Source organism: Salvelinus fontinalis, unplaced genomic scaffold, assembly GCF_029448725.1.
Source record: "Salvelinus fontinalis isolate EN_2023a unplaced genomic scaffold, ASM2944872v1 scaffold_0341, whole genome shotgun sequence".
In the NCBI taxonomy this organism is placed as follows: Eukaryota; Metazoa; Chordata; class Actinopteri; order Salmoniformes; family Salmonidae; genus Salvelinus; species Salvelinus fontinalis.
This window is the reverse complement of record NW_026600550.1, coordinates 601-144,779: the sequence shown is the minus strand read 5'-3', so window position 1 is coordinate 144,779 and position 144,179 is coordinate 601. Positions and strand designations below refer to the sequence as shown.

Sequence of the window (144,179 nt, the reverse complement as noted above, 5' to 3'; positions counted from 1 at the left end):
TTTTGTTGTCAGCACATTCAACTATGTAAAGAAAAAAGTATTTAATAAGAATATTTCATTCATTCAGATCTAGGATGTGTTATTTTAGTGTTCCCTTTATTTTTTTGAGCAGTGTACTTTTTTGCCCCACTGTATGTATGTATGTATATACAGTTGAACTGTTTGACCCAAGTTAAACAATTTAACAGCAATGCTACCAAATGCTAATTGAGTGTATGTAAACTTCTGACCCACTGGGAATGTAATGAAAGAAATAAAAGCTGAAATAAAAATCACTCTACTATTATTCTGACATTTCACATTCTTAAAATAAAGTGGTGATCATAACTGACCTAAGACAGGGACTTTTTACTAGGATTAAATGTCAGGAAATGTGTGAAACTGAGTTTAAATGCATTTGGCTGAGGTGTATGTAAACTTCCAACTTCAACTGTGTGTGTGTGGTAATGTTCTAAACGCTGGGTAATGTTCTAAACGTGTTCTAAACGCTGGGTAATGTTCTAAACGTGTTCTAAACGTTGGGTAATGTTCTAAACGTGTTCTAAACGTTGGTTAATGTTCTAAACGCTGGGTAATGTTCTAAACGTGTTCTAAACGCTGGGTAATGTTCTAAACGTGTTCTAAACGCTGGGTAATGTTCTAAACGCTGGGTAATGTTCTAAACGCTGGGGAATGTTCTAAACGTGTTCTAAGCGCTGGGTAATGTTCTAAACGCTGGGTAATGTTCTAAACGCTGGGTAATGTTCTAAACGCTGGGTAATGTTCTAAACGTGTTCTAAACATTGGTTAATGTTCTAAACGCTGGGTAATGTTCTAAACGTGTTCTAAACGCTGGGTAATGTTCTAAACGCTGGGTAATGTTCTAAACGCTGGGTAATGTTCTAAACGTGTTCTAAACATTGGTTAATGTTCTAAACGCTGGGTAATGTTCTAAACGTTGGGTAATGTTCTAAACGCTGGGTAATGTTCTAAACATGTTCTAAACTTTGGGTAATGTTCTAAATGTTAGTTTATGTTCTAAACGCTGGGTAATGTTCTAAACGTGTTCTAAACGTTGGGTAATGTTCTAAACGCTGGGTAATGTTTCTAAGCGCTGGGTAATGTTCTAAACGCCGGGTAATGTTCTAAGCGCTGGGTAATGTTCTAAACGCTGGGTAATGTTTCTAAGCGCTGGGTAATGTTCTAAACGCTGGGTAATGTTCTAAACGCTGGGTAATGTTCTAAACGCTGGGTAATGTTCTAAACGCTGGGTAATGTTTCTAAACGCTGGGTAATGTTCTAAACGCTGGGTAATGTTCTAAACGCTGGGTAATGTTCTAAACGCTGGGTAATGTTCTAAACGTGTTCTAAACGTTGGGTAATGTTCTAAACGTGTTCTAAACGTTGGGTAATGTTCTAAACGTGTTCTAAACGTTGGGTAATGTTCTAAACGTTGTAAACACATACAGAAACCATCTTATTCTGATGAAGGAAAACGTGTTTTTTTCCTCAAAATAAAGGCATATGCCTGTATATATATATGCCTTTATTTTGGGGGGAAAAAACAAATTTTCCTTTAGCAGAATAATTATTCTCCTCTTTGACTGTGCATTTTTGGCAGTTCTTACTTTCGACACCAGATGGCAATCAGCCAACTTCTAGGGGTCTGTACACCCGATGTTCTTGACTGTTTTTGTGCTTGCCAGTAAGCGAGCAGTTCTCAGCTGTTAGCAGCTAATGGCTAGCAGTTTCTTACTGGTGATTAAAAACAAATGATTGCCATCCTTTTTTATCTGATGTAACAAATCAAACATTAAAACCTAGTAAACAATTAATGGTAATTCATGGTAACCTCATTAACAATTCCTTTAGAGGGTTTATTTGAAACAAGTGTTTATTTGCTGAAACGTGTGCCGTTGCCCGGCTATTAAAAGGGACAGACAGCTACTTGAGACTCTGCATTTACATGTTGATTGTATATCTCTTTTCACATTAGGATTCTTTCATGATTTTTCAGTTGCTGAAACCAAGTACATTTTTCTCCCCAGAGTGAGCAGTGGAAGGGCCCAAAGAGCATGTATGTCTTTGCTCATGCACTTTCAGGTTCCTTAAATTCTTAAAACTCTTTTCACAATGCGAACAGTGGAAAGGCTTCTCTACAGAGTGTGTTAGCTCATGTTTTTTCAGGTATGTTGACATTTCAGGAGACACCTGAAACCCCACCTCTTTAAGGAATACCTAGGATAGGATAAAGTAATCCTTCTGACCCCCCCCCCCCCCCTTAAAAGATTTAGATGCACTGTTGTAAAGTGGCTGTTCCACTGGATGTCATAAGGTGAATGCACCAATTTGTAAGTCGCTCTGGATAAGAGCGTCTGCTAAATGACTTAAATGTAAAATGTTAAATGTAAATGTAAATGTAAAACTCTTTACACACTGGGAGCAATGATAAGATTTTTCTTCTGCGTGTGTCCTCTCATGATGTTTCAGGTGCCACGATTGGGTAAAACTTTTTTTACACTGATAACAGTGGTAGGGTTTCACTCCTGAGTGTATTATTTTATGTTCTTTCAGGGAATTCGATGAAGTAAAACTCTTTCCACACTTCGAGCAATGATAGGGTTTCTCCACTGAGTGTGTTCTCTCATGTTGTTTCAGGGGCCCTAATGAGAAAAATGTCTTTGCACACTGTGAGCAGTGGAAAGGCTTCTCTACAGAGTGTGTTAGCTCATGTTTTGTCAGGGAATCTGATGAGAAAAACGTTTTTCCACACTGGGAGCAGAGGTAAGGCTTATATAGAGAGTGTATTAGCTGATGATTTTTCAGGTTTCTCAGCAGGGTAAATCTCTTCCCACACTGGGAGCAGAGGTAGGGCTTCTCTGCAGTGTGTGTTCTCTTATGTTTTTTCAGTTGCTCCAACTGGGAAAATCTCTTTCTACACTGAGAGCAGTGGTAAGGCTTCTCCCCGGTGTGAGTTTTCTCGTGTACTTTCAGACTCCCTAACCAGCTAAAACTCTTTCCACACTGAGCGCAGTGGTAAGGCTTCTCTGTGTGTGCCCTCTCGTGCACTGTCAGGTTCCATAGCTGGGTAAAACTATTTCCACACTGGGAGCATTGGTGAGGCTTCGCTCCTGTGTGTATTATTTCATGTCGTTTCAGCATATTTAACTGGGTAAAACTCTTTTCACACTGGGAACAGTGGTAAGGCTTTTCTCCTGTATGTATTCTCTCATGCTCTTTCAGATGCGATAACTGGATACATTTCTTTCCACACTGGGAGCAGTGATGTCGTCTCGCTGGTTTGGGCGTCTCTGGATCTGGTTCCCCTGAAGGATTCTTCCCGCTGTCAGAGTGACAGTCTGATCTTTCTCCTGCCAAAGACAGACCAACTATTTGATTAAACAGAGACCGAATGAAACCGGCAAAGGATAAAAAGGATTTTCTATGACTAGATCCCTCAATCTCAACCCAGAGATGCTTGGAGGGGCGTGAAAACAGCCTTTACAACTGTCCCCTGCTCCAAAGCTAAAGACTATTGACAGAGAATCTAAACAGTTTGTATTGTATGACTTTGCAATTGAAAAGGGAGGAGCTGTGATCTCTGAGCTGTGATCTCTAATATGTAGGGCCCTGAATCACCTAATCCAGACATTAAAACGGAATTCAACAATATTCAGAATCAACTGAATGTATTGAAGTTAGTAGAACATGAATGAATTGGCCCAAGATAATCAACTGAATGTATTGAAGTTAGTAGAACATGAATGAATTGGCCCAAGTTAATCAACTGAATGTATTGAAGTTAGTAGAACATGAATGAATTGGCCCAAGTTAATCAACTGAATGTATTGAAGTTAGTAGAACATGAATGAATTGGCCCAAGTTAATCAACTAAATGTATTGAAGTTAGTAGAACATGAATGAATTGGCCCAAGATAATCAACTGAATGTATTGAAGTTAGTAGAACATGAATGAATTGGCCCAAGTTAATCAACTAAATGTATTGAAGTTAGTAGAACATGAATGAATTGGCCCAAGACAATCAACTGAATGTATTGAAGTTAGTAGAACATGAATGAATTGGGCCAAGACAATCAACTGAATGTATTGAAGTTAGGAGTTAATCATAAGACAGGAACAAAATGCATCAGTGAATAGACCGTCTGAACAAGGCAGTTAATCCACGGTTCCTCTGTAGGTCGTCATCGTAAATAAGAATTTGTTCTTAACTGACTTGCCTAGTTAAATAAAAGGTTAAGTAAGAAAAAAATAGAACGGACCTGCCACTTTCTGAACCGACAGTGGAATGCCTCTGTCTCTGTGTGTAGCCGTCAGCGATGATGTTAATATAACCTAAGATAACCTTCTGCTAGAGATGGGAAGGCTTTCCCAAAAAACATTCTCAATTAAAAAGTTAACTACAAAGTAGTTGGCAGAATGATATGGTGATTATGTGCATCAATCCAGTGGCCATTTTGTTTTTGCAAATTCTGCAATCACATGATCGCTACAGACACGTCGCTAGTCAAACAACAACAGGGCGGGAAACGCTAATTTAAAAACGCCACCGACCCATCACCCTTCACAGGCCTGTTGCTGATATCGTTCATTACCATAAGTAGCCTACACTAGGAGAAATGTGAAGTTTGGAAACTAAATAAGTGAGGGTGATTTGTTAATGGGATAATAGATGGTTACAACCATCAAACTAGTAGTAGTAGTTCAAAGGATAATAAACCACATTGGTTCGTGTTCTAAACGTGTTCTAAACGTGTTCTAAACGTTGGTTCATGTTCTAAACGTGTTCTAAACGTGTTCTAAGCGTTGGTTCATGTTCTAAACGTGTTCTAAACGTTGGTTCATGTTCTAAACGTGTTGTAAACGTTGGTTCATGTTCTAAACGTGTTCTAAACGTTGGTTCATGTTCTAAACGTGTTGTAAACGTTGGTTCATGTTCTAAACGTGTTCTAAACGTTGGTTCATGTTCTAAACTTTGGTTCATGTTCTAAGCGTTGGTTCATGTTCTAAACGTGTTCTAAACATTGGTTCATGTTCTAAACGTTGGTTCATGTTCTAAACGTGTTCTAAACATTGGTTCATGTTCTAAACGTGTTCTAAACGTTGGTTCATGTTCTAAACGTTGGTTCATGTTCTAAACGTGTTCTAAATGTTGGTTCATGTTCTAAATGTGTTCTAAACGTTGATTCATGTTCTAAACGTGTTCTAAACGTTGATTCATGTTCTAAACGTGTTCTAAACGTTGATTCATGTTCTAAACGTGTTGTAAACGTTGGTTCATGTTCTAAACGTGTTGTAAACGTTGGTTCATGTTCTAAACGTGTTCTAAACGTTGGTTCATGTTCTAAACGTGTTCTAAACGTTGGTTCATGTTCTAAACGTGTTCTAAACGTTGGTTCATGTTCTAAACGTGTTCTAAACGTTGGTTCATGTTCTAAACGTTGGTTCATGTTCTAAACGTGTTCTAAACGTTGGTTCATGTTTTAAACGTGTTCTAAACGTTGGTTCATGTTCTAAACGTGTTCTAAACGTTGGTTCATGTTCTAAACGTTGGTTCATGTTCTAAACGTGTTCTAAACGTTGGTTCATGTTCTAAACGTTGGTTCATGTTCTAAGCGTTGGTTCATGTTCTAAACGTGTTCTAAACATTGGTTCATGTTCTAAACGTTGGTTCATGTTCTAAACGTGTTCTAAACATTGGTTCATGTTCTAAACGTGTTCTAAACGTTGGTTCATGTTCTAAGCGTTGGTTCATGCTCTAAACGTGTTCTAAACATTGGTTCATGTTCTAAACGTTGGTTCATGTTCTAAACGTGTTCTAAACATTGGTTCATGTTCTAAACGTGTTCTAAATGTTGGTTCATGTTCTAAACGTGTTGTAAACGTTGGTTCATGTTCTAAACGTGTTGTAAACGTTGGTTCATGTTCTAAACGTGTTCTAAACGTTGGTTCATGTTCTAAACGTGTTCTAAACATTGGTTCATGTTCTAAACGTTGGTTCATGTTCTAAGCGTTGGTTCATGTTCTAAACGTGTTCTAAACATTGGTTCATGTTCTAAACGTTGGTTCATGTTCTAAACGTGTTCTAAACATTGGTTCATGTTCTAAACGTGTTCTAAACGTTGGTTCATGTTCTAAACGTTGGTTCATGTTCTAAACGTGTTGTAAACGTTGGTTCATGTTCTAAACGTGTTGTAAACGTTGGTTCATGTTCTAAACGTGTTCTAAACGTTGGTTCATGTTCTAAACGTGTTCTAAACGTTGGTTCATGTTCTAAACGTGTTCTAAACGTTGGTTCATGTTCTAAACGTGTTCTAAACGTTGGTTCATGTTCTAAACGTGTTCTAAACGTTGGTTCATGTTCTAAACGTTGGTTCATGTTCTAAACGTGTTGTAAACGTTGGTTCATGTTCTAAACGTGTTCTAAACGTTGGTTCATGTTCTAAACGTGTTCTAAACATTGGTTCATGTTCTAAACGTTGGTTCATGTTCTAAACGTGTTCTAAACGTTGGTTCATGTTTTAAACGTGTTCTAAACGTTGGTTCATGTTCTAAACGTGTTCTAAACGTTGGTTCATGTTCTAAACGTTGGTTCATGTTCTAAACGTGTTCTAAACGTTGGTTCATGTTCTAAACGTTGGTTCATGTTCTAAACGTGTTCTAAACATTGGTTCATGTTCTAAACGTTGGTTCATGTTCTAAATGTTGGTTCATGTTCTAAACGTGTTCTAAACATTGGTTCATGTTCTAAACCTTGGTTCATGTTCTAAACGTGTTCTAAACATTGGTTCATGTTCTAAATGTTGGTTCATGTTCTAAACGTTGGTTCATGTTCTAAACGTGTTCTAAACGTTGGTTCATGTTCTAAACGTTGGTTCATGTTCTAAACGTTGGTTCATGTTCTAAACGTGTTCTAAACATTGGTTCATGTTCTAAACGTTGGTTCATGTTCTAAACGTTGGTTCATGTTCTAAACGTGTTCTAAACATTGGTTCATGTTCTAAACGTTGGTTCATGTTCTAAACGTGTTCTAAACGTTGGTTTATGTTCTAAACGTTGGTTCATGTTCTAAACGTGTTCTAAACGTTGGTTCATGTTCTAAACGTGTTCTAAACGTTGGTTCATGTTCTAAACGTTGGTTCATGTTCTAAACGTTGGTTCATGTTCTAAACGTGTTCTAAACATTGGTTCATGTTCTAAACGTTGGTTCATGTTCTAAACGTGTTCTAAACATTGGTTCATGTTCTAAACGTTGGTTCATGTTCTAAACGTGTTCTAAACATTGGTTCATGTTCTAAACGTTGGTTCATGTTCTAAATGTGTTCTAAACATTGGTTCATGTTCTAAACATTGGTTCATGTTCTAAACGTTGGTTCATGTTCTAAACGTGTTCTAAACGTTGGTTCATGTTCTAAACGTGTTCTAAACGTTGGTTCATGTTCTAAACGTTGGTTCATGTTCTAAACGTGTTCTAAACGTTGGTTCATGTTCTAAATGTGTTCTAAACGTTGATTCATGTTCTAAACGTGTTCTAAACGTTGATTCATGTTCTAAACATTGGTTCATGTTCTAAACGTTGGTTCATGTTCTAAACGTGTTCTAAACATTGGTTCATGTTCTAAACGTTGGTTCATGTTCTAAACGTGTTCTAAACGTTGGTTCATGTTCTAAACGTTGGTTCATGTTCTAAGCGTGTTCTAAACGTTGGTTTATGTTCTAAACGTTGGTTCATGTTCTAAACGTGTTCTAAACGTTGGTTCATGTTCTAAACGTGTTCTAAACATTGGTTCATGTTCTAAACGTTGGTTTATGTTCTAAACGTTGGTTCATGTTCTAAACGTGTTCTAAACGTTGGTTTATGTTCTAAACGTATCCTTCTATCAGTTCATTACGGCATCAGTTCAGGTCCTTTATGGTGATATGGATGTTTGTCCTCATCACCCAGGTCTCTTCCTGGTGGGCACTTGCATTTAAAGGGTAACTACACCCAAAAATCTAAATTTCTTACATTTTCCCAGACCTCAAAAGTGGTCTCCTGATGCATTTTAAGCATTGTTGTGGACTTAGAACATCCAATGTTGTTGGTTATCTATTTATTTTTTTAAAGTGTGATTTTGCAAATGAAAACCTGAAAAAAATTGGTTAAAACAGAAAACTGGAAAACAAAATGGAGAAAACAGAATTTGGAGGGGAAAAAACGAAACCGAATCAGGCAAAAAATAAAACAGATTTAATAGGACCCTAAACATGTCACACGTTAACAAATGTTGAGCAGCAACCAAAAGATGTGGAAGCTGGGTCAGACAACATTAGTGATCTCCTACTAAATGGTTACCATAACAACCTGGGCCAGACAACATTAGTGGTCTCCTACTAAATGGTTACCATAACAACCTGGGCCAGACAACATTAGAGGTCTCCTACTAAATGGTTACCATAACAACCTGGGCCAGACAACATTAGTGGTCTCCTACTAAAAGGTTCCCATAACAACCTGGGCCAGACAACATTAGAGGTCTCCTACTAAATGGTTACCATAACAACCTGGGTCAGACAACTTTAGTGGTCTCCTACTAAATGGTTACCATAACAACCTGGGCCAGACAACATTAGTGGTCTCCTACTAAATGGTTACCATAACAACCTGGGCCAGACAACATTAGTGGTCTCCTACTAAATGGTTACCATAACAACCTGGGCCAGACAACATTTAAGGTCTCCTACAGTATAACCCCCTACCCTCCAGGTATAGACCAGTATAATCCCCTACCCTCCAGGTATAGACCAGTATAATCCCCTACCCTCCAGGTATAGACCAGTATAATCCCATACCCCCCATGTATAGACCAGTATAATCCCCTACCCTCCATGTATAGACCAGTATAACCCCCTACCCTCCAGGTATAGACCAGTATAATCCACTACCCTCCAGGTATAGACCAGTATAAACCCCTACCCTCCAGGTGTGACCAGTATAATCCCCTACCCTCCAGGTATAGACCAGTATAATCCACTACCCTCCAGGTATAGACCAGTATAAACCCCTACCCTCCAGGTATAGACCAGTATAATCCCCTACCCTCCAGGTATAGACCAGTATAACCCCCTACCCTCCAGGTATAGACCAGTATAATCCAATACCCTCCAGGTATAGACCAGTATAATCCCCTACCCTCCAGGTATAGACCAGTATAATCCCCTACCCTCCAGGTATAGACCAGTATAATCCCCCACCCTCCAGGTATAGACCAGTATAATCCCCCACCCTCCAGGTATAGACCAGTATAATCCCCTACCCTCCAGGTATAGACCAGTATAATCCCCTACCCTCCAGGTATAGACCAGTATAATCCCCTACCCTCCAGGTATAGACCAGTATAAACCCCTACCCTCCAGGTGTGACCAGTATAATCCCCTACCCTCCAGGTATAGACCAGTATAACCCCCTACCCTCCAGGTATAGACCAGTATAATCCCCTACCCTCCAGGTATAGACCAGTATAATCCCATACCCTCCAGGTATAGACCAGTATAATCCCCTACCCTCCAGGTATAGACCAGTATATCCCCTACCCTCCAGGTATAGACCAGTATAATCCCCTACCCTCCAGGTATAGACCAGTATAATCCCCTACCCTCCAGGTATAGACCAGTATAATCCCCTACCCTCCAGGTATAGACCAGTATAATCCCCTACCCTCCAGGTATTGACCAGTATAATCCCCTACCCTCCAGGTATAGACCAGTATAATCCCCTACCCTCCAGGTATTGACCAGTATAATCCCCTACCCTCCAGGTATAGACCAGTATAATCCCCTACCCTCCAGGTATAGACCAGTATAATCCCCTACCCTCCAGGTATAGACCAGTATAATCCCCTACCCTCCAGGTATAGACCATTAGAATCCCCTACCCTCCAGGTATAGACCAGTATAATCCCCTACCCTCCAGGTATAGACCAGTATAATCCCCTACCCTCCAGGTATAGACCAGTATAAACCCCTACCCTCCAGGTATAGACCAGTATAATCCCCTACCCTCCAGGTATAGACCAGTATAATCCCCTACCCTCCAGGTATAGACCAGTATAATCCCCTACCCTCCAGGTATAGACCAGTATAATCCCCTACCCTCCAGGTATAGACCAGTATAATCCCCTACCCTCCAGGTATAAACTATTTATTAGACCTAATGGATAAATAGACTAGTCAGTATAGGATACATGTATTAGACCTAATGGATAAATATACTAGTCAGTATAGGATACATATATTAGACCTAATGGGTAAATAGACTAGTCAGTATAGGATACATGTATTAGACCTAATGGATAAATAGACTAGTCAGTATAGGATGCATGTATTAGACCTAATATTAGATGCAGCCGGTGCATGATATGGGGAGGGAAACTTACCCCAATGCAGGGTTGGGATATGCCAAGATTGACATAATGCTAGTTTGAAAAACGTCCCTTTTCGTCCTCCTACTAGCCAGCGAGAGCCACAGCTGCCATCTCATCCCTGCGTTGTGGTAAGTTTTTTTTTTACCCATATCTCACGCCGGCTCCATGGTGCCTTAACGTAGTCATGATTGCGTTCCCAACCCTGGTGCAGCTCAGTGTAAAGAAGCTTAACGGTAGGGTCGGAATCTTCCGGCAAGGTCGGGCCTTGTATCCACGTCTCTGTCTATGAATTTGACAGGTCGGGCCTTGTATCTACGTCTCTGTCTATGAATTTGACAGGTCGGACCTTGTATCTACGTCTCTGTCTATGAATTTGACAGGTCGGACCTTGTCTCTGTCTATGAATTTGACAGGTCAGGCCTTGTATCTCTGTCTCTGTCTATAAATCTATCTCTCTGGTTACATTTCTCCATCCCCATCCCTTAGCTTTATACCAGTTTTGACAATCTTTTTAGTCTAAAAAAGTCTTTACAATTTGGTGTTTACATTTTTTTTGCAGTAAAACTTATATTTTGGGTAAAACAGTTATATTCTCCAAGAAATGAAAATGACCAGCCCTCTTTATCATTAATTTAAAATCCCCAAAATGCATGTACCAATGGCAGACTGCACCTTTAACAATTTATACAGTTCTGGGGTGCGTTCAGTTTGTGTCAACGTTTGCTACATGGTGTTATGGTTTTGTGGTGAGGTGTGGCCTGATTCGATGAATATGAGTGTGACCATTTGAAATGGCAAAATTTATATATTTATGTAACCTTTAATAAACTAGGCAAGTCAGTTAAGAATAAATTCTGATTTACAATGACGGCCTACATTTGCCATTCAGTACTGTGCCATTTCCGTTGAATTAAACGTTGAACACTGTTCTCTCGTACTGAACCCCCCGAAAACATATTTAAGTGTAGAACTTTAGTAGAAGGTCTGTTTTTAAAACAGTACTCACTGGTGTTCAGCTCTTCAGTCTCTTCCTCCTCCTCCTCTCCTTCCTCCTCCTTCACTCCCAAAACGTCTTCCTCCTCCTCTTTTATTGAGACAGCCTCCTCTTCCTCTCTAAAATGGTCTTCCTCTTTTTTCACTGTAACATCCTCCTCTTCTTCTTTCACCACAATGTTAAGCCCCAGAGCTTCTTCCTCCGTGCAGCAGATCTCCTCTTCTTTAGCAGGGACCAGGGGGGAGTAGCTTTGCGAGCTCATCGTCAGGGATGTTAGCTAACTAGCTAGTTAGCATTAGTGACAAGCCTGTTATGCCCACTATCAAAATGTAGCAAGAAAACTACGTTTAAATCAACAAGTAGATCAGTTAAACAGAATTTTGTTTAAAACACTGAGTTTCATGTAGCTACACACACAAAAAAAATCTTAAGACCTTCAATATTTCTGTTTTATGTTGGCTAGCAAGCTACTGAGACGGTTGAATAAGTAGCCATGTCGTTGTTGAAGAAGCGTCCTGTCCACTAGATTATACGTCAAGCAAGAATCATCACCTGGAATACTCACATTCGCTACCTACTGACTGGAGTGGGTAACGCAGTTTTAAACAATTTCGTAACAAATAATTCCAAATGATCAAACCTGTTTTCTCTTTTCTTACAGCTAATACTTTCCTCAACACAAACTACACCTGAACATGAATGTAGAGGTAAGCGCCAAAATATAGGAAACACTTCCGTTCTTGATGGTTATGTTATGGTGTGGGGTGCATTTATTAAAACTTAGGTCCAATCAACTCCTTAGAAGGTAAACACCAATAAATACACTCAACCCCATAGAGGTCAAGGTAAACACCAATAAATACACTCAACCCCATAGAGGTCAAGGTAAACACCAATAAATACACTCAACCCCATAGAGGTCAAGGTAAACACCAATAAATACACTCAACCCCATAGAGGTCAAGGTAAACGACAATTAATACACTCAACCCCTCAGAGGTCAAGGTAAACACCAATAAATACACTCAACCAGTTATGTATAACATACTGTATGTAATATATTACCTTTATAAACGTTTGGTCCAGTGTATCTATAACATACTGTATGTAATATATTACCTTTATAAACGTTTGGTCCAGTGTATCTATAACATACTGTATGTAATATATTACCTTTATAAACGTTTGGTCCAGTATATCTATAACATACTGTATGTAATATAATATTACCTTTATAAACATTTGGTCCAGTGTATCTATAACATACTGTATGTAATATAATATTACCTAGGCTCTACCTTTATACACGTTTGGTCCAGTATATCTTTAACATACAGTATGTAATATAATATTACCTTTATAAACGTTTGGTCCAGTGTATCTATAACATACTGTATGTAATATAATATTACCTTTATAAACGTTTGGTCCAGTATATCTATAACATACTGTATGTAATATAATATTACCTTTATAAACGTTTGGTCCAGTATATCTATAACATACTGTATGTAATATAATATTACCTTTATAAACGTTTGGTCCAGTGTATCTATAACATACTGTATGTAATATAATATTACCTTTATAAACATTTGGTCCAGTATATCTATAACATACTGTATGTAATATAATATTACCTTTATAAACGTTTGGTCCAGTATATCTATAACATACTGTATGTAATATAATATTACCTTTATAAACGTTTGGTCCAGTATATCTATAACATACTGTATGTAATATAATATTACCTTTATAAACGTTTGGTCCAGTATATCTATAACATACTGTATGTAATATAATATTACCTTTATAAACGTTTGGTCCAGTATATCTATAACATACTGTATGTAATATAATATTACCTTTATAAACGTTTGGTCCAGTGTATCTATAACATACTGTATGTAATATAATATTACCTTTATAAACATTTGGTCCAGTATATCTATAACATACTGTATGTAATATAATATTACCTTTATAAACGTTTGGTCCAGTATATCTATAACATACTGTATGTAATATAATATTACCTTTATAAACGTTTGGTCCAGTATATCTATAACATACTGTATGTAATATAATATTACCTTTATAAACGTTTGGTCCAGTATATCTATAACATACTGTATGTAATATAATATTACCTTTATAAACATTTGGTCCAGTGTTTCTATAACATACTGTATGTAATATAATATTACCTAGGCCCTACCTTTATAAAGAAATAATTAAAGGCACACTCCAGCTATATTTGAACACTTAAGGGTAAAAATATATATTTTGATCAAAATAGGTGTTTTTTTTAGACAAAACTTAAGATAAACTGACACTTCATTTAAACGAACACAAATCAAACTAAATTACCCACACCATGTTCAATTCATGTTTTAAAATGAACAAAAGCATACAGATTGTGTTTTTGAGTACACTTTGTACAATTTGATTTACTAAACACAAACCAATTCTCAGTCAAAGATATCAGCCAATGGGAGCATTGTGTTTTCTCAGTCAAAGATATCAGCCAATGGGAGCATTGTGTGTGTTCTCAGTCAAAGATATCAGCCAATGGGAGCATTGTGTTTTCTCAGTCAAAGATATCAGCCAATGGGAGCATTGTGTGTGTTCTCAGTCAAAGATATCAGCCAATGGGAGCATTGTGTGTGTTTCCTGATAAACGTTCATGTGATGTGGCTTCAAACAATGTCCCAACATTCTAAAAATAACCCCTTCTTTTAAAGAACGTCCAGGTAATGGTTTCCAGTATGCATAGACGGGTTCCAGTTGATATGGATGGTAAAAAGGTACAAGCATTTCTTAACTCGGCATCTATCTAGCAGGCTACATACAGTGCATTCAGAAAGTATTCAGACCCCTTGACTTTTTCCACATTTTGTTACGTTACAACCTTATTCTAAAATGGATTAAACTGTTTTTCCTCATCAACCTACTCACACAATATCCCATTATGACATCACAATACCCCATTATGACATCACAATATCCCACTCCCCGAAGGGATGGTGCCAGGTTTCCTCCAGGCATGACGCTTGGCATTCATCATCAGACAAGAGAATCTTGTTTCTCATGATCTCAGAGTCTTTTAGCAAATGCACTGTACACCTGTTCAAATCAAAGATCCCTCACACCATCTTAGATTTAACCCTATAAAAAAGAACAACTGCACTTCCAAAATAGTCAGAATGAATCAATTCATTAGTTAAATCAAGAAATCTGTAAATAATTTAGACGTTTTTTGCAGAGAAGATTTTAGTTGCGCAATTTTACATCTAATGTCTTTAATGCAGTATTTCAACAACATCAAGGTGCATGAAAAACGAGTCTATCTAGTCAGGCCAGTCTCTGTGCATGCAGTCTATCTAGTCAGGACAGTCTCTGTACATGCAGTCTATCTAGTCAGGACAGTATCTGTGCATGCAGTCTATCTAGTCAGTGGACATGTGTACCCCAGTGGCCATGTGTACCCTAGTAGCCATGTGTACCCCAGTGGACATGTGTACCCTAGTAGCCATGTGTACCCTAGTGGCCATGTGTACCCTAGTGGCCATGTGTACCCTAGTGGCCATGTGTACCCTAGTGGCCATGTGTACCCTAGTAGCCATGTGTACCCTAGTAGCCATGTGTACCCTAGTGGCCATGTGTACCCTAGTAGCCATGTGTACCCCAGTGGACATGTGTACCCTAATAGCCATGTGTACCCTAGTGGCCATGTGTACCCTAGTAGCCATGTGTACCCTAGTGGCCATGTGTACCCTAGTAGCCATGTGTACCCTAGTAGCCATGTGTACCCTAGTGGCAATGTGTACCCCAGTGGACATGTGTACCTAGTGACCCTAGTGGCCATGTGTACCCTAGTGGCCATGTGTACCCTAGTGGCCATGTGTACCCCAGTGGCCATGTGTACCCTAGTGACCCTAGTAGCCATGTGTACCCTAGTGGCCATGTGTACCTGAGTGGACATGTACCCTAGTGACCCTGGTAGCCATGTGTACCCTAGTGGCCATGTGTACCCTAGTGGCCATGTGTACCCTAGTGGCCATGTGTACCCTAGTAGCCATGTGTACCCTAGTAGCCATGTGTACCCTAGTGGCCATGTGTACCCTAGTAGCCATGTGTACCCCAGTGGACATGTGTACCCTAATAGCCATGTGTACCCTAGTGGCCATGTGTACCCTAGTAGCCATGTGTACCCTAGTAGCCCTAGTAGCCATGTGTACCCTAGTGGACATGTGTACCCTAGTGGACATGTGTACCCTAGTGGCCATGTGTACCCTAGTGGACATGTGTACCCTAGTGACCCTAGTAGCCATGTGTACCCTAGTGGACATGTGTACCCTAGTGGACATGTGTACCCTAGTAGTCATGTGTACCCTAGTGGACATGTGTACCCTAGTGGACATGTGTAGTGGCCCAACATTGTGCTCAACAAAATCCTATTTATTGTAGGCTTCATTTCACAAAAAGAAAGTTCAGGTTTGTCACACAGTTTGAAAAGGTACATTATTTTCTTTAGCAATGTAGTCAAATAAAAGTTTTCAAAAATAGTAAAGATACCCCAAAAAACTTCTTAAATAGTACTTTAAAGTACTTTTCCTTAAGAACTTTACACCACTGGTGATGAGGGGTGACAGAAATGTTATTTTCCAGTATGTATAGACAGGCTCCAATTAATATGGATAGTAAAAAGTAAAACAAATTATAAAAGGTAAAAACTATTAAATATAATGGTATAAATAATGGTAAAAGAATGGTTGAAAACGATCTTAATTCGGCATCTACCTAGCCGACTACATACACCTGTTCAAATAAATGTTCCCTCACGTCATCTTAGATGTAACCCTTTAAATACAATTCTAGGAACAAAGTAATAAGGGATATTCCACCTAAATAATACTTTTCATAACATTTTTTATACACAATAAATAAACCAAACTATCTTCAATAGATTTTCTTTTACAAAAGGCTCTAACACCATGTGTTGTACTATATCCCTTCCCACTCTGATAACTTCTCTAACCCCATGTGTTGTACTATATCCCTCCCCACTCTGGTACCACTGATAACTTCTCTAACACCATGTGTTGTACTATATCCCTTCCCACTCTGGGACCTCTGATAACTTCTCTAACCCCATGTGTTGTACTATATCCCTTCCCACTCTGATAACTTCTCTAACCCCATGTGTTGTACTATATCCTTTCCCACTCTGATAACTTCTCTAACCCCATGTGTTGTACTATATCCCTTCCCACTCTGGGACCTATGATAACTTCTCTAACCCCATGTGTTGTACTATATCCCTTCCCACTCTGATAACTTCTCTAACCCCATGTGTTGTACTATATCCCTTCCCACTCTGATAACTTCTCTAACCCCATGTGTTGTACTATATCCCTTCCCACTCTGGGACCACTGATAACTTCTCTCAGCTGTTGATTCTTTCATGCTCTTTCAATTGTTGAAACCATGTACATTTCATCCCACAGTGGGAGCAGTGGAAGGCTTCTCCTTTGTGTGTGTTTTTTGATGCACTTTCATGTTCCATAAACTCTTAAAACTCTTTTCACAATGAGAACAGTGGAAAGGCTTCTCCACCGAGTGTGTTAGCTCATGTCTTTTCAGGTGCCCTGATAAGAAAAATCTCTTACCACACTGGGAACAGTGGAAAGGTTTCTCTTCAGCGTGTGTTAACTCATGTTGTTTTAGGGCATTTGATGAAAAAAACGTTTTTTCACACTGGGAGCAGTGATAAGGCTTATATACAGAGTGTGTTAGCTCATGATTTTGCAGGTTTCCTGACCGGGTGAATCTCTTTCCACACTGTGAGCAGTGGTAAGGCTTCTCTCCAGTGTGCGTTCTCTTATGTCCTTTTAGGTCCCCTAACTGGGAAAATCTCTTTCCACACTGGGAGCAGTGGAAAGGCTTCTCCCCTGTATGTGTTTTCTCGTGTATTTTCAGGCTTGTTAACCAGCTGAAACTCTTTCCACACTGAGAGCAGTGGTGAGGCTTTTCTCCTGAGTGTATTCTCTCATGTCGTTTCAGGCTCCCTAACAGCGTAAAACTCTTTCCACACTGGGAGCAGTGATGAGGCTTATCTCCTGTGTGTGTTCTTTCATGTATTTTCAGGGCCCTTAAGTGTGTAAAACTGTTTCCACACAGGGAGCAGTGGAAAGGCTTCTCTCCTGTGTGTATTCTATTATGCAATTTCAGGCTCCATGAGTGGCTAAAACTTTTTTCACACTGGGAGCATTGGTAAGGCTTCTCCCCTATGTGCATTCTCTTATGGTCTCTAAAGTGCCCTAACCACCAAAAACTTTTTCCACAGTGGCAGTAGTGGTGTTGTCTTGCTGGTTTGGATGTCTCTGGGTCTGGTTCCTCTGAAGGGCTCTTCCCACTGTCAGAGTGAGAGTCTGGTCTCTCTCCTGTCAAAGACAAACAAAAAGAGTATTGGTTAAACAGAGAGATCTGAATGAAAAAAATATTTATTTTACCAGGTAAGTTGACTGAGAACATATTCTAATTTACAGCAACGACCTTGGGAATAGGTAAAGGGGGAGGAGAGGGGATGAATGGACATTTTGCCAGGACACCAGCATTAACATACCAACTCTTGCGATAAGTGCCATGGGACTGCCTTCCTAGGAGGTTTAATCCAGACTAGATCCCTCAATAAAAAGACAGTATCTAGTTAAACAGAGCTGAATTAAAACTCCACATGATAAAAACTGTTTTCCTACAAGGTTTAATCTAGACTAGTTCCCTCAATAAAATAGCGTGTCATCAAAGTACCTGTAGTGCTTTGTAGACTAATAAAAACACTATTGGACTTGTCAGTTCTACATTTAATAAACCTAATAGTGAACACCGTAAAACTTAGATCAACAGCCCAGGCTTTTATTTGCTTAAATCACTGAACACAACAGGCTCTTATTAGAGCCAGGCTTCTATTGGAGGCAGGCTTCTATTGGAGCCAGGCTTCTATTGGAGCCAGGCTTCTATTGGAGCCAGGCTTCTATTGGAGCCAGGCTTCTATTGGAGACAGGCTTCTATTGGAAACAGGCTTCTATTAGAGACAGGCTTCTATTTGATATACACTGCATGTGTATATCAAACTGTATTCCTATCAGTACAATGCCTTCAGAAAGTATTCATACCCCTCGACTTAATCCACATTACAGCCTGAAATCAAAACGGATTAAATAAATCGTTTTATTCAGACCCATTTCCCATTGACATAAATATACACATCAATACTTGTCAGAATCCCCAGGCAGCGATTTCAGCGGTGAGTCTTTCTGCACACCTCTAAGAGTTCAGCACACCTGGACTGTATCTGAAAAATATATCTATTTAATTCTTCAAGCTCTGTCAAGTTGGTTGTTCATTGCTAGACAGCCACTTTTCAAGCCATAGATTTGAGACGATTTAAAATCAAACTGTAACTAGGCCACTCAGGAAATTCAATGTCGCCTTGGTTAGCAACTCCAGCGTAGATTTGGCTTTGTGCTTTAGCTTATTGTCCTGCTGAAAGGTGAATTAATCTCCCAGTGTCTGGTGGAAAGCAGACCAAACCAGGTTTTCCTCTAGGATTTTGCCTGTGCTTAGCTCCATTCTATTTATTTTTTTATCCTGAAAAACTCCCCAGTCCTTAATGACTGCAAGCATACCCATAACATGATGCGGCCACCACTATGCTTGAAAATATGGAGAGTGGTGCTAAGTAATGTATGGATTTGCCCCAAACATAACACTTTGTAGTCAGGACAAAAAGTGAATTGCTTTGCCACATTTTTTTGCAGTAATTCTTTAGTGCCTTGTTGCAAACAGGATGCATTTTTTAGGAATATATATATTCTGTACAGACTTCCTTCTTTTCACTCTGTCAATTAGGTTAGTATTGTGGAGTAACTACAATGTTGTTGATCCATCCTCAGTTTTCTATCACAGCCATTAAATTCTATTTTAAAGTCACCATTGGCCTCATTGTGACATCACTGGGCGGTTTCCTTCCTCTCCGGCTACTGAGTTAGGAAGGACGCCTGTATCTTTGTAGTGACTGGGTGTATTGATACACCGTCCAAAGTGTAATTAATAACGTCACCATGCTCAAAGGGATCTTCAATGTGTTTACTTTTACCCATATACCAATAGGTTCCCTTATTTGTGAGGCACTGGAAAACCTCCCCTGGTCTCTGTGCTTGAAATTCACTGCTCGACTGAGGGACCTTACAGATAATTGTATGTGTAGGGTCCAGAGATGAGGTAGTCATTCAAAACTCATGTTAAACACTCTTACTGCACACCGAGTGAGTCTGTGCAACTTATGTGACTGGTTAAGCACATGTTTACTCCTGAACGTATTTAGGCGTTGCCATGACAAAGGGGTTGAATACTTATCGACTGAAGACAGTAAAGCTTTTCATTCATTTGTTAACATGTTGAAAAACATAATTCCACTTTGACATTATGGGGTATTGTTGGTAGGCCAGTGACAAAATAATGATACATTTCATCCATTTTCAATTCAGGCTGTGACACATCAAAATGTGGGAAAAAGTCATGGGATGTGAATACTCTCCGAAGGCACTGTAATACTGTGTATAAAAGTACCATGTATGAATAATGTATGTCACAAAATCTGTAACAAAACAAAATACTTCCTGTCCTCTGAAGAGGGGGGTGGAGCCAATCAAATATATGTAAATAAAGACTATGCAAGTGGAGTTAAGGTGGTGAGTTCCCCCTTACACTGTAAAGAGGTCTGGGGTCTAGAAAAGTGCCATGTAAGTACAATCAATTATTATTAAATATTTTGTCATCTTCCATAGCTTGAAGACCATGCCTTTGTACAGAGACAGAAACTGGTACAAAATAACCCCCCCCAAAAAAATTGGACTGCAAGGCCATGTTAAGTTAAATTAGTATGTAACAGGGCTGAGGTTCATCTTAAATCAGGCCAAAAAAATCTGACAATTTCAACAACAACAATTCAGTGAACATTGCTGTTTAGCTGTTTTATAATAAAATAATACAAATCAAGTTGTGTCAATTTGTTGGTCTACGGGCCATTTTCAAAACAACGCAGTAACTATGAGTAAAGGGCCAACGTCACGATCAGCTTGTAAACTGAGTTTGAATAAGACATCCGATTAACACGTAGCGTTTAAAAAAACGGCTGGTTATACTACATTTAATAAACAACCAAATCATTAATGACTCAATAGACTAAATATAGGCATGTTTCCCATCTGCCCCGTGCAAACAGGTCGTCATACGTGTCATCACACTCCCTCATCTGATTGGTTGCTTCCCACGAACCGAATCGTAAAGCGGCATACGTGTCATCACACTCCCTCATCTGATTGGTGGAGTAGGCGGGCTTTCTGACTGTGGTAACTAGGGGCTGACTACCATCATGTTTCCAGAGTTATTCATGCATTATTTCAATGTAACAAATCAGACATTTAAACCTCGTAAACAAATCATGGTAATTGATGGTGACCTCATTAACAATTCATTTAGACCCTGCGTTTATTTGAAACGGGCGTTAAATTTGCTGAAATCTGTGCAGCTGCCCAGCTATTAATAAAAAGGGACAGATGGCTATTTGAGACTGTGTTTAATTGAAGTTTTATGGGTTGCCAAGTCAGTATAGAATACATATATTAGACCTAATGGATAAATATACTAGTCAGTATAGGATACATATATTAGACCTAATGGATAAATATACTAGTCAGTATAGGATACATGTATTAGACCTAATGGATAAATATACTAGTCAGTATAGGATACATGTATTAGACCTAATGGATAAATAGACTAGTCAGTATAGGATACATGTAATATACTAGTCAGTATAGGATACATGTATTAGACCTAATGGATAAATATACTAGTCAGTATAGGATACATGTATTAGACCTAATGGGTAAATAGACTAGTCAGTATAGAATACATTTTAAGTATACATTTTTGTTATTTGTTAGGCTACTAGATTAAACAATTAATTGTTTCATATGAATTCAATCCCTTCCTGACTGCACCCTATTGGATTTCAACGAAACCTTCCACACGTGTTTGTCCATGGTAGAAGTGTTCAGAATGGGACTTTTTGGACCTGAATGCCAGGAGATAGAAGTTGACCCATTTTGCATACCCGACCCCACCTTATTGTGAGACATCCATGTCTTCATCACAGATACAAGGTTGAGTTTGACATGTGCAAACATGTAGGGTTTCGTTCAAATCAAAAGGGGGTGCAGTAAGAAAGTGATTGAAATCATATGGAACGACCCGATTCCTACAGTACAGAACAAGTGTAGAACTTCAGTAGAATGCCCCCCTTATAAACCACACTGTGGTTCAACAACTGCTGAGAATTTGTGCCGTTTTTATTATTAAGATACTCACTGGTGTTAATCAGATCTTCAGTCACCACCTCCTCTTTCACTCCTAAAACGTCTTCCTCTTCTGAGATATTCTGCTCTTCCTCTCCAAAATGTTCTTCCTCTTCTTTCACTATAACATCCTCCTCTTCTTCTTTTAATGTGATAGCCTCCTCTTCCTCCTTTTCCATTCGGAAAGCTTCTTCCTCCTCTTCTTTCACTGTGGCAGCCTCCTTCTCCTCTCCAAATACGGCATCCTCTTCTTCATCCTCCTCCTTCACTGTAATAACTTCCTCGACACTGTTCACCAACATACCCTCTTTCTCCGTCCAGCAGACCTCCTCTTCTTTAACAAGGGGGTAGTAACTTAGTGAGCTCATTGTTGGGAATGTTAGTTAATAAACTAGCTAGGTCAATATACCAACGAAGATAACTATAGTAGCTAGCTGGTTTGACGAAAGAGCACAGCACTATGGAGACACTAACGGTTCTTTACTCACCGAAGTAAAATGAATCCTTTAACTTAATATATAAATTGTTACAAGCCGTTTGTTCATTTCTGGAAAGCGTGTTGGTGAAAAGTTAACTAGCTAGCTTCAGCCACTGGTGCTATCGAAACGGACGTAGCCATCTAACGTTATCTATAACGTCAGCAGCAGACAATCAACGTCGTACCTAACTGGATGTGAAATAAAACCGAATAGCGGTACTAAGGTGTAAATATACGTGTATTTAAAACATATTGCCTAACATCCACAGGACGTGTCTGGATACTTTAAACTTTTTTTTTTTAGCAAGCTGCTACTGATGAGTCGCTTCTTCTTCTTTATGATTTGGTTGGCGGATTACATTCAACTTTTGGCTGCATACACCGCCACCTACTGTACTGGAGTGTGAGGCCAGTCACAGCCGATCTACATTTACTTCCGGTAATACGGGAACAAGGAAAATTACCATGGCAACTTTTAACCCTCTTTAAAACGCCACCACCCCATTCCACTATTTAACCCTGTCTAATCCTACTCCAGAACACTAGTACCCCATTCCACTATTTAACCCTGTCTAATCCTACTCCAGACCAGACCACTACCACCCCATTCCACTATTTAACCCTGTCTAATCCTACTCCAGAACACTACCACCCCATTCCACTATTTAACCCTGTCTAATCCTACTCCAGAACAGAACACTACCCCCTCATTCCACTATTTAACCCTGTCTAATCCTACTCCAGACCAGCGGTCTGAGAGGACCGAACACTACCACTCACACCCACTGCAACTGTTATGCAGTAAATCCTCGCAATCCAAAGTACTTCTCAGCCGCTTCCACCACAACTTCTATGTTCTGTGACTTCCAATCCATTTCTGCAGTACAATTGACAACCGTGGCTATAAGTGCTAAACCCCCCTACCTTACTGAAGCACATATTCTTCCCATCATTCTGTGCTCTACTCACAGGAAATCCACTCAGGATCCCTCACCCTGCTGTACCCACCTTCCTCTTCCTCTTTCTTCGCTGCTTTGGCATACGACACTCTGCAATACTCTAGCTCTGGCAACCTCACCTTGCCTTTCTCTCACCAGACTCCTCCGATCTCCAGCCCCATGGGCACCCCCCAAAGTAACACATACAACTTTTATCCACTGATAGTAAACATTCCTTTCGTCTCATGCCCTCCTGCAGCACACTTCTCACATCTAGGAATCTCCCTCCTCCATTTTGGAGGACATATATTTCCATTGTTAGATCGGTCACTCGAATATCTTGTCAATGTAATAGACACTCTTTGGTATTGTCCAATGGTTTTTATACTGTATGACACACAGCAGCATCCCCGACCGAAAATACACACACACACACAAATAATAAATTGGTTTAACCTATTTAAAAATAAGCAAATATGCAGTCCAAACACGTCAAAAAATGTATTCAATTTTAACTAATAATTCCATTCATTTTAAAGAGTGATGGCGAAGGCAGACATGGTGTTTACCCAATAATTCCATTCATTTTAAAGAGTGATGGCGAAGGCAGACATGGTGTTTACCCAATAAATCCATTCATTTTAAAGAGTGAGGCAGACATGCAGTGATACATTACTAAACATTTGGTCCAGTGTATCTGCAACATGTCAAGGCTCCCGAGCGGCACAGCGGTCTGAGGCACTGCATCTCAGTGCAAGAGGCGTCACAACAGTCCCTGGTTTGAATCCAGGCTGTATCACATCTGGCCGTGATAGGGAGTCCCATAGGGCGGCGCACAATTGGCCCAGCATCGTCTGGGTTTGGCCGGGGTAGGCAGTCATTGTAAATAAGAATTTGTTCTTAAAATATTACCTACCTTTAGAAATAAATAATAATGATATACAATTGAACTCTATGTGTGAAAGTGGGACAAAACACATATAAATGACATAGCAATTTATTTCCCCCCAAAAAAATTTATTGAAAAACAGTTTTTACAGCACAATTCCCTTTAGATAAAAAAACGCTTAAATGGTTCTTCTCTCCTGATCGTGGAGAGCTAGAGGGTTGTGTTAGCTCCCCAAGTTAATGCCTAGGCTTTAGCTCAGTGGGCTAACAGCACAGCCCTGTGGCAGGCTTGCATGTATACAGGGTTCGAATCCACGGCTCTCAGGCACATGTGTAAGGCATCAAGTGATGGAGCAGACTCTCTGGTTTAGGACACCCAAACAGCCTGTCAGTGATGGAGCAGACTCTCTGGTTTAGGACACCCAAACAGCCTGTCAGTGATGGAGCAGACTCTCTGGTTTAGGACACCCAACAGCCTGTCAGTGATGGAGCAGACTCTCTGGTTTAGGACACCCAAACAGCTTGTCAGTGATGGAGCAGACTCTCTGGTTTAGGACACCCAAACAGCCTGTCAGTGATGGAGCAGACTCTCTGGTTTAGGATACCCAAACAGCCTGTCAGTGATGGAGCAGACTCTCTGGTTTAGGATACCCAACAGCCTGTCAGTGATGGAGCAGACTCTCTGGTTTAGGATACCCAAACAGCCTGTCAGTGATGGAGCAGACTCTCTGGTTTAGGACACCCAAACAGCCTGTCAGTGATGGAGCAGACTCTCTGGTTTAGGACACCCAACAGCCTGTCAGTGATGGAGCAGACTCTCTGGTTTAGGACACCCAACAGCCTGTCAGTGATGGAGCAGACTCTCTGGTTTAGGATACCCAAACAGCTCAAAGTCTGGCTCATACAAACTGTACAGCTTCCTCCTCAAATCGGCCGGAACCTCAGCGAACCAATCCCGTTCCCAGCTGGTTGCCGTGCGGTTCCGGTTGCTCGGCGGGAACTTTATCTGGTCTTCCAGGCCCAGGATCCGGAGCAGCTGATCCGAGTCGTCCTCCAGGTTTTCCAGCGTGCCGATGAAATCATAGTGGATCTGACAGGGGTGACAGAGCCGGTACACCTGGGGAGGAGGAGGAGAAGTTAACTTGAGTACAGTTGGGTTGAGAGCACACACACACACACACACACACACACACACACACACACACACACACACACACACACACACACACACACACACACACACACACACACACGTACACACACACGTACACACACACACACTCACGTACACACACACACACACACGTACACACACACGTACGTACACACACACACACACACACACACACACACACACACACACACACACACACCTGACGCCAGTGTTCGTTGAATGGCTGCTCCTGCTCCGTCTGGGGGTCGAGGAGATACCGGACGAACTCCGAGAACGACGGCTGGATCCCCGCTTTGAACGCCTCCGCCGCTGACTCCGGAACCCTGGAGGTCCCGTTTCCATAACGACGTAGCATGACGGAGCCAAACTGGCGGTAGAAGTCTTCGTTAGGCTGTTGGAACTTGTTCCGGAAGGCGGAGATGAGACGGACGAAGGGGTCGCGGACAAACAGGAACTTGGTGTAACTCTGGAGTTTCACCCTCATCAGGTGACGGGAGAGACGGCCATACCTATGCCAGAACTATAGGAGGAGGAGGAGAAGGAGGGAGAAGGAGAGGAGGGAAGATGAGAGGATAGGGAGGAGAGGGGGAGGGAGGAGGAGAAGAGGAGGGGGAGGGAAGATGAAAGGATAGGGAGGGAGGGAGGTGATGAGGATGGATAGAGTGAAGAGAAGGGAGGGAGGTGATGAGGATGGATAGAGTGAAGAGGAGGGAGGGAGGTGATGAGGATGGATAGAGTGAAGAGAAGGGAGGGAGGAGATGAGGATGGATAGAGTGAAGAGAAGGGAGGGAGGTGATGAGGATGGATAGAGTGAAGAGAAGGGAGGGAGGTGATGAGGATGGATAGAGTGAAGAGGAGGGAGTGAGGTGATGAGGATGGATAGAGTGAAGAGGAGGGAGGGAGGTGATGAGGATGGATAGAGTGAAGAGAAGAGAGGGAGGTGATGAGGATGGATAGAGTGAAGAGAAGGGAGGGAGGTGATGAGGATGGATAGAGTGAAGAGGAGGGATAAAGAAGTTGGATGACGCGTCACTCTTCTTCACACACAGTATACAGAAAGTATACACACAGTATACAGAAAGTATACACACAGTATACAGAAAGTATACACACAGTATACAGACAGTATACAGACAGTATACACACAGTTTATAGACAGTATACAGAAAGTATACACACAGTTTATAGACAGTATACAGAAAGTATACAGACAGTTTATAGACAGTATACAGAAAGTATACACACAGTATACAGACAGTATACACACAGTATACACACAGTTTATACACAGTATACACACAGTATACAGACAGTTTACAGACAGTATACAGAAAGTATACACACAGTTTATAGACAGTATACAGAAAGTATACAGACAGTTTACAGACAGTATACACACAGTTTATAGACAGTATACAGAAAGTATACAGACAGTTTACAGACAGTATACAGACAGTATACACACAGTATACAGAAAGTATACACACAGTTTACAGACAGTTTATAGACAGTATACAGAAAGTATACAGACAGTATACAGACAGTATACAGACAGTATACAGACAGTATACAGACAGTATACACACAGTATACACACAGTTTATACACAGTATACACACAGTATACAGACAGTATACAGACAGTTTATACACAGTATACAGACAGTATACACACAGTATGGCCCTGTGTGGCCCCGTGTGGCTCAGTTGGTAGAGCATGGCGCTTGCAACGCCAGGGTTGTGGGTTCGATTCCCACGGGGGGCAAGTACAAAAAAAAGTATGAATGTATGTACTTGTAAGTCGCTCTGGATAAGAGCGTCTGCTAAATGACTTAAATGTAAATGTATACACACAGTGCACACACAGTATACACACAATATACAGAGTATACAGACAGTATACAGAAAGTATACACACAGTATACAGACAGTATACAGAGAGTATACACACAGTATACACAGTTTACAGACAGTATACACACAGTATACACACAATACACACAATATACACAGTATACAGAGAGTATACAGACAGTATACACACAGTATACAGACAGTATACACACAGTATGCAGACAGTATACACACGGTATACACACAGTATACACACAGTATACAGACCTTGGAGAAGGTGAGGTGCAGGGAGGAGTTGTGTATGAGGTCAGGGGGCAGGGCCTGGGGGTCGCGGTAAGGTTGTCCATCCGGAGCCAGCAGACCCTCAGAGAGAACCACCATTACACGCTTCCAGTTGGTACATGCTACCTAGAGAAAGGAGGAGAGGTGGAGGAGAGGAGGGGGAAGAGAGGAGGTGGGGGAGAGGAGGAGAGGAGGGAGGAGGTAGAGGAGGTGGGGGGGAGGAGGTGGAGAAGGTGGAGGAGAGGAGGGGGAAGAAAGGAGAGGAGGGAGGAGGTGGAGGAGAGGAGGTAGAGGAGAGGAGGTGGAGGAGAGGAGGTGGGGAGAGGGAAGAAAGGAGAGGAGGGAGGAGAGGAGGTGGAGGAGGTGTTTGGAAGAGATTAGGGAGAAGAAAGGAGAAGAGGGAGGAGAGGAGGTGGAGGAGAGGAGGAGGTGGAGGAGGTGGAGGAGAGGAGGAGGTGGAGGAGAGGAGGTGGAGGAGAGGAGGGGGAAGAAAGGAGAGGAGGGAGGAGAGGAGGTGGAGGATCAAATATTTTTTTATATCAACAGTTGTCACAAAGTGCTTTACAGATAGCCAGCCTAACACAATGCAGATGCAGAAGCACAATGTCTAGGAAAAAACCCCTAGAAGGCAGGAACCTAGAGACCTAGAGAGGAACCAGGCTCTGAGGGGAGGACAGTCCTCTTCCCCTCCCTACCTTGGGAACGTAGCAGTAGATGATCTCATGTCTGTCATCTACTATCAGGTGGTTTAACTCCCGGTTGGGAATCTGGTCAAATGTCCGGAATTTTCCTGGGAATTCTAATGTTCCGTTCCCGGAACACATATCACCGATCCTCCTTCTCCTCTCCTCTTGTCTCCTCCCCTCCTCCTCTCTTTTCGCCTCCGCCTGCCTCACTCTCTCCTCTTCTCGCTTCCCTTCCTCTCCTCTCCACCTCTCCTCCAGCTCTGAGGAGTCTGTTACTTGGGGGAGGGGGTGTTCCTCCCCTGGGGGTGGAACACCCTCTCCAGGCCGGTCAGGCTCTGTGGTTCTGGGGGGTTTGTGGGTCGCTTGCTCCTCTGTGTCCCTGGGTGGGGGTTTGGTGGGCGTGGAGGAGCTGGGTGAGGTGGGGTGAGGGTCATGGGGGTAAAGGTCATGAGGGTCGTGGGGGTAGAGATTGAGCGCTCCTACGTCGTCCCAATAGAGGATGATGAGCAGGACCATTAACACAGACCCCAGCAGGAACGCCAGACGGAAGCATCGGGACGTTCCCATGGTTACCACAGCAGAGGGGGCGGAGTTATCTCAGCTCCATGGCCCGACGGTCACTAAGGGAAACACTTCCTGGTTGCCGACGACAACACCTGAGAGACAACAGGCGAAAAGAATCCAGGAGTCACACCAACACACACAAACTGTGTCTAAACACATGGTAGAGTTAGTGGTTAGTGATCTGATCAAACACATGGTAGAGTTAGTGGTGAGTGATCTGATCAAACACATGGTAGAGTTAGTGGTTAGTGATCTGTTCAAACACGTGGTAGAGTTAGTGGTGAGTGATCTGATCAAACACGTGGTAGAGTTAGTGGTGAGTGATCTGATCAAACACGTGGTAGAGTTAGTGGTTAGTGACCTGATCAAACACATGGTAGAGTTAGTGGTTAGTGATCTGATCAAACACATGGTAGAGTTAGTGGTTAGTGATCTGATCAAACACGTGGTAGAGTTAGTGGTTAGTGACCTGATCAGGAAAAACTCCTAGCCCATTTATAAATATATACCTGTACATATTAATTCGTAATCCAATTCAAAACTTGCCTTGAGGCTACAGGTATGTGATCCCGCCGTCAGACGCGCTGCCAAAGCAACCACAAAACAAGGAATCCAAAACGTATTTGCCAGGCTCCACGTTTTCAAACACAGGTAATTTCATGGGCTACAGAGTCCATCCATGATCAAAGCAAAATTGCTGGGATTTAAATGATACAATATAGCAGCCGAGCAGATTTCTTAGTTCAAAAATGGTATGGTATCACCATAACTGAGGCCTACCTGAAGTCTACCTGAGGCCTACCTGAAGTCTACCTGAGGCCTACCTGAAATCTACCTGAGGCCTACCTGAAGACTACCTGAGGCCTACCTGAAGACTACCTGAGGTCTACCTGAAGTCTACCTGAGGCCTACCTGAAGTCTACCTGAGGCCTACCTGAGGCCTACCTGAGGCCTACCTGAAATCTACCTGAGGCCTACCTGAGGCCTACCTGAAGCTTACCTGAAGCTTACCTCAGGCCTACCTGAGGCCTACCTGAGGCCTACCTGAAGTCTACCTGAGGCCTACCTGAAAATTTACCTGAGGCCTACCTGAAATCTACCTGAAATCTACCTGAGGCCTACCTAAAGCCTACCTGAGCCCTACCTGAGGCCTACCTGAAATCTACCTTAAATCTACCTGAGGCCTACCTGAAATCTACCTGAGGCCTACCTGAGGCCTACCTGAAATCTACCTGAGGCCTACCTGAAGCCTACCTGAGGCCTACCTGAAATCTACCCGAGGCCTACCTGAGGCCTACCTGAAATCTACCTGAGGCATACCTGAGGCCTACCTGAGGCCTACCTGAAATCTACCTGAGGCCTACCTGAAGCCTACCTGAGGCCAAACTGGGGCCAACCTGAGAACAACCTGAGGCCATACCTGAAGTCTCAAACCTACAGGAGGGTAGCTCTCCAGGAGGAGGGTTGGGCAGCCCTGCTCAAACCTACAGGAGGGCAGCTCTCCAGGACACACAGGAAGAGAGAAGGCCAGAGAGGCAGCCCTACTAGGGGTGATTAATGTGGATATCAGAAATGGTCCGTGGGAACAGCAGTGGATAGGATCAGGGTGTTAAACTCACAGGCTGCTGTGAAGACACCTGAACTCAACCAACCCTCTCTGACCTCTTTCTCTCTCTGTCTCTCTCTGTCTCTCTCTCTGTCTCTCTCTCTGTCTCTCTCTCTGTCTGTCTGCCGCTCTGTCTGTCTGTCTGTCTGTCTGTCTGTCTGTCTGTCTGTCTCTCTCTCTCTCTCTGTCCGTCTCTCTCTCTCTCTGTGTCTCTCTCTGTCTCTTTCTGTCTCTTTCTGTCTCTCTCTCTCTCTCTCTCTCTCTCTCTCTCTCTCTCGTCATGGGAGAGTTCTATTTTAAACACACACAGGGTCTAATTGTTTTATATTGTAACAGGGAAGACATATTGAGGTCTAGGTCTCTTTTTCAAACGTGTCCTGTATACAGGTCAAAATAGCCATACAATGGACAATATGGCATAGAGGACATGGTCTGTCAGACAGTGTCCCTCATTTCATGGCAGGCAGCAATGTATGGCAGACAGCTCTCTGTTCTCCCCCAACAGGACGGGTAGTCTATTCTCATCAGACAGGTCTCTGTTCCCCCCAACAGGACGGGTAGTCTATTCTCATCAGACAGGTCTCTGTTCTCCCCCAACAGGACGGGTAGTCTATTCTCATCAGACAGGTCTCTGTTCTCCTCCAACAGGACGGGTAGTCTATTCTCATCAGACAGGTCTCTGTTCCTCCCAACAGGATGGGTAGTCTATTCTCATCAGACAGGTCTCTGTTCCCACCAACAGGACGGGTAGTCTATTCTCATCAGACAGGTCTCTGTTCTCCCCCAACAGGACGGGTAGTCTATTCACATCAGACAGGTCTCTGTTCCTCCCAACAGGACGGGTAGTCTATTCTCATCAGACAGGTCTCTGTTCTCCCCCAACAGGACGGGTAGTCTATTCACATCAGACAGCTCTCTGTTCCTCCCAACAGGACGGGTAGTCTGTTCTCATCAGACAGCTCTCTGTTCCTCCCAACAGGACGGTAGTCTATTCTCATCAGACAGGTCTCTGTTCCCCCCAACAGGACGGGTAGTCTATTCTCATCAGACAGGTCTCTGTTCCTCCCAACAGGACGGGTAGTCTATTCTCATCAGACAGGTCTCTGTTCTCCTCCAACAGGACGGGTAGTCTATTCTCATCAGACAGGTCTCTGTTGTCCTCCAACAGGACGGGTAGTCTATTCTCATCAGACAGGACTCTGTTCTCCCCCAACAGGATGGGTAGTCTATTCTCATCAGACAGCTCTCTGTTCTCCTCCAACAGGATGGGTAGTCTATTCTCATCAGACAGGTCTCTGTTGTAACAGGACGGGTAGTCTATTCTCATCAGACAGGACTCTGTTCCTCCCAACAGGACGGTAGTCTATTCTCATCAGACAGGTCTCTGTTCCTCCCAACAGGACGGGTAGTCTATTCTCATCAGACAGGTCTCTGTTCCTCCCAACAGGACGGGTAGTCTATTCTCATCAGACAGGTCTCTGTTGTAACAGGACGGGTAGTCTATTCTCATCAGACAGGTCTCTGTTGTAACAGGATGGGTAGTCTATTCTCATCAGACAGGACTCTGTTCCTCCCAACAGGACGGGTAGTCTGTTCTCATCAGACAGGACTCTGTTCCTCCCAACAGGACGGGTAGTCTATTCTCATCAGACAGGTCTCTGTTGTAACAGGACGGGTAGTCTATTCTCATCAGACAGGACTCTGTTCCTCCCAACAGGACGGGTAGTCTGTTCTCATCAGACAGGACTCTGTTCTCCTCCAACAGGACGGGTAGTCTATTCTCATCAGACAGGTCTCTGTTCCTCCCAACAGGACGGGTAGTCTATTCTCATCAGACAGGTCTCTGTTCTCTCCCAACAGGATGGGTAGTCTATTCTCATCAGACAGGTCTCTGTTCCTCCCAACAGGACGGGTAGTCTATTCTCATCAGACAGGTCTCTGTTCCCCCCAACAGGACGGGTAGTCTATTCTCATCAGACAGGTCTCTGTTCTCCCCCAACAGGACGGGTAGTCTATTCTCATCAGACAGGTCTCTGTTCCCCCCAACAGGATGGGTAGTCTATTCTCATCAGACAGGTCTCTGTTGTAACAGGACGGGTAGTCTATTCTCATCAGATAGGTCTCTGTTGTAACAGGACGGGTAGTCTATTCTCATCAGACAGGTCTCTGTTCTCTCCCAACAGGACGGGTAGTCTATTCTCATCAGACAGGTCTCTGTTCCTCCCAACAGGATGGGTAGTCTATTCTCATCAGACAGCTCTCTGTTGTAACAGGACGGGTAGTCTATTCTCATCAGACAGGTCTCTGTTCCTCCCAACAGGATGGGTAGTCTATTCTCATCAGACAGGTCTCTGTTCCTCCCAACAGGATGGGTAGTCTATTCTCATCAGACAGGTCTCTGTTCCCCCCAACAGGACGGGTAGTCTATTCTCATCAGACAGGTCTCTGTTCTCCCCCAACAGGACGGGTAGTCTATTCTCATCAGACAGGTCTCTGTTCTCCTCCAACAGGACGGGTAGTCTATTCTCATCAGACAGGTCTCTGTTCCTCCCAACAGGATGGGTAGTCTATTCTCATCAGACAGGTCTCTGTTCCCACCAACAGGACGGGTAGTCTATTCTCATCAGACAGGTCTCTGTTCTCCCCCAACAGGACGGGTAGTCTATTCACATCAGACAGGTCTCTGTTCCTCCCAACAGGACGGGTAGTCTATTCTCATCAGACAGGTCTCTGTTCTCCCCCAACAGGACGGGTAGTCTATTCACATCAGACAGCTCTCTGTTCCTCCCAACAGGACGGGTAGTCTGTTCTCATCAGACAGCTCTCTGTTCCTCCCAACAGGACGGTAGTCTATTCTCATCAGACAGGTCTCTGTTCCCCCCAACAGGACGGGTAGTCTATTCTCATCAGACAGGTCTCTGTTCCTCCCAACAGGACGGGTAGTCTATTCTCATCAGACAGGTCTCTGTTCTCCTCCAACAGGACGGGTAGTCTATTCTCATCAGACAGGTCTCTGTTGTCCTCCAACAGGACGGGTAGTCTATTCTCATCAGACAGGACTCTGTTCTCCCCCAACAGGATGGGTAGTCTATTCTCATCAGACAGGAAACTGTTGTAACAGGGCGGGTAGTCTATTCTCATCAGACAGGACTCTGTTGTAACAGGGCGGGTAGTCTATTCTCATCAGACAGGTCTCTGTTGTAACAGGGCGGGTAGTCTATTCTCATCAGACAGGTCTCTGTTCCTCCCCAACAGGACGGGTAGGCTATTCTCATCAGACAGGTCTCTGTTGTAACAGGACAGGTAGTCTATTCTCATCAGACAGGTCTCTGTTCTCCCCCAACAGGACGGGTAGTCTATTCTCATCAGACAGCTCTCTGTTGTAACAGGACAGGTAGTCTAATCTCATCAGACAGGTCTCTGTTCCTCCCAACAGGACGGGTAGTCTATTCTCATCAGACAGGACTCTGTTCTCCTCCAACAGGACGGGTAGTCTATTCTCATCAGACAGGTCTCTGTTCTCCCAACAGGACGGGTAGTCTATTCTCATCAGACAGGTCTCTGTTCTCCTCCAACAGGACGGGTAGTCTATTCTCATCAGACAGGTCTCTGTTCCTCCCAACAGGATGGGTAGTCTATTCTCATCAGACTGGTCTCTGTTCTCCTCCAACAGGACGGGTAGTCTATTCTCATCAGACAGCTCTCTGTTCCTCCCAACAGGACGGGTAGTCTATTCTCATCAGACAGGTCTCTGTTCCTCCCAACAGGACGGGTAGTCTATTCTCATCAGACAGGTCTCTGTTGTAACAGGACGGGTAGTCTATTCTCATCAGACAGGTCTCTGTTGTAACAGGACGGGTAGTCTATTCTCATCAGACAGGTCTCTGTTCCTCCCAACAGGACGGGTAGTCTATTCTCATCAGACAGGTCTCTGTTCCTCCCAACATGATGGGTAGTCTATTCTCATCAGACAGGTCTCTGTTCCTCCCAACAGGATGGGTAGTCTATTCTCATCAGACAGGTCTCTGTTCCCCCCAACAGGACGGGAAGTCTATTCTCATCAGACAGGTCTCTGTTGTAACAGGATGGGTAGTCTTTTCTCATCAGACAGGTCTCTGTTCTCCTCCAACAGGACGGGTAGTCTATTCTCATCAGACAGGTCTCTGTTCCTCCCAACAGGACGGGTAGTCTATTCTCATCAGACAGGTCTTTTCTCCCCCAACAGGACGGGTAGTCTATTCTCATCAGACAGGTCTCTGTTCCCCCCCAACAGGACGGGTAGTCTATTCTCATCAGACAGGTCTCTGTTCCCCCCAACAGGATGGGTAGTCTATTCTCATCAGACAGGTCTCTGTTGTAACAGGACAGGTAGTCTATTCTCATCAGACAGGACTCTGTTCCCCCCCAACAGGATGGGTAGTCTATTCTCATCAGACAGGTCTCTGTTCTCCCCCAACAGGACGGGTAGTCTATTCTCATCAGACAGGTCTCTGTTCTCCCAACAGGACGGGTAGTCTATTCTCATCAGACAGGTCTCTGTTCCTCCCAACAGGACGGGTAGTCTATTCTCATCAGACAGGTCTCTGTTCTCCCAACAGGATGGGTAGTCTATTCTCATCAGACAGGTCTCTGTTCTCCCCCAACAGGACGGGTAGTCTATTCTCACCAGACAGCTCTCTGTTCCCCCCCAACAGGATGGGTAGTCTATTCTCATCAGACAGCTCTCTGTTCTCCTCCAACAGGATGGGTAGTCTATTCTCATCAGACAGGTCTCTGTTGTAACAGGACGGGTAGTCTATTCTCATCAGACAGGACTCTGTTCCTCCCAACAGGACGGTAGTCTATTCTCATCAGACAGGTCTCTGTTCCTCCCAACAGGACGGGTAGTCTATTCTCATCAGACCGGTCTCTGTTCTCCCAACAGGACGGGTAGTCTATTCTCACCAGACAGCTCTCTGTTCCCCCCCAACAGGATGGGTAGTCTATTCTCATCAGACAGCTCTCTGTTCTCCTCCAACAGGATGGGTAGTCTATTCTCATCAGACAGGTCTCTGTTGTAACAGGACGGGTAGTCTATTCTCATCAGACAGGACTCTGTTCCTCCCAACAGGACGGTAGTCTATTCTCATCAGACAGGTCTCTGTTCCTCCCAACAGGACGGGTAGTCTATTCTCATCAGACAGGTCTCTGTTCCTCCCAACAGGACGGGTAGTCTATTCTCATCAGACAGGTCTCTGTTGTAACAGGACGGGTAGTCTATTCTCATCAGACAGGTCTCTGTTGTAACAGGATGGGTAGTCTATTCTCATCAGACAGGACTCTGTTCCTCCCAACAGGACGGGTAGTCTGTTCTCATCAGACAGGACTCTGTTCCTCCCAACAGGACGGGTAGTCTATTCTCATCAGACAGGTCTCTGTTGTAACAGGACGGGTAGTCTATTCTCATCAGACAGGACTCTGTTCCTCCCAACAGGACGGGTAGTCTGTTCTCATCAGACAGGACTCTGTTCTCCTCCAACAGGACGGGTAGTCTATTCTCATCAGACAGGTCTCTGTTCCTCCCAACAGGACGGGTAGTCTATTCTCATCAGACAGGTCTCTGTTCTCTCCCAACAGGATGGGTAGTCTATTCTCATCAGACAGGTCTCTGTTCCTCCCAACAGGACGGGTAGTCTATTCTCATCAGACAGGTCTCTGTTCCCCCCAACAGGACGGGTAGTCTATTCTCATCAGACAGGTCTCTGTTCTCCCCCAACAGGACGGGTAGTCTATTCTCATCAGACAGGTCTCTGTTCCCCCCAACAGGATGGGTAGTCTATTCTCATCAGACAGGTCTCTGTTGTAACAGGACGGGTAGTCTATTCTCATCAGATAGGTCTCTGTTGTAACAGGACGGGTAGTCTATTCTCATCAGACAGGTCTCTGTTCTCTCCCAACAGGACGGGTAGTCTATTCTCATCAGACAGGTCTCTGTTCCTCCCAACAGGATGGGTAGTCTATTCTCATCAGACAGCTCTCTGTTGTAACAGGACGGGTAGTCTATTCTCATCAGACAGGTCTCTGTTCCTCCCAACAGGATGGGTAGTCTATTCTCATCAGACAGGTCTCTGTTCCTCCCAACAGGATGGGTAGTCTATTCTCATCAGACAGGTCTCTGTTCTCCTCCAACAGGACGGGTAGTCTATTCTCATCAGACAGGTCTCTGTTCCTCCCAACAGGATGGGTAGTCTATTCTCATCAGACTGGTCTCTGTTCTCCTCCAACAGGACGGGTAGTCTATTCTCATCAGACAGCTCTCTGTTCCTCCCAACAGGACGGGTAGTCTATTCTCATCAGACAGGTCTCTGTTCCTCCCAACAGGACGGGTAGTCTATTCTCATCAGACAGGTCTCTGTTGTAACAGGACGGGTAGTCTATTCTCATCAGACAGGTCTCTGTTGTAACAGGACGGGTAGTCTATTCTCATCAGACAGGTCTCTGTTCCTCCCAACAGGACGGGTAGTCTATTCTCATCAGACAGGTCTCTGTTCCTCCCAACATGATGGGTAGTCTATTCTCATCAGACAGGTCTCTGTTCCTCCCAACAGGATGGGTAGTCTATTCTCATCAGACAGGTCTCTGTTCCCCCCAACAGGACGGGAAGTCTATTCTCATCAGACAGGTCTCTGTTGTAACAGGATGGGTAGTCTTTTCTCATCAGACAGGTCTCTGTTCTCCTCCAACAGGACGGGTAGTCTATTCTCATCAGACAGGTCTCTGTTCCTCCCAACAGGACGGGTAGTCTATTCTCATCAGACAGGTCTTTTCTCCCCCAACAGGACGGGTAGTCTATTCTCATCAGACAGGTCTCTGTTCCCCCCCAACAGGACGGGTAGTCTATTCTCATCAGACAGGTCTCTGTTCCCCCCAACAGGATGGGTAGTCTATTCTCATCAGACAGCTCTCTGTTCCTCCCCAACAGGACGGGTAGTCTATTCTCATCAGACAGGTCTCTGTTGTAACAGGACAGGTAGTCTATTCTCATCAGACAGGACTCTGTTCCCCCCCAACAGGATGGGTAGTCTATTCTCATCAGACAGGTCTCTGTTCTCCCCCAACAGGACGGGTAGTCTATTCTCATCAGACAGGTCTCTGTTCTCCCAACAGGACGGGTAGTCTATTCTCATCAGACAGGTCTCTGTTCCTCCCAACAGGACGGGTAGTCTATTCTCATCAGACAGGTCTCTGTTCTCCCAACAGGATGGGTAGTCTATTCTCATCAGACAGGTCTCTGTTCTCCCCCAACAGGACGGGTAGTCTATTCTCACCAGACAGCTCTCTGTTCCCCCCCAACAGGATGGGTAGTCTATTCTCATCAGACAGCTCTCTGTTCTCCTCCAACAGGATGGGTAGTCTATTCTCATCAGACAGGTCTCTGTTGTAACAGGACGGGTAGTCTATTCTCATCAGACAGGACTCTGTTCCTCCCAACAGGACGGTAGTCTATTCTCATCAGACAGGTCTCTGTTCCTCCCAACAGGACGGGTAGTCTATTCTCATCAGACAGGTCTCTGTTCCTCCCAACAGGACGGGTAGTCTATTCTCATCAGACAGGTCTCTGTTGTAACAGGACGGGTAGTCTATTCTCATCAGACAGGTCTCTGTTGTAACAGGATGGGTAGTCTATTCTCATCAGACAGGACTCTGTTCCTCCCAACAGGACGGGTAGTCTGTTCTCATCAGACAGGACTCTGTTCCTCCCAACAGGACGGGTAGTCTATTCTCATCAGACAGGTCTCTGTTGTAACAGGACGGGTAGTCTATTCTCATCAGACAGGACTCTGTTCCTTCCAACAGGACGGGTAGTCTGTTCTCATCAGACAGGACTCTGTTCTCCTCCAACAGGACGGGTAGTCTATTCTCATCAGACAGGTCTCTGTTCCTCCCAACAGGACGGGTAGTCTATTCTCATCAGACAGGTCTCTGTTCTCTCCCAACAGGATGGGTAGTCTATTCTCATCAGACAGGTCTCTGTTCCTCCCAACAGGACGGGTAGTCTATTCTCATCAGACAGGTCTCTGTTCCCCCCAACAGGACGGGTAGTCTATTCTCATCAGACAGGTCTCTGTTCTCCCCCAACAGGACGGGTAGTCTATTCTCATCAGACAGGTCTCTGTTCCCCCCAACAGGATGGGTAGTCTATTCTCATCAGACAGGTCTCTGTTGTAACAGGACGGGTAGTCTATTCTCATCAGATAGGTCTCTGTTGTAACAGGACGGGTAGTCTATTCTCATCAGACAGGTCTCTGTTCTCTCCCAACAGGACGGGTAGTCTATTCTCATCAGACAGGTCTCTGTTCCTCCCAACAGGATGGGTAGTCTATTCTCATCAGACAGCTCTCTGTTGTAACAGGACGGGTAGTCTATTCTCATCAGACAGGTCTCTGTTCCTCCCAACAGGATGGGTAGTCTATTCTCATCAGACAGGTCTCTGTTCCTCCCAACAGGATGGGTAGTCTATTCTCATCAGACAGGTCTCTGTTCTCCTCCAACAGGACGGGTAGTCTATTCTCATCAGACAGGTCTCTGTTCCTCCCAACAGGATGGGTAGTCTATTCTCATCAGACAGGTCTCTGTTCTCCTCCAACAGGACGGGTAGTCTATTCTCATCAGACAGCTCTCTGTTCCTCCCAACAGGACGGGTAGTCTATTCTCATCAGACAGGTCTCTGTTCCTCCCAACAGGACGGGTAGTCTATTCTCATCAGACAGGTCTCTGTTGTAACAGGACGGGTAGTCTATTCTCATCAGACAGGTCTCTGTTGTAACAGGACGGGTAGTCTATTCTCATCAGACAGGTCTCTGTTCCTCCCAACAGGACGGGTAGTCTATTCTCATCAGACAGGTCTCTGTTCCTCCCAACATGATGGGTAGTCTATTCTCATCAGACAGGTCTCTGTTCCTCCCAACAGGATGGGTAGTCTATTCTCATCAGACAGGTCTCTGTTCCCCCCAACAGGACGGGAAGTCTATTCTCATCAGACAGGTCTCTGTTGTAACAGGATGGGTAGTCTTTTCTCATCAGACAGGTCTCTGTTCTCCTCCAACAGGACGGGTAGTCTATTCTCATCAGACAGGTCTCTGTTCCTCCCAACAGGACGGGTAGTCTATTCTCATCAGACAGGTCTTTTCTCCCCCAACAGGACGGGTAGTCTATTCTCATCAGACAGGTCTCTGTTCCCCCCCAACAGGACGGGTAGTCTATTCTCATCAGACAGGTCTCTGTTCCCCCCAACAGGATGGGTAGTCTATTCTCATCAGACAGCTCTCTGTTCCTCCCCAACAGGACGGGTAGTCTATTCTCATCAGACAGGTCTCTGTTGTAACAGGACAGGTAGTCTATTCTCATCAGACAGGACTCTGTTCCCCCCCAACAGGATGGGTAGTCTATTCTCATCAGACAGGTCTCTGTTCTCCTCCAACAGGATGGGTAGTCTATTCTCATCAGACAGGTCTCTGTTCTCCCAACAGGACGGGTAGTCTATTCTCATCAGACAGCTCTCTGTTCTCCTCCAACAGGATGGGTAGTCTATTCTCATCAGACAGGTCTCTGTTGTAACAGGACAGGTAGTCTATTCTCATCAGACAGGTCTCTGTTCTCCTCCAACAGGACGGGTAGTCTATTCTCATCAGACAGGTCTCTGTTCTCCCAACAGGACGGGTAGTCTATTCTCATCAGACAGGTCTCTGTTCTCCTCCAACAGGATGGGTAGTCTATTCTCATCAGACAGGTCTCTGTTCTCCCCCAACAGGATGGGTAGTCTATTCTCATCAGACAGGTCTCTGTTCCTCCCAACAGGACGGGTAGTCTATTCTCATCAGACAGGTCTCTGTTCTCCCCCAACAGGATGGGTAGTCTATTCTCATCAGACAGGTCTCTGTTCCTCCCAACAGGACGGTAGTCTATTCTCATCAGACAGGTCTCTGTTCTCCTCCAACAGGACGGGTAGTCTATTCTCATCAGACAGGTCTTTGAAACTTTGAATAAGGGTTTCAAAATTGGGGATTATTTTTTTTTTTTAAATATATTTTGTCAGGAAATACAGCTCTGTCTGGGGTTCAGCTTTTCAGCTGTTCTCTCTCTGTGCTATTTCAAACCCACAGGACATAAATACAGTTCTGTAATAGCTACCACCAGTCAGCCTTACAAAAATACCAGCAAGGAGAGGCCCTGTCAAGTTAGATAATTTAAAAACATAGACTTATATTATGAAATAATGTTTTAATATATTTTAATATGGCTATGAAATATATAATTTAGATAGACAAACTGTATAATACCATAAGAATAAATAACATCCTAAATAAAATATTTAGTAAAAATTCAGCTCATAGCTCAATCTGAAGTATTTTTCCATGCAGACACACAGACAGACAGACATAGCCGACAGACAGACAGGCTAGTCAACCTGAACATGTCGGGTTCTAGTCCACCTGAACATGTTGGGTTCTAGTCCGCTTGAACATGTTGGGTTCTAGTTCACCTGAACATGTTGGGTTCTAGTCAGCCTGTACATGTTGGGTTCTAGTCCACCTGAACATGTTGGGTTCTAGTCCACCTGAACATGTTGGGTTCTAGTCCACCTGAACATGTTGGGTTCTAGTCCACCTGAACATGTTGGGTTCTCGTCACCTGGACATGTTGGGTTCTAGTCCACCTACACATGTTGGATTCTAGTCCGCCTGGACATGTTAGGTTCTAGTCACCTGGACATGTTGGGTTCTAGTCCACCTACACATGTTGGATTCTAGTCTGCCTGAACATGTTGGGTTCTAGTTCGCCTGAACATGTTGGGTTCTAGTCCACCTGAACATGTTGGGTTCTAGTCCACCTGAACATGTTGGGTTCTAGTCCACCTGAACATGTTGGGTTCTCGTCCACCTGAACATGTTGGGTTCTAGTCCACCTACACATGTTGGGTTCTAGTCCGCCTGGACATGTTGGGTTCTAGTCACCTGAACATGTTGGGTTCTAGTCCACCTACACATGTTGGATTCTAGTCTGCCTGAACATGTTGGGTTCTAGTTCGCCTGAACATGTTGGGTTCTAGTCCACCTGAACATGTTGGGTTCTAGTCAGCCTGAACATGTTGGGTTCTAGTCCACCTGAACATGTTGGGTTATGTGCTATAGGATGAATAATGTCTGACTGTTTTACCTCCAACACCACCAACTCTACTGAAATACTCCTCCACCTCTCCCACCCAACCACCCACCCACACACACTCTACAAACAACATTAATTTATACAGTAGACAGAGTATACAGCTCCTGTTGAACACAATGTAACCATTCACTGACCCACCCCTCTCTCTCTCAAGGCTATGCTCACTGAGTCTGTACATAGTCAGAGCTTTCCATACGTTTGGGTAAGTCACAGTGGTCAGGTATTCTGCCACTATGTACTCTCTGTTTAGGGCCAAATATCATTCCTGTTTGCTCTGATTCTTCTTTCCAATTTGACCCAATACAGGTCCCTATACAGGTCCTAATACAGGTCCCAATACAGGTCCCTATACAGGTCCCAATACAGGTCCAAATACAGGTCCTAATACAGGTCCCTATACAGGTCCCAATACAGGTCCCAATACAGGTCCCTATACAGGTCCCTATACAGGTCCCAATACAGGTCCTAATACAGGTCCCAATACAGGTCCCTATACAGGTCCTAATACAGGTCCCAATACAGGTCCTAATACAGGTCCCAATACAGGTCCTAATACAGGTCCCTATACAGGTCCTAATACAGGTCCCTATACAGGTCCCAATACAGGTCCCAATACAGGTCCTAATACAGGTCCTAATACAGGTCCCAATACAGGTCCCAATACAGGTCCCAATACAGGTCCTAATACAGGTCCCTATACAGGTCCCTATACAGGTCCCTATACAGGTCCTAATACAGGTCCTAATACAGGTCCCTATACAGGTCCCTATACAGGTCCCTATACAGGTCCCAATACAGGTCCCTATACAGGTCCTAATACAGGTCCCAATACAGGTCCCAATACAGGTCCCAATACAGGTCCCAATACAGGTCCCTATACAGGTCCCAATACAGGTCCCAATACAGGTCCCAATACAGGTCCCTATACAGGTCCCTATACAGGTCCTAATACAGGTCCCAATACAGGTCCCTATACAGGTCCCTATACAGGTCCTAATACAGGTCCCAATACAGGTCCCGATACAGGTCCCTATACAGGTCCCAATACAGGTCCCTATACAGGTCCCAATACAGGTCCCTATACAGGTCCTAATACAGGTCCCAATACATAATATAATAAGTCTCTACAGTCCCAGTCTCTACAGTAGACCCAGTCTCTACAGTAGACCCAGTCTCTATAGTAGACCCAGTCTCTATAGTAGACCCAGTCTCTACAGTAGACCCAGTCTCTACAGTAGACCCAGTCTCTATAGTAGACCCAGTCTCTATAGTAGACCCCGTCTCTATAGTAGACCCAGTCTCTATAGTAGACCCAGTCTCTATAGTAGACCCAGTCTCTATAGTAGTCCCAGTCTCTATAGTAGACCCAGTCTCTATAGTAGGCCCAGTCTCTATAGTAGACCCAGTCTCTATAGTAGACCCAGTCTCTATAGTAGACCCAGTCTCGACAGTAGACCCAGTCTCTATAGTAGACCCAGTCTCTATAGTAGACCCAGTCTCTATAGTAGACCCAGTCTCTACAGTAGACCCAGTCTCTATAGTAGACCCAGTCTCTATAGTAGACCCAGTCTCTATAGACCCAGTCTCCACAGTAGACCCAGTCTCTACAGTAGACCCAGTCTCCACAGTAGACCCAGTCTTTACAGTAGACCCAGTCTCTACAGTAGACCCAGTCTCTACAGTAGACCCAGTCTCTATAGTCTCAGTCTCTAAAGTAGACCCAGCCTCTATAGTAGACCCAGCCTCTATAGTCCCAGTCTCCACAGTAGACCCAGTCTCTATAGTAGACCCAGTCTCCACAGTAGACCCAGTCTCTACAGTAGACCCAGCCTCTATAGTCCCAGTCTCCACAGTAGACCCAGTCTCTATAGTAGACCCAGTCTCTACAGTAGACCCAGTCTCCACAGTAGACCCAGTCTCCACAGTAGACCCAGTCTGCACAGCAGACCCAGTCTCTACAGTAGACCCAGTCTCTACAGTAGACCCAGTCTCTACAGTAGACCCAGTCTCTACAGTAGACCCAGTCTCCACAGTAGACCCAGTCTCTACAGTTGACCCAGTCTCTATAGTAGACCCAGTCTCTACAGTAGACCCAGTCTCTATAGTAGACCCAGTCTCTACAGTAGACCCAGTCTCTACAGTAGACCCAGTCTCCACAGTAGACCCAGTCTCCACAGTAGACCCAGTCTCTATAGTAGACCCAGTCTCCACAGTAGACCCAGTCTCCACAGTAGACCCAGTCTCTACAGTAGACCCAGTCTCTACAGTAGACCCAGTCTCTATAGTAGACCCAGTCTCTACAGTAGACCCAGTCTCCACAGTAGACCCAGTCTCTAATGTAGACCCAGTCTCTACAGTAGACCCAGTCTCTATAGTAGACCCAGTCTCTACAGTAGACCCAGTCTCTACAGTAGACCCAGTCTCTATAGTAGACCCAGTCTCTATAGTAGACCCAGTCTCTACAGTAGACCCAGTCTCTATAGTAGACCCAGTCTCTATAGTAGACCCAGTCTCTAGAGTAGACCCAGTCTCCACAGTAGACCCAGTCTCCACAGTAGACCCAGCCTCTACAGTAGACCCAGTCTCTACAGTAGACCCAGTCTCTATAGTACACCCAGTCTCTATAGTAGACCCAGTCTCAATAGTAGACCCACCCAGTCTCTACAGTAGACCCAGTCTCTATAGTAGACCCAGTCTCTATAGTAGACCCAGTCTCTATAGTAGACCCAGTCTCTACAGTAGACCCAGACTCTATAGTCCCAGTCTCCACAGTAGAACCAGACTCTACAGTAGACCCAGCCTCTATAGTCCCAGTCTCCACAGTAGACCCAGTCTCTATAGTCCCAGACTATATTCCTCTATCCGTTCATAAATAACTTTAGACAGCCCCCTCAAAATAGGTCCAGGTTTATAGTTGCACTTTTCTTGCCCTTCTTGTGTATAGGGGATCACTCCAGCATGTTTCGTATCCGTGGAAACTCTACTTTTCCTGCCCCCAGTACATCCATCTTGGAGTAGTAACCTAGGACCCTCCCCTCCAGTACATCCATCTTGGAGTAATAACCTAGGACCCTCCCCTCCAGTACATCCATCTTGGAGTAATAACCTAGGACCCCCCCCCCCCTCCAGTACATCCATCTTGGAGTAATAACCTAGGACCCCCCCCCCCCCCCCCCCCCTCCAGTACATCCATCTCCGAGAAATAACCTAGGACCCTCCCCTCCAGTACATCCATCTTGGAGTAATAACCTAGGACCCTCCCCTCCCCTCCAGTACATCCATCTTAAAGTAATAACCTAGGACCCTCCTCCCCTCCCTCCAGTACATCCATCTTGGAGTAATAACCTAGGACCCTCCCTCCCTCCAGTACATCCATCTTGGAGTAATAACCTAGGACCCTCCCCTCCCTCCAGTACATCCATCTTAAAGTAATAACCTAGGACCCCCCTCCCCTCCCCTCCAGTACATCCATCTTGGAGTAATAACCTAGGACCCTCCTCCCTCCAGTACATCCATCTTGGAGTAATAACCTAGGACCCTCCCCTCCCTCCAGTACATCCATCTTGGAGTAATAACCTAGGACCCTCCCCCCTCCCTCCAGTACATCCATCTTGGAGTAATAACCTAGGACCCTCCCTCCCTCCAGTACATCCATCTTGGAGTAATAACCTAGGACCCCCTCCTGCAGTACATCCATCTTGGAGTAATAACCTAGGACCCTCCACTCCAGTACATCCATCTTGGAGTAATAACCTAGGACCCTCCCCTCCAGTACATCCATCTTGGAGTAATAACCTAGGACCCTCCCCCCTCCAGTACATCCATCTTGGAGTAATAACCTAGGACCCTCCCCTCCCTCCAGTACATCCATGTTGGAGTAATAACCTAGGACCCTCCCTCCCTCCAGTACATCCATTTTGGATTAATAACCTAGGACCCTCCCCTCCCTCCAGTACATCCATCTTGGAGTAATAACCTAGGACCCCTCTCCCCCCCCCTCCAGTACATCCATCTTGGAGTAATAACCTAGGACCCCCCTCCCCCCCCCCTCCAGTACATCCATCTTGGAGTAATAACCTAGGACCCTCCACTCCCTCCAGTACATCCATCTTGGAGTAATAACCTAGGATCCCCCCCTCCAGTACATCCATCTTGGAGTAATAACCTAGGACCCCCCCCCCCCTCCCCTCCCCTCCAGTACATCCTTAGGGTCCAGGTTTATGTTCCTAGGCCGTCATTGAAAAGAAGAATTTGATCTTAACTGACTTGCCTGGTTAAATAAGGTAAAATCAAATAAATCAAAAGGGTTCTGTGTCTCGTGAAAGCGTCTTCCTCTTTGTTTCTGTTATCGTCTTGATTAAATGGCCTCGAAGATTTCCTGATTCATCCAATGTTCAGTTCTTTGTTTAATTCTTACGGTTTTCCATGGATCCACTATATCCACAATGTTTAAGAAACAGTTGTTGAAACAGTCCCATGATTATCGACATCTCAGCCAAATATTACCCACATGTCCACTTTGAAATGATAGCGGGCATGGAGGTGTGTATGCCCCCTAAATGCATTTAAAACCGTTTTGAAAATCGTGCCTGGTAAGCCAAAATAATACCAGGTACAGTGGATCTCTCTCTCTCTCTCTCTCTCTCTCTCTCTCTCTAGCACAGACACAATCACTCTCTCTTTCCCCTCTCTCTCTCCCTTTCTCCTTCCTTCCACTGCGGTTTCCTGCAATCATCCAGGGCCTGTCCTGCCAAGATGTAGCCAGTAACTCCCGCTTCCAACTGTACACGTATTCTCTTTTCTCTCTCTCCCCCCTTCCTCTCAACGTCTATGTTGACATCACTGTGTATTCCCCATTTCCCCAATCCCCGTAGACATATTTTAGAAATTCCGATTATTCTCAAATAACGGCCTCACTACAGGCAATAACTGTAAAATGACATCGGTTAACTAACTACCTACCAGCTGTTTTAGTCGATTTGTTACCGGAAAGAAGATAGAGGAAGCCACTCAGCTGAAAGTACAAACTGTTCTATTCGCAATAACATCCGGCCGGTTATAACTGATTATTTGTAATTTTTCTTAACTAACGGTTTTTCCGTTTACCTCTTTGTTCGCTTCCATGGTCGCGCTCTGGCTAGCTGGCCCCTCGACGTAGTACAGGGTGTCAAGTCTGGTCGGTAGATGAGGGCGAGAGAGCAGCACATAGCAGAGCACACAAAGCAAAGGGACGGAACCCGAGGACCGAGCACTGCAAAGACAATCGCGAGACTTCTTGTGATCTCGTCTATCACCTCGGCACTCCATAGATTGTAGAACCGGGAAGGTAGCTGCAGCTCAATATGGGTATTTTATTTATTATATTTTATTTAACCTTTATTTAAACTAGGCAAGTCAGTTTAGAACAAATTATTGTTTACAATGACGGCCTACCAAGGCCAAACTCTAACCCGGACAACGCTGGGCCAATTGTGCGCCGCACTATAGGACTCCCAATCACAGCCGGTTATGATACAGCCTGGAATCAAACCAGGGTCTGTAGTGACGCCTCTAGCACTGAAACGCAGTGCCTTTAGACAGCGGTGCCATTCTGGAGCCCTTGATCATGGCTAGAAGAGACCCAGTTTTGTCAAATGAACGTCAGATTGTACTTTTTGTAGCAGGTTAGGAGAACTAGGTTAAGGTTAGGAAATGGGTTAGGGTTAGCAAAAATGCAACAACAAAAATCAACTTTTTGACGAAAGCTGGATCCCATCTAGCCATACCCTCCTTATGGCGACCGGAGAGTGGGCGAATGGATGTGTCGAACGGAAAGTGGTGGGCGTGTGGAAAGGAGAGGGTGCGCCGAAAGCTTTCTGCTGTAGGTTACACGGTTTTCATTGAGCGATGTGTTTTTCTCTTCCAGTTCTTACCACGCAGCTTCCATACATTGAGCTTCCATACCAGGAGAGTTTGGACTTCTGTCATGAAGCCAGAGGATGAGTCTGGATCTTATTTCACTGTTAGTTTTACACAAATTATTGTAAATGTGCAGTTATACAACAGATTGTTTATGTTTTATTAAAAGTACAGGGTGATGGTTACTGTCAGACTGGTCTCATAGACTAGATGTAACATAGTAAACGTAAATCCAGGATAGATTGATATGGTAACATAGTAAATGTAAATCCAGGATAGATTGATATGGTAACATAGTAAACGTAAATCCAGGATAGATTGATATGGTAACATAGTAAACGTAAATCCAGGACAGATTGATATGGTAACATAGTAAACGTAAATCCAGGACAGATTGATATGGTAACATAGTAAACGTAAATCCAGGATAGATTGATATGGTAAGTATGATATGGTTAGATAAGACAGGTTACTTAAGGCAAAAACGAAAGGAGGGTGGTTGGTCGGGTATATAACACAAACGTTTAGCAACCCAAATCTCATCATGGGCAACTTTAGCTAATATACGCCATTTACGCTGTCTGCCATCTACCCGGTACAGTTGAATCCAGTTGAAACCAGGATTAATCCGTGAAGAGCCCACTTCTCCAGAGTGCCAGTGACCATCGAAGGGGAGCCTTTACCCACTGAAGTCGGTTACAATGACGAACTGCAGTCAGGTCAAGACCCTGGTGTGACAGTTTGTGCAGAAACTCTTCAGTTGTGCAGAAACCCGCGGTTTCATCCGCTGTCCGGGTGGCTGATCTCAGACGATTCCGCAGGTGAAGAAGCCGGATGTGGAGGACCTGGGCTGGCGTGGTTACACGTGGTCTGCCGGTTGTGACTGGTTGGACATACTGCCAAATTCTCTACAACGATGTTTTGTAGATTGGTACTGTAGTAACCTGGTATATTTATGTTAAGTATTATGTTTACCGATAGATGGCAGTATTGACTCAATACGGTGTTTTCTTTAAGAAAACTTCTTTAAGGATAACTATGGAGGACTGCGTTGGATTTGTTTGCCACGAATTCAACGGAGTGTTTGGCGTGCGACGCTGGATGCGAGACTCAAGTGAGCAGTGGAAGATCCTGAAGGATTGATTCCCTGGATAGGGGTAGGACAAATTATTGACTGTGTGAGGGGAGAAAGAATTGGAAAAGATGGCTTTGGCAACAATAGACTCGCTACCACCAGTTGATCCTACAAACCAGGAATGGAAGGAGTACTGTGAAATAATGGAACATTTCTTTGCTGCTAATTAAATAACTGATGCCGCTATACAGAAATCCATACTCATACGCGTTGTCGGTGCACAAACATACAGCTCAATGAGAAACCTGTTGCGCCCTGATAAACCAGGAGAAAAGTCATTCATAGAAATACGCTGGTTTCAAAGAAGGGAAGGCAGCCAATAGACTGTTATCGTCGCTAAGGCCAATCGTTGCTAAGGCCAACACAGAGCGTTTGACTGTAAATTCAAACATGAAAAGTGGGATGACAGGGCACATTGCGGAGGGCGTGCCGCAATAAGAAAAACGCAACGGGCTACAGAAAAGAGAGCGGACAGAGAACCAAATACCTCGTGACGCTCTAACTACCGCTCAAATCAAGTAATAGATAGTGAAAAGTGAGTGCGCAGACGCAGAGCGTTCTCCATGTACAGGGGGCGAAGAGGAAAAAGGTGACGCTTTCTAAACCTATTTTTACTTTGTCATTATGGGGTATTGTGATGTCACTATGGGGTAGTGTGATGTCATGAAGGGATATTGTGTGAGTAGGTTGATGAGGAACACAAACAGTTGAATCCATTTTAGAATAAGGCTGTAAAGTAACAAAATGCGGGAAAAGTCAAGGGGTCTGAATAATTTACGAATGCACTGTATACACTGTGTTCTTGTCAAGGCTCATCCTGTACAACTACTGGGGTACACACCTTTTCTATTCATATACTGTCCATACGGAGAGTACACACCATTATATACACACATACAGTACTAGTCAAAAGTTTGGACACCTACTCATTCAAGGGTTTTTCTTTATTTTTACTATTTACTACATTGTCGAATAATAGTGAAGACATCACAACTAGGAAATAACACATGGAATCATGTAGTAACCAAAAAAATATATTTTAGATTATTCAAAGTAGCCACCCTTTGCCTTGATGACAGCTTTGCAAACTCTTGGCATTCTCTCAACCAGCTTCACCTGGAATGCTTTTCCAACAGTCCTGAAGGATTTCCAACATATGCTGAGCACTTGTTGGCTGCTTTTCTTTCACTCTACGATCCAACTCATCCCAAACCATCTCAATTGGGTTGAGGTCTGGTGATTGTGGAGACCAGGTCATCTGAGGCAGCACTCCATCACTCTCCTTCTTGGTCAAATAGCCCTTACACAGCCTGGAGGTGTGTTGGGTCATTGTCCTGTTGAAAAACAAATGATAGTCCCACTAAGCACAAACCAGATGGGATGGCGTATTGCTGCAGAATGCTGTGGTAGCCATGCTGGTTAAGTGTGTCTTGAAATCTAAATAAATCACTGACAGCAAAACACCCACACACCATCACACCTCCTCCTCCATGCTCCTCCTCCAAACTACATCATGTTCAGACCAGGGTGAGTAAACTACATCACGTTCAGACCAGGGTGAGTAAACTACATCACGTTCAGACCAGGGTGAGTAAACTACATCACGTTCAGACCAGGGTGAGTAAACTACATCACGTTCAGACCAGGGTGAGTAAACTACATCATGTTCAGACCAGGGTGAGTAAACTACATCACGTTCAGACCAGGGTGAGTAAACTACATCACGTTCAGACCAGGGTGAGTAAACTACATCATGTTCAGACCAGGGTGAGTAAACTACATCACGTTCAGACCAGGGTGAGTAAACTACATCACGTTCAGACCAGGGTGAGTAAACTACATCATGTTCAGACCAGGGTGAGTAAACTACATCACGTTCAGACCAGGGTGAGTAAACTACATCACGTTCAGACCAGGGTGAGTAAACTACATCATGTTCAGACAAAGAGAGAAACTTGTAAAATACTGTGTGCAGAATGGGATTCAGATCCTCAGCTTGAGAGAAGATTCCAGAGGGGCAGGACTGAGAATCTACTGTATGTAAAGAACCTACTACCTACCTCTGCTTTATGTAAAGGACCAGTCTACCTACCTCTGCTTTATGTAAAGGACCAGACTACCTACCTCTGCTTTATGTAAAGGACCAGACTACCTACCTCTGCTTTATGTAAAGGACCAGACTACCTACCTCTGCTTTATGTAAAGGACCAGTCTACCTACCTCTGCTTTATGTAAAGGACCAGACTACCTACCTCTGCTTTATGTAAAGGACCAGTCTACCTACCTCTGCTTTATGTAAAGGACCAGTCTACCTACCTCTGCTTTATGTAAAGGACCAGTCTACCTACCTCTGCTTTATGTAAAGGACCAGACTACCTACCTCTGCTTTATGTAAAGGACCAGACTACCTACCTCTGCTTTATGTAAAGGACCAGACTACCTACCTCTGCTTTATGTAAAGGACCAGACTACCTACCTCTGCTTTATGTAAAGGACCAGACTACCTACCTCTGCTTTATGTAAAGGACCAGACTACCTACCTCTGCTTTATGTAAAGGACCAGACTACCTACCTCTGCTTTATGTAAAGGACCAGACTACCTACCTCTGCTTTATGTAAAGGACCAGACTACCTACCTCTGCTTTATGTAAAGGACCAGACTACCTACCTCTGCTTTATGTAAAGGACCAGACTACCTACCTCTGCTTTATGTAAAGGACCAGTCTACCTACCTCTGCTTTATGTAAAGGACCAGACTACCTACCTCTGCTTTATGTAAAGGACCAGACTACCTACCTCTGCTTTATGTAAAGGACCAGACTACCTACCTCTGCTTTATGTAAAGGACCAGACTACCTACCTCTGCTTTATGTAAAGGACCTGACTACCTACCTCTGCTTTATGTAAAGGACCAGACTACCTACCTCTGCTTTATGTAAAGGACCAGTCTACCTACCTCTGCTTTATGTAAAGGACCAGACTACCTACCTCTGCTTTATGTAAAGGACCAGACTACCTACCTCTGCTTTATGTAAAGGACCAGTCTACCTACCTCTGCTTTATGTAAAGGACCAGTCTACCTACCTCTGCTTTATGTAAAGGACCAGTCTACCTACCTCTGCTTTATGTAAAGGACCAGACTACCTACCTCTGCTTTATGTAAAGGACCAGTCTACCTACCTCTGCTTTATGTAAAGGACCAGACTACCTACCTCTGCTTTATGTAAAGGACCAGACTACCTACCTCTGCTTTATGTAAAGGACCAGTCTACCTACCTCTGCTTTATGTAAAGGACCAGACTACCTACCTCTGCTTTATGTAAAGGACCAGACTACCTACCTCTGCTTTATGTAAAGGACCAGACTACCTACCTCTGCTTTATGTAAAGGACCAGACTACCTACCTCTGCTTTATGTAAAGGACCTGACTACCTACCTCTGCTTTATGTAAAGGACCTGACTACCTACCTCTGCTTTATGTAAAGGACCAGACTACCTACCTCTGCTTTAAAGGGATACCTCTGGATTTTGGCAATGAGGCCCTTTATCTCCTGCCCCAGAGTCAGATGATGAACTCGTGGATATAATTTCTGCCTGTCCGGTATGAAGGAAGTTGGGAGGTAGTTTCACATTGACTAGAACTCTGATGGCTATCATGCTTGCAAATTACCCATAATGCCTCATTATATCCCTTTACATCCACAATAAACTAAAAAACCCACCACACGTTCCCATTGCAAGACACCGTGAAGACAGGACACCAGGTATGAACGGTACGATGCACTAATATACCTTTAGTTGAATGCACTGCCTGCACTACGTCACGCCGGTAAATGAAGAAAATACACAACACTTTGTGAATAAAACAACCGTAAGCACCATGTAAAAACCACAGACAAGAGGGAAGGATTTGTACGACGTTTCTCTTTATTGACGTTGAAGATCAGGTGATAGTTGTGGTCTAGTATGATAACAACAACGACAACGTCAGGTAGTCTAAACGGAGGAGGATACCGCCACTTCAACACAGCACTACAACACAGCCTTGAACGTTTGGTCATCAGGAGAACACACTCTCTAGCCTCACACACACACTGACACGTCACACACTCCGTTCTCATCCCTCCCGGTGGTGGTGTAACGGTCTCCGTCTCTGTATGGCAAGGTGCGACCGTTGCCGCGGTAACGACGGTTAAGACGGCAAGGGGGTGTAGTCAAGATAAGAAGGATAGAAAGTGAGCGAGCGAGGATAAGATTATGAGAAAGGAAAAAAAAAAACGACAGAATACTGTTCTATTTCAAAAAGTGGCAGAAAAAGACCAAGCTGTTAAAAAATAAAAAGAGTTTAAAAGTTGGTTTCCTCCCTCCCTCCTCCCTCAGTTGCTAGCTTGCTGTAGTCGCTATACCACAAGGCACGCTTTGATGATGTCACAAAGAGAGAATGGTGGAACTCTGGCGACTCCCAAGATTCTCAGCGTAGTTTTCCCTCCTCCAGTCGACAAGGCAACGCCCCCCTCTAGTCCCCACGCAAAAACGGACCTGGAGAGGAAAGAGGGGGAGAGACCGTCAAAACCACAGCCAGGTAGTGTGTGGGTAGTGAGTGTGTGTGTGTGTGTGAGTGTGTGTGTGTAGTGTGTGTGTGTGTAGTGTGTGTGTGTGTAGTGTGTGTGTGTGTAGTGAGTGTGTGTGTGTGTAGTGAGTGTGTGTGTGTGTAGTGAGTGTGTGTGTGTGTAGTGAGTGTGTGTGTAGTGAGTGTGTGTGTGTGTGTGTAGTGAGTGTGTGTGTGTGTGTGTTGTGAGTGTGTGTGTGTGTTGTGAGTGTGTGTGTGTGTGTGTGTGTGTGTGTGTGTGTGTGTGTGTGTGTAGTGTGTGTGTGTGTAGTGTGTGTGTGTGTAGTGTGTGTGTGTGTAGGTGTGTGTAGTGTGTGTAGGTGTGTGTAGGTGTGTGTAGGTGTGTGTAGGTGTGTGTGTGTGTGTGTGTGTGTGTGTGTGTGTAGTGTGTGTAGTGTGTGTGTGGGTATGTGAGTGAGTGTGTAGGTGTTACCTGCGTAGGGGATTACTCTCCGAGGGGAATGAATTCTTCGTTGATAAAAAACTCGATGGTCTCCTCCTCCCAGTCATCTGTGTTACTGTCCAGCTCATCAGTGTCCACTCCTAGAGACAGAGAGAGGTCAGGGGTCAGAGGCTTACTATGCCTGGTCCCGGGCCAGAACGGCCCACAGGGGGGGGGGTAACAGCCCATCACCCTGTTTCTGTAGCGTGAGGCAGTTGGATGGAAGTGTCTGGGCCGTTATAGGTGGAGACGGAGGGTTTATAGGTGGAGACGGAGGGTTTATAGGCGGAGACGGAGGGTTCATAGGTGGAGACGGAGGGTTAATAGGAGGAGACGGAGGGTTCACAGGTGGAGACGGAGGGTTAATAGGTGGAGACGGAGGGTTTATAGGTGGAGACGGAGGGTTTATAGGTGGAGACGGAGGGTTTATAGGTGGAGACGGAGGGTTTATAGGTGGAGACTGAGGGTTTATAGGTGGAGACGGAGGGTTAAGATGGAGGGTTTATAGGTGGAGACGGAGGGTTTATAGGTGGAGACGGAGGGTTCATAGGTGGAGACGGAGGGTTCATAGGTGGAGACGGAGGGTTTATAGGTGGAGACGGAGGGTTCATAGGTGGAGACGGAGGGTTCATAGGTGGAGACGGAGGGTTCATAGGTGGAGACGGAGGGTTTATAGGTGGAGACGGAGGGTTTACAGGCGGAGACGGAGGGTTTATAGGCGGAGACGGAGGGTTTATAGGCGGAGACGGAGGGTTAATAGGTGGAGACGGAGGGTTTATAGGTGGAGGGTTTATAGGTGGAGACGGAGGGTTTATAGGTGGAGACGGAGGGTTCATAGGCGGAGACGGAGGGTTCATAGGAGGAGACGGAGGGTTCATAGGTGGAGACGGAGGGTTTATAGGCGGAGACGGAGGGTTCATAGGCGGAGACGGAGGGTTCATAGGAGGAGACGGAGGGTTCATAGGCGGAGACGGAGGGTTTATAGGCGGAGACGGAAGGTTCATAGGCGGAGACGGAGGGTTTATAGGTGGAGACGGAGGGTTTATAGGTGGAGACGGAGGGTTCATAGGTGGAGACGGAGGGTTCACAGGTGGAGACGGAGGGTTCACAGGTGGAGACGGAGGGTTCATAGGTGGAGACGGAGGGTTCATAGGTGGAGACGGAGGGTTTATAGGTGGAGACGGAGGGTTTATAGGCGGAGACGGAGGGTTCATAGGCGGAGACGGAGGGTTAAGACGGAGGGTTTATAGGTGGAGACGGAGGGTTCATAGGTGGAGACGGAGGGTTCATAGGTGGAGACGGAGGGTTTATAGGCGGAGACGGAGGGTTTATAGGCGGAGACGGAGGGTTCATAGGTGGAGACGGAGGGTTCATAGGTGGAGACGGAGGGTTCATAGGCGGAGACGGAGGGTTCATAGGCGGAGACGGAGGGTTCATAGGCGGAGACGGAGGGTTTATAGGCGGAGACGGAGGGTTCATAGGCGGAGACGGAGGGTTCATAGGAGGAGACGGAGGGTTCATAGGTGGAGACGGAGGGTTTATAGGCGGAGACGGAGGGTTTATAGGTGGAGACGGAGGGTTTATAGGCGGAGACGGAGGGTTTATAGGTGGAGACGGAGGGTTTATAGGTGGAGACGGAGGGTTAAGACGGAGGGTTTATAGGCGGAGACGGAGGGTTCATAGGCGGAGACGGAGGGTTCATAGGTGGAGACGGAGGGTTCATAGGTGTAGACGGAGGGTTTATAGGCGGAGACGGAGGGTTCATAGGCGGAGACGGAGGGTTTATAGGCGGAGACGGAGGGTTCATAGGCGGAGACGGAGGGTTTATAGGTGGAGACGGAGGGTTTATAGGTGGAGACGGAGGGTTTATAGGTGGAGACGGAGGGTTTATAGGTGGAGACGGAGGGTTCATAGGTGGAGACGGAGGGTTTATAGGTGGAGACGGAGGGTTTATAGGTGGAGACGGAGGGTTTATAGGTGGAGACGGAGGGTTTATAGGTGGAGACGGAGGGTTCATAGGTGGAGACGGAGGGTTTATAGGTGGAGACGGAGGGTTTATAGGTGGAGACGGAGGGTTTATAGGTGGAGACGGAGGGTTTATAGGTGGAGACGGAGGGTTTATAGGTGGAGACGGAGGGTTAAGACGGAGGGTTTATAGGCGGAGACGGAGGGTTCATAGGCGGAGACGGAGGGTTTATAGGCGGAGACGGAGGGTTCATAGGCGGAGACGGAGGGTTTATAGGTGGAGACGGAGGGTTTATAGGTGCAGACGGAGGGTTTATAGGCGGAGACGGAGGGTTCATAGGCGGAGACGGAGGGTTCATAGGTGGAGACGGAGGGTTCATAGGCGGAGACGGAGGGTTCATAGGTGGAGACGGAGGGTTCATAGGTGGAGACGGAGGGTTTATAGGTGGAGACGGAGGGTTCATAGGTGGAGACGGAGGGTTCACAGGTGGAGACGGAGGGTTTATAGGTGGAGACGGAGGGTTTATAGGTGGAGACGGAGGGTTCATAGGTGGAGACGGAGGGTTTATAGGTGGAGACGGAGGGTTTACAGGTGGAGACGGAGGGTTTATAGGCGGAGACGGAGGGTTTATAGGTGGAGACGGAGGGTTTATAGGTGGAGACGGAGGGTTCACAGGTGGAGACGGAGGGTTTATAGGCGGAGACGGAGGGTTTATAGGTGGAGACGGAGGGTTCACAGGTGGAGACGGAGGGTTTATAGGTGGAGACGGAGGGTTCATAGGTGGAGACGGAGGGTTTATAGGTGGAGACGGAGGGTTTATAGGTGGAGACGGAGGGTTTATAGGTGGAGACGGAGGGTTTATAGGTGGAGACTGAGGGTTTATAGGTGGAGACGGAGGGTTAAGATGGAGGGTTTATAGGTGGAGACGGAGGGTTTATAGGTGGAGACGGAGGGTTCATAGGTGGAGACGGAGGGTTCATAGGTGGAGACGGAGGGTTTATAGGCGGAGACGGAGGGTTTATAGGCGGAGACGGAGGGTTCATAGGCGGAGACGGAGGGTTCATAGGTGGAGACGGAGGGTTCATAGGCGGAGACGGAGGGTTCATAGGCGGAGACGGAGGGTTCATAGGCGGAGACGGAGGGTTTATAGGCGGAGACGGAGGGTTCATAGGCGGAGACGGAGGGTTCATAGGAGGAGACGGAGGGTTCATAGGTGGAGACGGAGGGTTTATAGGCGGAGACGGAGGGTTTATAGGCGGAGACGGAGGGTTCATAGGCGGAGACGGAGGGTTCATAGGAGGAGACGGAGGGTTCATAGGTGGAGACGGAGGGTTTATAGGCGGAGACGGAGGGTTTATAGGTGGAGACGGAGGGTTTATAGGCGGAGACGGAGGGTTTATAGGTGGAGACGGAGGGTTTATAGGTGGAGACGGAGGGTTAAGACGGAGGGTTTATAGGCGGAGACGGAGGGTTCATAGGCGGAGACGGAGGGTTCATAGGTGGAGACGGAGGGTTCATAGGTGTAGACGGAGGGTTTATAGGCGGAGACGGAGGGTTCATAGGCGGAGACGGAGGGTTTATAGGCGGAGACGGAGGGTTCATAGGCGGAGACGGAGGGTTTATAGGTGGAGACGGAGGGTTTATAGGTGGAGACGGAGGGTTTATAGGTGGAGACGGAGGGTTCATAGGTGGAGACGGAGGGTTTATAGGTGGAGACGGAGGGTTTATAGGTGGAGACGGAGGGTTTATAGGTGGAGACGGAGGGTTTATAGGTGGAGACGGAGGGTTCATAGGTGGAGACGGAGGGTTTATAGGTGGAGACGGAGGGTTTATAGGTGGAGACGGAGGGTTTATAGGTGGAGACGGAGGGTTTATAGGTGGAGACGGAGGGTTTATAGGTGGAGACGGAGGGTTAAGACGGAGGGTTTATAGGCGGAGACGGAGGGTTCATAGGCGGAGACGGAGGGTTTATAGGCGGAGACGGAGGGTTCATAGGCGGAGACGGAGGGTTTATAGGTGGAGACGGAGGGTTTATAGGTGGAGACGGAGGGTTTATAGGCGGAGACGGAGGGTTCATAGGCGGAGACGGAGGGTTCATAGGTGGAGACGGAGGGTTCATAGGCGGAGACGGAGGGTTCATAGGTGGAGACGGAGGGTTCATAGGTGGAGACGGAGGGTTTATAGGTGGAGACGGAGGGTTCATAGGTGGAGACGGAGGGTTCACAGGTGGAGACGGAGGGTTTATAGGTGGAGACGGAGGGTTTATAGGTGGAGACGGAGGGTTCATAGGTGGAGACGGAGGGTTTATAGGTGGAGACGGAGGGTTTACAGGTGGAGACGGAGGGTTTATAGGCGGAGACGGAGGGTTTATAGGTGGAGACGGAGGGTTTATAGGTGGAGACGGAGGGTTCACAGGTGGAGACGGAGGGTTTATAGGCGGAGACGGAGGGTTTATAGGTGGAGACGGAGGGTTCACAGGTGGAGACGGAGGGTTTATAGGTGGAGACGGAGGGTTCATAGGTGGAGACGGAGGGTTCATAGGTGGAGACGGAGGGTTTATAGGTGGAGACGGGGGGTTTACAGGTGGAGACGGAGGGTTCATAGGTGGAGACGGAGGGTTTACAGGCGGAGACGGAGGGTTTACAGGTGGAGACGGAGGGTTCATAGGTGGAGACGGAGGGTTTATCTACGTACCTCCTCGGAGCTGCAGGCGGGCGGTTTTCTGGTCGTCGTGTTGTAGCAGGGCAGCCTCCCGGTAGGTACGGTAGTCCTCCATCATGCTCCTCCTCTTGTCCACCAGCTCCTTGGAGGCCTTCGACTGGCTCAGACGATCCTTCTGCTCAAAGATCTTAGAGTACTTCTTCAGGTCCTTCTTGATCACCTGGGGAACGTGTCAAAACCCAGAAGAAGACATGTTATACGTAGCAACAATACTGTCAAGGGTCCCGGCTAAGCCCACGTTATACGTAGCAACAAGACTGTCAAGGGTCCCGGCTAAGCCCACGTTATACGTAGCAACAAGACTGTCAAGGGTCCCGGCTAAGCCCACGTCATACGTAGCAACAAGACAGTCAAAACCAAGGGTCCCGGCTAAGCCCACGTCATACGTAGCAACAAGACTGTCAAGGGTCCCGGCTAAGCCCACGTTATACGTAGCAACAAGACTGTCAAGGGTCCCGGCTAAGCCCACGTTATACGTAGCAGCAATACAGTCAAGGGTCCCGGCTAAGCCCACGTCATACGTAGCAACAAGACTGTCAAGGGTCCCGGCTAAGCCCACGTTATACGTAGCAACAAGACTGTCAAGGGTCCCGGCTAAGCCCACGTTATACGTAGCAGCAATACAGTCAAGGGTCCCGGCTAAGCCCACGTCATACGTAGCAACAAGACAGTCAAAACCAAGGGTCCCGGCTAAGCCCACGTCATACGTAGCAACAAGACTGTCAAGGGTCCCGGCTAAGCCCACGTTATACGTAGCAACAAGACTGTCAAGGGTCCCGGCTAAGCCCACGTTATACGTAGCAGCAATACAGTCAAGGGTCCCGGCTAAGCCCACGTCATACGTAGCAACAAGACTGTCAAGGGTCCCGGCTAAGCCCACGTTATACGTAGCAACAAGACTGTCAAGGGTCCCGGCTAAGCCCACGTTATACGTAGCAGCAATACAGTCAAGGGTCCCGGCTAAGCCCATGTTATATATACGCAGTCAGACACATTACAACAAAACTCTTTCAACACACAGGAGTTAAGACAGAAGTCACTACTTGTCCAGACACTGAACGAGTTTTGGATTCTATTGGTTTAAAACAACTTTGATACCAGAGTAAATACCCTTTATAAATACTGTGGCCACACACACAGGTACGTACCTTGATGACGTCTTGTGTCAGCAGGGTAGCAGGACGAGGTCTCCAGAGTAGCTGACAAAAGCGGTCCTTGTTATTCTTCTGGAGGAGACGACCCTGGAAGGTCCACAGCCAGTAGGCATTGTCCACCTGATGGAGAGACAACCCCTTTTTAAATCCCCCTGATACGGCTCAGATAAACACACAACATTGTCCACCTGATGGAGAGACAACCCCTTTTTAAATCCCCCTGATACGGCTCAGATAAACACACAGCATTGTCCACCTGATGGAGAGACAACCCCTTTTTAAATCCCCCTGATACGGCTCAGATAAACACACAGCATTGTCCACCTGATGGAGAGACAACCCCTTTTTAAATCCCCCTGATACGGCTCAGATAAACACACAACATTGTCCACCTGATGGAGAGACAACCCCTTTTTAAATCCCCCTGATACGGCTCAGATAAACACACAGCATTGTCCACCTGATGGAGAGACAACCCCTTTTTAAATCCCCCTGATACGGCTCAGATAAACACACAACATTGTCCACCTGATGGAGAGACAACCCCTTTTTAAATCCCCCTGATACGGCTCAGATAAACACACAGCATTGTCCACCTGATGGAGAGACAACCCCTTTTTAAATCCCCCTTGATACGGCTCAGATAAACACACAGCATTGTAAAAAGGACATGAGCAGAAGCAGAAGGGATTTGTGAAGTTGTGTCTGTGTCTGTTGTGGTACAAACCTTCATTTTGTTGAACCTCCGTTTAAAAAACATCCCAGTAGGAATTTATTCCCTGTGTGTGTGAGGTGTGTGAGGTGTGTGTGTGTGTCAGGTGTGTGTGCGAGGTGTGTGTGTGAGATGTGTGTGCGAGGTGTGTGTCAGGTGTGTGTGTGTGAGGTGTGTGTGTGTGTGTGAGAGGTGTACCTTGTGACTCCACCAGGACACAGAGGTCACCAGGTATCGTCCTGTAGGGTCCCACTCTACATCAGAAGCCATGTAGTGTTCAACCATGTTCATCATGGTGCAGTCAGAGGTATCCACAAACGCCAGGGCCCCGTTCATACTGGAGGAGAGGACAGGGTTAACACAGGGCCCCGTTCATACTGGAGGAGAGGACAGGGTTAACACAGGGCCCCGTTCATACTGGAGGACAGGGTTAACACAGGGCCCCGTTTATACTGGAGGAGAGGACAGGGTTAACACAGGGCCCCGTTCATACTGGAGGAGAGGACAGGGTTAACACAGGGCCCCGTTCATACTGGAGGAGAGGACAGGGTTAACACAGGGCCCCGTTCATACTGGAGGAGAGGACAGGGTTAACACAGGGCCCCGTTCATACTGGAGGAGAGGACAGGGTTAACACAGGGCCCCGTTCATACTGGAGGAGAGGACAGGGTTAACACAGGGCCCCGTTCATACTGGAGGACAGGGTTAACACAGGGCCCCGTTCATACTGGAGGAGAGGACAGGGTTAACACAGGGTTCTTGTACCTCCTGAGTCCAGCCAGCACCATGAACTGCCCCTGAGGACTCCAGAAGATGCTGTTGGCCTGCTGCTTGTCAAACATCTCTGGAGAGAGAAGGGGAGGAGGGGGAGGAGAGGAGGAGGGGAGGGGGAGGAGAGAGAGAAGGGGGAGGAGAGAGAGAAGGGGAAGGAGAGAGAGAGAATGTTACAGTAAATCTGGAAGCTGGCTATATTACAGTAAATCTGGAAGCTGGCTATATTACAGTAAATCTGGAAGCTGGCTATATTACAGTAAATCTGGAAGCTGGCTATATTACAGTAAATCTGGAAGCTGGCTATGTTACAGTAAATCTGGAAGCTGACTATGTTACAGTAAATCTGGAAGCTGACTATGTTACAGTAAATCTGGAAGCTGGCTATATTACAGTAAATCTGGAAGCTGGCTATGTTACAGTAAATCTGGAAGCTGGCTATGTTACAGTAAATCTGGAAGCTGACTATGTTACAGTAAATCTGGAAGCTGACTATGTTACAGTAAATCTGGAAGCTGGCTATATTACAGTAAATCTGGAAGCTGGCTATGTTACAGTAAATCTGGAAGCTGGCTATGTTACAGTAAATCTGGAAGCTGGCTATGTTACAGTAAATCTGGAAGCTGGCTATGTTACAGTAAATCTGGAAGCTGGCTATGTTACAGTAAATCTGGAAGCTGGCTATGTTACAGTAAATCTGGAAGCTGGCTATGTTACAGTAAATCTGGAAGCTGGCTATGTTACAGTAAATCTAGAAGCTGGCTATGTTACAGTAAATCTGGAAGCTGACTATGTTACAGTAAATCTGGAAGCTGACTATGTTACAGTAAATCTGGAAGCTGACTATGTTACAGTAAATCTGGAAGCTGGCTATATTACAGTAAATCTGGAAGCTGGCTATATTACAGTAAATCTGGAAGCTGACTATGTTACAGTAAATCTGGAAGCTGGCTATGTTACAGTAAATCTGGAAGCTGGCTATGTTACAGTAAATCTGGAAGCTGGCTATGTTACAGTAAATCTGGAAGCTGACTATGTTACAGTAAATCTGGAAGCTGACTATGTTACAGTAAATCTGGAAGCTGACTATGTTACAGTAAATCTGGAAGCTGGCTATGTTACAGTAAATCTGGAAGCTGACTATGTTACAGTAAAACCTGGAAGCTGACTATGTTACAGTAAATCTGGAAGCTGACTATGTTACAGTAAATCTGGAAGCTGACTATGTTACAGTAAATCTGGAAGCTGGCTATGTTACAGTAAATCTAGAAGCTGGCTATGTTACAGTAAATCTGGAAGCTGACTATGTTACAGTAAATCTGGAAGCTGACTATGTTACAGTAAATCTGGAAGCTGACTATGTTACAGTAAATCTGGAAGCTGACTATGTTACAGTAAATCTGGAAGCTGACTATGTTACAGTAAATCTGGAAGCTGGCTATATTACAGTAAATCTGGAAGCTGGCTATATTACAGTAAATCTGGAAGCTGACTATGTTACAGTAAATCTGGAAGCTGGCTATGTTACAGTAAATCTGGAAGCTGGCTATGTTACAGTAAATCTGGAAGCTGACTATGTTACAGTAAATCTGGAAGCTGACTATGTTACAGTAAATCTGGAAGCTGACTATGTTACAGTAAAACCTGGAAGCTGACTATGTTACAGTAAATCTGGAAGCTGACTATGTTACAGTAAATCTGGAAGCTGGCTATGTTACAGTAAATCTGGAAGCTGGCTATGTTACAGTAAATCTAGAAGCTGGCTATGTTACAGTAAATCTGGAAGCTGACTATGTTACAGTAAATCTGGAAGCTGACTATGTTACAGTAAATCTGGAAGCTGACTATGTTACAGTAAATCTGGAAGCTGGCTATATTACAGTAAATCTGGAAGCTGGCTATATTACAGTAAATCTGGAAGCTGGCTATATTACAGTAAATCTGGAAGCTGACTATGTTACAGTAAATCTGGAAGCTGGCTATGTTACAGTAAATCTGGAAGCTGGCTATGTTACAGTAAATCTGGAAGCTGAATATGTTACAGTAAATCTGGAAGCTGACTATGGTACAGTAAATCTGGAAGCTGACTATGTTACAGTAAATCTGGAAGCTGACTATGTTACAGTAAATCTGGAAGCTGACTATGTTACAGTAAATCTGGAAGCTGGCTATGTTACAGTAAATCTGGAAGCTGGCTATGTTACAGTAAATCTGGAAGCTGACTATGTTACAGTAAAACCTGGAAGCTGACTATGTTACAGTAAATCTGGAAGCTGACTATGTTACAGTAAATCTGGAAGCTGGCTATGTTACAGTAAATCTGGAAGCTGGCTATGTTACAGTAAATCTAGAAGCTGGCTATGTTACAGTAAATCTGGAAGCTGACTATGTTACAGTAAATCTGGAAGCTGACTATGTTACAGTAAATCTGGAAGCTGACTATGTTACAGTAAATCTGGAAGCTGGCTATATTACAGTAAATCTGGAAGCTGGCTATATTACAGTAAATCTGGAAGCTGGCTATATTACAGTAAATCTGGAAGCTGACTATGTTACAGTAAATCTGGAAGCTGGCTATGTTACAGTAAATCTGGAAGCTGGCTATGTTACAGTAAATCTGGAAGCTGAATATGTTACAGTAAATCTGGAAGCTGACTATGTTACAGTAAATCTGGAAGCTGACTATGTTACAGTAAATCTGGAAGCTGGCTATGTTACAGTAAATCTGGAAGCTGGCTATGTTACAGTAAATCTGGAAGCTGACTATGTTACAGTAAAACCTGGAAGCTGACTATGTTACAGTAAATCTGGAAGCTGACTATGTTACAGTAAATCTGGAAGCTGGCTATATTACAGTACCAGACTGTGTTGTTTACCAAACAACTGAATACGACATCTGACAACAGCAGAGACGGAATAACGATCCTTCTAGACATTACAGAGTCAACTGAATACGACATCTGACAACAGTAGAGACACGATCCTTCTAGACATTTCAGAGTCAACTAAATACGACATCTGACAACAGTAGAGACGGAATAACGATCCTTCTAGACATTACAGAGTCAACTGAATACGACATCTGACAACAGCAGAGACACGATCCTTCTAGACATTACAGAGTCAATGTTTTTAAAGGTTCCTCTCTGTGATATTTTCAGGTAAACGTTGTACTTACTGATGAGTTCTATCTTCCCGTTGTTCTTGACGTGGTAGAACGAGGCGTTGATTCTGGGAGATTCACCGTGCAGGACGGCAAACTTACTGCCGTTAGGCTCCCACGCAAACGCTATGATGCTCTCAGCTAGAGGACGACAACACTGTTACTGTACCTAGTGGTGTTACTGCACCTGGCGGTGTTACCGCACCTGGCGGTGTTACCGTACATTATCAGTGGGGGTGTCTGTCCGTCTTGTCAGAGCGGCGGGGGGTGTCTGTCCGTCTTGTCAGAGCGGGGGGTGTCTGTTGTCAGAGCGGGTGGCTCAGTGGTCTAGGGCACTGCATCGCAGTGCTAGCTGCGCCACCAGAGTCTCTGGGTTTGCGCCCAGGCTGTCGCAGCCGGCCGCAACCGGGAGGTCCGTGGGGCGACGCACAATTGGCATAGCGTCGTCCGGGTTAGGGAGGGTTTGGCCGGTAGGGATATCCTTGTCTCAGTATGTAAAATGTAATAAAAAAAAATGTATGCACTCTACTGTAAGTCGCTCTGGATAAGAGCGTCTGCTAAATGACTAAAATGTAAATGTGTCTGTCAGAGCGGGGGGTGTATGTCCGTCTTGTAGAGAGGGGGGTGTCTGTCCGTCTAGTCAGAGTGGGGGTGTATATTACCAGTTTTAGATTCCGGGTCTCCCTTCATCTCCACCACGTCAACAGGAACCTGCTTCTCTCTCATCCTGAAGATCTCAAAGTTGGTCACCACACCCTGAGAGGAGGAGAGAACGAGAGGAGAGGACAGACAGGAGGAACGATAGAGGAGGAGAGGACATACAGGAGGAGAGGACATACAGGAGAAGAAGGGGAACGATAGAGGAGGAGGACAGACAGGAGGAGAGGGGGAACGATAGAGGAGGAGAGGACATACAGGAGGAGAGGGGGAACGATAGAGGAGGAGAGGACATACAGGAGGAGAGGGGGAACGATAGAGGAGGAGAGGACAGACAGGAGGAGAGGACAGACAGGAGGAGAGGACAGACAGGAGGAGAGGAGGAACGATAGAGGAGGAGAGGACAGACAGGAGGAGAACGGGAACGATAGAGGAGGAGAGGACAGACAGGAGGAGAACGGGAACGATAGAGGAGGAGAGGACAGACAGGAGGAGAGGGGGAACGATTGAGGAGGAGAGGACAGACAGGAGGAGAACGGGAACGATAGAGGAGGAGAGGACAGACAGGAGGAGAGGGGGAACGATTGAGGAGGAGAGGACAGACAGGAGGAGAGGGGGAACGATAGAGGAGGAGAGGGGGGACGATAGAGGAGGAGAGGGGGGACGATAGAGGAGGAGAGGGGGGACGATAGAGGAGGAGAGGGGGGACGATAGAGGAGGAGAGGACAGACAGGAGGAGAGGGGGAACGATAGAGGAGGAGAGGACAATGAGAGAATGACAGAGGATGAGAGGACAGAGAGAAAGGAGACTTGTAAATGAGGTTAAACATCAAAGCAGTCACATTTACCCTCCCTCTTTTCTCCTCCCCCCTTCACTAACCTGCGTTCCTTTAGGTGTCCGGTCCACCTTGACACAGAGGTAGTCTCCCTGTCTCTGCCAGTGCAGTTTACAGTCGACCACATTTACCCTCCCTTTTTTCTACCGCCCCCTTCACTAACCTGCGTTCCTTTAGGTGTCCGGTCCACCTTGACACAGAGGTAGTCTCCCTGTCTCTGCCAGTGCAGTTTACAGTCGACCACATTTACCCTCCCTCTTTTCTACCGCTCCCCTTCACTAACCTGCGTTCCTTTAGGTGTCCGGTCCACCTTGACACAGAGGTAGTCTCCCTGTCTCTGCCAGTGCAGTTTACAGTCGACCACATTGAAGAGGTTCCTGACTCTGATCTCCTGTCTGGAGGGAAGCTGCATCAGAGTCACTCTGGCCGGGATGTCTTTGTCCTCGGGTACCCAGAACGCTATGATGTTATCACCAGGGGACCAGGAGAAGTCCCTGTAGAGGGGAGGAGAGGATTAATACACACACACACCGCTATGATGTCATCACCTGGGGACCAGGAGAAGTCCCTGTAGAGGAGAGGATTAATACACACACACACACCGCTATGATTCCTCTAACTAGTCTCTGTACGCTGTCTGACAGGTGGTATTCCTCTAACTAGTCTCTGTACGCTGTCTGACAGGTGGCATTCCTCTAACTAGTCTCTATATGCTGTCTGACAGGTGGCATTCCTCTAACTAGTCTCTGTCGGACAGGTGGTATTCCTCTAACTAGTCTCTGTATAATGTCTGACAGGTGGTATTCCTCTAACTAGTCTCTGTCTGACAGGTGATATTCCTCTAACTAGTCCCTGTATGCTGTCTGACAGGTGATATTCCTCTAACTAGTCTCTGTATGCTTTCTGACAGGTGGTATTCCTCTAACTAGTCTCTGTCTGACAGGTGGTATTCCTCTAACTAGTCTCTGTCTGACAGGTGGTATTCCTCTAACTAGTCTCTGTATGCTGTCTGACAGGTGGTATTCCTCTAACTAGTCTGTCTGACAGGTGGTATTCCTCTAACTAGTCTGTCTGACAGGTGGTATTCCTCTAACTAGTCTCTGTATGCTGTCTGACAGGTGGTATTCCTCTAACTAGTCTCTGTCTGACAGGTGGTATTCCTCTAACTAGTCTGTCTGACAGGTGGTATTCCTCTAACTAGTCTCTGTATGCTGTCTGACAGGTGGTATTCCTCTAACTAGTCTCTGTCTGACAGGTGATATTCCTCTAACTAGTCTCTGTATGCTGTCTGACAGGTAGTATTCCTCTAACTAGTCTCTGTCTGACAGGTGGTATTCCTCTAACTAGTCTCTGTATGCTGTCTGACAGGTGATATTCCTCTAACTAGTCTCTGTCTGACAGGTGGTATTCCTCTAACTAGTCTCTGTCTGACAGGTGGTATTCCTCTAACTAGTCTCTGTATGCTGTCTGACAGGTGGTATCCCTCAAACTAGTCTCTGTCTGACAGGTGATATTCCTCTAACTAGTCCCTGTATGCTGTCTGACAGGTGATATTCCTCTAACTAGTCTCTGTATGCTGTCTGACAGGTGATATTCCTCTAACTAGTCTCTGTCTGACAGGTGGTATTCCTCTAACTAGTCTCTGTCTGACAGGTGATATTCCTCTAACTAGTCTCTGTCTGACAGGTGGTATTCCTCTAACTAGTCTCTGTCTGACAGGTGGTATTCCTCTAACTAGTCTCTGTCTGACAGGTGATATTCCTCTAACTAGTCTCTGTCTGACAGGTGGTATTCCTCTAACTAGTCTCTGTCTGACAGGTGGTATTCCTCTAACTAGTCTCTGTATGCTGTCTGACAGGTGATATTCCTCTAACTAGTCTCTGTCTGACAGGTGATATTCCTCTAACTAGTCCCTGTATGCTGTCTGACAGGTGATATTCCTCTAACTAGTCTCTGTATGCTGTCTGACAGGTGGTATTCCTCTAACTAGTCTCTGTCTGACAGGTGGTATTCCTCTAACTAGTCTCTGTATGCTGTCTGACAGGTGGTATTCCTCTAACTAGTCTCTGTATGCTGTCTGACAGGTGGTATTCCTCTAACTAGTCTCTGTCTGACAGGTGGTATTCCTCTAACTAGTCTCTGTCTGACAGGTGGTATTCCTCTAACTAGTCTCTGTCTGACAGGTGGTATTCCTCTAACTAGTCTCTGTATGCTGTCTGACAGGTGGTATTCCTCTAACTAGTCTCTGTCTGACAGGTGGTATTCCTCTAACTAGTCTCTGTATGCTGTCTGACAGGTGGTATTCCTTTAACTAGTCTCTGTATGCTGTCTGACAGGTGATATTCCTCTAACTAGTCTCTGTCTGACAGGTGGTATTCCTCTAACTAGTCTCTGTATGCTGTCTGACAGGTAGTATTCCTCTAACTAGTCTCTGTCTGACAGGTGATATTCCTCTAACTAGTCTCTGTCTGACAGGTGGTATTCCTCTAACTAGTCTCTGTCTGACAGGTGGTATTCCTCTAACTAGTCTCTGTCTGACAGGTGATATTCCTCTAACTAGTCTCTGTATGCTGTCTGACAGGTGGTATTCCTCTAACTAGTCTCTGTGTGACAGGTGATATTCCTCTAACTAGTCTCTGTATGCTGTCTGACAGGTGATATTCCTCTAACTAGTCTCTGTATGCTGTCTGACAGGTGATATTCCCCTAACTAGTCTCTGTCTGACAGGTGATATTCCCCTAACTAGTCTCTGTCTGACAGGTGATATTCCCCTAACTAGTCTCTGTCTGACAGGTGGTATTCCTCTAACTAGTCTCTGTATGCTGTCTGACAGGTGGTATTCCTCTAACTAGTCTCTGTATGCTGTCTGACAGGTAGTATTCCTCTAACTAGTCTCTGTATGCTGTCTGACAGGTGATATTCCTCTAACTAGTCTCTGTATGCTGTCTGACAGGTGATATTCCTCTAACTAGTCTCTGTCTGATAGGTGATATTCCTCTAACTAGTCTCTGTATGCTGTCTGACAGGTGGTATTCCCCTAACTAGTCTCTGTCTGACAGGTGATATTCCTCTAACTAGTCTCTGTATGCTGTCTGACAGGTGGTATTCCCTTAACTAGTCTCTGTTTGACAGGTGGTATTCCTCTAACTAGTCTCTGTCTGATAGGTGATATTCCTCTAACTAGTCTCTGTATGCTGTCTGATAGGTGATATTCCTCTAACTAGTCTCTGTATGCTGTCTGATAGGTGATATTCCTCTAACTAGTCTCTGTCTGACAGGTGATATTCCTCTAACTAGTCTCTGTCTGATAGGTGATATTCCTCTAACTAGTCTCTGTCTGACAGGTGGTATTCCCCTAACTAGTCTCTGTATGCTGTCTGACAGGTGGTATTCCTCTAACTAGTCTCTGTCTGACAGGTGGTATTCCTCTAACTAGTCTCTGTATGCTGTCTGACAGGTGGTATTCCTCTAACTAGTCTCTGTATGCTGTCTGACAGGTGGTATTCCTCTAACTAGTCTCTGTATGCTGTCTGACAGATGGTATTCCTCTAACTAGTCTCTGTATGCTGTCTGACAGGTAGCATTCCTCTAACTAGTCTCTGTATGCTGTCTGACAGGTGGTATTCCTCTAACTAGTCTCTGTATGCTGTCTGACAGGTAGTATTCCTCTAACTAGTCTCTGTATGCTGTCTGACAGGTGATATTCCTCTAACTAGTCTCTGTATGCTGTCTGACAGGTGATATTCCTCTAACTAGTCTCTATCTGATAGGTGATATTCCTCTAACTAGTCTCTGTATGCTGTCTGACAGGTGGTATTCCCCTAACTAGTCTCTGTCTGACAGGTGATATTCCTCTAACTAGTCTCTGTATGCTGTCTGACAGGTGGTATTCCCCTAACTAGTCTCTGTCTGACAGGTGGTATTCCTCTAACTAGTCTCTGTCTGATAGGTGATATTCCTCTAACTAGTCTCTGTATGCTGTCTGATAGGTGATATTCCTCTAACTAGTCTCCGTATGCTGTCTGATAGGTGATATTCCTCTAACTAGTCTCTGTATGCTGTCTGACAGGTGGTATTCCTCTAACTAGTCTCTGTATGCTGTCTGACAGGTAGCATTCCTCTAACTAGTCTCTGTATGCTGTCTGACAGGTGGTATTCCTCTAACTAGTCTCTGTATGCTGTCTGACAGGTAGTATTCCTCTAACTAGTCTCTGTATGCTGTCTGACAGGTGATATTCCTCTAACTAGTCTCTGTATGCTGTCTGACAGGTGATATTCCTCTAACTAGTCTCTGTCTGATAGGTGATATTCCTCTAACTAGTCTCTGTATGCTGTCTGACAGGTGGTATTCCCCTAACTAGTCTCTGTCTGACAGGTGATATTCCTCTAACTAGTCTCTGTATGCTGTCTGACAGGTGGTATTCCCCTAACTAGTCTCTGTCTGACAGGTGGTATTCCTCTAACTAGTCTCTGTCTGATAGGTGATATTCCTCTAACTAGTCTCTGTATGCTGTCTGATAGGTGATATTCCTCTAACTAGTCTCCGTATGCTGTCTGATAGGTGATATTCCTCTAACTAGTCTCTGTATGCTGTCTGACAGGTGGTATTCCTCTAACTAGTCTCTGTATGCTGTCTGACAGGTGATATTCCTCTAACTAGTCTCTGTATGCTGTCTGACAGGTGGCATTCCTCTAACTAGTCTCTGTCTGACAGGTGGTATTCCCCTAACTAGTCTCTGTATGCTGTCTGACAGGTGGTATTCCTCTAACTAGTCTCTGTATGCTGTCTGACAGGTGGTATTCCTCTAACTAGTCTCTGTCTGACAGGTGGTATTCCTCTAACTAGTCTCTGTCTGACAGGTGATATTCCCCTAACTAGTCTCTGTATGCTGTCTGACAGGTGGTATTCCTCTAACTAGTCTCTGTCTGACAGGTGATATTCCTCTAACTAGTCTCTGTATGCTGTCTGACAGGTGATATTCCTCTAACTAGTCTCTGTCTGACAGGTGGTATTCCTCTAACTGTAGGAGTAAGTGACATATGTAGGTAGATATCACACTATTAAACAATAGATAGGTAAATAGTATAAGAAGGTAGATGTGAGTGTGTTTGCCATTCTGGTAAATACAGGAAACCAAAGATTAGCAGATGATGTAGTAGTAACATAAAATACATGGATAACATATAAATATTAAAGATAGCTGAACATTAAAGTAACAAACCACATGGTAACATAGATCATGAGACCGTGGTAATGGAAATCTACTAAGGGACGTTCTGACCCTCTGACCCTTGTAGATTCTCCATTATGCTGTCAGACAGATAGGCGCTTAAAGAAATTGGACACTAGACACACAGTCTGCTGATTCTTTAAAGAGATACACATGTCAGAGAAATATGTGTTTAGGGCACTTAGACCCACTAGAAATATAGTCTACTCATTCCACTAGAAAAGCATACATACCAGAGAAATATGCCTGAGATGGCTGGACACTAATGAACAAGAAACACATAGTCTGCTGATTCCATTTGAGTGAAACTGACCAGACACATAGACGCCTATAAGCAATTGGATGCCCTAGAGAGGGGGGGGGGGCACAAAGAGTGCATTGATTTAGTGGTAAAGGGAGGGTCCGGCCACCATTATAAACTGATTGAAGGCAGATGGTGGGGAATGACGTCATAGGGGACGGACAATACTATGTGGGTATAAATATAAAGGACTGGACTTCTGAGGGGGGGGGTTCCGCGGACATTCCAGATGGCTGTACAATTGTAATAAAGAGCATGATTGAATTTACAAGTTCTGATAAAGCGTTATATTTCTGAGATGATTTTCCACGACATATTTTGGCGAGCTTGCCAGGAGCTGATAGGGACTGGGACGTTCTTGGCTGATGATGGGTTCTTTGGACAATCTAACAAACAAGGGTGGCCGCCCAACTAGACGGTAAGCAAGTTCTTACAATGGTTGAAATGTTTGTGTAAGATTGCTTCAGAGATACTGTCTCAGCGAGAGGAGCGCCACGTAAGTCTCTCTTTCAAATTTCCTAAAATGAAACCAGTAAATACAAAAGAACTTTTAAATTCAATGAATTTGCATGTATGTGTAATTTGGGGAATTGTATTAAATATAAATGCATGTGCATGTATAGAGAATGAGTGAATAGGCGATGTGAACTTTGCTTGTGTTGGGTGTTTAGTGGAGCATGCGCTCGTTCTGATTAGACCGTTCGAATGTGTAGCTTAAATGATGTGCTTGTTTGTGCCATCTGGCTGAGATGGCTGGCTATAATGTGGGACAGCCCATACGGTAAAAACAGATAATGTAGGTAGAAAATCCTGTGATACTTCTTCAATAAAATTAGTAGAAGGAATGCTTGGACAGGTTACTTATGAATAACGGCTCTAAAGATAACAGAGAACTGCATGAATAAGTAGTTAGAAAGCCACGATACCGCTCGTTAAAAAAGGAACATTTTTAAAGAGGTCTGATTGGGTGGATATTTAGTAAATAAATACTTCATGGATACCGCCTCAGAACGGGGGACTGTACGGATGAATATTTAGAAGGCAGGAAAAACGTTAGCCCGATTGTGCGGCGTTCAACTGCAAAAGTAGCTTATAAATATTAGGTTGTAGGAAAACGTTAGCCCGATTGTGCGGCGTTCAACTGCAAAAGTAGCTTATAAATATTAGGTTGTAGGAAAACGTTAGCCCGATTGTGCGGCGTTCAACTGCAAAAGTAGCTTATAAATATTAGGTTGTAGAAAAAACGTTTGCCCGATTGTGCGGCGTTCAACTGCAAAAGTAGTTAATACGGTCGAAACATAAATCAGTAGTTAAATAAATATTTCATGGTTAACGCTCTGAAAGGAGGACTGTACGGATGAATATTTAGGACGTTTGCCCGATTGTGCGGCGTTCAAATGCAAAAGAAATCCTGCGAATAAAAAACCGCTCTGTCTAGCTAACAGGGTTTTTTAATTCAGTAGGTCACGCCACAATACTAATCAAATAAAAGAAGAAAATATCAGTATTGGGGGTTGGGTAGGATATGAAGACAAGCTGATCCGATTAGACAGTAGTCTCTCGTCATATCGTAGAAATCCTATTAGCCTAGGCTTATGTTGAACAAAGGGATTAAGTCAATAAAGAAAGAACTGAGTTGTTTTGAGGTAAAAACAAAAGGATGAATGATAATGTTGTAAGAAATGAGTAGATCTGTGTAGAGATAGAACATTAGGAAGAAAGAAAGGACAGGTTGGGTTGTGTGTGTGTGTCTGTGGTAGGAAGAGGCATGCGCAAGCCTCTCTGATAGTTAACTGAGTGTAATTTGAGAAGGAGAGTGCAGTTAACTGCTATTAGGCAGATGGAATGAAATTAAGGAACATCGAAGTAAAATAAGTTATAATCAAGGATAAAAACACTGATGTGATAAAGTAATAAGCGACCATAGTAGAATACTAAAAAAGGTGTTAAAATAAATAACCATAAAGATAATAAAAGAGGATTAAACCAAATAGTGTGTAACAAGACAGAAAGTAGAATCGTCGATAAATTGAAATTGTACTATAAAGTTAAAAACGAATCTAGGTTAGTTAAGATAAATAGTGATAAATAGTGAAATTCAGGACAGATTAAGGATTCACGAACGGTGTAACAAAGGAAGAGGAAAAAACAGGCCGTCGATCACTCTGTACCCACAGAGACTGCGGTCTAAAAATAGCCTGAAGGACAGAGACCAAAATATGAGAGGTTTGTTTCACTAAAACCGTGAATCGGGAATTAAACAGTAAAATGGGATAAAAGACAATGAAATAATAAGAATATAGATAAGAGGTAAGAAAGTATAGACAAAATAAATTAATAAAGGTAAACGTAAGACGTTAGATAGAGATCGTAAAGGAGCGGGCAGTGGACTGGTGTGACTCAGTTGGTAGAGCATGGTGCTTGCAACACCAGGGTTGAGGGTTAAATTCCCATGGGGGACCAGGATGAATATGTATGAACTTTCCAATTTGTAAGTCGCTCTGGATAAGAGCATTTGCTAAATGACTTAAATGTAATGTAAATGTAATCATAAAATTGATTAGAATTATAAAATGAATAAATAATAATATCTGTAATGGGAAAAACACAGTGATATTTGAAGTATTGTATTAGAATAAGACATTAAGTCATCTGTAGTATTCAGAAATAATGTCTGTACTATATAGAGCTTGGTTTGAGAAGAGAAATTAAGTGATGGGACAAATGCATTTTTAATTGGAAAGGGGATTCGCTCTACCTTGGAAAAATAGTAAATAAAAGGTGTATAATACATGGGAGTATTTAGAAAAAATAAATAAATAATTAGTGGCATGACAACAAAATGACTGTTTCCATAGAATAGGGAGAGAAGGACACTATTACCTGATGAACAGGATAAATAGGACAAGGGAATTAAACAGTCACATGGGACCAAAATGTGAAGCTCGATTTGCAGGCGTTCTGATGTCAACATTCTATCATCAGAAAATACATTGCGATGGGGGTGTGTGTGTGGTTCCTCTAATCCTCGCAGACGTGCGGGTGATTGGCAGAACTATTGACAAGATCTAAGAACCAATAAGAAAATAGCTCTCTGTTCTGGATATAGGTATATCGGGTATGAGAAAAATTAGTGTAATGTGACATTAGAACTTAGTGCGGTAGAAGGAAATGTCGCTATACAAGAGTATATATCCTTGTCAAAATAACAAACAACTAATCGGTTTGAGGTTAGTGAGAATGGAATTTTTACTTGGCGGTGTGTAGTCTCTGAGGGAACAATGAGTGTTTCATAGAGATTGCAGTTTATATGTGGTCAAGAAGAAGTATTAGATCACGTTTGACTTGACATCTAGTAAAGTAACGATGGAATATTAATTGTTAGACATTATATACCACAATTCTCTGGAACTGTTAAAGACGCTTTAGAATAAAATCTATGGATAAGTAAAATTATTGGTTTGCTGACTAAAAGGTAACATTGTGAATATTAACGATATGTACACTTTCTTTTCCAGAAAGAATAAGGGAAAAAAAGGGGTTTTCAATCTTCTCTGGTCAACAATGTCATTGGAGACTAATTAACTGCTTTCCACAGTAATTAAAGTCAGCCGCTTTAAAAATAAAAATATCTGGATAAGGCTAAAACATGGAGTTCTGGATGAGTGAGTCCAGTTCGTTTGCTATTATTAGCTTATGGTTCACTAGTGAGTACACCATGTACTGGGAATGAATATGCATTAGTAGATATATTGGAAGGGTTTTTTCCAATTCAGTTTCAAATTGGGTATGCAAAAGGATGAACATGTTTTTGAAAAATGTATTTAAGTTGTTCCTAAAGAAAGGGGGAGTGGAAACATATTAATGGTGTCAAAATGCCCTGAATCCTAGGAATTTCCTGTGAAAGACTGATCACCTTTTACTAGAAATTGTTGGAACAGGTGGGATTTACTTATAAAATGTTTAAGACACCAGACTCTATTCAAACTGTATAATTACTTTGAAAATCTATTATGTCTCTGGGAAAATTATGAAGAGTTGTACCCTTAAATTGAATAAGTTATTCGAATAGGTTTATTTTAATTTTTATTTTTGATATAACATGGGTTCATAGGTAAAACTATCAGTTCCTTGGGGTTATGGTCTTTGGGGAAATACACAAATGTGTTTTGTTCATTATGCATATAAAAAGTGTTGAAAGTTATTCCAACGGGTTTATTGGAGTGTGGGTTTGTGAGGGTTTTTGTTGATAAAAACATCATCTGTAATTCATCTGAGAGAACACTGGTGAAATAAGGGAGTTATCATAAGAAGGTGACGTCAGAATGCTGTAAGGCATGGGAGAGAATATTACCACAAGTGGGTGTGGAGATCAAACCCACCCTAACCGACTGAACAGTGAGGGACAACTGTGTCTGATGACCTGTGAACTGTATCTAAAAAAGACATGCTGAAATGACATTATATTTGTTGGGAGAATAATGACTTAAAGTTATTGGGGTACTGATTTTTTATTGTCAGGCCATTCATGAGAGAAACTGAGACAAAAGGGCTATTGGAAAATAGGTAATACTGGTATTTAAAGTGTTTAGTATAAATGTTCATTATTAAAGGGATGTTGTGTATTGAATAGATAAGGTCAAATTTGAGTTAAAGTAAACACTAAGGACTGTTATCCTGAATATTGGGTTGGAAAATGTATAAAATAAAAAATATAACTGTTTAGTTATTTGGATATAGAACTGTTTAACGTTAATAGGCTTAGGGAAGCTCTGGAAACTAATCCTGAGACAAGGAGGTTGACAACTTACAGAATATTAGATTAAAGGGTTTTTATTTTTTGTTTTATAATGTCATTGGAATTGGAATGATAAAATCTAATGTTTAATTGAATAAAAAGATAGTATGTTGTGCGATGATACCCAAGAATGAAGAAGAAAGAGACCAATAATAACAGGGGCATAGAATGAAACAGATGGACGTTTTTCTCCAGGTTTAATTACATTACGAATAGTGGAAATTTATTGCAAATGTGTAATTATTATAAAAAAATTATTATTATTATATTTTTTTTTTTCTCTTTTTCTCGTTTGGTCAATTTATTTTTGTTTTGAGGAACATAAGGTTGTGTATATGTTCCTGAGGAGGGACTGATTGATATAAATGATATATAAATTGACTTAAGGATGTATTAAACAATGGCTGCTATGGGTTAGGGGACTCATAAATGAAGGTAATGGTAGTGAAGGGGTGTTATTTGTAGAAACTATGTATAATAATAGAGATAATTCACAGAAAAGGAAAGACAGCTGACTGTGTAAAATATAGGGAAAATTCTAAAGTAAATAGAACAATTCACATATCTAAAGATATGGTAAAAAGAATAAGTGGTGGCATTTTGAACACTAGAGCAAAAGTTTAAGAAACTTATGACTTAGTTTTGTGAGGATTGGATATTCTTCCAACTGGAAGACACTTGACTGAGTACATGTTATTTTACAGCAGTTGCCGTAGGGACCATCATTTAACTATCATTATGAATATTTCTGTGGCAGGAGGCCAGGTATTTGAGGCAGAATGGTTACATAGGGCTGTTATTAAAAATTAAGATTTAGTGATCTTGCTAATGTTGTCAGGAAATAACCCATGTGTAAGTGTGTATGTCCTCAGGAAAAAACAGCCAGAAATGGAAGGGCTTGGGCTGCATTCTGGAGACTGAGTGTACATCAAGATACACCAGGCTGGTGGTATACTTCTTACAACACTGCAGTGGTAAAGTTCTTCTTGTCTCTCTTTGGTGGGTGCATAAGTCTCACGAGAAATAAGGTCCAGCTGAATAATGGGTGAGCTTGAAAACACCATGACAGAGGATGTGGAATCAGAGAGAGAAAGAGAGAGAGATTAGATTCCACTATAGACATACTGGGTTGAGTTTGGAGGCTACTTGTTTTATTTATAATACATCATGGGAAAGAGAATGGATGATAGGATATTATACTCTAAACAAACATGTTAAAGGGATTGATATGAAAGCATATACAGTGTTGAATTAATTCAAGAAGAGAGAATGTTAATTGTAGGTTATGCACATGATTATCAGTTGAAATGGAGTAGATGGGAAACTAAGTAAAAATGACATGATTTGGGAACACCTCTCAGAACCTGGGGCCGAAAGGGGAAGACTGGGTGGAAGCATGAGGAAGCTTTTTAGGGCTTTTATTTTTGTGGAGTCCAGCAGAAAAGTATCCTGGAGGCATAGAGTCAGGTAAAGAGAGAGTGGGAATTGTCATGGTCTCAGATTTCAGTTTGCATGAATATATTTATGCATAACACATAACATTGTCAATGCTGTTATGTTTTGTCTGTTGTTTTCCAAGTCTTATGTTTAGGAAACCAGAAGGAGAGGGGTTCGCCAGCTTCAGCTGGAATGTCTGTTTGTTGTGTGATGAGTGATGGAAGTAAGAGGATGTATGGTGCAATCATAGAACAGAGGCCATAAGTCTCTAAGTATGAATGCTTCACAGAAAGTAGGCAGAAACCTGAACCAGGATGAGAGATTCTGCGTCTGATGATCCAAGGGGACCAGAAGGACCTCTCCCAGTGATACCAGGAGATCTAGTCCACGTTGGAGGGATCCGGAGGAAGTGGGATCAACCGAGGAGAGATGGACCCTATGAGGTGGCCAAAGCAACAAGAACGGCCGTCCAAGTGAAAAGAAGCCAGACGTGGTACCATCTGAACCACTGCACATGAGTCCCAACAGAGAGAAGGATACAACCACATAGAGATGAGGACACAGAGGATGCTGATTCACCAGGAGGGAGCCTGGAGGGAGCAGGAGCAGCGGAAACGATTGAGACGCCAGGGAGGAGCCAAGAAAACAGCAAATCAAGTGAAAGCCAAAATATGACACGTGCACCGACTAATGCACCCAGAAGAGGAGGAGAGGCCTCACAAGGAACAGAATAAGAACGTTTCTTCCCTAAAATTGAAACTCTTCCAGATGGAAGTTAAGTCCGGCCTGAGGAGGGAGCCTCAGGTGAAGAAAGAGGAGGAAAAGTCCCGCAAGCTGAAGAAAATGGGGATTACCCTACAATTGACTTTTAAACTGTTGAATGGCCTCCTTTACAGACAATTGATGTTAGAACAACAAAAGAATAATGACATTGACATAACAGAAGTAACAGTGAATGCTAGAATAGAAACAACAGACTAATGCACAATCAAGATGTATGGTGGGAGCAGGAAGAGAAGAATGGAATCAGCCAAACAATCCAAAAAGACTGACAAGGTTAGAATCTATGTTCCACCTCAATTTATAACAGAAGTAGGAGAACTGAAGTCTATCTCAATCATAAGGATCAAACCCTTATCGGAGATTGCACTCTGTGGATGGACATATCACCAAACAAAGGGACAAGTCATTTGGGATCCGAAAGGATGTGACCTGACATTAATCAAAGAAAAAGACGAGAGGGTGCTCATCATGAATCAGATTGAACCAGTTGAAGGTGAAGAATTAATAGTTGAAATAACAAGAACAACAGTGACCGAAGGGAGTAGCATCACTGTCATTAAGGTTGATTCTACCCCTGCACATGAACAGGAAGAACCTGTGACAACAACAAGGGTGGCGGCTGCTGTGACGACCACAGTAGCTATCACTAGATGACATCGACTGCCCTTACCAAGCAGACCACCGTGCCACAAAGCAACCTGAGACATCAGTCAGGAGAGTTTTTACTGATATTTGAAACTTTCTGATAAACTCTAATGATCTACCTCAAGATAAGAACATTGAAAAAGCAACAGAATTAGATATATCAGAATCAGAACCACTCAAGGACACCACATGAGAAGAAGTAGTGAAGAAGGAGTGATACGAATGGGCTAAGTATATGGCAAACAGACACAGAATGGACAATTGTATTTTGTGAAGAAAATCACCTTTGTCTGATCTTTTAATAGTCTCTGAACCAGCATCATGTAAAAACTGTGTAAGTTGGGAAAAATGACTATTGTACCAATAGAAAGTATTCTTTCCCTTGTGTGACATAAAATGTAGGATTGTTCTGGTTAAGGACTAGGGGAAAAATTATGTTGAATGAGACCATGCTGGGAGACAATGATTGTGCTGCCTATAACATTAGAACTGAATTAAATGTACCTTAATTAGATAGAGGTACCGTGGTTAAAGGAAAATATGAATGTTGTTACAGACACCACACTGAAGGAATTGATGTAGGAAACACCACTGTACAATGTGATACTATTTTGGTATTAGAGAACGTGGGAGTTCGTAAAAGTAATGATAAAGGGTTGATTATGAATAGAAAAGGGTTGTGTAGTTACATAACTCAGGTTACGCCATCTCTTACTATGTTGAAAATTCAAGACAGAGGTATTGCTGATAGTTTCTGGATGTGTGGGAAAAACTAACTGTTGAATGTATTGTCTGATGGATGGATTGGTCCTTGTGCCTTAGTTAGAGCAATTAAATAGGTTACTATTATTGAATCACTCCATGATGACTATGTTAAACCTAGAGTTAAAAGGGTTTATGATAAGGATCCTGAGGTATACCTTAATGCAATTGGACTGCTTAGAGGTCTACCTAGGGATTTCAAGGCCAGAGATGAGGTTAAATCAGGATTTGAATCTATATTTCTGTGGATAATACCAAATAAGAACTTAAAGTGGGGATTCATGTTTGCTAGGATGACCATCATGTTGGGAGGAGGGTTGTTGGCTTTGGGTATTGCATTTTGTTGTGTTATACCCCTGGTAAAGTCAATTGTGGTTTAGACAACAGTTAAATAGATGTCTGTAAGGAGAGATGACCCTCCTGTGGTGATTGATCCTGTACCGGGAAGCCCAGGCAATTATACCAATAAGTATGGAAAGCCTTGCAATGCAGTTGGAGGACCTCTTGACTGCCCCTTTGGTAAACCTAACTGTCTCTATGAAGTGATTGGGGGGGTGGTCATGCGTGTCACGATTTTCGTAAGGATGGTTTCCATGTATATGTTAAATTACCCAGTTCAGATTAATGTTTACTCATACATGTCCACAAAAAGTGTAATTTGTGTCACAATTTCAAGTGGTGTACAAAAATTCATGAGGATGGTCATTATCATCACCTAGAACCTTTTTTCTGTCAAAGTGTCAAAGAAGAGATTGTCTTATATGTAAGGATGAGGACTGTGGTCTTATGTAAAGGGGTTTTAGCATATCTATTTTGCCTAATGCTTTGTGTTCTTTGTAACCTTAGGCAGGGATTCATACTACATGCTCATTGCTTCATCAAAATATAATGGTTGATTATTAGTATTTTTTATTTTAACTAGATCTTTCATTCCTATTTTATGTTATTAATTGGAGATGTTTGGTCTAGTTGGGTTTTGTAAGAATATTATGTTTCAATTGGATCTTTTCTTCCTGTCTGTGTTTATGTATTGGAGATGTTTGGTACAAGTGATTTGTAAGCTTTATTTTGATAATGTTTTAGTCAATTGTTGGTATTGATATCTACTCTCTATATGTCATTTTTAATATGGTTTTTGAGGTTATTTACCCTCAAGAGGAGGGATTATGTAGGAGTAAGTGACATATGTAGGTAGATATCACACTATTAAACAATAGATAGGTAAATAGTATAAGAAGGTAGATGTGAGTGTGTTTGCCATTCTGGTAAATACAGGAAACCAAAGATTAGCAGATGATGTAGTAGTAACATAAAATACATGGATAACATATAAATATTAAAGATAGCTGAACATTAAAGTAACAAACCACATGGTAACATAGATCATGAGACCGTGGTAATGGAAATCTACTAAGGGACGTTCTGACCCTCTGACCCTTGTAGATTCTCCATTATGCTGTCAGACAGATAGGCGCTTAAAGAAATTGGACACTAGACACACAGTCTGCTGATTCTTTAAAGAGATACACATGTCAGAGAAATATGTGTTTAGGGCACTTAGACCCACTAGAAATATAGTCTACTCATTCCACTAGAAAAGCATACATACCAGAGAAATATGCCTGAGATGGCTGGACACTAATGAACAAGAAACACATAGTCTGCTGATTCCATTTGAGTGAAACTGACCAGACACATAGACGCCTATAAGCAATTGGATGCCCTAGAGAGGGGGGGGGGGCACAAAGAGTGCATTGATTTAGTGGTAAAGGGAGGGTCCGGCCACCATTATAAACTGATTGAAGGCAGATGGTGGGGAATGACGTCATAGGGGACGGACAATACTATGTGGGTATAAATATAAAGGACTGGACTTCTGAGGGGGGGGGTTCCGCGGACATTCCAGATGGCTGTACAATTGTAATAAAGAGCATGATTGAATTTACAAGTTCTGATAAAGCGTTATATTTCTGAGATGATTTTCCACGACATAACTAGTCTCTGTCTGACAGGTGATATTCCTCTAACTAGTCTCTGTATGCTGTCTGACAGGTGATATTCCCCTAACTAGTCTCTGTCTGACAGGTGATATTCCTCTAACTAGTCTCTGTATGCTGTCTGACAGGTGATATTCCTCTAACTAGTCTCTGTCTGACAGGTGATATTCCTCTAACTAGTCTCTGTATGCTGTCTGACAGGTGGTATTCCTCTAACTAGTCTCTGTCTGACAGGTGATATTCCTCTAACTAGTCTCTGTCTGACAGGTGGTATTCCTCTAACTAGTCTCTGTCTGACAGGTGGTATTCCTCTAACTAGTCTCTGTATGCTGTCTGACAGGTGGTATTCCCCTAACTAGTCTCTGTCTGACAGGTGGTATTCCTCTAACTAGTCTCTGTCTGACAGGTGGTATTCCTCTAACTAGTCTCTGTCTGACAGGTGGTATTCCTCTAACTAGTCTCTGTCTGATAGGTGGTATTCCTCTAACTAGTCTCTGTCTGACAGGCGATATTCTCCTAACTAGTCTCTGTATGCTGTCTGACAGGTGGTATTCCTCTAACTAGTCTCTGTCTGACAGGTGATATTCCTCTAACTAGTCTCTGTCTGACAGGTGATATTCCTCTAACTAGTCTCTGTCTGACAGGTGGTATTCCTCTAACTAGTCTCTGTCTGACAGGTGATATTCCTCTAACTAGTCTCTGTCTGACAGGTGATATTCCTCTAACTAGTCTCTGTCTGACAGGTGGTATTCCTCTAACTAGTCTCTGTCTGACAGGTGATATTCCTCTAACTAGTCTCTGTCTGACAGGTGGTATTCCTCTAACTAGTCTCTGTCTGACAGGTGATATTCCCCTAACTAGTCTCTGTCTGACAGGTGATATTCCTCTAACTAGTCTCTGTATGCTGTCTGACAGGTGGTATTCCTCTAACTAGTCTCTGTATGCTGTCTGACAGGTGATATTCCTCTAACTAGTCTCTGTCTGACAGGTGATATTCCTCTAACTAGTCTCTGTATGCTGTCTGACAGGTGGTATTCCTCTAACTAGTCTCTGTATGCTGTCTGACAGGTGGTATTCCTCTAACTAGTCTCTGTATGCTGTCTGACAGGTGGTATTCCTCTAACTAGTCTCTGTCTGACAGGTGGTATTCCTCTAACTAGTCTCTGTCTGACAGGTGGTATTCCTCTAACTAGTCTCTGTCTGACAGGTGGTATTCCTCTAACTAGTCTCTGTCTGACAGGTGGTATTCCTCTAACTAGTCTCTGTCTGACAGGTGATATTCCTCTAACTAGTCTCTGTCTGACAGGTGGTATTCCTCTAACTAGTCTCTGTATGCTGTCTGACAGGTGATATTCCTCTAACTAGTCTCTGTCTGACAGGTGATATTCCTCTAACTAGTCTCTGTATGCTGTCTGACAGGTGATATTCCTCTAACTAGTCTCTGTCTGACAGGTGATATTCCTCTAACTAGTCTCTGTCTGACAGGTGATATTCCTCTAACTAGTCTCTGTCTGACAGGTGATATTCCTCTAACTAGTCTCTGTCTGACAGGTGATATTCCTCTAACTAGTCTCTGTCTGACAGGTGATATTCCTCTAACTAGTCTCTGTCTGACAGGTGGTATTCCTCTAACTAGTCTCTGTCTGACAGGTGATATTCCTCTAACTAGTCTCTGTCTGACAGGTGGTATTCCTCTAACTAGTCTCTGTCTGACAGGTGATATTCCCCTAACTAGTCTCTGTCTGACAGGTGGTATTCCTCTAACTAGTCTCTGTCTGACAGGTGGTATTCCTCTAACTAGTCTCTGTCTGACAGGTGGTATTCCTCTAACTAGTCTCTGTATGCTGTCTGACAGGTGATATTCCTCTAACTAGTCTCTGTCTGATAGGTGATATTCCTCTAACTAGTCTCTGTCTGACAGGTGGTATTCCTCTAACTAGTCTCTGTCTGACAGGTGATATTCCTCTAACTAGTCTCTGTCTGACAGGTGGTATTCCTCTAACTAGTCTCTGTCTGACAGGTGGTATTCCTCTAACTAGTCTCTGTCTGACAGGTGGTATTCCTCTAACTAGTCTCTGTCTGACAGGTGGTATTCCTCTAACTAGTCTCTGTCTGACAGGTGGTATTCCTCTAACTAGTCTCTGTCTGACAGGTGGTATTCCTCTAACTAGTCTCTGTCTGACAGGTGGTATTCCTCTAACTAGTCTCTGTATGCTGTCTGACAGGTGATATTCCCCTAACTAGTCTCTGTCTGACAGGTGATATTCCTCTAACTAGTCTCTGTCTGACAGGTGGTATTCCTCTAACTAGTCTCTGTCTGACAGGTGATATTCCTCTAACTAGTCTCTGTCTGACAGGTGGTATTCCTCTAACTAGTCTCTGTCTGACAGGTGATATTCCCCTAACTAGTCTCTGTCTGACAGGTGGTATTCCTCTAACTAGTCTCTGTCTGACAGGTGGTATTCCTCTAACTAGTCTCTGTCTGACAGGTGGTATTCCTCTAACTAGTCTCTGTATGCTGTCTGACAGGTGATATTCCTCTAACTAGTCTCTGTCTGACAGGTGATATTCCTCTAACTAGTCTCTGTCTGACAGGTGGTATTCCTCTAACTAGTCTCTGTCTGACAGGTGATATTCCTCTAACTAGTCTCTGTCTGACAGGTGGTATTCCTCTAACTAGTCTCTGTCTGACAGGTGGTATTCCTCTAACTAGTCTCTGTCTGACAGGTGGTATTCCTCTAACTAGTCTCTGTCTGACAGGTGGTATTCCTCTAACTAGTCTCTGTCTGACAGGTGGTATTCCTCTAACTAGTCTCTGTCTGACAGGTGGTATTCCTCTAACTAGTCTCTGTCTGACAGGTGGTATTCCTCTAACTAGTCTCTGTATGCTGTCTGACAGGTGATATTCCTCTAACTAGTCTCTGTCTGACAGGTGATATTCCTCTAACTAGTCTCTGTCTGACAGGTGGTATTCCTCTAACTAGTCTCTGTATGCTGTCTGACAGGTGATATTCCTCTAACTAGTCTCTGTCTGACAGGTGATATTCCTCTAACTAGTCTCTGTCTGACAGGTGGTATTCCTCTAACTAGTCTCTGTCTGACAGGTGATATTCCTCTAACTAGTCTCTGTCTGACAGGTGGTATTCCTCTAACTAGTCTCTGTCTGACAGGTGATATTCCTCTAACTAGTCTCTGTCTGACAGGTGGTATTCCTCTAACTAGTCTCTGTCTGACAGGTGATATTCCTCTAACTAGTCTCTGTCTGACAGGTGATATTCCTCTAACTAGTCTCTGTCTGACAGGTGGTATTCCTCTAACTAGTCTCTGTCTGACAGGTGGTATTCCTCTAACTAGTCTCTGTCTGACAGGTGGTATTCCTCTAACTAGTCTCTGTCTGACAGGTGGTATTCCTCTAACTAGTCTCTGTCTGACAGGTGATATTCCTCTAACTAGTCTCTGTCTGACAGGTGATATTCCTCTAACTAGTCTCTGTCTGACAGGTGATATTCCTCTAACTAGTCTCTGTCTGACAGGTGGTATTCCTCTAACTAGTCTCTGTCTGACAGGTGATATTCCTCTAACTAGTCTCTGTCTGACAGGTGATATTCCTCTAACTAGTCTCTGTCTGACAGGTGATATTCCTCTAACTAGTCTCTGTCTGACAGGTGGTATTCCTCTAACTAGTCTCTGTCTGACAGGTGATATTCCTCTAACTAGTCTCTGTCTGACAGGTGGTATTCCTCTAACTAGTCTCTGTCTGACAGGTGATATTCCTCTAACTAGTCTCTGTCTGACAGGTGATATTACTCTAACTAGTCTCTGTCTGACAGGTGATATTCCTCTAACTAGTCTCTGTCTGACAGGTGGTATTCCTCTAACTAGTCTCTGTCTGACAGGTGGTATTCCTCTAACTAGTCTCTGTCTGACAGGTGGTATTCCTCTAACTAGTCTCTGTCTGACAGGTGATATTCCTCTAACTAGTCTCTGTCTGACAGGTGATATTACTCTAACTAGTCTCTGTCTGACAGGTGATATTCCTCTAACTAGTCTCTGTCTGACAGGTGGTATTCCTCTAACTAGTCTCTGTCTGACAGGTGGTATTCCTCTAACTAGTCTCTGTCTGACAGGTGGTATTCCTCTAACTAGTCTCTGTCTGACAGGTGTTATTCCTCTAACTAGTCTCTGTATGCTGTCTGACAGGTGGTATTCCTCTAACTAGTCTCTGTCTGACAGGTGGTATTCCTCTAACTAGTCTCTGTCTGACAGGTGGTATTCCTCTAACTAGTCTCTGTCTGACAGGTGGTATTCCTCTAACTAGTCTCTGTCTGACAGGTGGTATTCCTCTAACTAGTCTCTGTCTGACAGGTGGTATTCCTCTAACTAGTCTCTGTCTGACAGGTGGTATTCCTCTAACTAGTCTCTGTCTGACAGGTGGTATTCCTCTAACTAGTCTCTGTCTGACAGGTGGTATTCCTCTAACTAGTCTCTGTCTGACAGGTGGTATTCCTCTAACTAGTCTCTGTCTGACAGGTGGTATTCCTCTAACTAGTCTCTGTCTGACAGGTGGTATTCCTCTAACTAGTCTCTGTCTGACAGGTGATATTCCTCTAACTAGTCTCTGTCTGACAGGTGGTATTCCTCTAACTAGTCTCTCTCTCAGGGGTCAACAGCCCAAATATAAAGACGTGACTTACTTGATTCCACTGATCTTCAGACTCTTCTTATCCAACAGGCCCATGGACTACGACAGGAGAGAACAGGATGTTGATAAGTACAGACACACCAGTCTGTTATACAGAGACACTCAGCAGAACACAGAGTAATACTGGTCAATCTAACACACCAGTCTGTTATACAGAGACACTCAGCAGAACACAGAGTAATACTGGTCAATCTAACTCACTGTTATACAGAGACACTCAGCAGAACACAGAGTAATACTGGTCAATCTAACTCACTGTTATACAGAGACACTCAGCAGAACACATAGTAATACTGGTCAATCTAACTCACTGTTATACAGAGACACTCAGCAGAACACATAGTAATACTGGTCAATCTAACTCACTGCTATACAGAGACACTCAGCAGAACACAGAGTAATACTGGTCAATCTAACTCACTGTTATACAGAGACACTCAGCAGAACACATAGTAATACTGGTCAATCTAACTCACCAGTCTGTTATACAGAGACACTCAGCAGAACACATAGTAATACTGGTCAATCTAACTCACCAGTCTGTTATACAGAGACACTCAGCAGAACACATAGTAATACTGGTCAATCTAACTCACCAGTCTGTTATACAGAGACACTCAGCAGAACACAGAGTAATACTGGTCAATCTAACTCACTGTTATACAGAGACACTCAGCAGAACACAGAGTAATACTGGTCAATCTAACTCACTGTTATACAGAGACACTCAGCAGAACACATAGTAATACTGGTCAATCTAACTCACTGTTATACAGAGACACTCAGCAGAACACATAGTAATACTGGTCAATCTAACACACCAGTCTGTTATACAGAGACACTCAGCAGAACACAGAGTAATACTGGTCAATCTAACTCACTGTTATACAGAGACACTCAGCAGAACACATAGTAATACTGGTCAATCTAACTCACTGCTATACAGAGACACTCAGCAGAACACATAGTAATACTGGTCAATCTAACTCACTGTTATACAGAGACACTCAGCAGAACACATAGTAATACTGGTCAATCTAACTCACCAGTCTGTTATACAGAGACACTCAGCAGAACACATAGTAATACTGGTCAATCTAACTCACTGTTATACAGAGACACTCAGCAGAACACATAGTAATACTGGTCAATCTAACTCACTGCTATACAGAGACACTCAGCAGAACACAGAGTAATACTGGTCAATCTAACTCACTGTTATACAGAGACACTCAGCAGAACACAGAGTAATACTGGTCAATCTAACTCACTGCTATACAGAGACACTCAGCAGAACACAGAGTAATACTGGTCAATCTAACTCACTGTTATACAGAGACACTCAGCAGAACACAGAGTAATACTGGTCAATCTAACTCACCAGTCTGTTATACAGAGACACTCAGCAGAACACAGAGTAATACTGGTCAATCTAACTCACTGTTATACAGAGACACTCAGCAGAACACATAGTAATACTGGTCAATCTAACTCACTGCTATACAGAGACACTCAGCAGAACACAGAGTAATACTGGTCAATCTAACTCACTGTTATACAGAGACACTCAGCAGAACACATAGTAATACTGGTCAATCTAACTCACCAGTCTGTTATACAGAGACACTCAGCAGAACACATAGTAATACTGGTCAATCTAACTCACTGTTATACAGAGACACTCAGCAGAACACATAGTAATACTGGTCAATCTAACTCACCAGTCTGTTATACAGAGACACTCAGCAGAACACATAGTAATACTGGTCAATCTAACTCACTGTTATACAGAGACACTCAGCAGAACACAGAGTAATACTGGTCAATCTAACTCACTGTTATACAGAGACACTCAGCAGAACACATAGTAATACTGGTCAATCTAACTCACTGTTATACAGAGACACTCAGCAGAACACAGAGTAATACTGGTCAATCTAACTCACTGTTATACAGAGACACTCAGCAGAACACAGAGTAATACTGGTCAATCTAACTCACCAGTCTGTTATACAGAGACACTCAGCAGAACACAGAGTAATACTGGTCAATCTAACACACCAGTCTGTTATACAGAGACACTCAGCAGAACACATAGTAATACTGGTCAATCTAACTCACTGTTATACAGAGACACTCAGCAGAACACAGAGTAATACTGGTCAATCTAACTCACTGTTATACAGAGACACTCAGCAGAACACATAGTAATACTGGTCAATCTAACTTACTGGGGTCAGAGACACTCAGCAGAACACAGAGTAATACTGGTCAATCTAACTCACTGTTATACAGAGACACTCAGCAGAACACATAGTAATACTGGTCAATCTAACTCACTGTTATACAGAGACACTCAGCAGAACACAGAGTAATACTGGTCAATCTAACTCACCAGTCTGTTATACAGAGACACTCAGCAGAACACATAGTAATACTGGTCAATCTAACTCACCAGTCTGTTATACAGAGACACTCAGCAGAACACATAGTAATACTGGTCAATCTAACTCACCAGTCTGTTATACAGAGACAATCAGCAGAACACAGAGTAATACTGGTCAATCTAACTCACCAGTCTGTTATACAGAGACACTCAGCAGAACACATAGTAATACTGGTCAATCTAACTCACTGTTATACAGAGACACTCAGCAGAACACAGAGTAATACTGGTCAATCTAACTCACTGTTATACAGAGACACTCAGCAGAACACAGAGTAATACTGGTCAATCTAACTCACCAGTCTGTTATACAGAGACACTCAGCAGAACACAGAGTAATACTGGTCAATCTAACTCACCAGTCTGTTATACAGAGACACTCAGCAGAACACAGAGTAATACTGGTCAATCTAACTCACCAGTCTGTTATACAGAGACACTCAGCAGAACACAGAGTAATACTGGTCAATCTAACTCACTGTTATACAGAGACACTCAGCAGAACACATAGTAATACTGGTCAATCTAACTCACCAGTCTGTTATACAGAGACACTCAGCAGAACACATAGTAATACTGGTCAATCTAACTCACCAGTCTGTTATACAGAGACACTCAGCAGAACACAGAGTAATACTGGTCAATCTAACTCACTGTTATACAGAGACACTCAGCAGAACACATAGTAATACTGGTCAATCTAACTCACTGTTATACAGAGACACTCAGCAGAACACATAGTAATACTGGTCAATCTAACTCACCAGTCTGTTATACAGAGACACTCAGCAGAACACATAGTAATACTGGTCAATCTAACTCACCAGTCTGTTATACAGAGACACTCAGCAGAACACAGAGTAATACTGGTCAATCTAACTCACTGTTATACAGAGACACTCAGCAGAACACATAGTAATACTGGTCAATCTAACTCACTGTTATACAGAGACACTCAGCAGAACACATAGTAATACTGGTCAATCTAACTCACTGTTATACAGAGACACTCAGCAGAACACATAGTAATACTGGTCAATCTAACTCACTGTTATACAGAGACACTCAGCAGAACACATAGTAATACTGGTCAATCTAACTCACTGTTATACAGAGACACTCAGCAGAACACATAGTAATACTGGTCAATCTAACTCACCAGTCTGTTATACAGAGACACTCAGCAGAACACAGAGTAATACTGGTCAATCTAACTCACTGTTATACAGAGACACTCAGCAGAACACATAGTAATACTGGTCAATCTAACACACCAGTCTGTTATACAGAGACACTCAGCAGAACACAGAGTAATACTGGTCAATCTAACACACCAGTCTGTTATACAGAGACACTCAGCAGAACACATAGTAATACTGGTCAATCTAACTCACTGTTATACAGAGACACTCAGCAGAACACATAGTAATACTGGTCAATCTAACTCACTGTTATACAGAGACACTCAGCAGAACACAGAGTAATACTGGTCAATCTAACTCACTGTTATACAGAGACACTCAGCAGAACACATAGTAATACTGGTCAATCTAACTCACTGTTATACAGAGACACTCAGCAGAACACAGAGTAATACTGGTCAATCTAACTCACTGTTATACAGAGACACTCAGCAGAACACATAGTAATACTGGTCAATCTAACTCACCAGTCTGTTATACAGAGACACTCAGCAGAACACAGAGTAATACTGGTCAATCTAACTCACTGTTATACAGAGACACTCAGCAGAACACATAGTAATACTGGTCAATCTAACTCACTGTTATACAGAGACACTCAGCAGAACACATAGTAATACTGGTCAATCTAACTCACTGTTATACAGAGACACTCAGCAGAACACATAGTAATACTGGTCAATCTAACACACCAGTCTGTTATACAGAGACACTCAGCAGAACACAGAGTAATACTGGTCAATCTAACACACCAGTCTGTTATACAGAGACACTCAGCAGAACACATAGTAATACTGGTCAATCTAACTCACCACTTACTGGGGTCATAGATACTCAGTGTGGGGACTTACTGGGGTCGTAGATGCTCAGTGTGGGGACTTACTGGGGTCATAGATAGTCAGTGTGGGGACTTACTGGGGTCATAGATACTCAGTGTGGGGACTTACTGGGGTCGTAGATGCTCAGTGTGGGGACTTACTGGGGTCGTAGATACTCAGTGTGGGGACTTACTGGGGTCGTAGATGCTCAGTGTGGGGACTTACTGGGGTCGTAGATGCTCAGTGTGGGGACTTACTGGGGTCGTAGATGCTCAGTGTGGGGACTTACTGGGGTCATAGATACCCAGTGTGGGGACTTACTGGGGTCGTAGATGCTCAGTGTGGGGACTTACTGGGGTCTCGTAGATGCTCAGTGTGGGGACTTACTGGGGTCTCGTAGATGCTCAGTGTGTCCTGGGTCATCCTGGCAAAGAACTTCCCATCGTGACTCCACCTGGAGAAACAGACACACGTTAGAACGCTGCAGTTAGAGAGAGAACCGAGACAGAACGCTGCAGTTAGAGAGAGAACCGAGACAGAACGCTGCAGTTAGAGAGAGAACCGAGACAGAACGCTGCAGTTAGAGAGAGAACCGAGACAGAACGCTGCAGTTAGAGAGAGAACCGAGACAGAACGCTGCAGTTAGAGAGAGAACCGAGACAGAACGCTGCAGTTAGAGAGAGAACCGAGACAGAACGCTGCAGTTAGGGAGAGAACCGAGACAGAACGCTGCAGTTAGAGAGAGAACCGAGACAGAACGCTGCAGTTAGGGAGAGAACCGAGACAGAACGCTGCAGTTAGGGAGAGAACCGAGACAGAACGCTGCAGTTAGGGAGAGAACCGAGACAGAACGCTGCAGTTAGAGAGAGAACCGAGACAGAACGCTGCAGTTAGAGAGAGAACCGAGACAGAACGCTGCAGTTAGGGAGAGAACCGAGACAGAACGCTGCAGTTAGGGAGAGAACCGAGACAGAACGCTGCAGTTAGAGAGAGAACCGAGACAGAACGCTGCAGTTAGAGAGAGAACCGAGACAGAACGCTGCAGTTAGAGAGAGAACCGAGACAGAACGCTGCAGTTAGAGAGAGAACCGAGACAGAACGCTGCAGTTAGGGAGAGAACCGAGACAGAACGCTGCAGTTAGGGAGAGAACCGAGACAGAACGCTGCAGTTAGAGAGAGAACCGAGACAGAACGCTGCAGTTAGGGAGAGAACCGAGACAGAACGCTGCAGTTAGGGAGAGAACCGAGACAGAACGCTGCAGTTAGAGAGAGAACCGAGACAGAACGCTGCAGTTAGGGAGAGAACCGAGACAGAACGCTGCAGTTAGAGAGAGAACCGAGACAGAACGCTGCAGTTAGAGAGAGAACCGAGACAGAACGCTGCAGTTAGAGAGAGAACCGAGACAGAACGCTGCAGTTAGAGAGAGAACCGAGACAGAACGCTGCAGTTAGGGAGAGAACCGAGACAGAACGCTGCAGTTAGGGAGAGAACCGAGACAGAACGCTGCAGTTAGAGAGAGAACCGAGACAGAACGCTGCAGTTAGAGAGAGAACCGAGACAGAACGCTGCAGTTAGAGAGAGAACCGAGACAGAACGCTGCAGTTAGAGAGAGAACCGAGACAGAACGCTGCAGTTAGAGAGAGAACCGAGACAGAACGCTGCAGTTAGGGAGAGAACCGAGACAGAACGCTGCAGTTAGGGAGAGAACCGAGACAGAACGCTGCAGTTAGAGAGAGAACCGAGACAGAACGCTGCAGTTAGAGAGAGAACCGAGACAGAACGCTGCAGTTAGAGAGAGAACCGAGACAGAACGCTGCAGTTAGAGAGAGAACCGAGACAGAACGCTGCAGTTAGGGAGAGAACCGAGACAGAACGCAAGAGACACGAGTTCAGCTACAGTTCTTGTAGAGACAGGAACACAGAGAGGTGGGTAGTCAGACCTTACTAGAAGATGTAGAGACAGGATGGAGACATGAAAACAGAGAGGTGGGTAGTCAGACCTTACTAGAAGATGTAGAGACATGAAGACAGAGGTGGGTAGTCAGACCTTACTAGAAGATGTAGAGACAGGATAGAGACATGAAGACAGAGAGGTGGGTAGTCAGACCTTACTAGAAGATGTAGAGACAGGATAGAGACATGAAGACAGAGAGGTGGGTAGTCAGACCTTACTAGAAGATGTAGAGACAGGAACAGGATAGAGACATGAAGACAGAGAGGTGGGTAGTCAGACCTTACTAGAAGATGTAGAGACAGGATAGAGACATGAAGACAGAGAGGTGGGTAGTCAGACCTTACTAGAAGATGTAGAGACAGGAACAGGATAGAGACATGAACACAGAGAGGTGGGTAGTCAGACCTTACTAGAAGATGTAGAGACAGGATAGAGACATGAAGACAGAGAGGTGGGTAGTCAGACCTTACTAGAAGATGTAGAGACAGGATAGAGACATGAACACAGAGAGGTGGGTAGTCAGACCTTACTAGAAAATGTAGAGACAGGAACAGGATAGAGACATGAACACAGAGAGGTGGGTAGTCAGACCTTACTAGAAGATGTAGAGACAGGATAGAGACATGAACACAGAGAGGTGGGTAGTCAGACCTTACTAGAAGATGTAGAGACAGGATAGAGACATGAACACAGAGAGGTGGGTAGTCAGGTCTTACTAGAAGATGTAGAGACATGAACACAGAGAGGTGGGTAGTCAGACCTTACTAGAAGATGTAGAGACAGGATAGAGACATGAACACAGAGAGGTGGGTAGTCAGACCTTACAAGAAGATGTAGAGACAGGAACAGGATAGAGACATGAAGACAGAGAGGTGGGTAGTCAGACCTTACTAGAAGATGTAGAGACATGAAAACAGAGAGGTGGGTAGTCACACCTTACTAGAAGATGTAGAGACAGGATAGAGACATGAACACAGAGAGGTGGGTAGTCAGACCTTACTAGAAGATGTAGAGACAGGATAGAGACATGGAAACAGAGAGGTGGGTAGTCAGACCTTACTAGAAGATGTAGAGACAGGATAGAGACATGGAACACAGAGAGGTGGGTAGTCAGACCTTACTAGAAGATGTAGAGACAGGAACAGGATAGAGACATGAAGACAGAGAGGTGGGTAGTCAGACCTTACTAGAAGATGTAGAGACATGAAAACAGAGAGGTGGGTAGTCACACCTTACTAGAAGATGTAGAGACAGGATAGAGACATGAACACAGAGAGGTGGGTAGTCAGACCTTACTAGAAGATGTAGACAGGATAGAGACATGGAAACAGAGAGGTGGGTAGTCAGACCTTACTAGAAGATGTAGAGACAGGATAGAGACATGGAAACAGAGAGGTGGGTAGTCAGACCTTACTAGAAGATGTAGAGACAGGAACAGGATAGAGACATGAAGACAGAGAGGTGGGTAGTCAGACCTTACTAGAAGATGTAGAGACAGGATAGAGACATGGAAACAGAGAGGTGGGTAGTCAGACCTTACTAGAAGATGTAGAGACAGGATAGAGACATGGAAACAGAGAGGTGGGTAGTCAGACCTTACTAGAAGATGTAGAGACAGGATAGAGACATGATAGAGACATGAACACAGAGAGGTGGGTAGTCAGACCTTACTAGAAGATGTAGAGACAGGATAGAGACATGAAAACAGAGAGGTGGGTAGTCAGACCTTACTAGAAGATGTAGAGACATGGAAACAGAGAGGTGGGTAGTCAGACCTTACTAGAAGATGTAGAGACATGAAAACAGAGAGGTGGGTAGTCAGACCTTACTAGAAGATGTAGAGACATGGAAACAGAGAGATGTGTAGTCAGACCTTACTAGAAGATGTAGAGACATGAACACAGAGAGGTGGGTAGTCGGGCCTTACTTGAAGATGGGCCAGTGGGCGGAGCTCTCACAGTGGAAGCCTCTCTTCTTCTGGCCAGTCAGAATGTCCCAGATGATGATGGCCTGGGGGTCCTCCTTAGTGTCCATCAGGGGACTGAACGTCACCACGTACCTACCAAGCATTATAACACCTTTATGTAGCTTCGTAAGGATTCATACAGCTGACATAGACAGGTTATAACCACACTAGGTTACAGGGTAACTGAGGGATACAAAGTGTATTGAAAGCAGATGCTTCCACACAGGTGTGGTTCCTGAGGTAATTAAGCAATTAACATCCCATCATGCTTAGGGTCAGGTATAAACGTGCCCAGTTGACCATTATCTGGGCTAGCAGAGACTTTGAAAGAGGGCTCTCAAAGGAGCACAGGGGTTTTAAAGGGTGTGTGTGAGTCTTAGTAAATGTAACACTTCTGGGAGATTCTGGAGCGGCGCCCGAGACAGCGTTTTCCACCACCATCAACGCAACATCAAATGAAGGATTTTAATCGAGGAAGAACGGTTACACATTTGTCACGGATCCCTCCGTAACGTTCATTACGCACACCTGGCCCCTATTCCCAGTGATTAGTAACTGTATAAGTGTGCCCTTTGGTTTACCAGTGTCCTGTCAATATATTGTTACAGTGTCTGTGGGTGCGTGCGAGTACCTGTGCTGTGTGTTTTGGGTTTTCGTGCCATTGTGATTACGGGTCTCGTCCCGTGTGTTAATCATTGTGATTACGGGTCTCGTCCCGTGTGTTAATCATTGTGATTACGGGTCTCGTCCCGTGTGTTAACCATTGCGATTACGGGTCTCGTCCCGTGTGTTAACCATTGCGATTACGGGTCTCGTCCCGTGTGTTAATCATTGCGATTACGGGTCTCGTCCCGTGTGTTAATCATTGCGATTACGGGTCTCGTCCCGTGTGTTAATCATTGTGATTACGGGTCTCGTCCCGTGTGTTAATCATTGTGATTACGGGTCTCGTCCCGTGTGTTAATCATTGTGATTACGGGTCTCGTCCCGTGTGTTAATCATTGTGATTACGGGTCTCGTCCCGTGTGTTAATCATTGTGATTACGGGTCTCGTCCCGTGTGTTAATCATTGTGATTACGGGTCTCGTCCCGTGTGTTAATCATTGCGATTACGGGTCTCGTCCCGTGTGTTAATCATTGCGATTACAGGTCTCGTCCCGTGTGTTAATCATTGCGATTACGGGTCTCGTCCCGTGTGTTAATCATTGTGATTACGGGTCTCGTCCCGTGTGTTAATCATTGTGATTACGGGTCTCGTCCCGTGTGTTAATCATTGTGATTACGGGTCTCGTCCCGTGTGTTAATCATTGTGATTACGGGTCTCGTCCCGTGTGTTAATCATTGTGATTACGGGTCTCGTCCCGTGTGTTAATCATTGTGATTACGGGTCTCGTCCCGTGTGTTAATCATTGTGATTACGGGTCTCGTCCCGTGTGTTAATCATTGCGATTACGGGTGCTCGTCCCGTGCGTCAGTCATCGTGTGCTTGTATTTATTCAAATGTACTCCTCGCTCTTTTTTTGTTTTGGGGGTTCAACCCTGTGTGTTGTACCCTGTTTGGTCTTCGTCCCCGTGCCAGTACGCGGCACGCTGTAATTTGGGTAAAAAAAAAAAAAAAAACGTATTCCTGTGCCTGTCTCTCGATCCCTTAAACCAGCGTTGACACATCCCTCCAATAGAGTTCCAGAAACGTGTGGAATCTACGCCGAGGAGCATTGAAGCTGTTCTGGCTGGTGGTCCAACACCCCGTTAAGACACTTTATGTTGGGGTTTCCTTTATTCTGGCAGTTACATGTACCTACCAAGCATTATAACCCCTTTATATAGCTTCACACGGCTTCATACAGTTGACAGAGCTCCACTAGGGCATAGTGTCCATCAGGGGACTGAACGTCACGGCGACGTACCTATGAAGCGGTACAACACCTTAAAAGGCTTCATAAGACTACATAGTTACTTTATGGCCTGAGGGTCCTCAGTTTCCATCAGGGAATGAAGCATTATAACAACTTCATGTAGCTTCATTTTAATTTAACCTTTATTTAACTAGGCAAGTCACTCCCCTCCCACTAGGCTACCAGCCCCCCCCCCCTCTAACCACTAAGCTACATTCCCCCCCTCTCTAACAACTAGGCTACCTGCCCCCCCCCTCTCTAACCACTAGGCTACCTGCCCCCCCCCCCCTCTCTAACCACTAGGCTACCTGCCCCCCCCCCCTCTAACCACTAGGCTACCTGCCCCCCCCCCCTCTCTAACCACTAGGCTACCTGCCCCCCCCTCTCTAACCACTAGGCTGCCTGCGGCCCCCATAAGGCTTCATAGATGTGATATAGACAGACATTGATTATTCATTAGTGATGTAGTGGTGATTGGTTACCTCTCGCAGGGGGAGAAGTCGATCAGAGACACTCCCTGGTGGCTGAAACGTTGGATCTGCTTGAACTTCTCTCCGCCCCACAATGCAATGCCTCGCTGGTGGAACGTGGCCAGGTAAGTTCCCTTGGGAGACCAGCGCACATAGGTCTCTGTCCAGCGCTACAGGGACACAACAGTCACGACACAGACACAGCACAGACACGACACGACACAGTCACAACACAGTCACACCACAGTCACAACCTCAGAATCAATCACTATACACCACGGCAGATATTTTGATTTACACAATCAAGCCTTCTACTTTTTAAGGATCAAAGCCGTAAAAAAGTATTTCTGTAGATGTAGAATGCTCAGTGCAACAAACAAAAAATTAATTTTCTTATTGGTTGAACCACTATCTCACTGCTCCGTCGTGATTGGTTGACTCACCGCCCTCTCCTCGGAGACGACTGGATCCTTGGCGTCATTGTTGAAGATGGCGGTCCTCTCTCCTGATTCGTAGATGACGCTGTACTGGTCACGACAGTCAGGGTCCTCCATCCAGTGACGCATGTTACCCTGGCAACACAAACAGGAAGTGACGGCTAGTAATGACCTTTTCCCCGCCTCCACAACACCGGGTGGGTATTCTCTGAACGTGGGGGTTGAAGTGACAGTGTGGAACACTCACAAAGTCCTTGAAGGGCTGCTTCTCAGGAGACTCCCACTCGTCACTGATGCTCATGTACCTGGAACACAACATCACAATCTACAGCAGAGTTCTATATCATGTTTATCTATGTCAAACATATACAGCAGACAGTTCTATATCATGTTTATCTATGTCAAACATATACAGCAGACAGTTCTATATCATGTTTATCTATGTCAAACATATACAGCAAGCAGACAGTTCTATATCATGTTTATCTATGTCAAACATTTACAGCAAGCAGACAGTTCTATATCATGTATATCTATGTCAAACATTTCTGCCATGTTGTTGTGTCTAGATTATCCATAACTAACCAGATGCCATATATCAGCTAGCATGATGCCCTGGACACCATATAACAGCTAGAATGATGCCCTGGACAGCCCATATAACAGCTAGAATGATGTCCTGAACACCCCATATAACAGCTGGCATGATGCCCTGAACACCCCATATAACAGCTGGCATGATGCCCTGAACACCCCATATAACAGCTGGCATGATGCCCTGGACACCCCATATAACAGCTGGCATGATGCCCTGGACACCCCGTATAACAGCTAGAATGATGCCCTGGACACCCCGTATAACAGCTAGAATGATGCCCTGGACACCCCATATAACAGCTGGAATGATGCCCTGAACACCCCATATAACAGCTAGAATGATGCCCTGGACACCCAGTATAACAGCTAGACTGATGCCCTGGACACCCCGTACAACAGCTAGAATGATGCCCTGGACACCCCGTATAACAGCTAGAATGATGCCCTGGACACCCCGTATAACAGCTGGAATGATGCCCTGAACACCATATAACAGCTGGCATGATGCCCTGGACACCATATAACAGCTAGAATGATGCCCTGGACACCCCATATAACAGCTAGAATGATGCCCTGGACACCCCATATAACAGCTGGCATGATGCCCTGAACACCCCATATAACAGCTGGCATGATGCCCTGAACACCCCATATAACAGCTGGCATGATGCCCTGAACACCCCATATAACAGCTAGAATGATGCCCTGGACACCCCATATAACAGCTAGAATGATGCCCTGGACACCCCATATAACAGCTAGAATGATGCCCTGGACACCCCATATAACAGCTAGAATGATGCCCTGGACACCCCATATAACAGCTGGCATGATGCCCTGAACACCCCATATAACAGCTGGCATGATGCCCTGAACACCCTATATAACAGCTAGAATGATGCCCTGAACACCCCGTATAACAGCTAGAATGATGCCCTGGACACCCCATATAACAGCTGGCATGATGCCCTGGACACCCCATATAACAGCTAGAATGATGCCCTGAACACCATATAACAGCTGGCATGATGCCCTGGACACCCCATATAACAGCTGGCATGATGCCCTGGACACCCCATATAACAGCTAGCATGTTGCCCTGAACACCCCGTATAACAGCTAGAATGATGCCCTGAACACCCCGTATAACAGCTGGCATGATGCCCTGGACACCCCATATAACAGCTGGCATGATGCCCTGGACACCCCATATAACAGCTGGCATGATGCCCTGAACACCCCATATAACAGCTGGCATGATGCCCTGGACACCCCATAAAACAGCTGGAATGATGCCCTGAACACCCCATATAACAGCTGGCATGATGCCCTGAACACCCCATATAACAGCTGGCATGATGCCCTGGACACCCCATATAACAGCTAGAATGATGCCCTGGACACCCCATATAACAGCTAGAATGATGCCCTGGACACCCCGTATAACAGCTAGAATGATGCCCTGGACACCCCATATAACAGCTGGCATGATGCCCTGGACACCCCATATAACAGCTAGAATGATGCCCTGAACACCATATAACAGCTGGCATGATGCCCTGGACACCCCATATAACAGCTGGCATGATGCCCTGGACACCCCATATAACAGCTAGCATGTTGCCCTGAACACCCCGTATAACAGCTAGAATGATGCCCTGAACACCCCGTATAACAGCTGGCATGATGCCCTGGACACCCCATATAACAGCTGGCATGATGCCCTGGACACCCCATATAACAGCTGGCATGATGCCCTGAACACCCCATATAACAGCTGGCATGATGCCCTGGACACCCCATATAACAGCTGGAATGATGCCCTGAACACCCCATATAACAGCTGGCATGATGCCCTGAACACCCCATATAACAGCTGGCATGATGCCCTGGACACCCCATATAACAGCTAGAATGATGCCCTGGACACCCCATATAACAGCTAGAATGATGCCCTGGACACCCCGTATAACAGCTAGAATGATGCCCTGGACACCCCATATAACAGCTGGCATGATGCCCTGGACACCCCATATAACAGCTAGAATGATGCCCTGAACACCATATAACAGCTGGCATGATGCCCTGGACACCCCATATAACAGCTGGCATGATGCCCTGGACACCCCATATAACAGCTACCATGTTGCCCTGAACACCCCGTATAACAGCTAGAATGATGCCCTGAACACCCCGTATAACAGCTGGCATGATGCCCTGGACACCCCATATAACAGCTGGCATGATGCCCTGGACACCCCATATAACAGCTGGCATGATGCCCTGAACACCCCATATAACAGCTAGAATGATGCCCTGAACACCATATAACAGCTGGCATGATGCCCTGGACACCCCATATAACAGCTGGCATGATGCCCTGGACACCCCATATAACAGCTAGAATGATGCCCTGGACACCCCATATAACAGCTAGAATGATGCCCTGGACACCCCATATAACAGCTAGAATGATGCCCTGGACACCCCATATAACAGCTAGAATGATGCCCTGGACACCCCATATAACAGCTGGAATGATGCCCTGAACACCCCATATAACAGCTAGAATGATGCCCTGAACACCCCATATAACAGCTGGCATGATGCCCTGAACACCCCATATAACAGCTGGCATGATGCCCTGGACACCCCATATAACAGCTGGAATGATGCCCTGAACACCCCATATAACAGCTGGAATGATGCCCTGGACACCATGTGTTTGTGTGTAGTGTATTCTTACTTGTCGAAGTCTGTGAACACATTGACTCTAAAGGTGTGCTGCTTGTCCAGTTTGTAGCCGTCAGCGTTCTTCACTGCCTCCAGAGCCTGAGTGGGAGCTCCATACTCCAGGAAGATGTACCTTCAGGGGAGATTAACTACAGGTTAACTAACTATAGGTCTGAGTAGGAGCTCCATACTCCAGGAAGATATACCTACAGAGATAACATTAACTACAGGTGAACTAACTATAGGTCTGAGTGGGAGCCCCATACCATGTACCTACAGAGGAGATAATATTAACTACAGGTTAACTAACTATAGGTCTGAGTAGGAGCTCTATACCATGTACCTACAGAGGAGATAACATTAACTACAGGTTAACTAACTATAGGTCTGAGTAGGAGCTCTATACCATGTACCTACAGAGGAGATAATATTAACTACAGGTTAACTAACTATAGGTCTGAGTAGGAGCTCCATACCATGTACCTACAGAGGAGATAACATTAACTACAGGTTAACTAACTATAGGTCTGAGTAGGAGCCCCATACCATGTACCTACAGGATAACATTAACTACAGGTTAACTAACTATAGGTCTGAGTAGGAGCCCCATACCATGTACCTACAGGATAACCTTAACTACAGGTTAACTAACTATAGGTCTGAGTAGGAGCTCCATACTCCAGGAAGATATACCTACAGAGGAGATAATATTAACTACAGGTTAACTAACTATAGGTCTGAGTAGGAGCTCCATACTCCAGGAAGATGTACCTACAGAGATAACATTAACTACAGGTTAACTAACTATAGGTCTGAGTAGGAGATCCATACCATGTACCTACAGAGGAGATAATATTAACTACAGGTGAACTAACTATAGGTCTGAGTAGGAGCCCAATACCATGTACCTACAGAGATAACATTAACTACAGGTTAACTAACTATAGGTCTGAGTAGGAGCTCTATACCATGTACCTACAGGATAACCTTAACTACAGGTTAACTAACTATAGGTCTGAGTAGGAGCCCCATACCATGTACCTACAGAGGAGATAATATTAACTACAGGTTAACTAACTATAGGTCTGAGTAGGAGCTCCATACTCCAGGAAGATATACCTACAGGAGATAATATTAACTACAGGTTAACTAACTATAGGTCTGAGTAGGAGCCCCATACCATGTACCTACAGAGGAGATAATATTAACTACAGGTTAACTAACTATAGGTCTGAGTAGGAGCCCCATACCATGTACCTACAGAGATAACATTAACTACAGGTTAACTAACTATAGGTCTGAGTGGGAGCTCCATACTCCAGGAAGATATACCTACAGGAGATAATATTAACTACAGGTTAACTAACTATAGGTCTGAGTAGGAGCCCCATACCATGTACCTACAGAGGAGATAATATTAACTACAGGTTAACTAACTATAGGTCTGAGTAGGAGCCCCATACCATGTACCTACAGAGGAGATAATATTAACTACAGGTTAACTAACTATAGGTCTGAGTAGGAGCCCCATACCATGTACCTACAGAGATAACATTAACTACAGGTTATCTAACTATAGGTCTGAGTAGGAGCTCCATACCATGTACCTACAGAGGAGATAATATTAACTACAGGTTAACTAACTATAGGTCTGAGTAGGAGCTCCATACCATGCACCTACAGGATAACCTTAACTACAGGTTATCTAACTATAGGTCTAAGTAGGAGCTCTATACCATGTACCTACAGGGATAACCTTAACTACAGGTTAACTAACTATAGGTCTGAGTAGGAGCTCTATACCATGTACCTACAGAGATAACATTAACTGCAGGTTAACTAACTATAGGTCTGAGTAGGAGCTCCATACCATGTACCTACAGAGATAACATTAACTACAGGTTAACTAACTATAGGTCTGAGTAGGAGCTCCATACCATGTACCTACAGAGGAGATAACATTAACTACAGGTTAACTAACTATAGGTCTGAGTAGGAGCTCCATACCATGTACCTACAGAGGAGATAATATTAACTACAGGTTAACTAACTATAGGTCTGAGTAGGAGCTCCATACCATGTATCTACAGAGGAGATAATATTAACTACAGGTTAACTAACTATAGGTCTGAGTAGGAGCCCCATACCATGTACCTACAGAGATAACATTAACTACAGGTTAACTAACTATAGGTCTGAGTAGGAGCTCCATACTCCAGGAAGATGTACCTACAGAGGAGATAATATTAACTACAGGTTAACTAACTATAGGTCTGAGTAGGAGCTCCATACTCCAGGAAGATGTAACTACAGAGGAGATAATATTAACTACAGGTTAACTAACTATAGGTCTGAGTAGGAGCTCCATACTCCAGGAAGATGTACCTACAGAGATAACATTAACTACAGGTTAACTAACTATAGGTCTGAGTAGGAGCTCCATACTCCAGGAAGATGTACCTACAGAGGAGATAATATTAACTACAGGTTAACTAACTATAGGTCTGAGTAGGAGCTCTATACCATGTACCTACAGAGATAACATTAACTACAGGTTAACTAACTATAGGTCTGAGTAGGAGCCCCATACCATGTACCTACAGAGATAACATTAACTACAGGTTAACTAACTATAGGTCTGAGTAGGAGCTCTATACCATGTACCTACAGAGATAACATTAACTACAGGTTAACTAACTATAGGTCTGAGTGGGAGCTCTATACCATGTACCTACAGAGGAGATAACATTATCTACAGGTTAACTAACTATAGGTCTGAGTAGGAGCTCCATACTCCAGGAAGATGTACCTACAGAGGAGATAATATTAACTACAGGTTAACTAACTATAGGTCTGAGTAGGAGCTCCATACTCCAGGAAGATGTACCTACAGAGATAACCTTAACTACAGGTTAACTAACTATAGGTCTGAGTGGGAGCTCTATACCATGTACCTACAGAGGAGATAATATTAACTGCACGTTAACTAACTATAGGTCTGAGTAGGAGCCCCATACCATGTACCTACAGAGGAGATAACATTAACTACAGGTTAACTAACTATAGGTCTGAGTAGGAGCTCCATACTCCAGGAAGATGTACCTACAGAGGAGATAATATTAACTACAGGTTAACTAACTATAGGTCTGAGTAGGAGCTCCATACTCCAGGAAGATGTACCTACAGAGATAACCTTAACTACAGGTTAACTAACTATAGGTCTGAGTGGGAGCTCTATACCATGTACCTACAGAGGAGATAATATTAACTGCAGGTTAACTAACTATAGGTCTGAGTGGGAGCTCTATACCATGTACCTACAGGATAACCTTAACTACAGGTTATCTAACTATACGTCTGAGTAGGAGCTCTATACCATGTACCTACAGGATAACCTTAACTACAGGTTATCTAACTATAGGTCTGAGTAGGAGCTCTATACCATGTACCTACAGAGGAGATAACATTAACTGCACGTTAACTAACTATAGGTCTGAGTAGGAGCTCCATACCATGTACCTACAGAGGAGATAATATTAACTGCACGTTAACTAACTATAGGTCTGAGTGGGAGCCCCATACCATGTACCTACAGAGATAACATTAACTACAGGTTAACTAACTATAGGTCTGAGTAGGAGCTCTATACCATGTACCTACAGAGATAATATTAACTACAGGTTAACTAACTATAGGTCTGAGTAGGAGCTCTATACCATGTACCTACAGAGATAACATTAACTACAGGTTAACTAACTATAGGTCTGAGTGGGAGCTCTATACCATGTACCTACAGGATAACCTTAACTACAGGTTATCTAACTATAGGTCTGAGTAGGAGCTCTATACCATGTACCTACAGGATAACCTTAACTACAGGTTAACTAACTATAGGTCTGAGTGGGAGCTCCATACCATGCACCTACAGAGATAACATTAACTACAGGTTAACTAACTATAGGTCTGAGTAGGAGCTCCATACCATGTACCTACAGAGGAGATAACATTAACTGCACGTTAACTAACTATAGGTCTGAGTAGGAGCCCCATACCATGCACCTACAGAGATAACATTAACTGCAGGTTAACTAACTATAGGTCTGAGTAGGAGCTCCATACTCCAGGAAGATGTACCTACAGAGATAACCTTAACTACAGGTTAACTAACTATAGGTCTGAGTAGGAGCTCTATACCATGTACCTACAGAGATAACATTAACTACAGGTGAACTAACTATAGGTCTGAGTGGGAGCTCTATACCATGTACCTACAGAGATAACATTAACTACAGGTTAACTAACTATAGGTCTGAGTAGGAGCTCTATACCATGTACCTACAGAGATAATATTAACTACAGGTTAACTAACTATAGGTCTGAGTAGGAGCACCATACCATGTACCTACAGAGATAACATTAACTACAGGTTAACTAACTATAGGTCTGAGTAGGAGCTCCATACCATGTACCTACAGAGATAACATTAACTACAGGTTAACTAACTATAGGTCTGAGTGGGAGCTCCATACCATGTACCTACAGAGATAACATTAACTACAGGTGAACTAACTATAGGTCTGAGTAGGAGCTCCATACCATGTACCTACAGAGATAACATTAACTACAGGTTAACTAACTATAGGTCTGAGTAGGAGCTCTATACCATGTACCTACAGAGGAGATAACATTAACTACAGGTTAACTAACTATAGGTCTGAGTAGGAGCTCCATACCATGCACCTACAGGATAACATTAACTGCACGTTAACTAACTATAGGTCTGAGTAGGAGCTCTATACCATGTACCTACAGAGATAACATTAACTACAGGTGAACTAACTATAGGTCTGAGTAGGAGCTCTATACCATGTACCTACAGAGATAATATTAACTACAGGTTAACTAACTATAGGTCTGAGTAGGAGCTCTATACCATGTACCTACAGGAGATAACATTAACTACAGGTTAACTAACTATAGGTCTGAGTAGGAGCTCCATACCATGCACCTACAGGATAACATTAACTGCACGTTAACTAACTATAGGTCTGAGTAGGAGCTCTATACCATGTACCTACAGAGATAACATTAACTACAGGTGAACTAACTATAGGTCTGAGTAGGAGCTCTATACCATGTACCTACAGAGATAATATTAACTACAGGTGAACTAACTATAGGTCTGAGTAGGAGCTCTATACCATGTACCTACAGGAGATAACATTAACTACAGGTTAACTAACTATAGGTCTGAGTAGGAGCTCCATACCATGCACCTACAGGATAACATTAACTGCACGTTAACTAACTATAGGTCTGAGTAGGAGCTCCATACCATGTACCTACAGAGATAACATTAACTACAGGTTAACTAACTATAGGTCTGAGTAGGAGCCCCATACCATGTACCTACAGAGATAACATTAACTACAGGTTATCTAACTATAGGTCTGAGTAGGAGCTCCATACCATGCACCTACAGGATAACATTAACTGCACGTTAACTAACTATAGGTCTGAGTAGGAGCTCCATACCATGTACCTACAGAGATAACATTAACTACAGGTTAACTAACTATAGGTCTGAGTAGGAGCCCCATACCATGTACCTACAGAGATAACATTAACTACAGGTTATCTAACTATAGGTCTGAGTAGGAGCTCTATACCATGTACCTACAGAGATAACATTAACTACAGGTTAACTAACTATAGGTCTGAGTAGGAGCCCCATACCATGTACCTACAGAGATAATAGGAGATAAAACATTAAGTACTACTAAAACTCTACTACTCACCCTACACCAGAACAGTGTTGCCATGGGTTAAAACCCTACTACTCACCCTACACCAGAACAGTGTTGCCATGGGTTAAAACCCTACTACTCACCCTACACCAGAACAGTGTCAGCCATGGGGTAAAACTCTACTACTCACCCTACACCAGAACAGTGTCAGCCATGGGTTAAAATCCTACTACTCACCCTACACCAGAACAGTGTTGCCATGATAGTATTGTGATACTACCATACCAGATTTACTTGGCAAACAATAAAACAAAGACTAAGCTCTTTGGTCCTTTAAAAACCTACTTTGTGTAAAATATTGTGCTATCGCTTCGAAAATAAACAAACGTGACTGTGGTTGACAACATACAGCTGTTTCACTAACATCAGGACTCTCTTCCTCAAGAAATGCAGTCTGTTTCATTTTCTTTCCTTCCTTAATACTTAGTATTGTGACAACCCTTTACCCTCCTACAGCCTCCCTTTACCCTCCTACAGCCTCCCTTTACCCTCCTACAGCCTCCCTGCCCCCTCCTACAGCCTCCCTGCCCCCTCCTACAGCCTCCCTGCCCCCTCCTACAGCCTCCCTGCCCCCTCCTACAGCCTCCCTTTACCCTCCCTGCCCCCTCCTACAGCCTCCCTACACCCTCCTACAGCCTCCCTGCACCCTCCTACAGCCCCCCTGCACCCTCCTACAGCCTCCCTCATACAGCCTCCCTGCCCCCTCCTACAGCCTCCCTGCACCCTCCTACAGCCTCCTTGCACCCTTCTACAGCCTCCCTGCACCCTCCTACAGTCTCCCTGCACCCTCCTACAGTCTCCATGCACCCTCCTACAGCCTCCCTGCACCCTCCTACAGCCTCCCTGCACCCTCCTACAGCCTCGCTCCTACAGCCTCCCTGCCCCCTCCTACAGCCTCCCTGCCCCCTCCTACAGCCTCCCTGCACCCTCCCTGCCACAGCCTCACTGCACCCTCCCTGCACCCTCCTACAGCCTCACTGCACCCTCCCTGCCACAGCCTCACTGCACCCTCCCTGCCACAGCCTCCCTGCACCCTCCTACAGCCTCCTTGCACCCTTCTACAGCCTCCCTGCACCCTCCTACAGCCTCCGTGCACCCTCCTACAGCCTCCCTGCACCCTCCCTGCCACAGCCTCACTGCACCCTCCCTGCCACAGCCTCCCTGCACCCTCCTACAGCCTCACTGCACCCTCCCTGCCACAGCCTCACTGCACCCTCCCTGCCACAGCCTCCCTGCACCCTCCTACAGCCTCCTTGCACCCTTCTACAGCCTCCCTGCACCCTCCTACAGCCTCCCTGCAACCTCCTACAGCCTCCCTGCAACCTCCTTCTCACCCCTTAGTGAGTCCTTCAGGTCCGTCTACCGTCGGGTAGAACTCGTTGGTGATCTTGCCGAACTTGGAGAATATCTTATGGATGACGTTCTTCAGCTTCTCCAGGCGCTCGGGGCCGACCTGGGGCACGTTGTCCACGACAACCACAGAGTCTATCCCGTCTGCCTCCTGGGGCTTCTCCCGCAGCAGGTCACCCAGCAACTCTACAGGGGCGGAGGGATGGAGGAGGGATGGATGAGGGAGCAGGTCAAGAGAATGTTATATGGTGAGGTAGTTTATCAAACCAGGGTTTTCCATACCATTGATTGTGTCTAGACAAAGACGGGGCCGCATGTAATAATAATGCCATTTAGCATACACTTTTTTATCTAAAGCGACTCATGTGTGTATACATTTTATTTTTTTTACATGTTTTACCAATTAACTGGAGACAATGTCACCTAAAGTTAGCTCTGTTGTCCCCCAAAAAGTGAATTTACCATTTTTGCCACACCTGCTGAAAATTAAACTTGGGTAAAGGCTGTGAGGATATAGTTTGGGCTATGCTATAGTTTATAAAACACACATCTGCATTCACAATTATCTGACAGCTGGTAACCTTAGTTAGCTAGTAATGCACTGACGGCGGGGAGTCAGAATGTCCCGCTTCAGCCAACAACTGGAAACAAAACAGTTATGCTATAACGTTTGTTACAGATTGTTTACCATAAGAACATAACTAACAAACAAATGTGTAAAATGTCACAGGCGTAAATGGTTCTTCTTTGGTAACGCCATTTGTATGGACAACTTTGCGTGGATGGGCGAGGCATGAATGAACCCACTGTTAGCTTTAGCAGCTACTGTAGCTAGCTAACATTATCACTTTACGAACGTTGTCAAAAGTGATCACTAGCTGATCTTTACGTTGACCCTTCAAAAAAATATGAAATATTTTAACAATTATTTATATACATTTGGTTTACATGACGTCTATTGCAATGATAGCCTTGTAGCTAACTACATACGCTAAAACAGCTAGCTAAGCGAACCCAACTAACGGTAGCTCTCCAGGCCGCAAAAAAGCCGGCTTTTTTCCTGCATTTTCTCACCCTCATCGTCGACATCATCTTCGAAGTCTTCTGGGTCACTGAACGACGGTTCGTCCTCGTCGAAATCGACATCAGCCGGCATATCCTCCGTGTCATGCATTTAACAGGCTTGGAAGTGAGTCGGTCTACGCTAAATCGGTGTAAATCTAGATTTCTAGAAGGCTATCGGTTACCCGCTGGTGTAACACCATGTGCGATTACGTGAAAATGGACGAATTGCGGGAAACGTCGAGGAGGAGTTTAACTCCAGGTTTCGACTCGCGACAGCACAAGACACGTAGTGTGTAGATAGGCTGCAGTGCGATGCAATACCTTTTCGATTCAGTTTACCAGATCGTATGAGATCGGAGAAAATGCGCAGTTGCTGTTCATTTTATCGATTTTATGCACATCTTGAAAGGTCCTTCTTAGTTTCCGTAGTGAGGGAATCCATGAACGCACGCTCCGGTAAAGAGAAACACGGTTTCAGTCCCGCGACACACTTTGCAGGCGATTGCTAGCTATCAAGCTCCATGAATTTGTCCCTTAATTGCTTCTCAGTTAACTTCAACATATACCTAGGTACTGTGGTTCGCAGGCATTTGTCATTCAACTTAGTTGTTTGTGTAGCTGACTTGGTTAGCTTGCTAACAAACGTGTTGCTATAAAGCTTCGTACTTTACTTAGCTAGCAAGCTAGCTCTGGTCCAGGGCGGCTTTGTGTTTTACTATTAGACTCGATGAACGCTTACTAAACGCCCTGGACCAGAGCTAGTAAACTACTATCTGTCTAACTAAAGTAATATCCCCCCCTTGACTTTTCCCCATAGACATCTATAAGCAGCATGGACAGTGAGTGCCTGGTGTTGTTGCCTCGGGTGTGTGCTGTACTAGCGGACCCCAGACAGTCCCTACCAGATGACACCAGCTTCGAGAAACTGCTGGACTGGTTTACGGGTCTCACCAAGGAGGGTGAGGAGACACACACACACACACAGAGAAAAGTCTCACCAGCAAGTATAAGGAGAGACTTCGTATAATCTCTCTCACACAGTGAGGATAAGAATGAGAGACTACTTATATAATCTCTCACACAGCGAGGATAAGAATGAGAGACTACCTATATAATCTCTCACACGCAGCGAGGATGAGAGACTACTGGTACTTTACTGAATCCTGGGCTTGTGATTATAAGGTTATATTATTTATAAGGTTATATTGATAGGTTTATACACTTTGTTTATTTGACGATGTGTTACAGTACTGTTGGGCAGGAATAAAAGTTTGAGCCAAGCAGGCCACCCCAGCTCTTTATGGATATTGGCCATAGCAGCTCTAAGCGATCATGACCGACACAAATGACACCCTGCTATTCCCTACATAGGGAACTTTTGACCAGGCATTATGGCACTGCAGTGCACTGTGGGAATAGGTTGCCATTTGGGACACAGACAATAATAACACCTGTGGTGATGTTTTCCAGACCATGGCCTGGCCCTGTTGGAGTCCTGCCCCTGTCTGGTGGACTACATATCCACCGTGTGTCTGGATAAAACTACAGATCCCAGCATGCTTTCCTTCAGCCTCAAGCTTTCCGGCCTGCTGGCGGCCAGTCAACATGGCTTCAACCTGCTGCAGGTGATAGGATAGAGTCAGGTGTAGTCAATATGGTAATAGGATAGTCAGGTGTAGTCAATATGGTAATAGGATAGAGTCAGGTGTAGTCTATATGGTAATAGGATAGAGTCAGGTGTAGTCAATATGGTAATAGGATAGAGTCAGGTGTAGTCAATATGGTAATAGGATAGAGTCAGGTGTAGTCAATATGGTAATAGGATAGAGTCAGGTGTAGTCAATATGGTAATAGGATAGAGTCAGGTGTAGTCAATATGGTAATAGGATAGAGTCAGGTGTAGTCAATATGGTAATAGGATAGAGTCAGGTGTAGTCTATATGGTAATAGGATAGAGTCAGGTGTAGTCAATATGGTAATAGGATAGAGTCAGGTGTAGTCAATATGGTAATAGGATAGAGTCAGGTGTAGTCTATATGGTAATAGGATAGAGTCAGGTGTAGTCTATATGGTAATAGGATAGAGTCAGGTGTAGTCAATATGGTAATAGGATAGAGTCAGGTGTAGTCAATATGGTAATAGGATAGAGTCAGGTCAATATGGTAATAGGATAGAGTCAGGTGTAGTCTATATGGTAATAGGATAGAGTCAGGTTAATATGGTAATAGGATAGAGTCAGGTGTATATGGTAATAGGATAGAGTCAGGTGTAGTCTATATGGTAATAGGATAGAGTCAGGTGTAGTCTATATGGTAATAGGATAGAGTCAGGTGTAGTCTATATGGTAATAGGATAGAGTCAGGTGTAGTCTATATGGTAATAGGATAGAGTCAGGTCAATATGGTAATAGGATAGAGTCAGGTGTAGTCAATATGGTAATAGGATAGAGTCAGGTGTAGTCTATATGGTAATAGGATAGAGTCAGGTGTAGTCTATATGGTAATAGGATAGAGTCAGGTGTAGTCAATATGGTAATAGGATAGAGTCAGGTCAATATGGTAATAGGATAGAGTCAGGTGTAGTCTATATGGTAATAGGATAGAGTCAGGTGTAGTCTATATGGTAATAGGATAGAGTCAGGTGTAGTCAATATGGTAATAGGATAGAGTCAGGTGTATATGGTAATAGGATAGAGTCAGGTGTAGTCTATATGGTAATAGGATAGAGTCAGGTGTAGTCTATATGGTAATAGGATAGAGTCAGGTGTAGTCAATATGGTAATAGGATAGAGTCAGGTGTAGTCTATATGGTAATAGGATAGAGTCAGGTGTAGTCTATACGGTAATAGGATAGAGTCAGGTGTAGTCTATATGGTAATAGGATAGAGTCAGGTGTAGTCTATATGGTAATAGGATAGAGTCAGGTCAATATGGTAATAGGATAGAGTCAGGTGTAGTCTATATGGTAATAGGATAGAGTCAGGTGTAGTCAATATGGTAATAGGATAGAGTCAGGTGTATATGGTAATAGGATAGAGTCAGGTGTAGTCTATATGGTAATAGGATAGAGTCAGGTGTAGTCTATATGGTAATAGGATAGAGTCAGGTGTAGTCTATATGGTAATAGGATAGAGTCAGGTGTAGTCAATATGGTAATAGGATAGAGTCAGGTGTAGTCTATATGGTAATAGGATAGAGTCAGGTGTAGTCAATATGGTAATAGGATAGAGTCAGGTGTAGTCTATATGGTAATAGGATAGAGTCAGGTGTAGTCAATATGGTAATAGGATAGAGTCAGGTGTAGTCAATATGGTAATAGGATAGAGTCAGGTGTATATGGTAATAGGATAGAGTCAGGTGTAGTCAATATGGTAATAGGATAGAGTCAGGTGTAGTCAATATGGTAATAGGATAGAGTCAGGTCAATATGGTAATAGGATAGAGTCAGGTGTAGTCTATATGGTAATAGGATAGAGTCAGGTGTAGTCTATATGGTAATAGGATAGAGTCAGGTGTATATGGTAATAGGATAGAGTCAGGTGTAGTCAATATGGTAATAGGATAGAGTCAGGTGTAGTCAATATGGTAATAGGATAGAGTCAGGTGTAGTCTATATGGTAATAGGATAGAGTCAGGTGTAGTCAATAGTCAATATGGTAATAGGATAGAGTCAGGTGTATATGGTAATAGGATAGAGTCAGGTGTAGTCAATATGGTAATAGGATAGAGTCAGGTGTATATGGTAATAGGATAGAGTCAGGTGTAGTCTATATGGTAATAGGATAGAGTCAGGTGTAGTCAATATGGTAATAGGATAGAGTCAGGTGTAGTCTATATGGTAATAGGATAGAGTCAGGTGTAGTCAATAGTCAATATGGTAATAGGATAGAGTCAGGTGTAGTCAATATGGTAATAGGATAGAGTCAGGTGTAGTCAATATGGTAATAGGATAGAGTCAGGTGTAGTCTATATGGTAATAGGATAGAGTCAGGTCAATATGGTAATAGGATAGAGTCAGGTGTAGTCAATATGGTAATAGGATAGAGTCAGGTGTAGTCAATATGGTAATAGGATAGAGTCAGGTGTATATGGTAATAGGATAGAGTCAGGTGTAGTCTATATGGTAATAGGATAGAGTCAGGTGTAGTCTATATGGTAATAGGATAGAGTCAGGTGTAGTCAATATGGTAATAGGATAGAGTCAGGTCAATATGGTAATAGGATAGAGTCAGGTGTATATGGTAATAGGATAGAGTCAGGTGTAGTCAATATGGTAATAGGATAGAGTCAGGTGTAGTCTATATGGTAATAGGATAGAGTCAGGTGTAGTCAATATGGTAATAGGATAGAGTCAGGTGTATATGGTAATAGGATAGAGTCAGGTGTAGTCAATATGGTAATAGGATAGAGTCAGGTGTATATGGTAATAGGATAGAGTCAGGTGTAGTCAATATGGTAATAGGATAGAGTCAGGTGTAGTCTATATGGTAATAGGATAGAGTCAGGTGTAGTCTATATGGTAATAGGATAGAGTCAGGTGTAGTCTATATGGTAATAGGATAGAGTCAGGTGTATATGGTAATAGGATAGAGTCAGGTGTATATGGTAATAGGATAGAGTCAGGTGTAGTCTATATGGTAATAGGATAGAGTCAGGTGTAGTCTATATGGTAATAGGATAGAGTCAGGTGTAGTCTATATGGTAATAGGATAGAGTCAGGTGTAGTCAATATGGTAATAGGATAGAGTCAGGTGTATATGGTAATAGGATAGAGTCAGGTGTAGTCTATATGGTAATAGGATAGAGTCAGGTGTAGTCAATATGGTAATAGGATAGAGTCAGGTCTATATGGTAATAGGATAGAGTCAGGTGTAGTCAATATGGTAATAGGATAGAGTCAGGTGTAGTCTATATGGTAATAGGATAGAGTCAGGTGTAGTCTATATGGTAATAGGATAGAGTCAGGTGTAGTCTATATGGTAATAGGATAGAGTCAGGTGTAGTCAATATGGTAATAGGATAGAGTCAGGTGTATATGGTAATAGGATAGAGTCAGGTGTAGTCTATATGGTAATAGGATAGAGTCAGGTGTATATGGTAATAGGATAGAGTCAGGTGTAGTCTATATGGTAATAGGATAGAGTCAGGTCTATATGGTAATAGGATAGAGTCAGGTGTAGTCAATATGGTAATAGGATAGAGTCAGGTCTATATGGTAATAGGATAGAGTCAGGTGTAGTCAATATGGTAATAGGATAGAGTCAGGTGTATATGGTAATAGGATAGAGTCAGGTGTAGTCTATATGGTAATAGGATAGAGTCAGGTGTAGTCTATATGGTAATAGGATAGAGTCAGGTGTATATGGTAATAGGATAGAGTCAGGTGTATATGGTAATAGGATAGAGTCAGGTGTAGTCTATATGGTAATAGGATAGAGTCAGGTGTAGTCTATATGGTAATAGGATAGAGTCAGGTGTAGTCAATAGTCAATATGGTAATAGGATAGAGTCAGGTGTAGTCTATATGGTAATAGGATAGAGTCAGGTGTAGTCAATATGGTAATAGGATAGAGTCAGGTGTAGTCTATATGGTAATAGGATAGAGTCAGGTGTATATGGTAATAGGATAGAGTCAGGTGTAGTCTATATGGTAATAGGATAGAGTCAGGTGTAGTCTATATGGTAATAGGATAGAGTCAGGTGTATATGGTAATAGGATAGAGTCAGGTGTAGTCTATATGGTAATAGGATAGAGTCAGGTTAATATGGTAATAGGATAGAGTCAGGTGTAGTCAATATGGTAATAGGATAGAGTCAGGTGTATATGGTAATAGGATAGAGTCAGGTGTATATGGTAATAGGATAGAGTCAGGTGTAGTCAATATGGTAATAGGATAGAGTCAGGTGTATATGGTAATAGGATAGAGTCAGGTGTATATGGTAATAGGATAGAGTCAGGTGTAGTCTATATGGTAATAGGATAGAGTCAGGTGTATATGGTAATAGGATAGAGTCAGGTGTAGTCAATATGGTAATAGGATAGAGTCAGGTGTATATGGTAATAGGATAGAGTCAGGTGTAGTCAATATGGTAATAGGATAGAGTCAGGTGTATATGGTAATAGGATAGAGTCAGGTGTATATGGTAATAGGATAGAGTCAGGTGTAGTCAATATGGTAATAGGATAGAGTCAGGTGTATATGGTAATAGGATAGAGTCAGGTGTAGTCAATATGGTAATAGGATAGAGTCAGGTGTATATGGTAATAGGATAGAGTCAGGTGTAGTCAATATGGTAATAGGATAGAGTCAGGTGTATATGGTAATAGGATAGAGTCAGGTGTAGTCTATATGGTAATAGGATAGAGTCAGGTGTATATGGTAATAGGATAGAGTCAGGTGTAGTCAATAGTCAATATGGTAATAGGATAGAGTCAGGTGTAGTCTATATGGTAATAGGATAGAGTCAGGTGTATATGGTAATAGGATAGAGTCAGGTGTAGTCAATATGGTAATAGGATAGAGTCAGGTGTAGTCTATATGGTAATAGGATAGAGTCAGGTGTATATGGTAATAGGATAGAGTCAGGTGTAGTCAATATGGTAATAGGATAGAGTCAGGTGTAGTCAATATGGTAATAGGATAGAGTCAGGTGTAGTCTATATGGTAATAGGATAGAGTCAGGTGTATATGGTAATAGGATAGAGTCAGGTGTAGTCTATATGGTAATAGGATAGAGTCAGGTGTATATGGTAATAGGATAGAGTCAGGTGTATATGGTAATAGGATAGAGTCAGGTGTATATGGTAATAGGATAGAGTCAGGTGTAGTCAATATGGTAATAGGATAGAGTCAGGTGTAGTCAATATGGTAATAGGATAGAGTCAGGTGTATATGGTAATAGGATAGAGTCAGGTGTAGTCAATATGGTAATAGGATAGAGTCAGGTGTAGTCAATATGGTAATAGGATAGAGTCAGGTGTATATGGTAATAGGATAGAGTCAGGTGTAGTCAATATGGTAATAGGATAGAGTCAGGTGTATATGGTAATAGGATAGAGTCAGGTGTAGTCTATATGGTAATAGGATAGAGTCAGGTGTAGTCTATATGGTAATAGGATAGAGTCAGGTGTATATGGTAATAGGATAGAGTCAGGTGTAGTCAATAGTCAATATGGTAATAGGATAGAGTCAGGTGTAGTCTATATGGTAATAGGATAGAGTCAGGTGTATATGGTAATAGGATAGAGTCAGGTGTAGTCTATATGGTAATAGGATAGAGTCAGGTGTATATGGTAATAGGATAGAGTCAGGTCAATATGGTAATAGGATAGAGTCAGGTGTATATGGTAATAGGATAGAGTCAGGTGTAGTCAATATGGTAATAGGATAGAGTCAGGTGTATATGGTAATAGGATAGAGTCAGGTGTAGTCAATATGGTAATAGGATAGAGTCAGGTGTATATGGTAATAGGATAGAGTCAGGTGTAGTCAATATGGTAATAGGATAGAGTCAGGTGTAGTCTATATGGTAATAGGATAGAGTCAGGTGTAGTCTATATGGTAATAGGATAGAGTCAGGTGTAGTCTATATGGTAATAGGATAGAGTCAGGTGTAGTCTATATGGTAATAGGATAGAGTCAGGTGTATATGGTAATAGGATAGAGTCAGGTGTATATGGTAATAGGATAGAGTCAGGTGTAGTCTATATGGTAATAGGATAGAGTCAGGTCTATATGGTAATAGGATAGAGTCAGGTGTATATGGTAATAGGATAGAGTCAGGTGTATATGGTAATAGGATAGAGTCAGGTGTAGTCAATATGGTAATAGGATAGAGTCAGGTGTATATGGTAATAGGATAGAGTCAGGTGTAGTCAATATGGTAATAGGATAGAGTCAGGTCTATATGGTAATAGGATAGAGTCAGGTGTAGTCTATATGGTAATAGGATAGAGTCAGGTGTAGTCAATATGGTAATAGGATAGAGTCAGGTGTAGTCTATATGGTAATAGGATAGAGTCAGGTGTAGTCAATATGGTAATAGGATAGAGTCAGGTGTATATGGTAATAGGATAGAGTCAGGTGTAGTCTATATGGTAATAGGATAGAGTCAGGTGTAGTCTATATGGTAATAGGATAGAGTCAGGTGTAGTCTATATGGTAATAGGATAGAGTCAGGTCAATATGGTAATAGGATAGAGTCAGGTGTAGTCTATATGGTAATAGGATAGAGTCAGGTGTAGTCAATATGGTAATAGGATAGAGTCAGGTGTAGTCTATATGGTAATAGGATAGAGTCAGGTGTAGTCAATATGGTAATAGGATAGAGTCAGGTGTATATGGTAATAGGATAGAGTCAGGTGTAGTCAATATGGTAATAGGATAGAGTCAGGTCAATATGGTAATAGGATAGAGTCAGGTGTATATGGTAATAGGATAGAGTCAGGTGTAGTCTATATGGTAATAGGATAGAGTCAGGTGTAGTCAATATGGTAATAGGATAGAGTCAGGTGTAGTCTATATGGTAATAGGATAGAGTCAGGTGTAGTCTATATGGTAATAGGATAGAGTCAGGTGTAGTCAATATGGTAATAGGATAGAGTCAGGTGTATATGGTAATAGGATAGAGTCAGGTGTATATGGTAATAGGATAGAGTCAGGTGTAGTCAATATGGTAATAGGATAGAGTCAGGTCAATATGGTAATAGGATAGAGTCAGGTGTAGTCTATATGGTAATAGGATAGAGTCAGGTGTAGTCTATATGGTAATAGGATAGAGTCAGGTCAATATGGTAATAGGATAGAGTCAGGTGTATATGGTAATAGGATAGAGTCAGGTGTAGTCAATATGGTAATAGGATAGAGTCAGGTGTAGTCTATATGGTAATAGGATAGAGTCAGGTGTAGTCTATATGGTAATAGGATAGAGTCAGGTCTATATGGTAATAGGATAGAGTCAGGTGTAGTCAATATGGTAATAGGATAGAGTCAGGTGTAGTCTATATGGTAATAGGATAGAGTCAGGTGTAGTCAATATGGTAATAGGATAGAGTCAGGTTAATATGGTAATAGGATAGAGTCAGGTGTAGTCTATATGGTAATAGGATAGAGTCAGGTCTAGTCTATATGGTAATAGGATAGAGTCAGGTCTAGTCTATATGGTAATAGCTCTATCTCTACAGGTGGGAGTTTCACCATATTGCTTACACCAATCAAATCCTCTCTGCTCTCCACAAGTGCATAGGGTTTAGGGGTCTGTTTGTGATTGGGCGTTGGACTATCTTCACCTCCTAGACATTCATTATCTCTTCATCCCATCTCAGGATCGATCCATCCTGGGCGTGGCCTACGACAGCGAGCGCTGGCAGGTGGCTGGCCTATGGGAGGATCCGAGCGTGCGGATTGGCTGGATCCATGGCCTGAGCAGCATGATGCGCCACACACAGGCCTTCCACTTCCTGGATCGGGCTGGTAGGTATGCTGCAACTGGCCACTCAGAAATCTCAAGACTTCCCGACTTCAGTACATTTAAAGACCACTGGGAACTGGTCATCCAACTCGAAATTCGAATGTCGGTAACTCGGGGCATCTTTCTAGAGCTCCGACTTTCCAACCTGGAGATCACTGACATCATGATTTGAATGCGTTTTGTTCCCGAGATCCCAGCTGTCATGAAAGCAACAGCAGTAGTATACTATCTAGGGCAGCCTTTCTATGTGTTTCTATCAACAGTAGTACTATAGTAGTATACTATCTAGGGCAGCCTTTCTATGGGTTTCTATCAACAGTAGTACTATAGTAGTATACTATCTAGGGCAGCCTTTCTATGTGTTTCTATCAACAGTAGTACTATAGTAGTATACTATCTAGGGCAGCCTTTCTATGGGTTTCTATCAACAGTAGTACTATAGTAGTATACTATCTAGGGCAGCCTTTCTATGGGTTTCTATCAACAGTAGTACTACAGTAGTATACTATCTAGGGCAGCCTTTCTATGGGTTTCTATCAACAGTAGTACTATAGTAGTATACTATCTAGGGCAGCCTTTCTATGGGTTTCTATCAACAGTAGTACTACAGTAGTATACTATCTAGAGCAGCCTTTCTATGGGTTTCTATCAACAGTAGTACTATAGTAGTATACTATCTAGTGCAGCCTTTCTATGGGTTTCTATCAACAGTAGAACTATAGTAGTATACTATCTAGGGCAGCCTTTCTATGGGTTTCTATCAACAGTAGTACTATAGTAGTATACTATCTAGGGCAGCCTTTCTATGGGTTTCTATCAACAGGTTACTACAGTAGTATACGATCTAGGGAAGCCTTTCTATGGGTTTCTATCAACAGGTTACTACAGTAGTATACTATCTAGAGCAGCCTTTCTATGGGTTTCTATCAACAGTAGTACTATAGTAGTATACTATCTAGGGCAGCCTTTCTATGGGTTTCTATCAACAGTAGTACTATAGTAGTATACTATCTAGGGCAGCCTTTCTATAGGTTTCTATCAACGGGTTACTACAGTAGTATACTATCTAGGGCAGCTGACAACGTCACGAAAAACGAAGCGCTCTTCAAAGGGTCAGAAGGTCGTGTGTTGTTTTTGGTTCAACCCATCCAACCTGAGAGAGCTTGAGAGGATCTACAGGGAAGAATGGGAGAAACTCCCAAAATACAGGTGTGCCAAGCTTGTCGCGACATACCCAAGAAGACGCGAGGCTGTAATTGCTGCCAAAGGTGCTTCAACATAGTAAAGTGTCTGAAAACTTATGTAAATATCATATTTTTTAAACATTTTTGTATACATTTGCTAAAGTAATCTGACAAACACCTAACTGTTCAATGAGGTCTGAGGCGTTTGGATTACTGGCTTTGTCAAGTGCAACGTTAATAACGATGGTTTTGGGAAACCGCTCAGAGATGTTGCTCCTACGAAGGAATCTAAAGATGACATTCGCCTTAAGATGCTTTTGGGTAACCGGGCCTTAACGCAATGACACTCCACAACCGCCCTTTCCCGCCTGTACAAGAGGAACACCTATGTGAGAATGCTATTCATTGACTACAGCTCAGTGTTCAATACCATAGTGGCCTCCAAGCTCATCACTAAGCTAAGGACTCTGGGACAGAACACCTCCCTCTGCAACTGGATCCTGGACTTCCTGATGGGCCGCCCCCAGGTGGTAAGGGTAGGTAACAAAACATCCGCCACGCTGACCCTGAGCACGGGGGCCCCTCGGGGGTGCATGCTTAGTCCCCGCCTGTACTCCCCGTTCACCCATGACTCCCAACACCATCATTAAGTTTGCAGACGACACGACAGTGCTAGGCCTGATCACTGATGACGATGAGCCCGCCTATAGGGAGGAGGTCAGAGACCTGGCGGTGTGGTGCCAGGACAATAACCTCTCTCTCAACATCAGCAAGACGAAGGAGCTGATCGTGGACTACAGGGAACTGAGACCCGAGCACGTCCCCTATTCACATCGATGGGTCTGTAGTGGAGCAGGTCGAGAGCTTCAAGTTCCTCGGTGTCCACATCACTAAGGATCTATCATGGTCCACACACACCAACACAGTCGTGACGAGGGCACGACAACGCTTCTCCTCAAGAGACTGAAAAGATTTGGCCTCAGATCCTCAAAGTTCTACAGCTGCACCATTGAGAGCATCGTGACTGGCTGCATCACCGCCTGGTATGGCAACTGCTTGGCATCCGACCGCAAGGCGCTACAGAGGGTAGTGCGTACGGCCCAGTACATCACTGGGGCAGAACTCCCTACCATCCAGGACCTCTATACCAGGCGGTGTCAGAGGAAGGCCCTAAAAATGGTCAAAGACTCCAGCCACCCAAGTCATAGACTGTTCTCTCTGCTACCGCACGGAAAGCGGTACCGATGCACCAAGTCTGGAACTAACAGGACCCTGAACAGCTTCTACCCCCCAAACCGTAAGACTGCTACATAGTTAGTCTGGGTAGCTATTTGGTTAACTATTTAACTGTCTGCATTGACCCTTTTGCACTATCTTTTTGACTCAGTAAACAGTAGCTGCAGCGTATGTTGATATCTGTCACTTGATTCCTAGTTATATGTATATATCTACCTCAGTTACCTAGTACCCCTACACATCAACTCAGTACTGGTACTCTGTGTGTATACAGCCATGTTATTACCTAGTACCCCTACACATCAACTCAGTACTGTTACCCCTGTGTATACAGCCATGTTATTACCTAGTACCCCTACACATCAACTCAGTACTGTTACCCCTGTGTATACAGCCATGTTATTACCTAGTACCCCTACACATCAACTCAGTACTGGTACTCTGTGTATACAGCCATGTTATTACCTAGTAGCCCTACACATCAACTCAGTACTGGTACTCTGTGTATACAGCCATGTTATTACCTAGTACCCCTACACATCAACTCAGTACTGGTACTCTGTGTATACAGCCATGTTATTACCTAGTACCCCTACACATCAACTCAGTACTGGTACTCTGTGTGTATACAGCCATGTTATCGTTGTGTATTTATTATTACATATTTTTGTTTTTCTATTATTTCTCTATTGTCTTTTTCTCCTCATTGTTTTGAAGGGCCCGTAAAGTAAGCATTTCACTGTTAGTCTACACCTGTTGTTATCGAAGCGTGTGACAAATGAAATGTGTTTGATTGTATGTCCTCAGGCCTGACCAAACCCCTCCTCCAGCTACAGACTGACCCCAGCCTATTGGTTGTATCTCCTCAGGCCTGACCAAACCCCTCCTCCAGCTACAGACTGACCCCAGCCTATTCGGTTGTATCTCCTCAGGCCTGACCAAACCCCTCCTCCAGCTACAGACTGACCCCAGCCTATTGGTTGTATCTCCTCAGGCCTGACCAAACCCCTCCTCCAGCTACAGACTGACCCCAGCCTATTCGGTTGTATCTCCTCAGGCCTGACCAAACCCCTCCTCCAGCTACAGACTGACCCCAGCCTATTCGGTTGTATCTCCTCAGGCCTGACCAATCCCCTCCTCCAGCTACAGACTGACCCCAGCCTATTCGGTTGTATCTCCTCAGGCCTGACCAAACCCCTCCTCCAGCTATAGACTGACCCCAGCCTATTCGGTTGTATCTCCTCAGGCCTGACCAAACCCCTCCTCCAGCTGCAGACTGACCCCAGCCTATTCGGTTGTATCTCCTCAGGCCTGACCAAACCCCTCCTCCAGCTACAGACTGACCCCAGCCTATTCGTCGCCTCGGCCGCTAATCACCTGCTGGCCCGCCTCCTGACCTTCCACCAGCCGGCTACAACCTCACACACAACCCAGGGGAATGGCCTCACTGCTCCACCCAGTAAGGAAGAGGTAGATTTGGACGTAACCATGGAGACAAGTCCAGGAAGCGGGTGTTCCGTCACCATGGAGATCTTTAAGCACCTGGAGAGCTCTCTGGAGTCAGACAGCCACACCCAGGTACGATTGGTTGATAGAGAATATATACTGTATATATATATTACAGCAGTGCCCCTAGAGGAGATGGGAGGAAAGGAAAGGAGATGGGAGGAAAGGAAAGGAGATGAGATGGGAGGGAAGGGGAAGAGAAGGAGATGGGAGGGAAGGGGAAGGAGTGGTTGAAGACAGATAAATATCCACGTTTCACTATGTTCAGACCACATAAGAGGGAAACAATATGTTATTTTCTATTTCTAGTATATGTGATAACGATAATGTACAGTGCGGTCATATTTGAATGCAGCAAATATTTTCTCTCAACCGTTAAAGATGTAATGAGTCTAAATATGAAGCCTGGAGTGAATCTGACCTTCATGAGGAGAAGATGATTGGGAGCATAATTAGCGTGAGATACAGTATGCAAAAAATATATATATATTAGTAGTTTCCTTGTTTTTAGAGATATCAATACCACATAATGAGTTGTATAGTTTCGTTGTTTTTAGAGATATCAATACCACATCATGAGGTGATAGTTTCCTTGTTTTAGAGATATCAATACCACATCATGAGGTGATAGTTTCCTTGTTTTAGAGATATCAATACCACATCATGAGGTGATAGTTTCCTTGTTTTAGAGATATCAATACCACATAATGAGTTGTATAGTTTCGTTGTTTTTAGAGATATCAATACCACATCATGAGGTGATAGTTTCCTTGTTTTAGAGATATCAATACCACATCATGAGGTGATAGTTTCCTTGTTTTAGAGATATCAATACCACATCATGAGGTGATAGTTTCCTTGTTTTAGAGATATCAATACCACATCATGAGGTGATAGTTTCCTTGTTTTAGAGATATCAATACCACATCATGAGGTGATAGTTTCCTTGTTTTTAGAGATATCAATACCACATCATGAGGTGATAGTTTCCTTGTTTTTAGAGATATCAATACCACATAATGAGGTGATAGTTTCCTTGTTTTAGAGATATCAATACCACATCATGAGGTGATAGTTTCCTTGTTTTAGAGATATCAATACCACATCATGAGGTGATAGTTTCCTTGTTTTTAGAGATATCAATACCACATCATGAGGTGATAGTTTCCTTGTTTTTAGAGATATCAATACCACATAATGAGTTAACAGTTTCCTTGTTTTACATTTTTACATTTTACATTTTAGTCATTTATCAGACGCCCTTATCCAGAGCGACTTACAGTAGAGTGCATACATTTTATTACATTTTTACATACTGAGACAAGGATATCCCTACCGGCCAAACCCTCCCTTACCCGGACGACGCTATGCCAATTGTGCGTCGCCCCACGGACCTCCCGGTTGCGGCCGGCTGCGACAGAGCCTGGGCGCGAACCCAGAGACTCTGGTGGCGCAGCTAGCACTGCGATGCAGTGCCCTTGACCACTGCGCCACCCGGAGGCCGGGTTTTAGAGATATCAATACCACATCATGAGGTGATAGTTTCTGTAACGTTCGTTCTCCTCCTCGTCTGAGGAGGAGCAAGGATCGGACCAATATGCAGCGAGGTATGAAGACATAATGATTTATTTAAATAATAATAACGAAGACGAAAAACACTTAATAAACTACAAAACAATAAACGACGTTACAAGACCTGAACATGTGAACTTACAGACAACGAAGAACGCAATGAACAGGAACAGGAACAGACTAACAAACGAAACGAAACAGCCCCGTGTGGCACAAACACTGACACAGGAACAATCACCCACAAACAAACAGTGTGAACAGCCTACCTTAATATGGTTCTCAATCAGAGAAAACGCAAAACACCTGCCCCTGATTGAGAACCATATCAGGCTAATTAACAATGAACCTCAACATAGAAACACATAACATAGAATGCCCACCCCAACTCACGCCCTGACCATACTAAACAAATACAAAAACAAGGGAAAACAGGTCAGGAACGTGACAGTTTCCTTGTTTTTAGAGATATCAATACCACATAATGAGGAAACACCGTACAGCTGGCTCGCGGCCGGCACAAGGAGTCGCTAGAGCGCGATGGGACAAGGACATCCTGGCCGGCCAAACACAGTTGTGCGCCGTCTCATGGGGCTCCCGGTCGCGGCCGGCTGCGACACAGCCCGGGATCGAATCCGGATCTGTAGTGACGCCTCTAGCACTGCGGATGCAGTACCTTAGACCTTTGTACCGCTCGCAAGGACCTAAGGCCTCTAGTTTCTGTGTGCCAAATTAGAAAATAGTTACCAATCTATGCTTGAGTTATTTGACCATATATATAGATTTATGAGAATAACAACAGGTTTCACGTTGCGAACCCTTTAATAATGATATTTTATAAAGGTGTTTATAATGGTCTTCTATTGTGATGTGTCACCAGGTGCTCCAGGGGCTGAGGCTGCTGGCCCTGACTCTCCCCAAGCTGGAGGCTCCTCTCCGGGGCTTGGTGATCAGGCGAGTCCTGAGGCCTCTGGAGGGGTTGGTCCTAGAAGGCCGCAGAGCAGTCACACAGCCTCTAATGGACGTCCTACTGGCTACGTACAGGTGTGTTTGGTGATCTGACGGAATTATGGGATGTTTGATTGTGAACATCGCTTATGTTTCCAAGGTAACCAGGTTGTTACGTCAACGTGCTGTTTATTTAGTACTAAAAAGGAGGGGGGGAAATCACTGAAACAGGGAGGGACTACATGGACTTGTCCAATAAGATTAGTCTCCTTAGTCTCTCTGTCCTCACTCAGTCATACACACACACACACACCTTGTAATATGAACATTTAACGTAAGATTGTTCAATAAGATTGTCAAGTTTTGTTTTGCAGGTCCGGTCCGTGTGACTCCAGACTCGTCTCTCTGATGGCGTCCATGTTGAACTCCCAGAATCCCTCTGACGCTGCGCTGTGTGCCGCCGCCACCCTCCATCCGGAGGAGACCTGGTAACAGACACACTGAACATATTTATTCTATTCCGTGGCGTAGCTGACTGACTAACTGGGTATCGTTTCAGTCCTCCAGGCCTCAGACAGAAGGGCGTAGCTGACTGACTAACTGGGTATCGTTTCAGTCCTCCAGGCCTCAGACAGAAGGTCGTAGCTGACTGACTAACGGGGTATCGTTTCAGTCCTCCAGGCCTCAGACAGAAGGTCGTAGCTGACTGACTAACTGGGTATCGTTTCAGTCCTCCAGGCCTCAGACAGAAGGTCGTAGCTGACTGACTAACTGGGTATCGTTTCAGTCCTCCAGGCCTCAGACAGAAGGTCGTAGCTGACTGACTAACTGGGTATCGTTTCAGTCCTCCAGGCCTCAGACAGAAGGTCGTAGCTGACTGACTAACGGGGTATTGTTTCAGTCCTCCAGGCCTCAGACAGAAGGTCGTAGCTGACTGACTAACGGGGTATCAGTCCTCCAGGTCTCAGACAGAAGGTCGTAGCTGTTCTACTGACTAACGGGGTATCGTTTCAGTCCTCCAGGCCTCAGACAGAAGGTCGTAGCTGTTCTACTGACTAACGGGGTATCGTTTCAGTCCTCCAGGCCTCAGACAGAAGGTCGTAGCTGACTGACTAACTGGGTATCGTTTCAGTCCTCCAGGCCTCAGACAGAAGGTCGTAGCTGACTGACTAACAGGGTATCGTTTCAGTCCTCCAGGCCTCAGACAGAAGGTCGTAGCTGACTGACTAACTGGGTATCGTTTCAGTCCTCCAGGCCTCAGACAGAAGGTCGTAGCTGACTGACTAACAGGGTATCGTTTCAGTCCTCCAGGCCTCAGACAGAAGGTCGTAGCTGACTGACTAACTGGGTATCGTTTCAGTCCTCCAGGCCTCAGACAGAAGGTCGTAGCTGACTGACTAACTGGGTATCGTTTCAGTCCTCCAGGTCTCAGACAGAAGGTCGTAGCTGACTGACTAACTGGGTATCGTTTCAGTCCTCCAGGTCTCAGACAGAAGGTCGTAGCTGACTGACTAACTGGGTATCGTTTCAGTCCTCCAGGTCTCAGACAGAAGGTCGTAGCTGACTGACTAACTGGGTATCGTTTCAGTCCTCCAGGCCTCAGACAGAAGGTCGTAGCTGACTGACTAACGGGGTATCGTTTCAGTCCTCCAGGCCTCAGACAGAAGGTCGTAGCTGACTGACTAACGGGGTATCGTTTCAGTCCTCCAGGCCTCAGACAGAAGGTCGTAGCTGACTGACTAACGGGGTATCGTTTCAGTCCTCCAGGCCTCAGACAGAAGGTCGTAGCTGACTGACTAACGGGGTCTCGTTTCAGTCCTCCAGGTCTCAGACAGAAGGTCGTAGCTGACTGACTAACTGGGTATCGTTTCAGTCCTCCAGGCCTCAGACAGAAGGTCGTAGCTGACTGACTAACGGGGCATCGTTTCAGTCCTCCAGGCCTCAGACAGAAGGTCGTAGCTGACTGACTAACTGGGTATCGTTTCAGTCCTCCAGGCCTCAGACAGAAGGTCGTAGCTGACTGACTAACTGGGTATCGTTTCAGTCCTCCAGGCCTCAGACAGAAGGTCGTAGCTGACTGGCTAACGGGGTATCGTTTCAGTCCTCCAGGCCTCAGGCAGAAGGTCGTAGCTGACTGACTAACTGGGTATCGTTTCAGTCCTCCAGGCCTCAGACAGAAGGTCGTAGCTGACTGACTAACTGGGTATCGTTTCAGTCCTCCAGGCCTCAGGCAGAAGGTCGTAGCTGACTGACTAACTGGATATCATTTCAGTCCTCCAGGCCTCAGACAGAAGGTCGTAGCTGACTGACTAACGGGGTATCGTTTCAGTCCTCCAGGCCTCAGGCAGAAGGTCGTAGCTGACTGACTAACTGGGTATCGTTTCAGTCCTCCAGGTCTCAGACAGAAGGTCGTAGCTGACTGACTAACGGGGTCTCGTTTCAGGCCTCAGACAGAAGGTCGTAGCTGACTGACTAACTGGGTATCGTTTCAGTCCTCCAGGCCTCAGGCAGAAGGTCGTAGCTGACTGACTAACTGGATATCATTTCAGTCCTCCAGGCCTCAGACAGAAGGTCGTAGCTGACTGACTAACGGGGTATCGTTTCAGTCCTCCAGGCCTCAGACAGAAGGTCGTAGCTGACTGACTAACTGGGTATCGTTTCAGTCCTCCAGGTCTCAGACAGAAGGTCGTAGCTGACTGACTAACGGGGTCTCGTTTCAGGCCTCAGACAGAAGGTCGTAGCTGACTGACTAACTGGGTATCGTTTCAGTCCTCCAGGCCTCAGGCAGAAGGTCGTAGCTGACTGACTAACGGGGTATCGTTTCAGTCCTCCAGGCCTCAGACAGAAGGTCGTAGCTGACTGACTAACGGGGTATCGTTTCAGTCCTCCAGGCCTCAGACAGAAGGTCGTAGCTGACTGACTAACTGGGTATCGTTTCAGTCCTCCAGGCCTCAGACAGAAGGTCGTAGCTGACTGACTAACTGGGTATCGTTTCAGTCCTCCAGGCCTCAGACAGAAGGTCGTAGCTGACTGACTAACGGGGTATCGTTTCAGTCCTCCAGGCCTCAGACAGAAGGTCGTAGCTGACTGACTAACTGGGTCTCGTTTCAGTCCTCCAGGTCTCAGACAGAAGGTCGTAGCTGACTGACTAACTGGGTATCGTTTCAGTCCTCCAGGCCTCAGACAGAAGGTCGTAGCTGACTGACTAACTGGGTATCGTTTCAGTCCTCCAGGCCTCAGACAGAAGGTCGTAGCTGACTGACTAACTGGGTATCGTTTCAGTCCTCCAGGCCTCAGACAGAAGGTCGTAGCTGACTGACTAACGGGGTATCGTTTCAGTCCTCCAGGCCTCAGACAGAAGGTCGTAGCTGACTGACTAACTGGGTATCGTTTCAGTCCTCCAGGTCTCAGACAGAAGGTCGTAGCTGACTGATTAACGGGGTATCGTTTCAGTCCTCCAGGTCTCAGACAGAAGGTCGTAGCTGACTGACTAACTGGGTATCGTTTCAGTCCTCCAGGCCTCAGACAGAAGGTCGTAGCTGACTGACTAACGGGGTATCGTTTCAGTCCTCCAGGTCTCAGACAGAAGGTCGTAGCTGACTGACTAACGGGGTATCGTTTCAGTCCTCCAGGTCTCAGACAGAAGGTCGTAGCTGACTGACTAACTGGGTATCGTTTCAGTCCTCCAGGTCTCAGACAGAAGGTCGTAGCTGACTGACTAACGGGGTATCGTTTCAGTCCTCCAGGTCTCAGACAGAAGGTCGTAGCTGACTGACTAACTGGGTATCGTTTCAGTCCTCCAGGCCTCAGACAGAAGGTCGTAGCTGACTGACTAACTGGGTATCGTTTCAGTCCTCCAGGCCTCAGACAGAAGGTCGTAGCTGACTGACTAACTGGGTATCGTTTCAGTCCTCCAGGTCTCAGACAGAAGGTCGTAGCTGACTGACTAACTGGGTATCGTTTCAGTCCTCCAGGTCTCAGACAGAAGGTCGTAGCTGACTGACTAACTGGGTATCGTTTCAGTCCTCCAGGCCTCAGGCAGAAGGTCGTAGCTGACTGACTAACTGGGTATCGTTTCAGTCCTCCAGGCCTCAGACAGAAGGTCGTAGCTGACTGACTAACGGGGTATCGTTTCAGTCCTCCAGGCCTCAGGCAGAAGGTCGTAGCTGACTGACTAACGGGGTATCGTTTCAGTCCTCCAGGTCTCAGACAGAAGGTCGTAGCTGACTGACTAACTGGGTATCGTTTCAGTCCTCCAGGTCTCAGACAGAAGGTCGTAGCTGACTGACTAACTGGGTATCGTTTCAGTCCTCCAGCTCTCAGACAGAAGGTCGTAGCTGACTGACTAACTGGGTATCGTTTCAGTCCTCCAGGTCTCAGACAGAAGGTCGTAGCTGACTGACTAACTGGGTATCGTTTCAGTCCTCCAGGTCTCAGACAGAAGGTCGTAGCTGACTGACTAACTGGGTATCGTTTCAGTCCTCCAGGTCTCAGACAGAAGGTCGTAGCTGACTGATTAACTGGGTATCGTTTCAGTCCTTCAGGTCTCAGACAGAAGGTCGTAGCTGACTGACTAACTGGGTATCGTTTCAGTCCTCCAGGCCTCAGGCAGAAGGTCGTAGCTGACTGACTAACTGGGTATCGTTTCAGTCCTCCAGGTCTCAGACAGAAGGTCGTAGCTGACTGACTAACTGGGTATCGTTTCAGTCCTTCAGGCCTCAGGCAGAAGGTCGTAGCTGACTGACTAACTGGGTATCGTTTCAGTCCTCCAGGCCTCAGACAGAAGGTCGTAGCTGACTGACTAACGGGGTATCGTTTCAGTCCTCCAGGCCTCAGGCAGAAGGTCGTAGCTGACTGACTAACTGGGTATCGTTTCAGTCCTCCAGGTCTCAGACAGAAGGTCGTAGCTGACTGACTAACTGGGTATCGTTTCAGTCCTCCAGGCCTCAGACAGAAGGTCGTAGCTGACTGACTAACGGGGTATCGTTTCAGTCCTCCAGGCCTCAGGCAGAAGGTCGTAGCTGACTGACTAACGGGGTATCGTTTCAGTCCTCCAGGCCTCAGACAGAAGGTCGTAGCTGACTGACTAACGGGGTATCGTTTCAGTCCTCCAGGTCTCAGACAGAAGGTCGGAGCTGTTCTACTGACACCTCTACAGATGGTTACTGGAGTAACTCTGCTGGACGGGTCCAATGACAGACACACGGGTCAACAGACTGACCACAGACACACTGATGGACAGACTGACCACAGACACACTGATCAACAGATCGACCACAGACACACTGATGGACAGGCTGACCACAGACACACTGATCAACAGACTGACCACAGACACACGGGTCAACAGATCGACCACAGACACACTGATGGACAGGCTGACCACAGACACACTGATCAACAGACTGACCACAGACACACGGGTCAACAGACTGACCACAGACACACTGATGGACAGGCTGACCACAGACACACTGATCAACAGACTGACCACAGACACACGGGTCAACAGACTGACCACAGACACACGGGTCAACAGACTGACCACAGACACACGGGTCAACAGACTGACCACAGACACACGGGTCAACAGACTGACCACAGACACACGGGTCAACAGACTGACCACAGACACACGGGTCAACAGACTGACCACAGACACACGGGTCAACAGACTGACCACAGACACACGGGTCAACAGACTGACCACAGACACACGGATCAACAGACTGACCACAGACAGGCTGAAGAAGACCAGGACAGACACACTGACCAGGACAGACAGGCTGAAGAAGACCAGGACAGACAGACGGAGGGTTGTAGCTCTCTCTCTCTCCTGCTGGATCATCTCAACCACAAACCCTCCTGTATCTCTCTGCTCTGCGTCTCTGTGTCCAGCGCTCCCTACATAACAGACGTGGTAAGAGTCTGTCCTTCTCCACTGCTCTGTGTGTCCAGCGCTCCCTACATAACAGACGTGGTAAGAGTCTGTCCTTCTCCACTGCTCTGCGTCTCTGTGTCCAGCGCTCCCTACATAACAGACGTGGTAAGAGTCTGTCCTTCTCCACTGCTCTGTGTCTCTGTGTCCAGCGCTCCCTACATAACAGACGTGGTAAGAGTCTGTCCTTCTCCACTGCTCTGTGTGTCCAGCGCTCCCTACATAACAGACGTGGTAAGAGTCTGTCCTTCTCCACTGCTCTGTGTGTTTGTCACTGTGTACAACACCTGTTTTATGGCCCTTAGAGGCGGATAGCATATCCCATAGTAGTAGAGGGATTTACAATTGTCACTACCTGAATTTGGGGGCGGCTGGACGAACCCCCCTCTTTTTCATATGGTCCTTCAATCTCTCTTTCTCTCTCTCTGTCTGTCTGTCTCTCTCTCTCTCTCTCTCTCTCTCTCTGTCTGTCTCTGTCTGTCTCTCTGTCTGTCTCTGTCTGTCTCTCTCTGTCTCTCTCTCTCTGTCTCTCTCTCTCTGTCTCTCTCTGTCTCTCTCTCAGGAGTCATCTGCCTCTGTCATCCTTGCTGTGGTGTCACTCCTGAGGATCTGTAACGGCCACTCACCCGAGAGCAAGGCTGCTATTGGCTGTAGCAAAGCGTCCACCAACCTGATTGGCTGCAGCAAGGTCCAGAGGTGTGGCCTAGACTCCCTGGCTAGCCTAAGCACCTGCCCTGGTGAGAATCTAGACTCTGGGAGCGTGTTCAGGAATACAATCATGTTTAAAAGCGTTTAAAAAATTAATTAAAAAAAAGCGTTGTTGTTTTAGGAGCTGTGGAGCGGGCGGTGGAGGTGTTCCGTGTTCTAGTGCAGAACCTACAGAACCCTGACTCAGACCCCACCGTGAGACACACCTTACAGACAGCCAATCACAACATCTAACTCAGTTTGGTTTCTCTCCCGTCTCTCCTAGTTTCCTAGTTGACTAATGACCACTGTGTGTGTGTGTTCCTTCTTGCGTACTGTGTCTCCTGTGTTCAGGTGCTCCAGAAGAACTACCAGGCCATGTTGAGGTGGCTTAGTGTGTCTGCAGAGTCTTCCTCACTGGCTGATCTGGTCAATGAAGGTACAGAGAGAACCAATCAAACATCAATATATCTGCTCAGATGTTTCTGTCGCTTAACAGATATTTATACTGACGAGTGTGTGTGTTTTTCCTGTATGTGTGTGTCGTAACAGACCTCCTTCCCGTGCTAAAGAAGTGTGTGTGTGTGTGTGTGTGTGTGTGTGTGTGTGTGTGTGTGTGTGTGTGTGTGTGTGTGTGTGTGTGTGTGTGTGTGTGTGTTGTAACAGACCTCCTTCCTGTGCTAAAGAAGCGTGTGTGTGTGTGTGTGTGTGTGTGTGTGTGTGTGTGTGTGTGTGTGTGTGTGTGTGTGTGTGTGTGTGTGTTGTAACAGATCTCCTTCCTGTGCTAAAGAAGCGTGTGTGTGTGTGTGTGTGTGTGTGTGTGTGTGTGTTGTAACAGATCTCCTTCCCGTGCTAAAGAAGCGTGTGTGTGACGTGCGTTGGGAGGTCCGGGACTCCACTCTAGAGTTCCTCGGCCGGCTGTGTGAGGCGTTACGCTGCACTGTCACTCCTATCCTGCTGGAGGCGCTGTGTGATCAGGAGAGCTATGTGAGGGCGACTGCCATCTCTGCCCTGGCCAGGACTCTCAGTGACCAGCAGGGGGAGCCAGGGAACCGGACACAGGTGAGACTCTGACCTACACATTTAATTTACTGTATAACGGATGCCCCGCTTCACATTTCTCAAAATATAAATATACATATTTTTTTTAATAATTAAGATTTGCTTAATTCGTATATACCTAATCTTTTAAACAATACATTTTTGACGAATCAAATTATTCGATTCGCCATTGTAGTAGTTGTAATTCGGTTCCATCGCGGTGAATCGAATCTAAAATAATAATTAGTGAATCGAATCAAAAATAATAATTAGTGAATCGCAAACAGCTGTAGTGTTTGTGTTGATGCTCTAGTGGACAGAGAGTTGATGGGACACGTGGGTGATACTAGTCAGTCTGGAGTCAACACTTCCATGGTCGGATATACTGAGCCTTCAGAGAGGACTGTCCAATCCTAGGTCAGATATACTGAGCCTTTAGAGAGGACTGTCCAATCCTAGGTCAGATATACTGAGCCTTTAGAGAGGACTGTCCAATCCTAGGTCAGATATACTGAGCCTTCAGAGAGGACTGTCCAATCCTAGGTCAGATATACTGAGCCTTTAGAGAGGACTGTCCAATCCTAGGTCAGATATACTGAGCCTTCAGAGAGGACTGTCCAATCCCAGGTCAGATATACTGAGCCTTCAGAGAGGACTGTCCAATCCTAGGTCAGATATACTGAGCCTTTAGAGAGGACTGTCCAATCCTAGGTCAGATATACTGAGCCTTTAGAGAGGACTGTCCAATCCTAGGTCAGATATACTGAGCCTTCAGAGAGGACTGTCCAATCCCAGGTCAGATATACTGAGCCTTCAGAGAGGACTGTCCAATCCCAGGTCAGATATACTGAGCCTTCAGAGAGGACTGTCCAATCCTAGGTCAGATATACTGTGTACTGAGCCTTCAGAGAGGACTGTCCAATCCTAGGTCAGATATACTGAGCCTTCAGAGAGGACTGTCCAATCCTAGATCAGATATACTGAGCCTTCAGAGAGGACTGTCCAATCCTAGGTCAGATATACTGTGTACTGAGCCTTCAGAGAGGACTGTCCAATCCCAGGTCAGATATACTGAGCCTTCAGAGAGGACTGTCCAATCCTAGATCAGATATACTGTGTACTGAGCCTTCAGAGAGGACTGTCCAATCCCAGGTCAGATATACTGAGCCTTCAGAGACGACTGTCCAATCCTAGGTCAGATATACTGAGCCTTCAGAGACGACTGTCCAATCCTAGGTCAGATATACTGAGCCTTCAGAGAGGACTGTCCAATCCCAGGTCAGATATACTGAGCCTTCAGAGGGGACTGTCCAATCCCAGGTCAGATATACTGAGCCTTCAGAGAGGACTGTCCAATCCTAGGTCAGATATACTGAGCCTTCAGAGAGGATTGTCCAATCCCAGGTCAGATATACTGAGCCTTCAGAGAGGACTGTCCAATCCTAGGTCAGATATACTGAGCCTTCAGAGAGGACTGTCCAATCCTTGGTCAGATATACTGAGCCTTCAGAGAGGACTGTCCAATCCTAGGTCAGATATACTGAGCCTTCAGAGAGGACTGTCCAATCCCAGGTCAGATATACTGAGCCTTCAGAGAGGACTGTCCAATCCTAGGTCAGATATACTGAGCCTTCAGAGAGGACTGTCCAATCCCAGGTCAGATATACTGAGCCTTCAGAGAGGACTGTCCAATCCTAGGTCAGATATACTGTGTACTGAGCCTTCAGAGAGGATTATCCAATCCTTGGTCAGATATACTGAGCCTTCAGAGAGGACTGTCCAATCCCAGGTCAGATATACTGAGCCTTCAGAGAGGACTGTCCAATCCCAGGTCAGATATACTGAGCCTTCAGAGAGGACTGTCCAATCCTAGGTCAGATATACTGAGCCTTCAGAGAGGACTGTCCAATCCCAGGTCAGATATACTGAGCCTTCAGAGAGGATTGTCCAATCCCAGGTCAGATATACTGAGCCTTCAGAGAGGACTGTCCAATCCTAGGTCAGATATACTGAGCCTTCAGAGAGGACTGTCCAATCCCAGGTCAGATATACTGAGCCTTCAGAGAGGACTGTCCAATCCTTGGTCAGATATACTGAGCCTTCAGAGAGGACTGTCAAATCCTAGGTCAGATATACTGTGTACTGTCAGATATACTGTGTACTGTCAGATATACTGTGTACTGTCAGATATACTGTGTACAGTCAGATATACGGTGTACTGTCAGATATACTGTGTACTGTCAGATATACTGTGTACTATCAGATATACTGTGTACTATCAGATATACAGGCAAAATCCTAGAGGAAAACCTGGTTCAGTCTGCTTTCCACCAAACACTGGGAGATTAATTCACCTTTCAGCAGGACAATAACCTAAAACACAAGGACAAATATACACTGGAGTTGCTTACCAAGAAGACAGTGAATGTTCCTGAGTGGCTTAGATAGATTTGACTTAAATCTACTTGAATTCTTTTTATTTTTTTTATTTTTTTACCTTTATTTAACCAGGTAGGCAAATTGAGAACACGTTCTCATTTACAATTGCGACCTGGCCAAGATAAAGCAAAGCAGTTCGACACATACAACAACACATAGTTACACGTGGAGTAAAACAAACATACAGTCAATAATACAGAAGAAAAATAAGTCTATATTCAATATGAGCAAGTGAGGTGAGATAAGGTCGCAATTGTAAATGAGAACGTGTTCTCAATTTGCCTACCTGGTTAAATAAAGGTGAAATAAAAAAAATATATAAAAAAAAAATAAGGGAGGTGAAGGCAAACAATATATATATATAAATAAATAAAAATATAAAAAGGCCATGGTGGCGAAGTAAATACAATATAGCAAGTAAAAAATAACACTGGAATGGTTGGTTTGCAGTGGAAGAAGGTGCAAAGTAGAGATAGAAATAATAATAATAATATTAATATAAAATATTATTATTATTAATATATTATATTAATATATAATATATTAATATTACTATTAATAATAATAATATTAATAATGTTATTATTATTATTAATAATAATAATAATCGATTTCAAGACCTGAAAATGGTTGTCTAGCAATGATCAACAACCAATTTGATAGATCTTGAAGAATTTTGAAAATAATAATGGACAAATATTGTACAATCCAGGTGTGTAAAGCTCTTAGAGACTCACCCAGAAAGACTCATAGCTGTAATCACTGCCAAGGGTGATTCTAACATGTATTGACTCAGGGGTGTCAATACTTATGTAAATTAGATATTTCTGTATTTCATTTTCAAAGAATTTGCAAAGAAATCTAAATAAAACATGTTTTCACTTTGTTATTATGGGGTAAATAACGTTCACTTGACAAAAAGTGTCGTCCTCCACGTGTCGCAATGGGATTTGCGACACGTGAAGCTATTAGCGGCCGTTGCTATATCGACGGCGTGACGACCTGACGATTCGGCAACTTTCAAAACGACGTTCTTTTCATCCCCGCTATGTAAACAAAGATGGTTTCCTCAGGAATTTCACTGCTGAAAATAGTTTTCTTTACCTAATAAGATGCAAACATTACTTCAAACTACTTTTGTTGACGTTTCAACATCATGAAATCCACGTCTTAAACGTTGCTCTGTTTTCCCGAAATAGCAAATTAAAACGTGTCGTCTGCTTGACACATCGTTACTTACCTCACAGATCACAAAGTCGGCTAATTTCCTCTCCATTCATATACAAGTCTGTTTGAGTCATATACACTGGCTTGTCTGGCTGTCATGTATTTATTTAGAGAATTCCCTGGTCTGTCTGCACTAAAATAATATTAAGAAGAAGAAGAAGAATAACAATATTAAAAATAATAATAATAATAATAATAACAATAACAATATTTATAATAACAATAATAATATGAATAATAACAATATTAATAATATTAATAATAACAATAACAATATTAGTAATATGAATAATAACAATAATAGTAATAATAACAATATCAATAATAGTATTAATACTAATACTAATAATATTAACAAAAATAATATTTCAGTTAGTTCTCTATGATGGATGTTGTATATGTCACATAGCTCATCAGCATTACCCTTGGTGGTGTAGTATATATGTACCTTCTGTGGGTCCCTGGATACAACAGTGAATAACGTTGAACTAACTAAACACCATCAAAGGGATTCCTTACAGGTGACAACAATCAACACCGCAGGGTGAAACAGCTGTTTTTCCCCTCAGGCCTCCAGTGGTCCTCTGATGTGGTTAAAGCATTTTTGTGGACTTATAACAGATATTATTTTGGTACTTTTATACACAAAAAAAGTGCGAATTTTTTGTGATAACCTGGAAAAATCAAACAGAGAAAACAGAATTTGGGGAGAAAATCGATATAGACCCCTATAAATATGAATAAAACAGAACGTTTCCTGGAGAAAATGTGTTTTTTTAATGTATCTTTATTTAACTAGGCAAGTCAGTTAAGAACAAATTCTTATTTACAATGACGGTTTAGGAAAGGTGGGTTAACTGCCTTGTTCAGGGGCAGAACGACACATTTTTACCTTGTCGGCTCGGGGATTCGATCTTGCAACCTTTCGGTTACTAGTCCAACACTCTAACCACTAGGCTACCTGTCGCCCCTGTGAGCTTCAGCTGTCCAAACATATTGTATAGTAGTGGATATGTGGTAAATATAGAATTCAATAGAAGCTGAAGAAGTTCAGTAACAATATATATATATATTAATATCTCTTCTGCTATATATTTTAGCACATCAATTATGAACAATCATATATCTATGCCTCTGAAAGATGTACTGTGACTAAAACTGGTCTGGGAAATGCTTTCAGTGGTTCTGTCCAACACCTGATACCAATGTAGTAGTTTAGGAGGGGGGGGGGGGGGGGTACTCTAGGGGGGTACCCTGACTGGGATTCAAACCCTGGTCCCTGTGACTGTCATTTCAAAACTTGCGATCCTCGCTACATGACCCACGTTTCAAGTAGGTTAACCCTATTGGCACGATGCATAGGGGGTTCGTCTGTTACACCAGAGACACAGGTTCTAAAAGGCTGAAATCTCTCGTGGTGAGGTGGGTTGTGGTGTTGAGGGTGTTGTGTTGTAGTGGTGTGAGTGTTTACTGTTGTAACAAAGGGTCCATATTTTGGTGTTCATCATGATGATTGTATTCCCGTTATACAGGTAACTGTTGTTACCGTTATACAGTTAACTGTTGTTACCGTTATACAGTTAACTGTTGTTACCGTTATACAGTTAACTGTCGTTACCGTTATACAGTTAACTGTTGTTACCGTTATACAGTTAACTGTTGTTACCATTACCGTTATGCAGTTAACTGTTGTTACCGTTACCGTTATACAGTTAACTGTTGTTACCGTTATGCAGTTAACTGTTGTTACCGTTATACAGTTAACTGTTGTTACCGTTATACAGTTAACTGTTGTTACCGTTATACAGTTAACTGTTGTTACCGTTATACAGTTAACTGTTGTTACCGTTATACAGTTAACTGTTGTTACCGTTATACAGTTAACTGTTGTTACCGTTATACAGTTAACTGTTGTTACCGTTATACAGGTAACTGTTGTTACCGTTATACAGGTAACTGTTGTTACTGTGTGTTCTCTCCAGGAGGAGACTCGGGGTCAGTTACTAGACATCCTGTCTCAGGATTCAGAGGTCTTCCCCAGACGTGCTGTGGTCCAGTTCTTCATCAGCTGGCTAAAGACACACCCATCATCTTCCTCCTCCTCATCGCTGCGTTCTGTCCTATCGCTGGGCAGCACTGATCTGGACTGGGAGGTCAAAGTTCACACCCTGGAGCTGGTTGAGCTCCTGATGGAGGAAACACTTCCAGGTCACCAGGGGTCAGAGCTGGGGTCAGCTCCTCCCTCTTACGGTGGCTCTGGCGGGACAAACCTACTAACACACACTGACCTCACACACCCCTACGCTGTGACGCCAAGCCAGCCCTCACCCCTTCTGACACACACCACAACTGACACACACACACCCCCAACACACACACCCCCAACACACCCGTCTGTAGTGTGTGGTCTGTCTCGGTTGGTGGACCTAGGTGTTGTAACAGCGTTACTCAACGGCCTGTTTGATTGTGACAGACCTGTAGCTTTAAAAGCCTGTAGTCTGTTGCTACGACTACGAGACGCGGTATGTGTCCCCCGGTCACTAGGGAAAGGTTCTATGACCACTGACGACACAACAGTTGCCAAGGTGACTTTTGACCTGAGGGGTCAGGTTTGGGAGCGGGAGGTCACGAGGAAGTTACAGGAGAAGAGAGGATCTGATTGGGTTAAAGAGTCCAGGGAAGTAGGTTGTGATAGGCCGAACAGGAACAGAGTTTCTGATAGGACAGACGGGGCTGGTTCCGAAGCCTGCGATAGGTCGACGGGGAAGAGTGTGTGTGAAGGTAGCGCGAGGGTGTGTGAGGTGCTGTGGTCGTTGGGTCTAGAGGAGAGACAGAGTGTGTCGTCGCAGAGCAGTGACCATGTCCAGAACTCACCCCTCTCTCTATTGGAGGACATCCTGAACGCTACAGACTCATCACACACTGACGAGGTTATAGTAGACTGTTACTGACCGACACACGTTGTGATGGACTAACACGGTTTTATTTGTGATGATTGTTTCTCCTCTGTACGTTGACTAGTGAATACTGTCGTTAGAATTCCATTGGGACTTAACTCTTGATCATCCACCTGCCAGGAAAATAAATAAAGATACTGTTTTGATATTTCAAACCACCGGTGTCAACGTTTTCCTGACTTGGTATGTTGAACAATGTTGTGAGTGAGTGAGTGAGTGAGTGAGTGAGTTGAGTGAGTGAGTGAGGAGAGAGTGGAGAGAGAGAGTGAGTGAGTGAGCGAGGAGAGAGAGAGTGAGTGAGTAAGCAGCGTGGTGATCCCCTTCTCTACATTGTGATTCCCTTCTCCCTGTTGGACACGGCCCCCTCAGGGATCTAAAGGACTGTATTGGTGGAAACTCCCTCCAGTCATGAGGCCTTAGTTAAGCAATAAGGTCTGATATACCACGGCTGTCAGCCAATCAGCATTCAGGGCTCAAACCACCAATCCTATACTTTGAAATGCATGAGGGGTGGTGAACAAATGTACACTTCTAGACAAAGAGTAGAGAATCAGAACAAGTGCACACTGATGAAGTCCTCTGAGGCTGAGTCCCAAATCACCCCCCCTCCCCCTGCCCCTCCATTTGCACGTTCACACGCGCCCTTCCTATCATATGGCAGTAGTGTCCCAAAGCTGAGGGGAAATGACGGAGAGGGTAGGGATTAACTAGACACTCCGATAGACACTTTGACCGAGTCATCAAACCCTGCCGGGGCTTCAGAGAGAAGTACTGTCCCATAATGCAGTGCGATTTCCTACTGAAGAACGGAGAAGCGTGTCTAATTAAAAGACACCTGTATTTGTTTGTGTCTGGTTGACATGGTAACGTATGAAATACCTCCCCCCAAAATGAAATGTGTAACTGTTAATGAGGTTTATATATTGTAAAAAACGACAGGGGGAATTGTCTCATTTTGAATTTCATGCTTGTTTTATTTAAAAGTGGAACATGAGTGAGTGTTTCCTGAAGCCGATGAGTTTCGTGATTCTCCCTACACCACTCTGGAAGTCACCCTCTGACTTGTCCCAAGGCTTCCTGAGTGGAGCAGCTGCATCTCAGGGCAAGAGGCGTCACTACAGTCCCTTGTTCAAATCCAGGCTGAATCACATCCGGCCGTGATTGTAAACCCCATAGGACGGCGCACAAGTGGCCCAGCGTCGTCTGGGTTTGGCCGGGGGTCTGGGTTTGGCCGGGGGTCTGCGTTTGGCCGGGGGTCTGGGTTTGGCCGGGGTTTGGCCGTCATTGTAAATAAGAATTTGTTCTTCACTGACTTTTCTAGTTTAATAAAACATCTAATATAAAGATGTGCTTCAGTACCTCTGGACCAACAGGGGGAGGAGCTGTACACAAGACACGCCTGTCACTCCTGCCTCCCTCACTTCTGAAACATGGAGGGAGAAGGGGGAGTAGGAGAGAGAGGAGGGGATAGTGAGAGAGGAGTAGGAGAAAGAGAGGGGGAGAGGAGAGTGAGGGTAGACAGAGGTAGGGAGAGAGCGAGGGCACAGAGAATATATTTTTCACTTGGGAGAAAAGTGAGGGAGGAAGGCGAGAAGTAGGAAGAGAAGATAGGGAGGAAGGAGAGAGGGAGGAAGGAGAGATGGAGGGAGAAGAGGGAGGAAGGAGAGATGGAGGGAGAAGAGGGAGGAAGGAGAGAAGAGAGGGAGGAAGGAGAGATGGATGGAGAGAAGAGAGGGAGGGAGGAGAGATGGAGGGAGAAGAGAGGGAGGAAGGAGAGAGGGAGAGAAGAGAAGGAGGAAGGAGAGATGGAGGAAGAGAAGAGAGGGAGGGAGGAGAGATGGAGGGAGAAGAGAGGGAGGAAGGAGAGATGGAGGAAGGCTGGAGAGAAGAGAAGGAGAGATGGAGGGAGAGAAGAGAGGGAGGAAGGAGAGAGGGAGGAATATCTTCCACATGCTGATCAGTCTAATGGTTCCTGGAGATTAGAGTTCCCTGGAACGTTACACTGATCAATGTTTCTGACCCACCGTGATAGAAACCACAGACTCTGATTCCAGGTCAGTTGTTCTGTGTCCCTTCTGAAGTGATAGAAACCACAGACTCTGATTCCAGGTCAGTTGTTCTGTGTCCCTTCTGAAGTGATAGAAACCACAGGATCTGATTCCAGGTCAGTTGTTCTGTGTCCCTTCTGAAGTGATAGAAACCACAGACTCTGATTCCAGGTCAGTTGTTCTGTGTCTCTTCTGAAGTGATAGAAACCACAGACTCTGATTCCAGGTCAGTTGTTCTGTGTCCCTTCTGAAGTGATAGAAACCACAGACTCTGATTCCAGGTCAGTTGTTCTGTGTCCCTTCTGAAGTGATATAAATGTCTAACATCGAATCAACACGGTTTGGGAAAACCCCCCAATTGATCCTGGGGTGTGATTTAGTGTCATGTCAGATAAAACCGGTCTGACATAGGAACCAAACGACCGAGCCTCTAACCAACAGTGATGAATACTGGGTGTGTTTGTGTGTAGGTTGAGTGTGTTTGCAGTGTGTGTGTGTGTGTTGTCAGTGTGTTTGTGTGTAGGTTGAGTGTGTTTGCAGTGTGTGTGTTATCAGTGTGTGTGTTATCAGTGTGTGTATGTGTAGGTTGAGTGTGTTTGCAGTGTGTGTGTTATCAGTGTGTGTATAGACTCTGCTCCATGCTGGGTAGTAATATCAGTCTGTGTGTGTGTAGTAAGTCGACATCTTTGAGTTCAGAGTCAACAGTCCAACAGCCACATCACACAACATCTGGGATCTAAAACTGATTATTATTAAATACCAGAGTTCAGCTTTAGGCCCAGTCAAACGAGGACATATCAGTTTGACCAAAGTCATGGGACCTCACACACACACACACACACACAAACACACACAGTCTTGTATAACTAATCTTGTGGCGACACACAATTCAGTTCTATTCCTTACCCTAATCTTAAATCCTAACCCTAATCCTAACCCTAAAACTAAAATCTGAAATCAACAGCAGAATGTCATCGTGTCATTGGGTTAAATCAACAGCAGAATGTCATCGTGTCATTGGGTTAAATCAACAGCAGAATGTCACCGTGTCATTGGGTTAAATCAACAGCAGAATGTCATCGTGTCATTGGGTTAAATCAACAGCAGAATGTCACCGTGTCATTGGATGAAATCAACAGCAGAATGTCACCGTGTCATTGGGTTAAATCAACAGCAGAATGTCACCGTGTCATTGGGTTAAATCAACAACAGAATGTCACCGTGTCATTGGGTTAAATCAACAACAGAATGTCATTGGGTTAAATCAACAGCAGAATGTCACCGTGTCATTGGGTGAAATCAACAGCAGAATGTCACCGTGTCATTGGGTTAAATCAACAACAGAATGTCACCGTGTCATTGGGTGAAATCAACAACAGAATGTCATTGGGTTAAATCAACAACAGAATGTCATTGGGTTAAATCAACAGCAGAATGTCACCGTGTCATTGGGTGAAATCAACAGCAGAATGTCACCGTGTCATTGGGTTAAATCAACAACAGAATGTCATTGGGTTAAATCAACAACAGAATGTCACCGTGTCATTGGATGAAATCAACAACAGAATGTCACCGTGTCATTGGGTTAAATCAACAACAGAATGTCACCGTGTCATTGGGTTAAATCAACAACAGAATGTCATTGGGTTAAATCAACAACAGAATGTCACCGTGTCATTGGATGAAATCAACAACAGAATGTCACCGTGTCATTGGGTGAAATCAACAACAGAATGTCACCGTGTCATTGGGTGAAATCAACAACAGAATGTCACTGTGTCATTGGGTTAAATCAACAGCAGAATGTCACCGTGTCATTGGGTTAAATCAACAACAGAATGTCACCGTGTCATTGGGTTAAATGAACAACAGAATGTCACCGTGTCATTGGGTGAAATCAACAACAGAATGTCACCGTGTCATTGGGTGAAATCAACAGCAGAATGTCACCGTGTCATTGGGTGAAATCAACAACAGAATGTCACCGTGTCATTGGGTGAAATCAACAACAGAATGTCACCGTGTCATTGGGTGAAATCAACAACAGAATGTCACCGTGTCATTGGGTTAAATCAACAGCAGAATGACACCGTGTCATTGGGTTAAATCAACAGCAGAATGACACCGTGTCATTGGGTGAAATCAACAACAGAATGTCACCGTGTCATTGGGTTAAATCAACAACAGAATGTCACCGTGTCATTGTATTTAGGTTACAAGTTGGGTGGATAAAAGATTCCCTGACTTTTTCACATCCAATCAGTTGTCCATGTTGATTCAATGTCATCACGGTTTGGGTTGCCCCAGGGCGCGCGTGTGTGTGTGTGTGTGTGTGTGTGTGTGTGTGTGTGTGTGTGTGTGTGTGTGTGTGTGTGTGTGTGTGTGTGTGTGTGTGTGTGTGTGTGTGTGTGTGTGTGTGTGTGTGTGTGTGTGTGTGTGTGTGTGTACAGGGGTTACATGAGGAGAGGTTTCAGTGCAACTATTGGTTTTTACTAACAAACAAACACTCAGTGGTCTGGAAGGACAAGACGTCCTGTGTTCTCCTCTTCTCTCTACTATAAACGAAGGGTTTCCTTCCTCTTCTCTCTACTATAAACGAAGGGTTTCCTTCCTCTTCTCTCTACTATAAACGAAGGGTTTCCTTCCTCTTCTCTCTACTATAAACGAAGGGTTTCCTTCCTCTTCTCTCTACTATAAACGAAGGGTTTCCTTCCTCTTCTCTCTACTATAAACGAAGGGTTTCCTTCCACCTGAACTCTCTACTATAAACGAAGGGTTTCCTTCCATTTAAACTCTCTACTATAAACGAAGGGTTTCCTTCCTCTTCTCTCTACTATAAACGAAGGGTTTCCTTCCTCTTCTCTCTACTATAAACGAAGGGTTTCCTTCCTCTTCTCTCTACTATAAACGAAGGGTTTCCTTCCTCTTCTCTCTACTATAAACGAAGGGTTTCCTTCCTCTTCTCTCTACTA

At 44.3% G+C, this 144,179-nt stretch overlaps 5 protein-coding genes, 1 long non-coding RNA gene and 1 other non-coding gene across 9 annotated transcripts; 3 read left to right on the top strand and 4 right to left on the bottom strand.

Moving 5' to 3' along the window:
* Positions 1-1,157: 1,157 nt before the first annotated feature.
* Positions 1,158-11,996, bottom strand: LOC129845707 (zinc finger protein 883-like). The gene is made up of 2 exons (XM_055913594.1): positions 11,408-11,996; positions 1,158-3,350 (listed from the first exon to the last, which is right to left on the bottom strand). The coding sequence occupies exons 1-2, from the start codon at positions 11,655-11,657 to the stop codon at positions 2,308-2,310; spliced, it is 1,293 nt and encodes a 430-aa protein (XP_055769569.1). The 5' UTR covers positions 11,658-11,996; the 3' UTR covers positions 1,158-2,307.
* Positions 11,997-13,683: 1,687 nt separating this feature from the next.
* Positions 13,684-22,674, bottom strand: LOC129845706 (oocyte zinc finger protein XlCOF6.1-like). 3 transcript variants are annotated; one of them, XM_055913592.1, is made up of 3 exons: positions 22,311-22,674; positions 21,836-22,156; positions 13,684-17,844 (listed from the first exon to the last, which is right to left on the bottom strand). In XM_055913592.1, exons 2-3 carry the CDS (start codon positions 22,122-22,124, stop codon positions 16,898-16,900), a joined length of 1,236 nt encoding a protein of 411 aa, XP_055769567.1. In that variant the 5' UTR covers positions 22,125-22,156; positions 22,311-22,674; the 3' UTR covers positions 13,684-16,897. The 3 variants fall into 3 exon arrangements, with proteins under 3 accessions (XP_055769567.1, XP_055769568.1, XP_055769566.1); XM_055913593.1 differs by having other exon boundaries at positions 21,836-22,153; XM_055913591.1 differs by having other exon boundaries at positions 13,685-17,844; positions 21,836-22,674.
* A 1,547-nt stretch (positions 22,675-24,221) lies between these two features.
* Positions 24,222-46,755, bottom strand: LOC129845705 (carbohydrate sulfotransferase 12-like). The gene is made up of 5 exons (XM_055913590.1): positions 46,603-46,755; positions 28,131-28,777; positions 27,421-27,561; positions 25,500-25,820; positions 24,222-25,243 (listed from the first exon to the last, which is right to left on the bottom strand). Exons 2-5 carry the CDS (start codon positions 28,686-28,688, stop codon positions 24,971-24,973), a joined length of 1,293 nt encoding a protein of 430 aa, XP_055769565.1. The 5' UTR covers positions 28,689-28,777; positions 46,603-46,755; the 3' UTR covers positions 24,222-24,970.
* On the top strand, positions 26,991-27,064 carry trnaa-ugc (transfer RNA alanine (anticodon UGC)). The gene has a single exon. It is a non-coding gene; the product is annotated as a tRNA-Ala (tRNA).
* Positions 46,756-52,433: 5,678 nt separating the features above from the next.
* On the bottom strand, positions 52,434-109,177 carry LOC129845703 (eukaryotic translation initiation factor 3 subunit B-like). The gene is made up of 18 exons (XM_055913588.1): positions 108,967-109,177; positions 107,877-108,078; positions 100,749-100,868; positions 97,653-97,710; positions 97,412-97,540; positions 96,981-97,138; positions 94,565-94,696; positions 91,070-91,136; positions 86,209-86,255; positions 65,844-66,054; positions 64,730-64,823; positions 64,083-64,208; positions 60,899-60,977; positions 60,332-60,470; positions 59,416-59,541; positions 58,241-58,427; positions 53,572-53,681; positions 52,434-53,068 (listed from the first exon to the last, which is right to left on the bottom strand). The coding sequence occupies exons 1-17, from the start codon at positions 109,064-109,066 to the stop codon at positions 53,584-53,586; spliced, it is 2,073 nt and encodes a 690-aa protein (XP_055769563.1). The 5' UTR covers positions 109,067-109,177; the 3' UTR covers positions 52,434-53,068; positions 53,572-53,583.
* On the top strand, positions 56,161-56,550 carry LOC129845704 (uncharacterized). The gene is made up of 3 exons (XR_008758068.1): positions 56,161-56,200; positions 56,285-56,410; positions 56,508-56,550. It is a non-coding gene; the product is annotated as an uncharacterized LOC129845704 (long non-coding RNA).
* A 173-nt stretch (positions 109,178-109,350) lies between the features above and the next one.
* On the top strand, positions 109,351-139,314 carry LOC129845702 (BRCA1-associated ATM activator 1-like). The gene is made up of 13 exons (XM_055913587.1): positions 109,351-109,527; positions 109,775-109,916; positions 110,428-110,582; positions 118,282-118,429; positions 122,157-122,425; positions 124,803-124,966; positions 125,245-125,358; positions 129,977-130,790; positions 131,371-131,545; positions 131,638-131,711; positions 131,850-131,934; positions 132,334-132,557; positions 138,185-139,314. The coding sequence occupies exons 2-13, from the start codon at positions 109,790-109,792 to the stop codon at positions 139,151-139,153; spliced, it is 3,318 nt and encodes a 1,105-aa protein (XP_055769562.1). The 5' UTR covers positions 109,351-109,527; positions 109,775-109,789; the 3' UTR covers positions 139,154-139,314.
* Positions 139,315-144,179: the final 4,865 nt, after the last annotated feature.

Excerpts from the sequence above, each read along its gene's own strand:
- LOC129845707 (XM_055913594.1), bottom strand. The coding sequence starts at position 11,657 with ATGAGCTCGCAAAGCTACTCCCCCCTGGTCCCTGCTAAAGAAGAGGAG. Across the intron at positions 3,351-11,407 it reads GACTGAAGAGCTGAACACCA|GAGAAAGATCAGACTGTCAC; the intron begins GTGAGTACTGTT and ends TGTCTTTGGCAG.
- LOC129845706 (XM_055913591.1), bottom strand. The coding sequence starts at position 22,190 with ATGAGCTCACTAAGTTACTACCCCCTTGTTAAAGAAGAGGAGGTCTGC. Across the intron at positions 17,845-21,835 it reads TGAAGATCTGATTAACACCA|GAGAGAGACCAGACTCTCAC; the intron begins GTGAGTATCTTA and ends TGTCTTTGACAG.
- LOC129845705 (XM_055913590.1), bottom strand. The coding sequence starts at position 28,688 with ATGGGAACGTCCCGATGCTTCCGTCTGGCGTTCCTGCTGGGGTCTGTG. Across the intron at positions 25,821-27,420 it reads TGCACCTCACCTTCTCCAAG|TTCTGGCATAGGTATGGCCG; the intron begins GTCTGTATACTG and ends CTCCTCCTATAG. Across the intron at positions 25,244-25,499 it reads TCAACGAACACTGGCGTCAG|GTGTACCGGCTCTGTCACCC; the intron begins GTGTGTGTGTGT and ends CCTCCTCCCCAG.
- LOC129845703 (XM_055913588.1), bottom strand. The coding sequence starts at position 109,066 with ATGCATGACACGGAGGATATGCCGGCTGATGTCGATTTCGACGAGGAC. Across the intron at positions 60,471-60,898 it reads GTGCTGGCTGGACTCAGGAG|TATGAACGGGGCCCTGGCGT; the intron begins GTACAAGAACCC and ends CCTCTCCTCCAG. Across the intron at positions 59,542-60,331 it reads TGTCCTGGTGGAGTCACAAG|GTGGACAATGCCTACTGGCT; the intron begins GTACACCTCTCA and ends TCTCTCCATCAG.
- LOC129845702 (XM_055913587.1), top strand. The coding sequence starts at position 109,790 with ATGGACAGTGAGTGCCTGGTGTTGTTGCCTCGGGTGTGTGCTGTACTA. Across the intron at positions 122,426-124,802 it reads AGTCAGACAGCCACACCCAG|GTGCTCCAGGGGCTGAGGCT; the intron begins GTACGATTGGTT and ends ATGTGTCACCAG. Across the intron at positions 130,791-131,370 it reads CTCCCTACATAACAGACGTG|GAGTCATCTGCCTCTGTCAT; the intron begins GTAAGAGTCTGT and ends TCTCTCTCTCAG.